Here is a 144,179-nt window from a genome sequence, read left to right on the forward strand (position 1 = left end):
GCAACTGGCAATTACTTGCATGCATTTGTGTTGGAGAGCGAGAGGAAAATCATAAATGTTCTGGTGTAGCTCTGAATTTCTTATAAACTGAGGACAACTGCCTGCTGTATATTTGTGTTCATGGTCACAGTCAGAGATAATTTTGTGGCGTTTGTTGTAACGTTACTAGACAAAAGAGGTTCACATCAGCTAACGTTACACTTAGCTTGCTTATAACTTCCATGTCGTCATATGTTGAAGTGAAACAATGTCTAACAAGTGCAGTATATTCTCTAAATAAAAACAAAAATTACATACCTATCAATTAGGAAAAGGACCAACTTGGGATCAGTTTTAAAACCTTTCAAATCTCTCAGCTCTCTCCACTTCGTGAATGCCTGACCGAGGTTTACACTCGTTTGGGCTCAAGCCCTGTCACTGTCCCGTTTATCCTTCTTCTGTTCTTTTTCTTTTAGATGGTGCTCCTTCTTTATCCACCATGACATCGAAAGTACAACCAAGTCCTTATAGATACATCTGGTAAAACTGTTATGTGTTCAGCAATGCCCGTTGTGTACCACTTACTCGAAGAACACTCTCTGTAAACACGGCTCTTCTTCTTCTCTCAATTTATTGGCGGATCGCAAAAAACAACTTCCAGGTGCATACCACCACCTACTGTACAAGAGACTACTCCCTACTACATGTCATTTAGCCTGTTTCTTAAATCCTAATTGTAAACACGGCTCCTTCTTCTTCTGTGGTTTAATGGCTGCGGGCCACTGCGGGCGTGCAGACTTACTTCCACCTCCGGGTGCCGTATTCTGGTTTGCTGACTTCCGCTGTGTCCGACCCGAGACAGGCTATGCTAAATAGCCATATAGAGAAAGGCTTTTTTGTCGCTGTTGGGTTCAAATAAATATGCGAATCTTCAAGGGGGGGTGATACGAACTAGAGACAGTTTTATGAATGGTAAAAAGTTCCGCACAGCTGCTTTAACAAACTCCTCATCTTTCAGGTATTTTCTGTTCATTCTCCAGATTCTATATAATACTTTATTTGTTGGCGGGCACATAGTGCATGTAACTGCAGCATGATCTGATATAACTATATCTTGTATTGTAGATGTGATAACATCATCTACTCCTCCTTTGGATACAAAGATGTAATCCAAGCAGCTATAGCTGTTTTGTGCATGAGAATAATGTGTATAATCTTTATCTCTTGGATGCATTTGTCACCACACATCAGTTAGGTCATTTAATGAGAGGAATTCCAGAAGCTCCTTGGGAACATTAGGCTTCCTTTTCAAGTTGGAACTATCTTGTTCTGTGAAGACTTGATTTAAATCTCTGTCAAATAAAATGATTCCTGCTGATATATATACTGTTAATTATTTTCTGAATATTTCTGAGATATTTTATATTAGCCGAAGGAGGAGAGTAGATATTTATTAGTGTATATTTATCTCCATGAATTTCACACGTAACTATTAAATATCGACCCTCTGGGTCACAGTATTTTGAGATTAAGCTAAATGGCAAGGATTTACTTATCAAAATGCCTACTCCTCTGCTTTTAGATATGTAGGTTGATTCAAATGCCTCTCCCACCCACTGTTTTGTTAGGAATTTAATCTCACCAGGTTTCAGATGCAACTCTTGCAGAAAGACTATATTTGAAGACATTTTCTTTAGGTGTTGCAGAACTTTTTGTTGCTTTACCCTGTCTTTAACTCCATTTACATTCCATGTTATAACAGTGAATTTATTTGGGTTAGTTTTAATATGACTGCTATCCAACATTTTGTTTGATGGACATAAAGGTAAGTATACTTGGCCAAGTTCTAGACTGATATGACAACTTTAATAGGGAACCAAACACACAAGACACATAGTCAGTCCCACCACTCATTATACATACTAATAGCACACACCTCCCTCCCCACCCCCTTGTACCCCCCCCACCCCCCCCCCCCCACCCCCAGTCTCATTCCAAACACACACACGCACAACCTTCACCCCCCACACACACTCCCACACACACCTCCCTCCCCAACCCCTCGCTCACATCCCCAGCCCACCCTGTACTTCCATCTCATCCCAAACATACACACACGCACACACAACCTTCACCCCCCCCACACGCACACGCCTCCCACCGTCCGTCCGTCCCCCACACACACACACACACACACACACCCCTAGCCCACCCTGTACTCCCACCTCCCCATTAATCCCAATCATACTCCAATTTACAATATCTTCAGACTCTCACACACACCCACATTCACACACAGACACTCACCCCCCCCCCCCCCCCCACACACACACACACCAACAACAACAACAACAACAACAACAGAGAGAAGAAAATAATAATAAAGAAAATAAGAAGAAGAAATGACAACAAAAAAAGGTCGCCACTACTCAATCTCAAAACCACAGCAACACCACAGGCTAGCCAACATATAAGGTCCACAAAGTTCAGTTCATATAGCTGCATATAGCTGCAAATTGTAGTGCACTATGGCGTCCTTCTTCTCAATCTTAGGGAAAGAAAAAAAAGGAAGAAAAAGAAAAAAAAATTACGCAGCAGAGCCCATAGGCCTAGGCTATTTAGTCTTAATCAATAAGTCAATAACAGCAACAAAAAAACAGCCTTCTTATTAGTCTTTATCAAAAAGGTCCATAACCGAGAGCTGCTTAAGATGTGTGTCCTCTTCTCAACTCACATCAGAGCTACAGCCTACAGGCCTATGTCAGCATATCCCATGTCGTTATCAACAAGTCCATAGAGAAAACAGTGACGCTTGATCTCTCAGTGGGACGGAAAAAAGAAAAAAAAAAAGAAAAAAAAGCCTCCAGTTGCGAAAGGGTTAACCAAAGCAGAGGGTGCATTTATCATAGTCTGTTCATTCTATCTCACTAAGAGGAAGAAATGATAGAAGCAAATAATATCATTCCACTTATCTTTTCGCAGCACCATGTCCATTAGATCCAACAGGTTGCCCAGCAGGTGGGTATCTTTTATTCAGTTGGGTTTCTGCTTCTTCTACAGTTGAAAACCTCAGCTCATCTTCACTGTCCACAACAACCAGTGTAGCTGGGTATTTGATCCTAGTTGTTATTCGCAGGTTGTGAAGTCGCTCCCGCAGAGGCCAGAACGTGTCCCTCTTTTTTCTTACTTGGGCCGAGCTATCAGGAATAATCCAATACGTCGGGGGCTTTGGGGACTCCTCTTCAGTTCCCTGGTCTTGGGATCAGTGTTCTCTGATGGCTTGCAGGATCTTGAGCTTTGTCTGTAAGCGTTGCACTCGGAAAATTATTGCTCAAGGGTGACGTGGTTTCTCCCTCAGTGCCCCAAGGCGGTGGGCCTTCTCAATGTCCCTCTCATTCAGCTTTAGACCCCATTCAGTCTCAAACAGATTCACCAGGAAGGGAATCATTCCACATGACTTTTCCGACTGTTCGGGTACATCCAGAATTTTGAGTTTCTTCTGCCATTGTCTGTTTTCAAGTAGATCAATGTATTCCACCGCCTGGGCAAGGTCTTTTTTTAGCACCTCGATTTTACTTTTTGATCTTCTAACTGGACTCCATGCTCATGCACTTCACTAGTGAGTAATTCCACTTTTTTGTCGCTGGAGTCCAGTCGCTTAACTAATGATGCCATAAGTGTATTTGCTGCTGTTTGCATTTCCACAAGTTTGTCAAGCTTACTCTCCAGGTCATCAAATCTGGCCACGTTTGTTACCGGCATCTCTGGCTTGTTGCGTGATCTAGTGTTCATATACACCAGAAAATATTATTTCTTACTCTTATAGCAGGGCAAGCATCAGACTATGTTTCCAATCGTTTTAGCAGGGTCTTAATCGTCGATAGTTGATAGATTTTAGATCATTGTGCCAGTAGCATGTAGAGCTCTAGCCTCTCCGGCCTCTCTATGTAACAGAGCTAATCACACCATATACACCAGCACGCCCTCTTCGCTCTCTGGATGCTGTTCTCCTGCTCATTCCTCCTGTGAAAAAGACATCAGTTGGCCGTAGAGCATTTGCCTACCGTGCCCCTTTTCTTTGGAATGGCCTTCCATCACATGTTAAAGAAGCTCGTTCAGTAGACATTTTTAAATCAAGACTTAAGACCTACCTTTATTCATTTTATTACAACCTACCCTAGCTCACCTTTCTTTCTTTTAATATCCACTGATATTAAACATTTATGTTTTTACTATTACTGTTTGTTGGCTGTATATGTGTTTCTTACAAGCCTATTCTAGAGTTTTTATGATCCACCACGTTCTTAACATCCCTTTTATTTGATGTTATAATTATGGTTGTTTTAATTTGTATTTTTATTGTCTTTTTTACTCTTTGTATGTTTGTCCCATGCACTACTTTAATTGTAAAGTGCTTTGAGACCATCCTGCATGGTGATTCTACACTTTTAATAAAGTTTGATTGATTGATTGATTGATTGAATGTTAAACGATCTGGATGGAAATGTGATAGATCTGTGTTGGCCGACCCTGAGTTTTGTGAGTGGGCAGAGCAGGAGTTAAGAATGTTTATTAATGAAAATGATGACAATGAGGTAACCCCATCTATTTTGTGGGAAACTATGAAGGCATACATAAGAGGGATTATTATCTCCTACACAACTACTAAGAAGGAAATGTATTAATGAACAAAGACAAATGAAGCTCAGCGTACGTTCAATTACTTATCCAATCAAACTTTGCCACAATCTCTCATAGACAATCTGCTCTCTCTTCTGCTGTTGTCAGCCATCATTTTAGGCAGAATCTTCACACCCTCCTCCACCCCGTTCACCTCCAGCCATCGTATCCAGAGTCCAGGTCAAGCTCAACAAAGGCTCATTCTTCTACTCATCCAGATCATCAGCACTTCTCCTTCTTCCTCTCATTGCATCTTCACCAACTCTACCACCACCAGGTACCCTATTTGACTATGGATTCATCACCCTCCATAAATCATACGGGGTCTAATCGCCAAAGACTTTTCTATGGAGCTTTTTTCCTATCTTTATTCAAGAGAGTGGTGTATCAATTTGAGAGCATTATTTACTGATTTCACGTTCAGATTTTGTAATATTGTCCCTCAAAACCCTGCCCTCGCACTCAAGTAGCCTCTGCTTGCGCTTAGATCTACTCTGTTTCTGCTCAAACTGTGTACTCGCACTCAGATACAATGTTGCTTGCACAGATTTCCTGCTCCAGCTTTAATTTACACACGTGCGCCCGTATTTTTTACTATGATAGCCACATACTGTATAAATATTGTCACTTGAAGGGAAATTTCGGTTTATTTCAACCTATCTCCTATCGTCCTAAATTTGTTTCAAGTGACTAGTGACGAAATAATATTTAGCATGTTAGCCGTTAGCCTAGATACAGCCGGGGCGCATTAGTAGCGTCAGACCTGTTAAAACGTAAGTGAACGGGCATACCTTCAAGTGTAAAGTTAGTCCACTAAAACAAGCTTTTTTCCACAAAGACAGCCTCATATCGTTAGGATAAATGTCAGAGAACATACAGAAAATGACATGTAAACGTGTTTTCTTACCTTACCGGTGTGGTGCCATGTTTGTTTACCATTTAGCTCTGCTTTCCAAAACGCAGCCGAAATATATCTCGCCAGCTCTAGATAAAGCCCAGCTGGATACTAACATTACTCCAGGTGGAGGTGTCTCGTCCTCGGTCACATCCAGACCTTGAAAATAAGGCTGCAACCGGTCCCATTCCTTGCAACAGAGGCATTCCTCTTCTGTGGGCACTGGGGCACAGCATTCACAGGTACACCACCAATCTTCAGAGCTATGCAGCCTTGCAGCAGCCATTCGTCCTCTACCTGTTGCGCCTCTCTCTCTCTCTCTCTCTCCTCCTCCATTCTTCAATTTCACAAAGCTCTTCGTCAGTGTATCCTTCCAGCTGTTGCTGCTTGTTCACGCACGCTATGAGATCGCTGCTTGTTCTCGCGATATTTGGCCACTCTTTGGAAAGCAGAGCTAAATGATAAACATGGCAGCACACCAGTAAGGTAAGACAACATGTTTACATGTCGTTTTCTATATGTTCTCTGACATTTATCCTAACGATATGAGGCAGTCTTTGTGGAAAAAAAGCTTGTTTAGTGGACTAACTTTACACTTGAAGGGATGTAAAGTTAGTCCACTCTACGTTTTAACAGGTCTGACACTACTGTGCGCCCCGGCTGTATCTAGGCTAATGGCTAACATGCTAACTATTATTTTTCGTCACTAGTCACTTGAAAAAAATTTAGGACGATAGGAGACAGGTTGAAATAAACCGAAATTTCCCTTTAAGTCAGCTGGGGAATTGATATGCAAGTAGGGACATGTTTACACTATGTGAAACCTTTCTAATAGAGCAGACTTTGATAGCAATAGTAAACATAATTTGAATACCTAATAAAAATAATGTGAAGATTATACTAGTCCATACCCGGGGATGTGTTATGTATAGAGGAATAAGAAATCAAAAGCATGGAGGCACGTGTGTGTGCGGGCCGTGTCAAACCAATGCACACTGTATTTAGAAACATGCTTTATGGCAAAATACGTGAAGCATAGTTTTGGCTGACGGCACGGAGGCACGCGCATGCGCGGGGCCGTGCGCGGACACACAGGTACACACATACACACGCAACACGGAGAAAGAATGAAAGAAACAGTGCCAAGTGCACAGCGCAATGTTTAGTTTATAATGTTTGTAGGCTAATGTCAGTAAAGTGAAAATACGTAATGGCTGGCTCGCACACACAGACACAGACGCACGCACACAGACGCGCGTTCGTTCAGTAAAATAATTAGCTTAGTCTTCAGCAAGTGTTGGTGCTTGAAATTGCATGTCCCAAGTGGTCTCCGCGAATGTGCAGCTCGCACTACTAATGGTGCTCACAGTATGAATGGGTAGTGGAAACGTGAATATAAACAGTAGAAATGTGGGAAAAATGGGAAAAACGGCATCGTGGCTGTCTGCACATGACAAAGATGAAAGCCTATGTGCAAGTTCAGAGAAATACAGTACAGGCCAAAAGTTTGGGCACACCTTCTCATTCAATGCGTTTTCTTTATTTTCATGACTATTTACATTGTAGATTCTCACTGAAGGCATCAAAACTATGAATGAACACATGTGGAGTTATGTACTTAACAAAAAAAGGTGAAATAACTGAAAACATGTTTTATATTCTAGTTTCTTCAAAATAGCCACCCTTTGCTCTGATATCTGCTTTGCACACTCTTGGCATTCTCTCGATGAGCTTCAAGAGGTAGTCACCTGAAATGGTTTCCACTTCACAGGTGTGCCTTATCAGGGTTAATTAGTGGAATTTCTTGCTTTATCAATGGGGTTGGGACCATCAGTTGTGTTGTGCAGAATTCAGGTTAATACACAGCCGACAGCCCTATTGGACAACTGTTAAAATTCATATTATGGCAAGAACCAATCAGCTAACTAAAGAAAAACGAGTGGCCATCATTACTTTAAGAAATGAAGGTCAGTCAGTCCGGAAAATTGCAAGAACTTTAAATGTGTCCCCAAGTGGAGTCGCAAAAACCATCAAGCGCTACAATGAAACTGGCACACATGAGGACCGACCCAGGAAAGGAAGACCAAGAGTCACCTCTGCTTCTGAGGATAAGTTCATCCGAGTCACCAGCCTCAGAAATCGTAAGTTAACAGCAGCTCAGATCAGAGACCAGATGAATGCCACACAGAGTTCTAGCAGCAGACCCATCTCTAGAACAACTGTTAAGAGGAGACTGCGCGAATCAGGCCTTCATGGTCAAATAGCTGCTAGGAAACCACTGCTAAGGAGAGGCAACAAGCAGAATTGATTTGTTTGGGCCAAGAAACACAAGGAATGGACATTAAACCAGTGGAAATCTGTGCTTTGGTCTGATGAGTCCAAATTTGAGATCTTTGGTTCCAACCGCCGTGTCTTTGTGAGACGCAGAAAAGGTGAACGGATGGATTCCACATGCCTGGTTCCCACTGTGAAGCATGGAGGAGGAGGTGTGATGGTGTGGGGTGTTTTGCTGGTGACACTATTGGGGATTTATTCAAAATTGAAGGCACACTGAACCAGCATGGCAACCACAGCATCCTGCAGCGACATGCCATCCCATCCGGTTTGCGTTTAGTTGGACGATGATTTATTTTTCAACAGGACAATGACCCCAAACACACCTCCAGGCTGTGTAAGGGCTATTTGACCAAGAAGGAGAGTAATGGAGTGCTGCGGCAGATGACCTGGCCTCCACAGTCACCGGACCTGAACCCAATCGAGATGGTTTGGGGTGAGCTGGACCGCAGAGTGAAGGCAAAGGGGCCAACAAGTGCTAAACACCTCTGGGAACTCCTTCAAGACTGTTGGAAAACCATTTCAGGTGACTACCTCTTGAAGCTCATCGAGAGAATGCCAAGAGTGTGCAAAGCAGATATCAGAGCAAAGAGTGGCTATTTTGAAGAAACTAGAATATAAAACATGTTTTCAGTTATTTCACCTTTTTTTGTTAAGTACATAACTCCACATGTGTTCATTCATAGTTTTGATGCCTTCAGTGAGAATCTACAATGTAAATAGTCATGAAAATAAAGAAAACGCATTGAATGAGAAGGTGTGTCCAAACTTTTGGCCTGTACTGTATATATATACACACACAGTGGAAACTGCATAGAGTGATCACTTCTGTCTAGGTCAAATTGATCACTATAAGCGGATAATTATTCAAACGTTGTTTGAAAGCATTTTTTCACTGCTGCATCTCGTTGGCTCGTTTTTGGCAGTTTGTCATAATGAGAGAAAATTAGTTTTTCCTTTTCTTTTCTCCATCATGATTTCATTTTGCACGTGTCACCAGCCTCAGGTCACCAGCTGGCAACGGACGGTTGTACGTTAGGCTACAGGGGTGGGCGCCGCAGCATGAAAGTTGAACCAGAATCAACTTTTGGAGAAACGCAACCTGTAATGCTTTACAACCCTGCCACGAGGGAAGACAAAAACATTACTAGGAAAAAAGAGGACATTTCTCTTACTTTGATCACATTAAAAGTAAAGTTAGGCTTTGCTGACAGCTTCCAGACTCATTTTTAAAAATAGAGGTGAGTTAGAGAGAGACAGAGAGAGAGAGAGAGAGCGAGAGAGAGAGAGAGGCAGTGGCGAGCGAGCTAGAGAATGGATGAGGAGAGCGAGCAGTGGTAGCAAGAAAGCCGGTGAATGAGAGGAATAAAACATTATTTTGTGACTGTTTCACAGCAGTTACAAATAAACACGTCCACAACCGCACCTCTGCAACCGTGATCACTCTAAGTGGTTTCCACTGTATATACACACACCATAAGTTACACCAGTTGCGTTTTTAAAATGTCGTAGCTCACTTACCTTTGTTTTCTACTGTCTTAATGTGTTAGATAAGTTATTTACTTTTGCTGTTGGTGCTTTTCCCATTCCCAAACACTAAAATACATAAATAAATAAACACGGCAGCATCCATTTTGTTGTTAGTTGTTGCCTAGCAACAGTGTTCATGTAGCGCTAATCATATTATCATGGATGTATTCTTGTACCACAAATATGACTTTATCAATTAAATCTGAAGGAAGTAGGTAATAGCACCATTAAAAAAAAAAAAAAAAAAAAAACTTACCTGAGGTCCTCGACTTTGACGGTTCATGTTGGCCAGCAATCCGCTAGACTCCCGCTCCTGAGTCATGATGATGACATTGCTTTCTCCTCCAGCACACCGATTAGGGGGCGCTGTGCCATGCGGCTACTATTATGCGGCTATTATAGTAAAAAAATACGGGTGCATGTGTGTAAATTAACAGTCCTTTTATTCCAAAAGTCGTAAAGAAAGCAAGGGAAGAACGTTTAATAAAGCCCTGGAGGGTGGGAGTGGTTGAACCCGGTTAAAGAGTACCCGCCCGGATGGGACGCTCTAAAACTAAAGAGAGCGCGCCGGCAGGGATCATTTTCTTGGTCAACAATAAACCTGTTGTTCTATTGGTTGGGGGATTTTGACAGGGTTGTTACACAAAAAAATCCAAGAGCAGAAATTCCACGAGCGCACAGAAGCAGCTTGAGTGTGAGGAGATCTGAAGCTGGAGCAGGAAATCTGTGCAAGCAACATTGTATCTGAATGCGAGCACACAGTTTGAGCAGAAACAGAGTAGATCTAAGCGCAAGCAGGGGCTATTTGAGTGTGAGGGCAGGGTTTTGAAGGACAATATTACAAAATCTGAACGTGAAATCAATAAATAATGCTCTCAAATTAATATACCACTCTTTTGAATAAAGATAGAAAAAAGCTCCATACTTTTCACATTTTGCATTCTTATGTGCATGTTAATAAATATTCTTTTACTATAAAAACGTCTCTCTTTATTTAATTAAAAGTAAGATTGCAAGAAGCAGAAAAAGAACATAAACAGCCGACTCAAGCAAATTGGGATACAGTTGTGACAGCTAAGATGGCTCTCAACACTCTCTTAAAGCAGAAGGCTGAAAAAGCTTTGTTTTTGCAGAAACATAAATTGTGTGAACAGGGAAACAGATCAGGGCGGTACCTGGCAGCATTAATTAATAAACGATCCCAACATAAATCTATCACCAAGATAAAAGGTAAAACAGGTAACTATTGTTTTATGTCAAAGGACATTTTTTCTGTTTTCAGTGACATAAAAATCTGTATATGTCTGAGCTCCCACAGTCTTCTGACACTGAGATAAGTATGAATACATTTTTGGAAAGTCTCTCCCTTACTCAATAAACAAATGAGGAAAGAAATGATTTGGGTATAGAAATAAATGTCAGTGAAATTATGAATACTGTTAACTCATTATCAAGTGGGAAGGCAAGTGGTCCAGATGGCCTCCCAGTCAAGATATATAAAACGTTTAAGAATACACTTGCCCCCCTATTGAATAACATGTTTAAACACTCTCTTATGGTTAAGAGTCTTCCTAGTACCTTACAGTTAGCTACAATCACAGTCATCCCAAAAGAAAATAAAGATCCAGAAGATCCAGCTTCATATAGACCTATTTCAAATCAAAATACAGACTGCAAAATACTGGCAAAACTTTTAGCTCAAAGACACCATCATTCCAAGGTTAGTATCTCCTGATCAGACAGGATTCATTCCTGGGAGACAGGCTTATTCGAATGTCAAAAGACTGTTGGGAGTTATGCAGTACATTAAAAATAAGAACAAAGATGCATATATAGTAAGCTTAAAGCCTCAGTGTGTAAAAATGGTGAGTAACAGTGACATCAGCAGTCAAATTCTAGATTGCAGCACTCACTCGCGCTCAGAGAGGGTGAGGTGGTCTCGTAGGACAAAAAGCCTTGCGCAGACAGCAGAGTTTTTCAAGTTTTTCAGGAATATCTAGTGACGAGGTGAATATTTATTTAGGAATCTAAACCATGTTACAATATGTTATAGCTTACCAGTGAGATAGAGGTTATCTGTGTTATATGTGTATATGTTAGGAGTGTTTTATTTCTAATTGTTTTGGTAACACGAGCATTAGCACAGTAATGCTAAAATAACACGTTTTATGTGATCGTCACGGCACAGTGCGGCAAATATAGGTTGGTATGATTATAATATATGCATTTCCAGAGTGTTCTTCCACAGGACACAGGGAGATGAGAAAGAGGGAGAGGGAGAGGAGGAAGACCAGGGAGAGGAAGGGGGCGAGGGGGTAGAGGCGGTGCAGAAATGGCCAGGCGAAGAGGTGTGTCTCGGCTACCCCGAGGGAAGAGGAGGAGGAGAGGGTGGCAGCCTTCGCAGCAGCGCGAGAGGAATCAACAGATTAGGCTGTAGGCTAGGCTAACCATTTAGCTGTAGCTCTGGGATAATGTTAGCCAATGCTAGGATAACGTTAGCATGTAAACGTAGCCGTCACTCAAACTTAGACAAGAGAGAAAATTAGTTGCAAACATGAAGCCAAAATTATTTTAAAATATCAGATTGAATTACCTGTCTAGCAGAAAGCAGGCAATCTCCGCATCCCTTGTGAAATCCTTCTCCTTCAGGAGTTCTTTCCACCTGGAATAAGCAACGCCGATATTCACTTGCGTTTTGTCCCGTCCTCGCTTATCTGATCTTTTTCTTTTATTTGGTGGTGTGGTTTGCCTCTTACGGGGCAAAACATATGTTTGGTCCTCCATTTCAAGTGTGACAGAATCATAAAAGTACAAAGCAGGTTCACGCAGAAGCGCCTCGGATTGAGCTTCACCTTAACTGTCTCCAGTGACGGCAAGTTCTAGGTAAATGCGAAAGGCGAAGCGCGTAGATCCCTTTCGGCCACTGTATTCAAATATGGCGATGCAAGAGGGCAGCCTCCAGCAGACCGCGCCCTGCCTGTGTATATATAGAGAAATCATTCTAAGCCTATGAGAAAGCTTCCATTTGTATGTGAATTGCATTACACTTTAGTAAATATATATTTATGAAAGCAATAGTTGATATTTGCTAATGAACAACCACGTAAATTACACATTGTAACTTTAAATGCAGAAAAAGCTTTTGATAGAATTGAATGGATGTATCTTTTTTAAGTTCTTTACAAGTTTTCTTTTCCTGAAAGATTTATACATTTGGTTAAATTACTTAATACAGACCCAAATATATCAATCAATCAGTGATCTCAGTAAATGGTTCACTCTTGTCAAATTTCACCATTCTCAGAGGTAGGCCTACAAGACAAGGGTGTCCTCTGTCACCACTGCTGGTAGTTCTTGTTTTGGAATCCCTGGCTGAAGCTATCAGACTGAATGAAAAACTGGTACTGAAACTAAGAATAGCATGCACAAAATTGTCTTGTATGCAGATGATGTCTTGCTGTTTTTAATGAACCCACACACTTCTTTGCCAGAACTTATAGAGGTTATTAATGAGTTCAGTTGTTTTGCAGGGTATAAGATTAATTTTGGAAAGTCAGTGGCCCTACCAGTGGGCAGATTAAGAGAGAGTAGGCAAGACATCCCATTCCAGATGAACAGATCAGGTATCAGATAGTGGGTATTTTTTATCCCATATGACCTACAACAATTAATAAAATACAATTTAGTATCTGTTATAGCCAAACTCAAAAGCGACTTACAAAGATGGTCTGTGCTTCATCTTTCTATGATTGGAAGGATTGCATTAATTAAAAAGAATATTTTTCGCTGCGAATCTGATGACGCAACAAGCGAAACGCGTTGTTCGCTCCTTTTGTTGTTAAACATTTTTGAATAAACTTTGTGTCAATCCTGATATTCTAGTGTGCGCTGGAAGTTTTTGAACTCTTGACTGTGATTTATCCTGCACCAGCTGGCACCTAGAAGAAGCACTGCGCCGCTGTGCACAGGGATTTACTATTTTTATGTTTGTACATATGTATGTATGTCGTTCTCCTATGTGAACCATGCACCTCCAAGATGTCAACTTCTCATGGCTTAGAAGGAACACCCATTTTAACAGCTTTGTGGCAATGTTTTTTCTTTTTTTCTTTTTTTTTTCAGACAGTCTAGTGGCTTTTTGTTGCTGTATAGCTTGGGAAGTTTAAGAGTTGTCTCAGCTTATGGGGAAACATTCCCATATTCAATCATATTGAGGGGTCCAGGACCTCCATGTTTTGAAATTATGTGGGTTCCACTGGATGGCGACAACATGTGAGATTTATTTTGAAGAACTGTGACTGTCACTACTACTAAGATATGTCTTATAATACTGCTTCCCTTGAGTGAAAGTGTGTGTGTTTGTGTACATAGGCTCATGTGGACATCTTAATATTTTATGTATGTTCTATGCTTGCATAGATTGGGTGTCAATCATAGTGTCCTATGTACGAGTCTGTTTCCCTCAGGTTAGGGGTGGGTGGGAGGGTGGGGGGTGGGATATGCTACTATATGTATTCATAAATGAATTTCAGGACAAATGGTGTACATCTATGTATTTTCCTGCTTCTGTTTACAGTTCCTGCTTTTTGAATTGTTGAAATGTACACTTACTAGGGAACACTAATAATAATAAAAATATTGAATGGGGTTAGTGAAGCCAGATAACCAAAAGATATCCTAGGTAAGCTGAACTGGCTTTGTAGTACAGGTACCAGGGCAGGTGGGAGATTCCAGTCGGAGTATGGAGTATGAGGGGGAGGGAGGCTGCAGCTTTCATTTGTTTGGTGTTCTTTGTGCTTCAGTTTCATGTAGTGTTGCTGTATTTCTCAGGTTCAATTTTTGCCTTTGTTCCAGTAAACTTTTTGTTGATAAATGCCAGTCTTTTTTGGACTACTCCTGTTAGTTGACCTGGTTCTTCAGTGTTGTGGTGCCAACCACCTCATCTGTCCTTTATATGGCAAATTCTACTGTTATTTTTTTCCCCAAGTTAACTAAACAAATGTTTATTTTGTCTAGTTATCCAGTGATGGCCATTTTGATGTGTAGGTGCACTCTTTATGTCTTACTTAACTCACCTCCATTAAAATATGATTTTAAAATGTCAATTTTTCAAACCACTGGTGCAACAAGGTTCATTACCTGTAGCAGCTGACTGTGAAAAGGTCATCAGGGCTGCCTTCAGTTTTTCTGAGACTGACGAGCTGGTTTCGGCACTTAAATACTGAAGACAAGTCTTAAAAAAAACAACTTTGGATTCTCACAGTTAGGACTGACATACTGACACTCTTCTTGTTAACAAATGCCATGTGCAGATCCAAAGTAACAATAAATGGAAGTATTAACAAGCATATTGTGTATATGTACAGCTTGATATATCTTCTTCCTCTGTGCCGTAGAGCTCTATTATTGTTAAAAACACGTGATACACACTGTTGCAGCAGGGTTCGCATGACGCTCCTGTATTTATTTTGATTTTATTACTCATTCTAGCTGTCAGCATCAATTGCCATACATTATTTTATTCAAGAGAACCTGATAACATAACTTCATAACATAACAAAAAAGTTAACATAACAGAACATATAAAGTTATAGCCATTTATCATAATATTATAAAACTAAAGATCTACGCATTCAGTAGTAACCAATGTGCTTGGAGCTGAGAGCCACAGACAGAACAGGGAATCAGGGAGTGTTGAGGCACATTGTTGGTTTGAATCTGCATGATGGAATTTGTTGACTTTAATAACAGTAGAGAATTACAGCAGCCTTTGAGAGTTTCTCCTAACTTGACATGTTGGGTTTAGGGCTACTTTTAGCCTTAGGATGTTCTGTGCATATGGTTGCCAGCATTTTATTTTAAAATGCTCTTTCTCCAACCACTGTCTACTTGACATTCTACAGAGTGTTCATGCGCATTTGTTTATTTTACTGTGAGGAGACAGGAACTAGAATTACTGCCCCGTGGCTGTATGCCTCCATGCACCAGTCAAGTTTCTCTTACAATTTAAATCCATATGTTTAAGAGAACATGGATGCTTCACACCCATTGTTCCCCCAACAGCACAGAATATCTATACAATCAGCAGTTTCAAGGTGGGCACCAAAGATGGCCACAGTGACCTTAACCTTTGACCACTAAATTCTATCAGTTTATTCTTCAGTCCAAGTGGACATTTGACCTTTGACCAGCAAAATATTATCAGTTTATCATTGAGTCCAAGTGAATGTTTGTGCCAAATTTAAGGAGATTCACTCAAGGTATTCTTGAGATATCATCTTCACAAGAATGAGACAGACAAGGTTACAATGACCTTGATCTTTCATCTATGACCATCAAAAACTACTCAGTTCATTGTTGAGTCCAAGTGGACATTTGTGCCAAATTTGAAGAAATTCCCCAGAGGCATTCTTGAGATAGCATGTTCACAAGGATGGGACGGACAGACAACCTGAAAACATACTGTCTCCGGTCGTGGCTATCATTGGTGCGGAGGCATGAAAATGGTAAGTGTTGGAAGTCTGAACAGATCTCTGGTGTAAAACATCTGAAATTTTATTTCAAAGCTGAATGAGAACCACAGTTTTTAGTAAACTAACTGTATCAGAAACTACAGAGGCCAGGAAAACTGTTATATTTGTACATGGAATGTAAAAACATTATTGAAACAAGGAACCATAATGGCAAACTGTACTGATTTAAATTATCTAATCTTTAACGAATGCAATTTATTGAATGGACAGTGGAACATAAAAAGTGAACAGCACTCCACTCACACATATTGTTTTTTTCCTCTTTATCAAGACAGATTCCACATCACCCCCCCCCCACCCCCCCATCACCTATCTACACCACCTGCAACAAACAACAGTTAAAAAAACAGACCCATAAAACAAGAATCCTCACTTTGCGTCCAGCTTGGCCATTTCCTGAAGGTATATTCCAATACTCTCACTGTCAAACAGAACAAAGTAAATGTTTTTCAGAGAGGAGCTGGTGGATGACACAAAATGGTTGGAGATGGCCTTGAGGATAAGCTGGGCAGCTGTTTGTTTTGGGAATCCATTCCTGTGAGAGAAATTCAGGATGTGAAATGAATTTCATGGCAACAGCAGTTAGAGTACAGACTAGTAAGGACTTATGAATATAAGCTACAGCTAAAAGCAACACAACAAACGAGGGTGCTTTGAAATGTCATCGTAAATATAAATATAATCTGTGAAAACAAATCAAAATCCTCTGCCCACTCTATTGCCTCTTAGCGCTTCTAATAGCCTAACCGCACCTAAATGAATTCAACCAATCAGAGCTGAGGAGTCTCTAGCGCAGCTGTAGCTCACTGCCCATGAACTGTGGTCAAACTGTCAAACTAGGCAGCACTGATCAAATATGTATCAAAATACTGTTACTGCCTTGCCTATTTCTCAACTCAAATGTTTTCAGAGACATATCTCTCATATCTGTTTGGCTTAGGGCTGCGCAATATGGCTTAGAAATAATATCACCATATTTTTAGGCTTTATCCTGATACACAATATGTATCACAATATTTTGGAATCTCCCTCAAAGTAATGCAGACTACTAAAACACAAAATCATTAAATGAACTGCAGTTTTACAATAAAGCAGCTACTGTCATAGAAAGGTTAAAAAAGTACTGTTTTCATTAAAAACAAGTTGAAGCATTGTTATAATTAAATAAAGTAGGACCATTTGTGCTTTTATTATGAAGCACCCAGCTCGCCTTGGGCTGGAAATGTTGATATTTTTGCTGTGAACTTGAAGCTTCCAGTCAACAGTCAGATGTTAGCAGTTAGCACAAAGTTAAACTGTTGCTGCTGCACCTTTAAACATGGCATGAGCTGGATACACACACACAGCTCCTCAGTTTATATATATATATATATATATATATGTGTGTGTGTGTGTGTGTGTGTGTGTACACACACATAGTATTTGCAAGTCGCAGTGGTGTGACGGTCACAAAATGCAACTAAATAGTGGCAGTCTGGAGCCCTGCAGACGAAAAAACACAACTTGCTGTCTATCGCTCATAAAATGATCTGGATGGTTGGAGGATTGTGTGATGTGTATCATGTTTGTGAGTCTTTCTTTTTTTGTGTGTGTCAGTAAGAGGGAGAGAGAGCCACAGGAGGGAGTGAGAGAACCAAAACGATGAAGTGAGTCTCATGCCGCTGGCTTAAAAAAATGACATGACCATTTCGACACAAATTTCCAACATTCATTATATACATAGGACATAGAGCAAGCCGTGATACATCAAGTATATTGCCCAACCCTTGGTTTAACTCTAAAATAAGAAAGTTGGTCGGATTGAAGGATTATCATGCCAAAACACTGCACTGCAGTTTATAATGACACAAGATTTTACAACTCTGTAATGCTGTCAAGGAAGTATTTATCTTTTGTCGTGACAATTATGAAATAAATACTAAAAATATGGGGTTCTACCAAAAATGTGAACTTGCATGTCTGTGATTGGCCACCACAGTGTCTTGTTGGATGATGGTGTATTGTTTAACAGCAAAAGTAGAGCTTTGAGAGAGGGGGTGTCACTGCTGGAGATCTGTGGTGAGCTGTAAAGTTTAACCACTGAGAGGAGGAAGAGTGTTTTCAGTTCTCTCACAGGCTGCATCAGTGATGGTTTTTAAAATGTATTTTGCTGCTTTAGTTAATAGCCATCACTTAACATTACTTCTTACAGTAAATCCACAGATAAATTCATGTCAATGAATGTTTTTATTAGAGAATTCTGGTGCTGGTTTATAAAGTCACACAGTGCCAAAGTGTGGAATGACAAGTTGGGACTCTGATTGCTCCTGTTTGCTCACATGCTGTGTTTGGCTGGATATTCATTTATTCATCAAAACTATAAGGATAAATATAATAACTTTCCCTGGGCTGAGAGGGAAAACAGTTTAGACTGAGCTGATCTGTGAAGAATCCCCACAACATGTTCTACATAAGAGATGTATGATACATTTATCACAGTGCTCTGCATGTTTTACCTTGTGCTGCTGGAGTGTTCACATTAATCTGACTCTGCTGTGTTGAAAGTAATAGGGAAGATCAATATTACCAGCAAAACTCTTTCTTTTCCTGCTGGGTGACTGAAACAAATGGACAGGCACTTTTAAGTTTAAAGGCATCTGACACTCGCATTACTGAGCTATCATACAGACTGTGAACCTGGCGTTCATTCTCAGACTTCATGTCAGAGTATATAAGCTCTAGTGAAGTGCTCATCATCTCTGAAGTGATAAATACATTAGCACACTGAGAGTTTGATGTGAGTCCTGTGTCAGAGTAGAGCTCACCGTCCAGCTGGAAGTGAAGGGAAAGCCACAGACTTGAGCTTCTTCTCCTCTGCAGCTGAGAGGCAGTTCTTCACAGTCTTCTCTAGCTGGTCCTCACACTTGTCTGAACCCCACTGAGGGACGTTACAGTGGATGATGAAGCGGGCTGCCATCCCACTGGCCTGGCTAACTGCCACTGCAGGGTGAAAAGACCCAAACACTGAGTTTGACAGTTTAACCCTAACACACATACCTTGGGTTTCAAGAGAGTGGGGTCCATATTACACCCTGTTCACTAAATTCATTTTAGGCCCCTTGTCAATCAATCAATCAATCAATCAATCAATTTTATTTATAAAGCCCAATATCACAAATCACAATTTGCCTCACAGGGCTTTAACTATTTGTAACTATTTGTAACTATTTGATGCTGTTACTAGTGTTGGAAGTGATTGTTTTCCTGATGTTTTCCTTCCAAAAGCTGATATGGTCTTAGAGACCCAAGGTACGTCAGATTGTTTTTTATTTTTCATGGTACTGTTTGTAGGTAGCTGGAACGTTCTGTTCTCCTTTTGGGCCTTATTGTGTCTCACTGATGCTATAGATTAACCCTAACATAAGAATGACTGAGTTTATGTGTTACTGCTTCCTGTCACAGTAACATGATGATGCAGCATTGATGTGTCAGGTTCACCTTGTCACTTTTATTATTAAGAAGCAGGTGTCTCATAAGACCTAAGGTTGTAGTGATGTCTGGGTTTGTAACACAGGAAAATAATGGGCTTCATACTGCAACCACTTATATGAACAAATTGCTCTTAAGTCGCTCATGCAAATGTTTAAGAGAACTTGTCTCTGTCACTAGTTATCTTGTACTCAGAATTTTAAGATTCGTTAAGATTAGAAACATAATCACTATTACCATGATACTTAACAAAGAACACAAGTGATTGGGATAAAAGTACAGACTTAAAATGAACAAAAACAATAAAAGCTCAAATAAAGTGTAGTTTTTTTCTTCCTCCTGCCGGTTCTGGAGCTGGAGCCATGCTAAAATGTTTCCTAACCTGATTGAATGTTTTCAGCATCCCAGCATCGAGCACAGCCAGTCAAAGAGACTTTTCCTCTGCTGGATTTGTAATTCAAGAACTGAAAACTCAGCTTAATGTGAGTGACTGTAGCCTGTGTGTGTGTTTAATCACGGGTCGGGTCAGGTCAGGTCGCAAGACGTTTTATTAATGGGTGCAGGCAGGTGCGGCTTTGACTTAGACATAAAGACAAGTAACAGGTTCTGGTACTGAGCTTTCCGGGTATGGGAGAGTATGGGTTTTCAATAATGGACCCGTGCAGGACTGTGCTCTGAGCCCTGTACCAGTGGGTAGGAGGCACTCATTACTCTACCATCATTTCTCAGAGTGTTGTCAGTTACGATACTTTTGAGAAACACCTCTTAAGCTTTAGACGGTTCATAAGATGGATTTTACAATCCTCTTTAGATGATTTTGAGAGGCCCAGAGCTGTCGTACAAGTCATGAACTATCTGACAGTGTGCCTGTCTTTCTGCTGGGATAACATCGGTTGGAATTTAGAATGTGATACATTCATCTCAACTAACTCAGAGTTTTAATGTTATAAAATCAACTGAAATCAAATAATAATTATGTAGAATTAACAGTGTGATTTGCATCATGGCAAATTTACTGAGGGGTAAATTCTACTTTTTTTCCTGGCAACTCAGGGAGGAACCAAACCCCAAAACCCAGATCTATGTGAAACCTACTGGTCATTCAAGGTTGAAAAAGACGAGCAAATACAAAATTACTTGACAGCTAAAGCACTCGTGGACAATAACACAGGGGTGGGTGAGCATATTTCTCTGCCTTCAAATTGTAGTGCAACAGCAGTTTGCTTTGAGGTCTGAAACAACTACTGCTGTATACAGTATAGCTTTCCATTAAAAAACAACATTAAACAGCATCTCAAACAACACAGCTGATACAGTTTTACATGTATGAAAGACTGTTGAGTCTGTACCTGACGCCACTTCCAAAGGCCCTTGTGCTTTCCGCAGCTCCTTGACTCCCTCCAGGAACTCTCTACCTCCAGCTTTCTCCAGGGCGTTACCTGAAAACAAAACAGGAGCAGGTGAACAGAGGGAAGACTGAAAACTTGTTTTTAAGACATTAAGTACACAAAACATGTCCTCACCCACTCCATCTTTGAGGTCCATCTCTGCATTTGTTGGGTTAATTATCCCCTCCACTTTGATTGTTCCAATTTTGCTGATTTCACTCTCTGTTAGTGAAAGCTGTAGATTCACAAAGTCACCAACACAATGTGAGGAAACAGATGCTGTAGTTTTCTTTATTAAGTCAAAGTGGACACTGTGAATTAGACTGACATGTTGTTTGGCCTTTTACCAAAAATCACAGTGAGTAGACACTGTTGTCACTCTTATGCTTACATATTAAAATAAATAAATAAATAAAAAGGGGGAGTTTTTCCTTATCCGCTGTGAGGGACCAAAGGACAGAGGGATGTCATATGCTGAAAAGCCCTCTGAGGCAAATTGTGATTTGTGATATTGGGCTTTATAAATAAAATTGAATTTAAAAAATTAACATTTACACTGGTTGTCACTTAGAAGAGCTTAACATTATTGGTTCTAATGGATCATTTTATCACATATCAGCAACTTCAGTTCACAAATAATAGCACTGGTTTTCTGTGAGTCTAATATACGTATATATTACCTTTTGTCCAAGGAAAAGGCTCTTTGCAGACAGGATGGTGAATCCATCTCCAGGACCGTCTTCCACTGTGGAGTTTGGTACAGACTCGTCTGTGCTCTTTGCCAGATGGGAAGAATGGCACATTAAAACCATACTTTGATTATAACAGAGAGTACAGTTAAACAAAGTGAGTTGTGTATCAAAAGCTCAGTACTTGTTGACACTGAGTGTAACAGGGTCAATTATGCAGCAGCAATAAGTGTAAAAGAAAATGTACATTAGTTATTGTGTTATAATTACACAAAGTCTGTGTAACCTTAAGTTCATTTTATTTATATTTATTTTAGTTAATACCTGACATGTTAGGCCTCCGAGTCAGTTATGTGGAACTTTAATTTGAGACTGTAACCCTATGTTTACTATACAGTGTGACACTGTCCTCTGTAACTAGTGTCTCCACGCCTTTTCCTCTTCCCTTTTGTTGTTGATCTTGGGAGAGGTAAGTGGCCTTGCAGTCGGGAGAAATTTCTGTGTTTTAGCCTCTGTTATTTGCATTTAAAAGTTTACAGGCTAGCTTAAACTTGTTGTGAAGTGCTTACAATACACTACAACATATTTCTGTGTCATCTAATTTGTGTAGAAGCACGTTTTATGGAAGACAACGTTACTGACCGGAGGATTTTGTATTTATGCTGCTTTCGTCAGGTATGCTATGTCCTATTTTAGTTTTGTATTATTTACAACAGCCCTTTCGTTGTTGATCTCTGTGGGAGAGGGGCACGTTTTATGGAAGACAATGTTACTGACCGGAGGATTTTGTATTTATGCTGCTTTCGTCAGGCTGCTTCTGTCAGATTAAATGGAGACTGCCTCCAAAGATATCCACGTCTGAGTCTCTTCCTCAAACACACAACGCAGAGTCAGACACCACCGGTTACATGAATATCATGATGTGTCATGGATCAAAAAACGACTTCCAATGCTTTATCAAATTCTTGGCTTTCTCATGATTTCTTGAGTCTAAATGTTTTCAGCTCTTGTACAGATGCTGCTGATAAATTTAACAGATGCACTGAGCAGTGGGGCATATTTTGTTGAATGAAATAAAGGTTAAAACACATTAAGTGTGAAAGTTCATTCTTGACTGTGAACATAGTTGTTTGACAAAATACTGAAGGTCCACTTACTACCCTTCTCTGGAGCTTTTAACCAAATCTTAAAGGATAACTTCGGTATTTTTCAACCTGGGCTCTATTTCCCCATGTGTACATGTGCGTATGATTCATGGGTACAACTCGTTCTAAAACTGGTTCAGTATTGAGGGAGGCGGATGCAGCCGCGAAACGAGCTAAAACGGTAACGGGGGCAAATGTGTCTCATATAAGTTTGCACATTAAAAGTGCTTTTTTTCGCCACTGACCGGTTCAGATCGCCAGTGCTATCTCTGTAAATAGCATATTGTAGCGACCCTGGGGCAGTGGTGAGTGTGGTATGAGTGGAGTCAGCTGTCAGTCAGTGTTGGAGCAGAGAGGGGGAGGGCTGCCCCGCTGGGTACTGTAAGTGAGTATGTGTGTATGAAGTGTGTGTGTTATGCTAGAAGAGTCAGAGTTTGGGACGGAGTCTTTTACGTGCTACCCCCTGAGTTTTTGGAGTGCTCAAATAAACGGGCCTTTTTCCCGAACGCAAGAAAAGGATGTCGCGCAACACCCCGTACAGCTTTCATAGGTTGCCTTTGTCGGACGGCGAGATGCTGAAGTTGTGGCTAGTTGTGCTACAAATGGATGCTAACACTCCTGTCCAGACACTGCGCCTTGCAGACCATCGGGTCTGCTGCAGGGTCTGCAGTGCTCACTTCTCCCAAGATGACTACTGCCAGCCAAAGAAGAGATATCCTTTAAGGTTTTCTAAAGCACGTTTGAGACAGAGTTCAGTTCCTTAACTCAAATTGAGGATGGAGCTGCTCGACTGTTTCTACCTGTTCTGGTGAACTGAACAAATGGGAATGACAACGCACACATTTAAAGCCTGTTTCCACCAAACACTTTCAGTATGGTACCTTTGAAATCAAAAGTAACCCTTGAGACAGGGTCCATCCAGCACTCCCTGTATTTCCTCATCATAGGTGACACAGGGGGAAGTTGAGGTTGCACACTGACATTTTCTGAACCAAAATAGAACAGGCTGGAGTGAGAGTCTCTCTCCATGGGATATTTAAAAATAGTGAGTTTTTGTGTATTTAGTCTTTCTAAGGCAAGCGCAGTTCACATAATTTGATCGAAATTAATATTTAAGTTAACGCTTGAAAATCCACTTATTACTACATCCAAGAGAGACAAAAAAATTTATGGAATGGTCAGAGTTGTGATATTGAAAATTTAAGGTGAGCTGATGGATTCCCATCATTAACTCATACACTGCATAACATTACAAGTAAACATTTCACCCTTAAGTTCAGAATCAGAATCGGGATCCAGTGTTGATAGTCCGGGTGTCAGAGACATGTCTCCCCAGCTTCACGTGCTGCCTCCTGTCAGACAGGAAGTCAGTGATCCACCTGCAGGTGGAGTCAGGCACACTCAGCTGGGAGAGCTTGTCCTGTAGCAGAGCCGGGATGACTGCATTCAAGGCAGAGCTGTAGTCCACAAACAGGATCTTGACGTAGGTTCCTGGGGAGTCCAGATGCTGGAGAGTGAAGTGCAGGGCCATGCTGACAGCGTTGTCTACAGACCTGTTGGCTCTGTAGGCAAACTGCAGGGGGTTCAGGAGAGGGTCAGTGATGGCCTTGAGGTGTGACAGCACAAGACGCTCAAAGGACTTCATTACCACAGAGGTCAGGGCGATGGGTCTATAGTCATTAAGTACTGTGTCCTTGGCTTTTTGGGGACGGGAATGATGGTGGAGGTCTTTAAGCAGGCTGGCACACACCAGAGACTGCAGGTCGGCGCAGTGCTTCAAGGTGGCCGGAGAGAGTCTGTTCCAGCTGCTTTGCGGGGGTTCTGCCTCTTAAGGTGCGGACACACCAAACCGATATCAGAGAACTAGCGGTGACGAAAGCCAACTGCTGCGTGGTCTATGTCGCCTCACGTCGCCCTGTGTCAGTTGCATTTGAACACACTACACAGACTACATCCGACGGCCAAGTGGCATGTATGTTCTGCGCCTGCGTGAAAGAGACCGTTGTGAGAGTGGTACATCCTGACAGCCGAGGTGTTACCTATATGTGCAGCCGAGCACCGCAGCACCTCCACGGACTATTACATTCAGACGATCCCGGTGTTTCCTCCGCAGGCTCCACTTCACTCAGCTGCCAAATAAATCCGCTGCTTCTTCCCAAGCTGCCGATGCCGAAGGGCCGACGGTGCGGGACACACCGCAAAAACTAGGCCGACAGACGCTCACCGACGGCCCGACTTTGGTTGACGGCCGTCCGTTGGCTTGGTGTGTCAGGGCCTTTAAAGAGCCTGTTGACATCCCTCACCTGGATAGTGAGAGTAGTGGTGGGGGAGGAGGGGACCATAGGTGCGGGTAGTTGAGGGGGGCGGCAGGCCCCTGCTGAGGTGGGAGAGGTGATGCTGGTGGGTTGGAGTTGGTGGTCGCGGGGGATGGTGTCCGGACTGACCCACTGTCTTTCAAATCGACAGTAAAACTCATTCAGAATGTTGGCTAGGTGCAGGTCGTTGACACAGTGGGGGGGGGGGGGGGGTTAGGTTTGTAGTTCGTAATCTGTCTGAGCCCCTTCCAGACAGAAGCAGAGTCCTTGGCTGAGAACTGGTGTTGTAGTTTCTCAGCATACAGCCGTTTAGCTTCACACAGCGCCTTGCTAAACCTGTACTTTGACTCTTTAAACCTCTCCTTGTCCCCACTCCTGAACGCCTCTTCCTTCAGCTGCCTCAACTGCCTGAGTTTAGGACTAAACCAGGGTTTGTCATTGTTATACATCACAGTGGTGCGTGATGGTATACAGCAGTCCTCACAGAAGCTGATGTATGATGTCACAGCCTCTGTGTACTCATCTAAACTATTGGTGGCGGTCCTGAAAACATCCCAGTCAGTGGTGTCCAAACACACCTGAAGATCCTCCACAGCATCACTGCTCCACTTCTTAGATGACCTCACAACAGGTTTACAGAGCTTTAATTTCTGCCTGCATGAGGGAATCAGGTGGACAGTGGCGTGGTCAGAGGGGCCCAGTGCAGCACGGGGGCAGCGTGATAGGCATTGTTGACAGTTGTGTAACTGATTCAGGATATTCTTCTCTCTGGTCAGAAATTTTATAAACTGTTTGTATTTGGGGAGTTCATGGGTGAGGAAAAATTTTTAAAGTCGCCAAGGACAATAACTAAGGAGTCTGGGTAAATCCACTGCACACAAAGTATCTGGGCGGCGAGCATTTGCTGTGCCTCCTGCACATTGGCCTGCGGTGTGATGTAATCAACGACCAGAATGAATGAAGCAAACTCACGGGGGGAGTAAAAAGGTTTGCAGTTGATGAAAAAAGATTCCAGATCAGGAGAGCAGTGCTGCTGGATCACTGTCATGTCATTACACCAGCCACTGTTAGTGTAAAAACAGATACCTCCACCTTTAGTTTTGCTGGAAAGTTCCATGTCACGATCTGCTCTGAAGAGTTGGAAGCCTGCCAGCTGCAGCGCAGAGTCCGGTATCGATCCACACAACCACATCTCCATGAAGCACAAATCTGCAGATGTAGAAAAGTCTCTGTTTTTCCCCATCAGTAACTTAAGTTCATCCTGTCTGTTGGCCAGCGAACGCACGTTGGAGAGAAATATACCTGGCAGCGGTGTGCGGTGTCTGCATTGGCGGAGATGCACAAGCACACTGGCACGTTTCCCCTTCCTCCAGCGTTTCACTGCACGAGCAAAGGTGAGGGCACCTTTGGCTAAAAAGCCCAATAAATCCACCGAAGGCTTCGAGAAAAGTGGAAAAAATTGAGAAAAGTGGGGGAAAAAAACAAAACAAAACAAAAAGTTGCTGGGAGTCAGCCCAGGGAATCAAGTTATTATTTTCTCAGTCTACAGCTGCTGCGAGAGGCAGCAAAACATCATTTCATTTTACAGTTATAGTTTACAAATGTATGTTCAACTTGCGACAGTATAAACAGTGGATACATAGGCTTAAAACCAGCCACAACTCAGCCCTGAGCAAGAGTGACCATGCTCTATTTCTAGCTCCACCTTTTAGTGCCAGATCTGTGTGCTAGGTGCCCCAACAGAGGGGTGATGGACGGTAATGACCAGTTCCACTAGAGCTGAACTGAACCGTACGAAACTGCTTAGTGGAAAAGGGGCTTTAGTGAGATCCTACACACTTTATCATCTCCACACACAAGGCCAATCACTGCAAAAAGCGGGCATAATTGTTGTACTGTCTGCTTTTTTGTTCTTTGTTTCTTTTTGGCATTTTCTCCTTTACTGGACAGTTGACAATAAAGAGGCAGACAGGAGAGAGGGGGCAGGGAGAGGGAGGTGTGACATGGAGCAAAGGTCCCTGGCTGGAATCAAAGCAGTTATGTGGCATGTGCTGTAACTATTCAGCTACCAGGGTGCTCTGGTGCAACTCTGTACTCACTGTACACCCACGACTGCACACCTGCTCACTCCACAAATACTATTATTAAATTTGTGGATGACACAACAGTAGTGGGACTAATATCAGGAGAAGATGAGTCTGCATATCGCGATGAGATCCAGTGGCTAGTGAGGTGGTGCTCAGCCAATAACCTAACACTAAACACAAAAAAAACTAAAGAACTCATAATTGATTTCAGGAATCGCAGCAGGAAACATCTTCCACTATTCATAGGGGATGAATGTGTGGAAAGGGTTCAGAACTTCAGATTTCTTGGCATCCACATCTCCAATAACCTCACCTGGTCTGTCAATACCACGGCTGCGGTGAAAAGGGCTCAACAACGTCTGCATTTCCTGAGGCTTCTGAGAAGGGACGGTCTGAATACACAGCTGCTGGTGGTATTCTACCATTCTGCCATTGAAAGCATACTGGTGTACTGCATCATAGTCTGGCACACTGGCTGTTCTGCGATGGACAAGAAGGCTCTGCAGAGGGTAATAAAAACTGCCCAAAAAATCATCGGCTGTTCTCTCCCCTCCCTTGATGACATCGCCAGTAGCCACTATCTCAGCAGAGCCTCTACCATCATCACAGACTGTACGCATCCTGGTCACCATCTGTTCCACCTTCTGCCCTCTAGGAGGCGCTACACTGTTCCACCTTCTGCCCTCTAGGAGGCGCTACAGATCACTCAAAACCCGGACTACCAGATTCAATCACAGCTTTTTTCCGACAGCGATACGCACCCTGAACGGACTCAATAACACACACCACACACCACTAATGCTCCTTCTGTGCAATACAAATAATTGACTCTTCTTCTCCATGTGCAATATTCTTGTTTTATTGATTGATTTTATCTATTTATTTATTTATCTATGTATGTATGATCTGAGATGAGATATGTGAATCTGGCACCTAACAAAGCAGCACTTTTAAATTTCGTTGTATTGTTCTCAATATAATGACAATAAAGGCACTTTGACTTTGACTTGACTGTCTATTCCACTGTTAAAGAGGTGGTTTCATTTCAGTCATTACAAACTGCTCTGATGAGTTTCAAACTGAATGTAAATACGCCAAAAACACCTAATCGTCTTCTCAAACGTTTAAGTAGCTTTATGATTTTAACATTTGTAACATCCAATGGTAAATTCATTAAAAGGATGCCCTGTCAGGCAGCTGTGGCTCAAAGGTAGAGCAGATCGTCCACCAATCAAAAGATCAGAGGTTCGATCCCCGGCTCCTCCAGTCTGTGTGACTAAGTATCCTTGAGCAACATACTGAACCCCAAATTGCTCCCGTCGCTTCCCGTCCCGTTGCTTCCATCGGTGTGTGAGTGTGTTAAAAACTGAGTAGCAGGTGGCACCTTGTATGGTAGCCTCCACCACCAGTGCATGAATGTGTGTGTGGACGGGTGAATGTGACTCGTAGTGTAAAAAGCACTTTGAGTGGTCGGATGACTAGAAAGGCGCTATACATATGCAGGTCCATTTACTATTCATACAAGAATTTGGGTCTATGGATAAACAAGCTTTTATTTTAAGTCGGAGTAAAGTAAAATCTGAGATTTACACCTCAACACATTATACATATTAGAAAACACTTGTTGAAAACATGTGAAAAGACTATACAGTACTGAACTGTGAAGTTCAACTGTTTTTCACCATTTCTGTATCCAGGAATTTTTGGGCGGCGCTAAAAGCCTACTCGATGACACAATGGAGCAACCCTCACCATAAGCCCCACCCTTACATTATATGAGAGCAAGAGCTGTTCAGTTTTTTGTTGTTTGAAAAAAGAAATACTAATTAACATTCAGTTGCAGACTGAGAAGAACGAGGTTGATTTCAGGCAGGTCAGTGTCCTCTGGCTCTGAATTTGATTCTGGCTCTGGTGGTGCAAACATGGCTGTACAAGTCCAATAAAGCTGCTAGATGGAGCATCCACTGTAGTGTTACTATTTAAAAGAGGCTGCAGCTGCACGAGTGGATGTGGCTTTAGCACATTCAGCGGACATGCTCCCAGCATCTCAGAACAGAGAATACTGTCTATTATGTGACAATATTGAAACCTAATTTTATAGACGTTTTAATCATTCAAATTTGGCTGGGTGCTTATTAACACATTTTTCTGTGGTGTGACAAACTCATTACACATTTATTTTTACTTCATCGGGACTTTAAAGGTTCAGTGTGTCAGACTTAGGGGTATTTAATGGCTTCAAGCTGGACGCACTATGCGTCGTTCGGGCCCAAAGGGTTAAAGTGGACCTGCTCCCTATGTAGATACAAACAGCTATTTCTAAGACAACAAAAGCACAACTATTTTTATTTTCAGGTGATTATACACTAAAGAAAACATACTCATTATATTAGCATATATTTTATGTTTGCCAATATATACCCCTAAATCCTACACATAGGACCTTTAATATAGACATTGGTAATCTTGTTAGGAAGCTAAAAGTGAAGTTTGTTTTTTATTTTACAAATAAATCTTCCTTTACTTTCAGTGCCAAGAAAAACTTTGTAAAGGCTTTTCTTTGTGTGATTAATTATGGTGACATACTGCAGTCTCCTTTATTTTGTGGAGCCTTGATTCAGTGTACCATGTATTTCTATGTTTCATGACGAACGCTAGGTCCCTTACTCACTATTGCATTCGCTTCTATGACTTGTTGAGTTGGACATCAGCAGCATTGGTATATTTCTATCTATAATGCATCTGGGCAAACCTCAAGCTTCCCTCTGTATCCTTCCCTATCTTAGTTCTGTTATTCACCGGCTGCAATCCTCCAAGAGGTTGCTTCTGATGTACCCTGCGTTTGACAGATCTGGGGAAAACTTCCATTTTCCTACTTAGCACCTTGGGTATGAAATAATCTGCAAAAAGATCTAATAGAAACTTTTCTATCCATTGATGAACGCAAGGGCATCATGAAGAATGTGATGATGGAGGCATGTGGTTGTTTTTCTTGAGAGGCCTCTGTGTTAAATAGCTGTTTTTCTGTTTTGCTCATTTTTGTATATAGTGTCATTTATCATAGTTGCTCAAAGTGTGGCCAGTGAGCTAATGATGGGATGCTACAGGGATGCTAGTGCTGTAATTCTGGTGGACAACTTTATAATGAGAAAGTGAGATGGAAAAGATATTTTGCTTTATATGTGCTCTCATTTTGTCATCAAAAGTTTGAGTCTCCATGTTGTTTATGTTGTATGTTCAGATGTGGTAATTTTGTAGGGCTGACAGTGGCCAGGTCTCTCTGTAAAGGGAAATTTTGGTTTCTCAATGGATCTTACTTGTAAAATAAATAAAAAGACAGTCTTCAAGAATCTGACAAGCATTTTACTTAAAGCATACTGAGGCTATAATTTAATATTATGTCCATCCTGTTGAGTTGACTGACCTTTGGCTTGCGGCCACGTTTGCCTTTAACCTTTTTGAGGGATTTGGCTGGTTTCTTGTTCTTTGAGCGTTCTTCCTGCTTCTCTGGGAGAGACGCCTGGCTGTCCGCCTTCACCCGGCCTCCTCTCTTTTTGGAAAGCAATTCTGGGTGGATCCGAGGCAGAACCCCTCCATTTGATATGGTAACCCCCCGCAGAAGCTGATGGAGGAAACATTTCCAAAACAGAGTGTGACCATGTGCTGTCCTACAGCACACCTTATTTCTTCACAAGAGTATCATTCTCTACAAGAACGTGTGACTTTTCTTGTGCAAACAAATGTGAAATGACTGTGGATATTCCCGGCTGAGGTTAACCAGTGTTGGGATACTGCTGAAATATTAGCTGCTATACACATCATCTGTTGTCAGCTGAAACCTGAAATACTCCAAGAGACTTTCGGTCAACTTATCATGTGATGACAGTACCTTGTTTCTTGTAATTGCAGAATCATAACTAATCAAACCCAAACATTACTTGTTTGGGCTGCACTGTTACATTTATTAAGCCTAGTTCAGACCCAAGATTCATGATGAAACCGTTTTAGAACGTTGCAGAGAAAAGTTGCAGTGGTGTGAACTGGCTGGCCAACTGATGGCATCACCTGCAACTCAGTTAGTCAAATCGCCAGTGGCTGGTTTAAGAACGTAAAGCATATCACCTGTTTCAACAGCCAATCGGCTTGTAGTGAAGCCTGCTAGTCAAGTCAAAGTGACTGCAGACGGCGTGTTCGCTTGCTGCAGCAGGTGCTTCGTCCCCACCAAGCCCTCTGTTTCCTTCCTCACTGTGTGCCAGTGTTGGACGGTGGGTCACTGCTGTTGTTTGCTGTATGTGCTTATGTCCCCTCACACACACATTCTTTTTGACTGATTAATTGGCACTGCTTATTTACATTATTGTGGCATATTGATTATGAATACAGTTCATCTGATGCTCCTTTTGTTTCTGTTTTTCACTGTTTCATCACTACTACAAATGCAGCTGTGGCCAGTAACTCACTATCCTCATTCATATTTTAAGAAGCTACAAATTATATTCAGCCACAAAATAAGACTGAAAAGCTGGAAATCAGAATGGAAGCACAGAGAGTTGTTGCATAGAGATCATACAGATGATACACTGTCTCATCTAGTTGCGCCAGTGTGAACCAGCAGGTTTTAGCACATTGCAGAACGGCGCATTGCAAGTAGTTGCCTCTTTCAATTCGTCTCACCACAAATTTTTGGTCTTAACTGGGCTTAAGAAAGTTGTTAATGTCTTGTGCATTTTATACATACTGTCAAAAAATATCCCAACATGTCCAATATCCCTGGAAACTTTAAAACCTACGCTACAATTTAACATTCTGCAGGTCCGCACATAGCTCAGCTGTACAGCATGTGTTTGTAGTGACAGAGCCACTGGTGCATCAGGCAGATGAGATGAGGTTAAAGGTGCATCAGGTAACCTGATCCACTGGCAGCCCCAGATGGCAGAGAAGGACATGTCTTTGAATGTTGACGTCTTCTTTACAAATGCTTTGTACACACTACGCAACATTTTTGTCCGTTCTGAAAGTCACTATGTCACATTAGGGGATTGTCGAGTCATAAAATCATGCTGTGACTTGGCCAATAGACATGACACACTACACAATGGTCCACACAAATTATCTCCGATCATCTTTCACGACGTGTGTGATGTCATCAGGTTATTCTTGTCCTATTTTTTATTATTATTACTATTATTTCAGTCACTGTGGTTGTTCTTGTCTAAGCCAAAATGTTGTTGTAGTAACGTCAAAAGTACCAGCAGATGGCAGGAGCTACATTTGTAGTACAGTACGCAGACATACAGGTCACTAAATCCTCCACAACAAGTTCCTGCAAATGTTTCACAATAAAAGCCTTTTTAGAAAATGAAGGGATTCTCTCAACCGAAGTTATATGAGGCTTTTAATTGGAAACAGATACAGGAAGTGTTGAGTTTGAAATGAGGGCGTGATGCATTAACTTTATCAATGCAAACAGGATAAAAAGTATAAATATAAAAATACAGAGGGAATAATAAATAACAGCCTGTTTATTATGTAGTCTGTTTCAAATGAAGCTGGTAGCCTCTGCAGTTATGGTAAGTAAAAGCCCCGCCACGATTTTATTATTTTCTTACTTTATGTCCGTTTCCATTATGAAGAAGTAACACTGTTTGCTAGCTTGATGCTAATGGCAGTACTCACTGGGTTGATAAAGTGCTTCTGCTGCTTCACGCCATAATATTTCCCTTTTTACTCTGTGTGGTAACATCCATAGAGGAAATATCTAAAAGTCTGGGGTGTTGTTGCCGTACAGTTGAACGAAAAGAGAGCTAGACTTTCTGTTGGAACGTCGTGAGGCGTCCTAGACGCGGCTTCGAACGTCAATAACTATGACACACTACACGAGATGAAATGATGGATTGTCGTTTACGATCCATGTCGACACCGTACGTCGCTGCGTCAGGCTAAAATCGGGCTGATATCGTGTAGTGTGTCCCAGGCATTAGACATCATGCTTCGTAGCATCACTAATTTAAATGCCACTTTCTGTGTGAATACACTTTTCCACCAGTCACCAAACAAACAATTTCAAGTTGTACTCCTTAATATGTTTTATTTCCAGTGGATCAAATGACTGTGTGTAATGTGAAAGGTCAATAAGAAAAACACTGCAGGGTTCTTGCACCATTTTAAAAGTAAAAGTTAATGCTTTTTAAGACCTTTTTAAGGCCCCACTTTGGAAAGCAGAGCTAAATGGTAAACAAACATGGCACCACACCAGTAAGGTAAGACAACACGTTTACATGTCGTTTTCTATATGTTCTCTGACATTTATCCTAACGATATGAGGCAGTCTTTGTGGAAAAAAAGCTTGTTTAGTGGACTAACTTTGCACTTGAAGTATGCCCGTTCACTTACGTTTTAACAGGTCTGATGCTACTATGCGCCCCGGCTGTATCTAGGCTAACGGCTAACGCGCTAACTATTATTTTTATGTCACTAGTCACTTGAAACAAATTTAGGACGATAGGAGACAGGTTGAAATAAACCGAAATTTCCCTTTAAGGGTCATTCTCACTGCTGCGATACGGAAATGCGGGACGGATTTGTGGAATATTCGCGCAGCGCTTTTCCGCACTCAAACCATACACACAGGCACGGTAAGGACGCGGTGCGAAATTTTGCGTTGTTGTGTTCCAAGTCCGCACTGCGTGAACGGGTGGGGATGAGCATGGACGAGAGTAGCAGCAGCAGCAGCGAGCTAGTAAGCTAACGTTTAGCAAGCGTCAACATCAACTTTCTTTAGCACTTAAGTTACCACTCTCACCGCAGCCACCAAGCTGGACAATGGACTGCCAGACGTCCTTTAATTAATTAATTGTTCATAAAATCATCCCGTCTTTTATTTAGGTTTATCAACCTTTCTCCCATACTGTCCTGCCTGGCTGGATTTCAGACTCTCCCGGGTCTGTGCGTCTATAAACAAACAATTTCACTGGCCCAGCGGTGTAGTTCCACCGGCAAATTCCGCGGGGGGTCAAAGTCTGGGCGGAAACTTTATTCACCGCATGACAACGTTTATATTTTTCCGCGAGAATAATCCGCACGGATATTCGCCCTCAGTGAGAATGGACTTTTAGCATGAATAATATACATGATTTCAAACACAATCGTGAAGTTATTTACACTGAAATGACCCAAGTTGTCCTCGGCTCTGGAGTGGCCCATGAACTCCGACCCATAGTAACGGGCAATGACATGATGTGTGCCAGTCTCATCAGTAGTCCAGAACCACAAATGAAGGTCCATTTGTTTGCTCTTTGTCGTTTTATTCATGCTTTCGTCAAACATGACAACATATGGCTTCTAACGATTATTGTCACACATGTATACTATCAGATATTAATATATTATTAATTATAATATTATTACTTTCATTAATATTGTTGTAAGCTACTGTCATTACCGTCTGTCCTGCATCTCTCTCTGTCTCTGTCTCTCTCTCTGTCTCTCTCTCTTTCTGTCTCATTGTGTCATACGAATTACTGTTAATTTATTATGTTGATCTGTTCTGTATGACATCTATTGCACGTCTGTCCGTCCTGGAAGAGGGATCCCTCCTCAGTTGCTCTTCCTGAGGTTTCTACCGTTTTTTTTCCCCGTTAAAGGGTTTTTTTGGGGGAGTTTTTCCTTATCCGCTGTGAGGGTCCAAAGGACAGAGGGATGTCGTATGCTTTAAAGCCCTGTGAGGCAAATTGTGATTTGTGATATCGGGCTTTATAAATAAAATTGATTGAACTGATTGATAACTCACGCTGCGCGATAGCTCCTTTTTGATGAATGAAGCGATACCATATTTGGCGACATATGCAGTTTTATTTTCACCACAGGTGAATGACTTGGCAAGCTGGCAATCGGGGAACATGGCGGCAAAGATGTCTCGTATGTCCTCGTTAGATCTGAACAAATTGTGCCTCGCCACAGTATGCAGAACCCACAGTACCTCTGCCTTTTGGGTGTCTGGCGGTGAAATGAATCTCGTCATAGCCGACTGAGAGGTGGCGTCTGAACTTGTAACATCTTTCGGTCGCGCTGCAAACAATGCAGCGATTAGCCTGGCCCCGCTATTGCTAACTGCTGCCATGTACCGCTGGTGCTTTACTCCTTTCATGCGAGACTCGACGGCTTTAAGCCCCATGGTCCCTAAAGAAAAAGTCTTCTTACAAAATGTGCACATTGCCTCGTTGTTGTTTGTCAGTGCCAGTGCCAACCACCTCCTAAATACGTCCTCCTCCATCCACTTCTCGTTAAATTTACATTTCCCCATCTCTGCATCTTCAACCGCTCACCTCGATATCCGCGAAATGCTGCCTGACGTCAGCGTCTGTAGCAGACTCATTTACGACACCATACCATATAGGTACCATACTAAATTAATCACACAAATACACACCATTATATGTTTTACGATGGGCCACTGTGCTTTCCCATCGGCATTAAACGCACCGGCTGAAAATTTAATACCTACAGCAAATTTACGGTAAATTTAAGACAATATAAGACCTTAATTACCCGGATTTTAATTTAAGACATTTTAAGACTTTTTAAGGACCCGCGGGAACCCTGCACTGTTTTGTTGTATTTGAAAGGCTGTTGTTGCTCTCACTGAACTACTGAATATATTCGTAGTATATTCGCAGTATGATTCTTTCAAACCATACCAAAAATTACCATGTCAAATTATGGTTTCCCCAGTTGTTATTGCATTAAATTGTATTATTAATAAGAAAATGTGTATTCATCACAGATAATAAAATGAAACTTGTGGTGCGTTAAACACCATGTTGTGAAAAGCAAGTGCACTGCTTTTTTAAAAGAGTGGGTTTTACACCTGTCACCTGTTATACCTGAGCAAAGGCTTTTACACAGTGAGTCCGTTTTTTGCCGCCCAAAATTGTTGTACGTCTAAAAATAAATACGACTTCATGTTGTTGCATCAATCATGTTTGCACACTGACTGCAGAACTTTCGTCCGTCATTAAAATTTTCAGAACAGGTTTGATTTTCTGCGTTTTCGCATCCGTCAGAAGCCTTTAGATAGTTGTTTCACCAAGAATCAGCGAAAATAATGTGGCAGTGGGACACAGCTGCGACAAGACAGAGGAAAGGCTCACACAGAATCATTTCATAACTCAGATAGCTCACTTTCAACAGGTCAGATAGTAATATTCAGGTGGATGATGAAGAGGAGAGGGATGTGGACTGCACACAGAATGTGGAGAGAGAGAGGGAGGACAGCTCCACCCCTTCATGCAGCTGCGGTGCCCAATGCAAGACAGGGAGAGAGGTGACAGCCAGATAGGTAACTCCAGTGAAAAGAGGCAAGGGAGGAAATATGTCTTTTCATTTTGTATGGTATTGCAAATTTTGGCAACAAATAGAACAATAAAACGCATCAGACTCTGTGCAAGGTTTCTGTGTGTAACAATTTTTTTCTGAGGGATTAAAAAAATGCATCCTAAAAAAAACAGACTCAGGGCCGAATTCACAAAAGGATTGCGTGGCTTTTGCGGCCGCTAAACCGGTAAAAATGGAGCAAACAGATACCGTCTAATTCACAAAGCACGCGCAGAGGGTGAAATGCTCCACTAACTGCGCTGCCAAGCAGATTGTGTCTCGGTGCTCCGGTGTTATTTGCACGTATTTAAATAAGGTAATATGCATATATTTGGCGGAAAAATTGGCCATTTCTATGCAAATGAGCCTCATTGATAAACAACGTCTAATTCACTAACACCAGCGCTAATAGCCACACGCAGTTTGAGTGAAGTAAATAACGTCTTTAGAAAGCTGTTGCAAACTGGGCGCTCCTCTGTGGAAGCCTCTCGCCCAGACTTTCCAGTGATTGTGGCAGCAGTGATCGTCTGTTAAATCAGTCTGTAAATAATATTTTGACATTATTATTATAATCATTATTACTTTAATGGCATCCGAAGATATTGATGCGTTGAACAGGTGACAGTCTGCGGTTGTTCTCAAAACGCACTTGTGTCACGCACTTCAAAAGCAACTTTCAATAATTTATTTTACGAAACGGGGGAAACAAACGTGAACAAAAATGGTTCCATAATTCATATTAAATTCAAAAGGTAACGAAAAACAGCTACAAGTGAGAGGGAATAGTGACAAAGTGGTCAAACTTGGTCAAGTCCACAGCCTCAACCCATCCGACACTGTTAGACTGACTCACCAGCAGACATCACTACATGAGGGTATACAGTATTCAGTACTTTGCCAAACAAGTCTGCCATTGTTCTGCTACGGTGTTCTTGGTGCAAAGCCAGCATTTATACTTTGCCATGTGTGGCTTATTGCAATCAGGAGCAAATCAGGGGCAAACTGCACTCAGCTGCCAAACTTTGTGGGCGTGTTTGCGCTGGTATATCATTAGCGCAATATCCTTTGTGAATAGGATGTTAAGACGGAGCAAACTGCAGGTGCAAATCAAGTGCAATTCAAGGTGCTATCAGCAGCCGCAGTTCATTCTTTGTGAATTCGGCCCTCAGTGTACAAAGGCTATTACACCTCTGACACACCCGCTAAATGAGAGGAAACGTACTTAATGGGGTTCAATCGTGAAACTGGAGCAAAACGGTGCACAGTGCACACCCATTGAACGTGTCCCCAAATAACAAAGTAAGCTGATAACCACATTTGTGGTAAGTGTTATCTCTGACTGGGGCTTTAGGTTGTGTTGTGTTTGTGAGTACTGTTACCTGGTTGAGCTCCTCATCATTGGCCACAGCCAGCTTGATGTGCCTGGGAGTTATTCTGCCTTTCTTGTTGTCCCGTGCTGCATTTCCTGCCAGCTCCAAGATCTCAGCTTATACAAGAGAAAACACAATGTGGAAAGTACCCATCAAACATACAGTGTGTGTTCTGGAATTTATTTACCTCCCACTTTGTGACTCCCAGGGCATCAGTAACAAGAATACAACAGTCAAGAAGTTTAGACCAAAGTTTACTACCAACAGTAAGGTGAACATACAGGGTTCCGCAGACAAACTCCTGGAAAAGTCAGGAAATAAGAAAAACTATTTTCCAGGACTGGAAATGGTTTGGAATTAGCAGAATGTTTTAGAATATAATGTAGTAATATAATTTTGAACATACATTGTTTAGGCTGTCGTTAAAAATATGTTCACAAAAATTTCAAAACATGTTACACAAAATACTCTATGTTCCTTATATTACTTATTTGAAAATCTAGGGACCGTTGAAACGTCACCAGTATCATGTGATACACTTTGGCGTATGCAGCTAGTTGGCAGCAAGAAGTTGTGTGAAGTTGCAGTAATAAGTGTGTAAAGTTAGCCAGCGCTAGCAGTTTGCTTATATGCAAATATCTGGGGAGTGTGTTTAATAACATGGCTTATGAATGACAAATACAATACACGGCTCAAGAAAGAGGCACACTCCAGCTGCACTGGATGTAGTCTGCACCACAAGGTTTGACGGTGGCAGCATGGTGGAAAACAGATCTAGTGAGCTATGCTGAAGGGAAAAGGCATCACGATAACCAAAAGGCCACTCAACAGACTGCCAGTGTCTGCACATTTATTGCAATGATTTGCATACCTATTAGGGATGGGCACTTAAAGAAACTTCCATATTCGAGTACTTGCAAAAAAAAATCTAACATTAGAATGAGACATTGGAAACAAGTGCAATTTGAAATTCATTTATTGAACAACCAAGCTTCAATTAACCTATTACACCATAAATTTAAAATTCACATGAGAAAAATCACCTGTTACGTTACTTTGCATAGGTTAGGCACAGCTCTGAAGAACAGTCTCAGAGTTGCTCTTCTGAAGGTCAGTTTAACGTCTGCCTGCTTAGCACAAGCTAACACATCAGCTGTTTAAAGGTCCCAACCAACTCACATCGACATTGAAATGGCTGGACTCTTGTTAAATCCATTTAATAACTTATAGGTAACATGTAGCAGTGTGATGCAGTTAGCGCTGTCACTGTGTGTGAGTAGGCAGACTCTCACTAACTAACTGTTACTAACTCTAACTGTTCCCTTACGCTCCCACGGTCTCATAAACAGAGAGGCAAGGACATGCTGAGTAAAGCAATACGCTACATGCAGCTCTACAACAAAATAGGATTGTACCTATATTAAATACTAAAATGATACATATAAAAATCATGTTCAGATGTGGGACAGTCAGCAGCAAGTGCTCTTGAACACTCCAAATGAGTACTTGAATACTCATGCCCATCTCTATTACCCATTTTAACTTACTTAAACAAAGTCATGGAAATGAGGAAAAGTTACGGAAAAGTTTTCAAAATTTCATTGGTAAAAATGTACAGGCGTTGGATAATGAACTGGACAATCTCCACTCCCATATCAGTTTCCAACAGGATATCAGGAATTTCAATGTGCTTTGTTTCATAAAAACTTTGCTAAATCTTGAAATACTGGACAGCGCCATTTAACCAGGTGACTCTTTTTCCATACACCAATGTGACAGAGTAGAGGACTCTAGGAAAAAAAGGGGAGGAGGTGTGTGCTTTATGGTTGAATAAGAGTTGGCGTGACAGAACATTAAAATGCTGTCATGTTCCTGCTCACTTGATCTGCAAAGTGAGGCTAACCTTAAGAAGGTTATGCCTGACTTTAATCAACTCACTGACTCACCACAAGAGGACTAAGGACTCTGGATCACTTCTATACATTGTTCAGAGGCTGCTACAAAGTTGAATCTGTGAACCCTTCAGTAACAGTGACTGTGCGGTCGTCTTGTTGAGACCAAAGTATGTAAACATCCTCCCAGTGACGTGAGTGGTCAGGTAATGGTCAGGCCAATCAGAGGCCACCCTGCGGTCTGCACTACACAATGCAGTCTAGAATAAGTTCCAGGACACCACCATCAACGCTACTGATGACATAAATGAACTCACTGAGTCTGTGGTAGATTTAATCTGTAAAACTACAGAAGCTATGTACCAGAAACTACAGTTAAAAAATTCCTCAATCAGAAACCATGGATTTACCAAAACCATCCAGCATGGCATAAAAAAATTAGGAGTGCAGCCTGGAAACATGGACAATTATAAAGCAGCAGCCTACAATGTAAGACGCACAAAAGGACTAAAGTTCAAATGAGCTGATGGGATCAAATTTCATTGGAGTTGTTAGTTGTATAATTCCATATCACAAATAAATGATTAATTGATTGATACTGTGTATGCTGTTTCAGACACTGAAGCTAGTATGTATGTAGCTTGAATCATGTGATCACCCTACCTGCCAGGTACTCGATGACGGCTGCCATGTAGACAGGTGCCCCCATGCCAATGCGGTATTTGTGTGTGCCGGTGCGAAGGTACCTCATCATCCTTCCCACAGGAAAGATGACACCTGCCCTGGCTGAACGGGACAGCTTGGTGGCCTTCTTTTTTCCTCCTCTGGCTGACATGCTGCTCTGAACACAAGAGTACAACCATAGCGAGTGGATAGCAGACATAATATATGCTACACATACAGCAGTTTCCATATTGTGAGGGGTTAGTTCTCCTGAACTGAAAAAGATGTGGCATCAGTTCACACTGACAGTTATGATTTTATTTGTCCAAGATTTGACACATCTGTCTCTGAGAATCCAGCCTAACACAAGAATGGAATTTAGTTTGTAGTGGTCACAGCATTAGCACTGTAAATTTATATTTTAATAATGTATCAGGAAGATCTCTTTCCAGAAACAGTGCCTCTGTTATGTCTTGATAATAATGTTGCAACGGTATGAGACTGTCATGGTATAATAACTGTCTCAGAAAATAGAGCAGTTTCGCTGTATTATACAATTTATATTATCATCAGTCAAAATGACCCCTAAAGGAATAAAAGCAGAAGGGTTCTTGCTGGTTGAACAAATGTTTTATTACTGTAATTAAAACCATTTTGTTAATGGAAGTGTATAAAGGTCTCGCCTCAGAAAATAACTAAAATAAATTGGAGATTTACTGTCCAGTTGCTTTTTTTTCAGTATCATAGATAAGCAAGTGTACACAGTATGATAACTGTCAACTTTTATACTGTGGTATACTGTGGAACCAGTATATTGCTGCAACCATACTTGATAATTTAAAGAACACACTGGAGACCGTTTTCATAGGGATAATTTCTTTGTTTGAAAATAGTTTTACTGAAGACACCTTTCTAAACTAAATTCCAGGTTTTAAAATTTAAAAATCTAGACAATAAAACCAACACAGCATATCAGCATAGTTCATTCTGCAAATCTCTGGCCACCTTTTTTGTAATTAAAATCAATCGATCCTTTAATAACAGTAAATATCTTAAGTTAATACCAAAGTGCCACACACCAGTGAAACTCTGAGTGCTAGAGTATGTCCATAATTAAGGAAATTTACTATTTTCCCATGAACCCCTCTGCTTAATAATTTATTATTAATTAACAATAAACTGCATCGTAGTGTACATGCGTAGGTCTTTACCTTCACAAATGATTTGAGGGTTGAATTAAATGTGTAATAAACTGACCACAGAGTAAGACAAGTATAATTTTCATTTTTTCATGTTTTTCAAATGCAGTTTGTTGCCATTTGTTTAAATAAATTCTGAATATTCAGTGGAACGGATGATAAACTTAGACAGGTATCAGCTCACGGCAGGCATCCTCCAGTAGGCCTACTCACTTACACGGATGATAAAGAAAGCACAGGGGAATCTGTAAAAGCGTAACTGAACAATGTCGTACTAGGAGAAAAAAAAACATACGTCACGTCCACTATCTGTATCAAGGGTGTCATAATGTCGGCCAGTCCTTTATGTTTGTGTGTTCTTTTTTCTTCTCCTTCTTTTTCTTTCTTTTTTTCAACAAACCATATGTTGACCAAGTATGTTAGGGAGGAAAGGTTACCATTTCACCCCGAGCTTCCCATGCAAACAAGTTCGAGCAGTGAGCGGTCTGATAGGCTGCGGCCTGCAGCAGCGCCGCTGGAACTCACCGAATTTACACGTATGCGCTCATTAACCCAGGAGCTCACCTCTTGCGGTGAAGGTGGAGGGATATTTAGTGTGCTGCTTGCGATGTTCGGCGAAAGAACCGAATGGAAAAAGAAGGGAATGTGACCGGGGCTATGTAGGCTAATGTTACTGTACAGATATAACGTTACAGTGAAGCATGCAACACCCCTTCGACGTAGCTACGCAGGCGTTAACATCGACTCTTCAGTTATTTAAACTGTGGAAAAGCCTGATACGGCAACGCAAGCCTAAACAGAGAGGTGTTTTTATTAATTAGCACTAATTCAACCAGGGGAAAAATAAGCTAAGGGATAATGTTAGCTACGCCTGCTTCGTTTTGGCTTAACAAAATCATTACGTTCACATTCCGCGAGGCACTTTGGCGTGTTATTGTACAATAGAGACATAAACCACAACGACCCGTTTCTTCAGGAAAACCCCCGCCCGCCCCCTTCTTTTTCATGTAGCCTCTAACACTGTCATCACATCAGACATGGAAAGTAAAGCGCCCCACTCAATCCGGATATGCGCCGAGGCAGAGAAAATAAAAAAGGTTTCTAAGTTTCTACCTGTTTGTCCGCTTTTCACGCGAATAAGCGCGGGTGAGAGATGCTCCTGCACGGAAGACAGACGAATCCCCCCCGGTGAAAGACGAAGCGCTTTGTTTTGGTTCTGTTTATTTGCTGTCCTTGTGCGTAAGCTATCTTCCCAACCTTACAAAAAGGCACAGAGCAGGCAGGAATAGCGTAGCCTGGTTGGAGGCTGGCTCTGTGCTACTGATGCTGCAAAGGGGAAAAATTCAGTAGAGGGAAAATTCAGGGAAACGCCCCCCCCGAACCCACACACACTATCACACGACTTCAGCAGGGACAGTGTTGATTACAGGATCGCAATGTGGGTAGCGTTGTTTTCAACGGCAAAGCAAATCAAAATAAAACCTATATGAATACAATAAATTCTCTTCGGAGGTCCAATAGAACCCAAATCGTATCCTAAAATGACCTCTCACAAGGCCTTAGAGTATGCTGTGTATATTGAATGTGTTCAGCTTTTCAGCCTCCCAGGCAGTTTCTTAGTGATTTACTGTGGGCTGTAAGTAAAATATGAATGAAACTGGCATAATTCCAGGCCTAACAGGTAATAAAACATCTCTGTTCCTTGAACATGCAGAGTGTGGGAAGTAAGAGTGCAATGATCCTAGCAGCCTGCTTCACCAACAGAGAAATCCTAAGCAGCCAATCACATTGCTTGACTCCAGCTTTGATGTGTCAAAGCCAATACATCCATGAAGGGGATCTATTCAAAAAGGCTACAAATCAGTCAAGTGAGGCAAGTGAGTCAAGGAAAGGGCTGATGGCACCAAACCAATAAACAAACAATAAACATAATAATTAACACAAACAATAATAATATACACAAACTCAACTTTCTACAAGGCTAACTAAAGTTTACAACTGGCTGTTTGGTAACACCAAAAGGAACCAATGAGGAGCTAACTGCTAGTAAATCATTAGTTAATCACTCATCAAATTTTAGTTACTGTTTTTGTGTCTCCCTCCAGGTCATTATCTTTTGATTACTTACTCTTTTAATGTCCCCCTCAATAAAGTTATACATTATAATGAATATTTACTAAGTAGTCCTGAATTACAATTAGTTCCTTCACAAAAAAAACCCCTGAGACAGCAAGATTCTTGACAAGTGTTTTATTGCTGATGTCATCACATTAGCAGATCTATTTGTTGTGGTATGCCCTAGCATTTTTGCTGTTAGCATAAATGCTAACATGGTTTGTCACAGGATACACTTCACTCATCTTATGCTGGACACGGTAGATGGCAGTAAAAGTAGGCCTATTCAACTGTAGCATACGGGACACTAAAGTATTCTACTGTAATACACCAGCACACACCTACAGGGAATTTATTGATTGATAGGTGACTGAAAAAGTGATTGAATAGGCTGTTAGCGTCACAAATTAACCTGCATGTCTTTGGATTGTGGGAGGAAGCTGGAGACATGGGGAGATCATGCAGGCTTCGCCCAGGGGGGCTCCCCTGCCCTGGTTTTCGAACCACCCACCTTTGGTCTGAACTAGAAACCCTCTTGCTGTAAGGCGACAATGCTAACCACAGCATCACCGTGCCATCCCAATGTATATCAAAAGAATAAAATGGGCTATTTGATGGTAGTGGTTCTAAGCTCCTGGAAACTACTTCAAATGATTAAACAATGTTCAAAACAGGAGCTCTTCGTGGGCTCATCCTTGGTTAGAGGTGCTCCTTGGACAGGGACACAAAATGCATACAAAAAACACAGAAAAGTCCAAGGCACTCTCTTTAAATCTATAAAATGCCTTTATGTGAATAAAGGCATTTTAGGCACTTTATGTGAATAAAGGCATTTTATAGATTTAAAGAGAGTGTCTTGGACTTTTCTGTGTTTTTCGTATACTTCAAATGATCGCTTGGAAAAACTTCCAGTTGCAACTATATGAGCTCACCTTGTCTCACATCCTCAGGAGATGATGAAGTACCTGCTGCTCCTCTGTTGTCTGTGGCTGTTTCTTAAACTGAGAGCCATACATGGCACATAATGTTAAGCTTTGCTAAGTACTATTGATAGATACACATAATGTTGTTGCAAGGATGCTGATAATTTTTTCATGCACCAATTTGACAGCCTCCCATCTCAGCAACATCCCGATATCAGTTTGAACCACTCAAACAGTTTTAGCAAGTGCTCCATACAGGATTAACACAACCTCTCAACCTGCTTATTATACACTATATTGACCTTATTATTATTATTATTATTATGACATACACCCCCCCCTTTTTTTAAAATACTTTCTTTAAGATCAGATCTCATTTAAAGAAAATACCTTAATCTAACTAGAAAGCACCAGTGACACATGGGAAAAAATCTTTTAAATGAAATATTTGTTAACAGGCCAAAAATTAAACTGCAGCCTAGTGTTATTTTTATTTCTAAAATAAATATTAAATGTTTAAGTAAATAGATGTAATGATATGCTGGCATTTGATTGCATTGTAATTGAATAGGCTGTTTTAGGCTGTGGGGGTTTCAATAAATAGGCATCAGACAAAAATCTTTTGTGTTTCTACATTGCTTCGTAGAGTTCAGTAATGTTATTGTGATTACAAATGCAAACTGTGTCAAGCTGATCAACAGTGTTTATATTAATCCATATTGTAACAATAGTACTGAAATGAAAACTGAATTGGCAGCATTTCAAAGTAGACATTTAAAAAGTTCATTTAACTTCTAGGGCTCCTGCTCACTTTAATGTAAATGAGCAGCTTTTTTTGTACTTGTATTTGGAGAGCTTATTTTTCAAAATCTGTGGACTTTGTAGTCTGTGTACAATTTAAATTAGTTGCTTTCAGATTTGCAGATGCTTGACTGATGTAGAAGTAAAAGTTCTGGTGTAAAAATCTAAGTAAAAGTAACAGTAGGCTATTTGTACTTGAGTAGGACATTCCACTAGTCTTTCTACAGCTCTGAATAAGTGTCATCTGAGATGCTCCAGCAGGTGTGCATGTTGTTGACTGGCTCCATAGACATATTGTATTTTAGTCCAAAGCTTATATGTAGTCCAAAGAAGATCCAAAGGCCTGTCTGCATAAATCTAATATTCATCTAGCTGAACCCTGCTGTACCAGATCAGTCTTGTGCTACTACTGAAAAATAGTAATTATTTACAGTTACTGTATCTGCTGGCTCTGACTGTTACTGTCCCATTACTGCTACATTTGAGTACTAGTTAACACTTAACAAAGTTACTGAAACACCGTCCAAATACTGTTGCCACAGAAAGCAATGTTGCAGTAGAAGAAATAGTGAAACAGTATGGGATATTTTTTATGATTTTAGCATATAATTAATAAAGTCATAACAATTCAATTCAATTTAATACAATTATATTTAAAAAAGCTCAATATCACAAATCACAATTTGCCTCAGCGGGCTTTACAGCATACAACATCCCTCTGTCCTTGGACCCTCACAGCAGATAATGAAAAACTCCCCAAAAAAACCCTTTAACTGGGAAAAAAAATGATAGAAACCTCAGAAAGAGCAACTGAGGAGGGATCCCTCTTCCAGGAAAGACAGACATGCAATAGAGGTTATGTGTACAGAACAGATCAATTTAATAAATGTACAGTCATTCATATGACTAAATGATTTAAGGAGGGAGAGAGAGAGAGGGATGCATAGTAAGAACAGTAATAACAATTGCTACACTAATATTAACTTTACTAATAATATTACAATAAAAATAGTAGTTTCATAGTGTGTATTTTATAGTCATATATTAACATAGGATAATATATTGTATCTATGTGACAGTATTATTCATATGTGTATAGTAATAGCAGTAGTAGCAGGCTTCAGGCAGGACCACAGAAGCAGTGCAACCACAACCCACGATCCAGATGTAGCCACGATTTGAGGGAACCTGTGAGACAGGGGAGCACATAGGCTCTGGAGAAGAAGCTGAGTTAGTGATATGTAGTAAAAAGACATGAATGTTAGCAATGGAAGGAACAGAAAGAGAGAGAGAAGGGGCTCAGTGTATCATAGGAAGTCCCCCAGCAGACTAGGCCTATGTCAGTCTAACTAGGGGCTGGTCCAAGACAAGGCTAACAGATGTATATGTATTTCAACAAAGGAAAATTAGAAGGAAAAAAAGAGAAATTTTCCCATTTTAAAAAACCTTCGTGGCCATTCCAGTATAGGAATACTGGAACCGCTGATCTTCCGATTGGTGGACAACCGCTCTACCTCTGAGCCACAGCAATATAGATGAGGTACCTGCTCCTGCTATAATCCCGGCAAGTTCCATCAAGCAAGTTTTTTGACTTAAATATAAAGTCTTCCAAGATGGTCAAGATGGCGGCAGGTCAGGCAGGAGCACTCACAACTCTCCTAGTATATGGATTGCTTTTTAATTTTCTACGACCTGTTAACATCAACTTATTTTTGAAACCTGTTACCATCAACCCACTCCTAACCTTTTATAGCTGTGAAAAAATATTTGCAAACAATGCTTAACTGCTAAGTCAACAAACAAATCAAGCCATGGGAAACTTTGGATATGGGAAGCACGCCCTCGCCATGACTTTCATTTATCCATCTCTGTACAACCTGGTGAAGAAACGTACAAAGCCAGCAACTCACTTACTACAACTAAGTGACCCCCTGATCATCATGCTTTGCCTGCTGTTATCTGGGGATATTCATCCGTGCCCAGGCCCGCTCCACACTAAACCAGAAAATGCCAACATCTCAGCAGATGTAACACGCAACACACCTGTCTCACAGGTAAGCACTCTGTGTAGTGACAAGTTACTGTTTGACCATCTACAACTTACTAACCCTTCTCACCGCCTTCGCACGACAGGCGTCGTTGGAAGTGTGCGGCCTACCTGGAGTGTTGGGGCTGGTGTGGCGGGTGCAGCAGCTGGACTACTGAGGGCTTCGCAGACTGAAGGTGCTTGCACATGATTGCCGATTTGCTGACGCCGCAGCACTCGCCGTCGGCTTGACCCAACGCTGATCATCTCCATCTTGCAGTCGGATCTTTAAATTTTTTCTGTGCCCCGTCTCCGCACCTGGCCTGTGTTCTACTGTAAAATCATTGGCTCTACACTGAAAGGTCAACGTCAAACGGGGTCGAAGTTCAACAAAACTGAACTTTCGGTGTCGCATCAAAACGCCGGTGAAGCCCACAACGCGACGCAGAAGTCAAAAAGTACCCCGACATCAGCGTCAACACCAGCTTCCATAGGAAAACAATGGCACAGTGGGCATCAAGAGATTTTTAACGCTGGTGATGTGCAAGCGCCTTGAGGGTAACGGATGCCGGGGGGGGATTGTCGGTGCAGGGGGCAAGCCTGGTAGCCGGGAGCGTCACAGGGTTGTTGGCGGGTTCGTGTGTTTCGACTGCATCGGGGAGCGGGGCGGACACTGTACTGACTAAACTACGGAGTATTCCTTCCATTGTTGATTTTCAGGCAGTCCACTTGTAGTTGGAAAAATAATGCACAATGCAAATAGGAAACGGGTAAATCTGGCGATCTCAAAGAACAGGGAGTGGGAGGTCTTTTGGAATGTCAATCACTCCAAGACAGTTTGGGATCCAAAAGCTAAACCAAAGGGTCTTTTAGGTGGGCACTTGAACATCAGAAGCATTAAATCCAAAAGTGATCAGGTCCATTATCTTTTACTGGACTCTAATTTAGACTCCCTCTGTTTATCTGAGACCTGGCTTCACAAAAACGCCCCATCAGCAGTATTACAAGTGCCTGGTTTTAACATCTACAGGAAAGACAGAGTGGGCTCAAAAGGAGGTGGAGTTATGATTTATGAAGGATTGTAGGCTATCCAGTGTAATGAAATCCAGTGGTCAAACTGTAAGGAACTGGAATGCATTGGTCTAAATATTAGTTTATCACCACAAATGTCTTTTACTCTTATTGTAATTTAGCGGCCTCCCTCTTCCAATAGTAGTTTCTGTGAGACATTTGAGAAACTATTTAAAGAATGTAATTTCAATAAAGAAGTAATTATTATGGGAGATTTTAACATAAATTGGGAGGACAAACCATCTAGAAAGAATCTTAAACAGATAACTGATAACTTTGACCTCATGCAGGTGATCAGTAGGCCCTGTAGCAACTCATAGTGTAATAATGGCTCATAATGTAATAACGCTTCATAATGTAATAACAGAAATGTAATAAAAGTTCATAATGTAATAATCGGCTCATAATGTAATAAAATCATGAGCGTATAACGTAGTAACAGCTTTGTGCATAATGTAATAATATAATAACTTATTACATTATGAGCCTTACTGGTGCCGCTCATAATGTAATAACAGCTCATAATGTAATAATGGCTCATAATGTAATTATGACTCATAATGTAATAACAGCTCATAATGTAATTATGAGCCATTATTACATTATGAGCTGTTATTACATTATGAGCGGCACCAGTAAGGCTCATAATGTAATAAGTTATTATATTATTACAGCTCATAATGTAATAATGGCTCATATTGTGAGAAAAGTGTTGGATTATCATTTTTAGGTCAAAACTGCACACACTGGCAACGAGAGTGCACTTAAAGGACAACTTTGGTATTTTTCAACCTGGGCCCTATTTCCCCATGTGTATGTGTGCATATGATTCATAGGTACAACTCGTTCTAAAATTGGTTCAGTATTGAGGGAGGCGGATGCAGCCGGCAGCCGCGAAACGAGCTAAAACGATAACGGGGGCAAATGCGTCCTGTATAAGTTTACGCATTAAAAGTGCTTTTTTTTCACCACTGACAGGTTCAGATCGCCAGTGTTATCTCTGTAAATAGCATACTAGCCTTTCCCTTACCTCTGGGCTGTGTGATGTCACGAGCTTTGCTCCACTGTGTCTGTAGCTCTCTCTACTCGTGGGACAGCCGTTTTCTTGAGGAAGAGGTGTTTCTGGATTGGATGTCTTCTCTTCTTCGGCTGGCAGTAGTCATCTTGGGAGAAGTGAGCACTGCAGACCTGATGGTCTGCAAGGCGCAGTGTCTGGACAGGAGTGTTAGCATCCATTTGTAGCACAACTAGCCACAACTTCAGCATCTCGCCGTCCGACAAAGGCAGCCTGCGAAAGCTGTACGGGGTGTTGCGCAACATCCTGTTCTTGCAATTTGGATAAGCACAAACACGAACCATTGTTTTCAATCAATGCAGTAAAACTTTCAGCTGTACTCCGGGACAACCAGCGCCACTCTGAGCGGCACTCAGCATGGCTCCTGTGTTTTCTTTTGGCAACAAGCAAAGCTCTGGCAAGATGACGTCACAGCCGGGAGGAGGTGAAGGGTCAGGGAAACGCTTAGTGTGCTATAGATAGCACTGGCGATCTGAACCAGTCAATGGCGAAAAAAAGCACTTTTAATGCGCAAACTTATACGGGACGCATTTGCCCCCGTTACCGTTTTAGCTCGTTCCGCGGCTGCTGGCTGCCTCCCTCAGTACTGAACCAATTTTAGAACGAGTTGTACCTATGAATCATACGCACACATACACATGGGGAAATAGTAGTGATGGCAGAATGAAGCCTCATGAAGCATTTTCTTTATTTTCTGAGCCCACAAGATGGCGCTTTTAGTTCAACAAAAGGTTTAAAACACACTGAATTGCCATTCTTTGAGCCTCTCTCTTTAAACCAAGAGTGCCATCTAGTGGGCTCAGAAAATAAAGGAAATGCTTCATGAGGCTTCATTTGGCCATCACTAGGAAATAGGGCCCAGGTTGAAAAATACCGAAGTTATCCTGTAAGGGCAGAGGTCTGTGTTTGTGTTTGACTATGATTTGTTTATAGGTGGCGCGACAGTAACCAACTCAAAAGCCAGCTGGAGAAGAGGGTGGATTAGGGAAGAAGGAGGGGGACTGTAGTTCATGTAGTTTAAAAGAGCATTTCCTTTCTTTACTATTGCTACAATAAATGCAGGACACAATGACTTCTACAATAAAAACACATTTAAGATTGGTCTTTTCAAATAAGTAAGTGATCACTCTCTCCTTCCATACAACCTAGTCCTAGACCTTCCAGTCAAAATGTTGCTGTTATTTTATTGTTGGTCTTAATGCCAATTTAATAAAGACTTTTAATAAGCATTGTTTTCCTACTTACTTACAAAACACTGCCCCTTGGGTAAATGCAGATATCTTAAAACTAATGAAAGAATGGGATCTTGCCTTAAAAACTGCAATTAAAACTAAATTGAGTCATGACAGACAACACTTTGCTATATTAAGAAATAAGGTGGTTAAGAGATTAAGAAAAGCTAAGGCAGATTTCTTTTTGACTATAATGGAAAACACAAGAGATAATTCTAAAATGAGCTGGGACCAGTTAAAAAAACTCACGGGAAATCACAATAAAGAAGGGAAGCTGCTTGAACTTAAAGTAAATGGAATGCTTACAAACAATCCAGCTGTTTTTCACCTGAGAGCTTAAATGTTTGTCCAGTAACAGTGGCGGCTGCTGGTCTTTCAAGGAGGGGAAGCTCATTTTCGGCCTACATCATAAAATGTGTCCATTTATTTATATGTAAATTCTACCCTCCATTCCATTTCAAGAAAATGATCTGTGACCCTGTCGTACCAACTAGGCATCTTTTCCAGGGACTTGACCAGTGTCCTCTCAATGGCCAGCAGAGCTAGGCTGCTTAAACAGCCTTGGCCCATTGTGTTGTGGGTGTAAGACTTGAGCTGCTTTAAACAGGAGAAGCTCCTCTCTATGCCTGCAGATTTAGCTCCAATTGTTGCCACTAATGACAACAGTTTGTACAGCTAAGGCATTGCATTATCCAACTCCATGTCTTTAAGAAACAGCAAGAAATCACACAGCTTTCCCCTGTTGCCCTGCAAGACCTGGTTTGAATATAGGACTTGAAGTTCAGACCTCAGTCTCCCTGAATCTAAGAACTGGCCATAACTTTTCAGGACACTTTGAAATGCCTCCTCTGGAAACACTTGTCTCATCTCATCAAATTTCCCTGGACTGACTAATTCCAAGAAGCGCATGCTTTCCAAATTTGCAAAACGCCAAAGAATTACAGATTTCTGTAGCGCTCCTTGGGATCCTGCAGTTGTGACAGGCGACGCTTTCTCATGGGCTCAGCTTGTGGGTCTGATGTGAGATCTGCTGCTTTGACAAAAGCAAGAAGAGACTCAGTTCTTTTCTTGCAGTACAGAACATCCATAGCCCTCTGCTGGACAATATCAAACACCACATCAGTCTCAGAGAAGATTTGTTCATATGTGTACAACATGAACACAAACTCAAAATCCTCCAGTTTCATCACAAAGCCTTTGGCACAATCTAATGTGTCATCATCCATGGTCTTATCTGCAATGCTCTTCTCAAAAGTCTGCAGGAGGGCATCATAATTGTTTGCCATAGTGCTCACTATCCGTGATGTGAAATTCCATCGAGCAGGAGCGTTTCTGGGCAACCTTGAACAGCCTGCAGACTGAAGAAAAGATGTCCTCTTTGTGGATTTTGAGAAAAATGTGGCAAACCCAGAGAGTGATGCGAACAATATTCTGCACTCAGACAAGCATTTAGCCCCCTGAGACAGCACCAGATTCAGTCTGTGTGCATAGCAATGCACAAACATTGCACTGGGGGCTATTGCTTTAACTTTGGCCTGCAAACCATTGAGAGCTGAAGCCATGACAGCAGCCCCGTCATAGGTTTGCGCCACAAGTTTCTCCCTGAAATTGTAGCCCTGCATGTTCTCATTCAAGACCTCAAAAACAGACTGAGCATCTCTCCCCCCAGAAACATCAAAAAATCCAGTAAAGCGCTCCTGAATTTTACCTGCGCTATCCACATAGCGAACAATGACAGAGTTGGGCACGGCAAGCTATATCAGTTGTTTCATCCACCTACCATGCAAAAAAGGGAGCAGCCTGAATTTCATCTTTGATCTCATCAGAAACAGTGGCTGCAAGAGCAGAGATCAAGTCATTTTGGATTGCATGGGACATACTAGAAAACAGCTGATGACTGGAATTGTGTGGCCAGGACAGAGTCATATTTAGTTAATGTTTCTGTAAACTCCCTGTAATTCCCCTTGTTGGATGATTCACCACTCTTATCATGCCCCCTAAATGACAGCTCCTGACAGCCAAGCAAGGAAGTCACATCAATAAGGTGGTTTAGGAGGGCCTTGTTTTGTTTGACTGTTTCATTATGTTTTGCCACTTGAATGCAAGCACCTTCACTGATTGCATGCTCAACCCTGACTCTGCCCAGGCAACTTAACCTTGCACATGCACTCACATGTTCATTGCTCTTTTCATGCCTTTTGTATGCCCTGTCAAAGTTAGATAGATCCTCAAAACCCACTTTTGACCAGACAACATATCCCTGAGATGGTTTCATCAAGAGGCATGGCCAACAGTACATTTTATTTGTCACAGCACTTCCAGTCAGCCAGCTTACTTTGTCATACCAGGATAGCTGAAAAGACCTGTTACTTTTCCCCACCCTTTGCACCAAATCATTCTGAGGTGTTGATCTGCCCTGCTGTTTAACTCTAAGTTTCTCCTCGTAAGGAAGACTATCAAATGGCTTCGCCAAATACGGTCGACAATATTCAAATTGTCTGGTATTATGTGCAGCTTGCTAGCTCGCTCGCTAGCTGGGGCTGCTGCGCAAGGCTAGTGTGACCGCCTGTGAGTGCTTTGGGACGGTGGAGGGGCTCACAGCAGCACCCGTTGCTCATTGGGGACAGTAACTGCAGAGCGACAGAAGTCAGAGTCTCCAAACACGAGTACAGTCTCCAATAACACCAGAAAGATGCTAGATGTGTCACTAGTCGTTTTTAACAAAGAAAAAGTCACTAAGAGGATTGGAAAAGTCTCCAGATCAACTCGGAACAACGGAATGAAACTTGAAAAATGCTCCGGTGGTGGTTTATATTTCAAGATCGCTGATTCGCTCATTTCACTGTCAATCAAAAAGGGATTCAGCCTCAGACAGATCATCCAATCATCATGCAGAAGCCCAGCGTCCAGGCCAGCCGAGGCCAGCCCACTGCCCCATAGACCCCCAGAGACGCTGAAAGTCCGATGGGCGGGACAAAACCGAGCATTTATCCAATGACTGTCTAGTTTCGCTGCAGTGGAACAACCCACTCTATGCTTTCCCATTGAAGTCTTTGGACGCTGAGCTTCGACACTGTTTAATGCACTGTGACGCTACGGGAATGAATGAGAAGAAAGTCGCAACAGTGACCTGTGATAAGTAGCTGATTCTGAACAAAAGTTGAACGCGTTCTAGCGCATATTTAGTCAATGAAATGTAACACAACAGTACATATTTGACCACTTATTTTTTGACATTTTAGGGGAAGCTGAGCTTCCCTTGCAGTCTTAGAGCAATCGCCACTGTCCAGTAAATACAATGGAGCCAGCTTTCAGCATAAGGAATGTCACTGAATCAGAGGTTATCGATTACATCTCTTAAACCATCCAAAGCAAAGGATATATTTGGTATGGATGCAGTTATGCTCAAAGAGCTTAGTACAACACTAACCAATCCTATTACCAAACTTATTAACCTCTCAGTATCTCAGGGAATGTTTCCAAGTGTGGCTGTTGTTGTACCAGTATTCAAAAATGGAGATCCCTTCTCCACTTGTAACTACAGGCCTACCAGCATCCTACCTACAGTATCAAAGGTTGTAGAGAAGTTGGTAGCTGAGCAAATCTTCTGCCATCTGAATAGTAGCTCCTATTATGGCAAGCCGTTTTAACATTTAATCACTAAGTCCGACTATCCGGAATTACCATTATAGATATCTATAACGTCATTTTGACTAGTAGTAATGTCATTGTGACTAGTATGAATTTTAATTTAAGATATCTGTAACGTCATTCTGACTAGTCAAAACTGAATTACAGATATCTGTAATGTCATTTTGACTAGTCAAAACTGAATGACAGATATCTATAACGTCATTCTGACTAGTCAAAACTGAATTACAGATATCTGTAACGTCATTTTGACTAGTCAAAACTGAATTACAGATATCTATGACGTCATTCTGACTAGTCAAAACTGAATTACAGATATCTATAATGTCATTCTGACTAGTCAAAACTACAGTTACAGATATCTGTAATTCAGTTTTGACTAGTAAGATTCAAACTATTTTTGCCATTCATGTGTATGGGGTTTGTCATTATAGATATCTACAATTACATTATGACTATCTATAATTCCTGTTTGAGATATCTACAATGTCATTTTGACTAGTCATAATTCAGTTGTAGATATCTACAACATCATTTTGACTAGTCATAATTCAGTTGCGGATATCTACAACGTCATTTGGACTAGTGAAAATGACGTTGTGGATATCTACAACGTCATTTTGACTAGTCATAATTCAGTTACAGATATCTACAACGTCATTTTGACTAGTCATAATTCAGTTGTGGATATCTACAACGTCATTTTGACTAGTCATAATTGGAATTCAAGATATCTACAACGTCATTCTGACTGTCTGAAACTCAATTTAAGATATCTAGAAAGGACCATGTAGATACCTTCAATTGATGATAATTAAAGATATCTTGAACTTGAATTATGACTAGTCAAAATTAAATTGTAGATATCTCAAACTGGAATTACAGATATCCACAATTCAGTTGCAGATATCCGCAATAACAATTGCAGATATCCGCAACTACATTGGAGATATCTATAATGACAAACCCCATACACACGAATGGCAAAAATAGTTTGAATCTTACTAGTCAAAACTGAATTACAGATATCTGTAATTAGAGTTTTGACTAGGCAAAATCTAATTACAGATATCTTGAATAAGAGTTTTGACTAGGCAAAATTATGGTGCAGATATCAGTAATGAATATCCAGTCTAGCGATTAAATGTTAAAACGGCTTGCCATACTCCTATACCCTGCACCCCATGCAATTTGGTTTCAGAGCCAATTACTCAACTGAGACAGCCAACTGTTTTTTCACAGAAAAAAAATCAAATCTCTGTTGAATAAAGGTGTTGTCGGAGCTGTGAATCTTGATCTCACGAAGACATTTGACACTGTAGTATCTGACGTGCCACATGTTATGTGACGACCGGGGTCTTGATCAGCATGAAAATATAATGACAGTGGTCCCTGATGCAATGGAAGTGAAATCTGTAAAGGCTAAAGATTGTTTTTGTTCAAATAATAATCATAAGGGGCATGGAATGTTTATGGGAATCTCAGATTGTAACAATTATATGATGAACGTGGGTAAGCTTAGACATGAGGCTATTGATGACTTATATGAAATGACTTTTTATGTGCCACATAGCAAACAGAATAGAACTGTGATGGTACAGAACCAAATTTTGCCTGGTAACGTGACTATAGGGAATTCCAAGGATATTTGAGGGGTTTGTGGTGAGAAGGCATACATATTTCTACCGTATGGGTGGACAGGATGTTGTTACATGGCAACGCTGAAACTCCCATATGAGGTTCTTGCTGTCCAGAAGGGGAAAGTACCTGATGAGGATCAATCTAAAGTTGTTCCTGGAAGTAGGAAGAAAAGGGACATGGCATGATTTTATAATCTGGAGTCCTACCATTGGAGGATAAGTCTAGGAGATAAGTGGGGTATAGGATTATTCCCATGGTATGATGTGACATTTTTGGCAGATCACATTGATAATATAACCTACACCCTACAGGGCTTTGCAAATGAGACTATAAGAGGTTTTGAATATTTGTCAAATACTCAAAGGAGTCACAGACTGATGTTGCTAAAACATGATATGGCTCTTGACTATCTTTTGGCCAAACAAGGTGGCCTATGTGTGGCTTTGAACTTAACTGGGGATGCTTGTTATACATTGATTCCTGGTAGTTCAGACAATATGACTAGTGTCATAGATGCATTGAAGAATATAAGGGATGCATTTGGCTCATCGGAAGGATCTGGATGGTCTGCGAATGCTTGGTTGCAGGAGAAATTTGGATCGTTAGGAGCAGTGTTGGTTTAGGTTTTGAGAGCAGTTCTTCTATCATTATGTGTGATGTTCTGCTTTTGTATGCTGCTATTGACCTTTGCAAAGGCTATGATATTGAGATGGGTTGGAGTTGTAATGCCTGGAGATCATGTTCAGATGCCATTATTACAGAGGACTGACACAGACGTTGACGAGGAAGTGGTGATAGAAGGTGGACTGGTGGAGAAATATCCATTTTGAATGTTTAATTATATTATAGTCTTAACATCTATTATTTTGTCATTTAGTAGTTCCATACTATAGAGAGGTATGATTAAAGGGGGGAAATGGAAATGTGACTTATAATTAGGAATAATGTGAAAATATGATATTGTGAATTTCACATCTACTTATAAGGTGTTAATCTGCATTTGATGTTTCAATTAATTTGCATCTGCTGTCTTTCCAAAAGATACTGGTTGGTGTTTTCTTCTTTCCTCTTAGAATGATACTGGGGGAAGACCACTGTGAGGGTGGTTGGTTGTTCAGGAACCCCGACATTCTGAAGGGATTCAGACACTCAAGTATTGACAATAACATGGACTGGAGGGCCCTGAACAAGGACACTGTGATAAAATGTCCAGATTTAAAACACCATCGACACTACACTGAGAGTCGACGCTGCTGAGGAGCTGCAGTGTGATACATTTTTATGTCTTTTCTTACATATATTTTTGGATCTTGTTCTATTATATTGTAATCTGTGATATTGATAGAGGATGATTATATGGTAGTGATAATCTTAGTAAGACATAATAGTTTGACTTAGTTTTTGAGTTTTCTTTTATTGCATGAGTAATACTTAAATTTTATAATATTTTCTTTATTTTAATTGTTTGAAGAATGATGGTTTCTGCTATGGGGTGAATACACTGGGACCTCAGATGTTTTCTTTTTTTTCCCGGTGCTTAGGGATATAGGTGCTAGGCAGGGAAAGGTCCATTGGAAGGTGCGATGGGTCGACCAGCCTGAATTTGGACATTTTATGATTTTATTTACTGAGGTTTCCATATGTATTTGCTTAAGTCATATCCCTACACAAAATGTTAAAATTCCTCCTTTTTAAATTGGTCTGGAGTACTATATGTGGTCGCCTAAGGCAGAGGGGCCGTGAGAGAATTTTTCCTGTCTAGATTGATTGAAGGGTATTTCAGGAAAGATAGCTGCCTGACAGGTTTTCGCTCTCGCACTCCATAAAGTTGTTTTATTGCTAAGGTTAATGCTGTAGAAAGCATCATTGGAGGAACTGTTATTTTTTCACAACTACAAAATGTATGTATTACTCTTTTATTTTCGAGACTCTGTGTAGTCTCGAAGGGAGGAAATATGTAGTATCTGACGTGCCACATGTTATGTGACGACCGGGGTCTTATATGATCAGTTAGGGGCCCAGGTCAAGATTGTATTATGGCTTAGGTCAAGGATAGATAAGTAAGATGAAAGATTGGATTCCATCTAGATTGTCTCTCTGTCACTTGTCACATTTTGTCTCAAAGTTCATCAAAACAACCGACCTATATATGCAGGGTAAATTGAGCCGTTATTCAGAGCAGTTCATATTGGCTTCGAACTCTCTCTCAGGCTTCCTGGATGCTTGATAGATGCTGTACTTCTTGTAATAAACCTTTCTTTATGCAAGCAAGATGGTGTCATTGGAGACTTCTTCATCACCTTCACATCATCGCTATTTAAGAAACAACAACACTGTCAATCATAAAATTCTCTAAATTATCTACCTTCAACTTTCCTTCAGATACACTTAAATGGTGGGAATCATATCTATTAAATAGATCTCAGTGTGTCAGAGTACAGAATCATCAATCAGCTGCCCTCCATTTGTCCACAGGTGTCCCACAAGGACCTATTCTGGGCCCATTGTTATTTACATTATATATAAATGATCTTCCATCTGTATGACACCAACATCCAAATGTATGCAGATGCCACTGTAATTTATTTACATGGTAGTGTGGCAGTATGACGTGACGTATTGCCAGCTGTTAATGCTCGTACTACCTGGGGCTCGTTAGCCAATCGCTGTGGGCCAATCCTGTATAAAGATAGGGGGTTTACTATCTTGACGCCCTTTGTTCTTTGATGCTGATGACGCCTCACTTCCTGGTCGCCTCGCCTCTGCCTCGCACCTGTGCTGCACTCGTTGCAGGTATGTTTGTCATCCTGTCAGTTTGTCAGTTTCCATTTCGTTCTGTTATTTATTAGCGATTTATGCCTCCTGTATGTTCTGGTCCTCCTCTCTGGGTCCCCTCGCTCATTCACTGCTTTTCTGGTAGGTCCATTGTTTATTTCCATTTTCCTATTAGCTTTGCACATTAAACCTAGTGTATCATAACATCAGCTGTATTATTTTAGATGTCGCTTGTGACAGTACTGGGGACTGCTGTAATTAGGGGAGAGACGTCCAGAATCACTGCTGCTTTGATAGATGCAAAACTGCTTTGCTAGACGCAAAACTGCCTTGCTAGACCCAAAACTGCTTCGCTTACGGAGATCTGCTTGGCTTGATGGGAATTTGCTTGCTGCTTTGCACTACTGGGAACTCTTGCAGCCGTGCTTTGGCCTAAACTGCACGCTTGCTTTGCCTTACTGAACGTTTATCCTTTGCCTGCTCCCACCGCCTCACGCATGAACACTGCCTCTGCTCTGTTGACGTTAACAGAAAGCTTCGGCTGCTGTTGGCACAGCTGTTGACGAGCAGTGTTTGCAAGGTGTTGAGTACAGTTACTTTGAACTGTTTTACATATCGCTGACTGTGGGACAAAAGGATTTATTTAGCTAATTTGTATTTTTGTGTATTGTTTTCTTTTTGGTTTTGTTTGCCACTTGACTGTTTGTTTGTTTGGTTACAAGTTGATCTTTAGTCAATTGTTAACAGAAGTTTAGTTTTCATTTCCTCGTTTCATTATCTTTATAAATTTGATTGTGTTTATTCATAATTTCATTGCTTTTCATAGTCAACTTTGGATGATTTATATCATTGGAAAAAAAAGTAATTTTGTTTAATTTGGGGTAATAATTCCCCACTAATTTGTTTTTTTGGTTTCCCCCTTTCAGCAGCTGAGGGCCAATGGTGGTGGGACTGGTGTCGACGGTGTGGGTGTCCTTCCTTTTCGTTTAGGTTTGCTGTGCTGTCCAATCCCCGGTGTGGCTGATTCACCATTGTGTGCGTGCTGTGTGAGTGCGATTTTACATGTATGACTGGGGTGACCCCTTCTGACTCCTCCCCATCTTCACTGGCCCATTCCCACCGGTAAGCACTCAGTGCTGAAAGCCCCCTGCCCCCCTTCAATTAATTTGTTCCTGAAGTCTACATTTTATATAGTACATTAATCGTATTTTAAATTTTGGATAATTGTTTAATAAAAGAAGTGATATATTTTTGAATGCAACCACGTCTTTCTGCTCCATCTGTATAACATACCTGTGTGCTTGTTCTGTTAATATACAGAAGTAAATCAAATCTCCAGGTGAAATTCCTGGGTGGCGTTGTCGGAAATCTTCAATCCTAATTACAATAAATTTCTTATACTTACTGTCCAACTACTTATCACATTCCATTACCAACTCTTAACCCCTTGTGCTGCCACATTCTAGCGTTGTCGGCAGGATATACTTGTTGAAAGCAGAGATGTGTGTTCCATTGCTAGTTTTTTTTTGTATTTTCCTCCTTTTATCGTGTGTTCACATGACTACTGTATGAGTGGTTGTTCTAAAATTGGTTCAGAAGCAAAGCAGCAGTACGTTTCTGGTAGTCCTGTGGTGAGTGCCAGTGAGGATATATTTTTTTTCCTTCTCGTTTTTTTGTCGTTATTTGGCCAAATTGCCTTCTCACACCGTTGCCTTCTTGAGTATAGGGTCTCCCTTTAAAGTAGGGTTTAACTATGGAGGGAGAATTGCAGGAGTTGCGGGATGTAGTCGTACAGCTTAAAGCAGATAATGAGAGGTTGCGACGGGAGCAGAGTGCGGGCTCAGGGCCAGAGTGCGGCACCTTCTACGTCTTCTGCGTTGCTCAACAATCCCACTGTCACCCCTGTAGAGAGGCTAGTTTTTGTGCCCCGCAATAGAAAATGTCCCATGTTTAGGGGAACGTCGGGCAGTGGTTTGACGGAGTGGCTTGAGGAAGTGCAAGCTTGTATGAGGGCACGCCGCTTAACTGCATCCGAGCAGGCATACTTTCTGTTTGATCACTTGGAAGGTGAAGCACGGGAAGAAATTAAGTATCGCTCTGCCAAAGAGCGAGGGGACCCAGGCAAGGTAACTGCTGTATTAAAGGAACTGTATGGTTGCTGTGAATCTTATATAGCCCTACAGGAGGCATTTTTATCTCGTTGACAGCAGGACGGTCAGACTCTGCAAGAGTTCTCCCTTGCGTTAATGAGCCTTATGGCGGCGGTGAAACAGCGTGCGCCTAGTGATATGCCAAATTCTGAAACTTTACTGCGCGATCAGTTCACTGAGTATGTTCTTGATTGTGCACTTCAACGCGAGCTTAAACAGTTTGTGCGCATGTAACCAACTGCGACTTTACTTGAAGTTCGCGGCGAGGCAATCAGGTGGGAGCATAAGGGTATGCCGCCAACTACTTATCACATTCCGTTACCAACTCTTAACCCCTCGTGCTGCCACAGTAGCAGTATGACACAAGTTGCTAATGAACTCACTAACTCCATGGTTCATGTAACAGCGTGGTTAAAGCAATGCTGTTTACAACTAAATGTGTCGAAAACAGTACGCATGTGTCACAGACTGTTTTTATATACTTGATTCACTTTGCATGTTTTTACCCTTTTTTAGTGTGGTTTTATTATATTTGTATTTAACTTATATTTGTATATGGTTTAGTTATTTATATTTGAATTATTTATTGCATGGTTTGTGTATTTTATGGGGTTTGTTTTTACTTCCTGGGTTGTGGATCAAGTGATGGGACTAATGAGAGACACCTGTGACACACCACCGCTGATGAAGATTGGTGGATGGGAAACTGGGTACTTGTTTTTAAGAGGAGCATGGACAGGTGAAGGGGGACGGGGAAAGGCAGAGGACAAGAGACACACGCGAGCCAGGACAATGACCAGCACACACTGGATCACGGAACAGAGGCTGCGGAACAGAAACGGCTGCAGCAGGTACCCGAGACAGCAAGACGGGAGTGTGGTTGAGAGGAACATGGAACTGACCACAGAAGGATGGGTCCGACCGACGCGGTGACACTTGGTTCAACGCCCACCATACGATAAGTAAAGGAAAGCGAACCAAGTTAGCCTTCCTGTGTGTGTGCGTGCTGCCCATTGTTGAAAAGTCAAACACTGCAAGTAGATTACTGTTGTCTTCCCACAGCGCTCGGGTTGGGAGGATTCAGCAGGATTGGCAGGGCTGGAGCAGAAGACTCGACGGCCACAGGAGCCCCTTTCCCCCCTTGCAGACTCTCAGACTTTAAGTACTCTGTTCCCCTTTCTTTTACTACTTATTTTCCTCCAACATAGACGCCCCCATCAAAGGACACCTATTGTGTTATTTTACCCTTGGTTTTAATTCCTCCATTTTTAAACCTGACTTTGATCCTGGTTTTTAGTATTTTAAATAAATCATTTAAATTGACTGACTGTAGCTGTTTTTATGTAATCTTTTAACAGTGGTAATAGTTGCAGGTATATTCAAGAACCCCACACCTTTGTGTGACATTTTAATTTGGCGTTGCTGGCAGGATACCAGCTCCACTGTTAAAAAATGGACATGGCCTAGCAGAGTACTGCTAATGTACCCATAAATGCACATTTTGTTATGCCATGGTTTATGGGGGCTGCATGGATTCCTAAATTTGATGGTGAAAAAGCTAAATTTGTAGAATGAGGGCTCAGGTGGAAGCCATGCTGAGGGCACAAGGGCTGAGCCAGCAACAGCAAGCTGATTTTGTCCTGGGTGCTCTAGAAGGAGAGGCTAAGCGTGAGCTGCCGCTAATTGCTCCAGGGGACAAAGACACAGGTAAAAAAGTACTGGACATTTTACAAAGACTTTATGCTAAACCAGCCACAAAAGCGCAGTTGTGAGCTATTTTTTTTTAACTGCAAACAGAGGCCTGAAGAAGGTGTGAGTGCTTTTATACTGCGGTTGCGAGAAATGTTTTTCAGATGGCAAGAGCAAGATGGAAACAACACAGAAGAGGGTGAAGATCTTCTGTTGGACCAGCTGATGGTCGGGCTACAACCAGGACCAGTGAAGCAGGAACTGAGTAGGCAACTGTGACGTAATGAGAACATGACCTTCGCTGATGCCTGTGAGGAGGCACGGGCCCTGGGCCAGGAGCTGCAAGATGGTGAGTCGGCCATTTTGTCTCAGAGAGTTGCAGTCCCAGCCCTACAGAGTACATCTACAGTAGACCTGGAGAAACTAAACGGCCAGATACAGGCTGAGCTGCAAACAGACCTGATGGGGGGAAATGAGGAAGGAGCTTGTGGGACAGATGAAAGCCCTCTCAGCTGATCTAATGGAGGGAGTGCGAGCACAGCTCTCAAGCAGGGAAGTGTTTCCAGCCTCCAGAGCCCCAGTCATGGACCATCAGGCTGGCGACCACAAGCAGGCACAGCAGAACCAGCCTACCAATGGGATGCACAGGGCCGACCACTCTGTAGAAAGTGTGGGGCTACAGGGCATGTTCAGCGACAGTGCCCCCAGAGGCCATCGAGGCCGCAGGATTTTTTTATCTCCCCTACAGCTGAGGGCCACGCAGGGGGGGCAGTCACGGAGGATGAAGAGCCCACAAAATTAGCAACCCAGCCGAAATCTGCCTTGGTTGGTGAGTGCCTTGATGTTGTTGTAAAGATGAATGGATGTTCTGTACCTTTTGTGCTTGATACAGGCTCTCAAGTCACCCTGCTAAGCCAAAGCTTGTTTGCAAAATGTCTGGGAGGAACTGGTGTGACCAGTGCTGATAGAGTCCCTTGGCTGACACTCCGCGCTGCCAATCAATCAATCAATCAATCAATTTTATTTATAAAGCCCAATATCACAAGTCACAATTTGCCTCACAGGGCTTTACAGCATACGACATCCCTCTGTCCTTATGACCCTCGCAGTGGATAAGGAAAACTCCCCAAAAAAACCCCTTTAACGGGGGAAAAAAAACGGTAGAAACCAATGGCCTTAAGATTCCCTACATTGGCTATACTCTGGTCAACTGCCTGGTAGGAAGAGTTCATGTTCCTGGAAAGGGTGTAATAATTGTCAATGATGAATGCTTGGGTCCAAACAAAGGCATACTTGGCATGAACATTATTCAAGCTGTGTGGTCTGCTCTCACTCAGGGGAATCACCCAGGGCTGTCAGCTTTCAAAACCACCATGCCTGCTTTTGAAGGGCGGGTCTGGGCCCAAGCTTTTGAAGAATGCCAGCAAGTTGCCACCAGTGTACCTCCCCCACCTTACCAGGGTGTGGCAAAACTACCACAACAACAACCAGTCATCATCCCTCCACACTCTGAGATGATTGTTTGGACACAAGTATCTGAAGGTGTGACTAACCAGTCTTGTGATGTGATTGTGGAATCTCTCCCTGACAGTGACACTGAATGGCGTGTGGGTCGGACGCTAGCCACACTAAATGGAGGATGAGTGCCCTGCAGGATCTGCAATCCCAACCCTTACCCGGCAGGGTGAGGAATTATTGTCTATCTGTTTGTTATTCGTTGTTTTACATATTATGACTTCTGTGTTCCTGTTTTTGTTTGTTATTTGTTGTTTTATATATTATGACTTCTCTGTTCCTGTTTTTGTTTGTTATTTGTTGTTTTATATATCATGACTTTTGTGTTCCTGTTTTTGTGTTTTTTAATGGCCTGTCTTTTTAACATCATGCCGGAGGACTACAGTTGAAAATTAGCCTTTGGCTAACACTGGCACATTTACAGCAATGTCCATTAATGTGCACTGTCCTCTAAATAAATAAATAAATTAAGTGTTTGAGGTGGCGAAGACCGACATACAAGGAGAACAGGAGGTGGTCCTCAACAGTGTGGAGCCAGACGTTGTGGAAGTATCGGTAAGGCGGGTAGAGGTTACAGAGGGAGAAAATGAGATGGAGATGGGCTGACCCCCCACCAACAGAATGAAATGACCAGCCTGCTGCAGAGGTGGAAGAAAGCGTTTTCAAGTCACGATAAGGACTTCGGCTGCACTGGCATTGTGAAACATCAGATACCTACTGGTACAGCACCACCAAGCCGTGAGAGGTATCGACCCGTTCCTCCAAGCCTCTATGCTGAGCTGCGAACCCTGCTGCAAAATATGCTTGACAGTGGTGCTCCCATCGTGCTTGTAAAGAAAAAGGATGGGAGCTGGAGGTTCTGTGTTGACTACAGAAAGCTGAATGCGCTGACTCACAAAGATGCATATCCCTTGCCTTGTACTGAGGAGTCACTGACTGGGCTCAAAGCTGCAAAATGATACTCCACACTAGATCTCGCAAGTGGCTACTGGCAGGTGGAGATGTAGGGGCGGACTGGCCATCTGGAGGTTCTGGAGAATCACAGAACAGCTGGTACTCACCGTTGTTTTTTTTTGTTTGTTTGTTTGTTTTTTCTCCCTGATAATCTACTGTTCCACGTCCAGTCCGCTAGGTGGCAGCCTTTAAATTGGATGCCAGTCGGCCCATAGATATCTGTGAGCCGGCCGGCCGCCAATCAAATTGAAGAAGAAGGAAGCGCATACCGTATGCGCACCGGTTGTTGTGGGCTGGGCCGAGTCAAAGTCCATGGCTGTTTTTTAGTCCCAGTCCGCCCCTGTGGAGATGGACCCCTCTTATAGAGAGAAGACTGCCTTCATCACCCCCTTTGGCCTTTACGAGTTCGAACGGATGCCATTTGGTCTGTGTAACGCCCCTGCCACGTTCAAACGGCTGATGCAGAGCTGCTTGGGGAACATGGTAAATGAATCATTGTTGATTTACTTGGATGATATGGTTGTGTTCTCCCCTGATTTCAGCAGTCACGTGCGCCACCTGGAAGAGATGTTCAGTCGGCTCCATCAGCATGGATTGAAGTTACAGCTGAAAAAGTGTCGCCTGTTCCAATGAGAGGTCACTTAGCTGGGACATGTCATCAGTGAGAGGGGAGTGGGTACTGACCCAGCAAAGACAACTGCAGCACGAGACTGGCCAGTGCCCTAGACGGTAAAGCAGGTAAAATCCTTTCTCGGTTTTGCTAGTTATTACCGCCGATTCATACCTGCCTTCTCCAAAATCACAGCACCACTGCATGCTTTGACACACAGTACCAGTCATCAAAAGTCTGCCCTGATCAGCTGGTCCCCAGAATGTGTAATTGTAGTTTCATTTTCTTTGTGTATTCTTTGTGTTTTTAAACTACTTTAGATGTCTAGACCTCTTAACCTCCCACCCAGATACAAAATCCTGCAGGATACACCAGGTGTGAAACACAACCTAGGGGGTCGGAGCCAATACTTGCAGCAGACAAAAGAGTGTCAAAACACTGGGTAGGGGCACCGCTCCCTGCCGCAGACAGAAGGGTGTGAAACACATCCTAAGAGGCGGTCCTCAGGTATAAATGTTTAAGCTTTCCCATGCTCGGGGTCTTTCTTCATTCTGACCGCTCGTGTGCTGATTGACCTTTTCTTTGCAAAGAAAATAAAAAACCTTGTCGGCCGGCAGAAGTCTCTATTTCATTATTCACCAGCAGCAGAGAATTTCCACAACAAATGTCAACAGGCTTTTGATCAGTTAAAGTAGGCCTTGATAAATGCACCTATCCTGGCATACACTGACTTCTCCCTCCCATTCAGGCTGTACACGGATGCCAGTTTTGACGGTCTGGGGGCAGTACTGGCACAGGTACAAGGGGGCAAAGAGAGGGCAATTGCCTATGCCAGCCATAGCCTCCACCCATACAGACGCAACGACCAGAACTACAGCTCCTTCAAGGCTGTTGGCCTTGAAATGGGCGGTTACAGAGAAGTTCAAAGACTATCTCTATGGTGTAGAATTCACTGTCTTTACAGATAAAAACCCATTGGTCCATCTTGACACAGCCAGGCTTGGAGCAGTGGAACAGCGATACAGGTATACCATGAAATACTGCCCAGGTACCCAAAACAGAAATGCTGATGCTTTGTCCAGGTTGCAGGAGCAGAGGGAGGAAGTGGCGCATGCAGATCAGGTCACAGTGGAGGGTGATGACACATGGGGGGAACGTCAGGCCCGGGACCCGGATCTGGGTGAGACCCGGGTCCCGGGCCTGATATTCAGTTCTAGTGTAAAGCCAGATGTCTTTGTAGCAGGAGAAAGGCTACAGATTGTATCTGAATACAAGTACCTCGGAGTTCTGATTGACTCTAATCTCTCTTTCAAGGCACAGGTGAAAAATGTCTGTAACCGGGTCAAATTCAATATTTCAATCTTCAGGTTAACTCGACAATTTATGTCAACAGATGCAGCTAAGATTAAAAAAAGTGAAGATTTAAAAAAGGGACCTGCATGTAATATTTTTAGATCTTGCAAATGCATTTGGTTGAGTACCGCATAGCCTCATTTGGAGTGCGTTTGACTACTTCAAAGTGCCACAGGTAGTTCTTAACTTAGTGAAAGCATATTTTCAGGATATTAGGTTGTGTCTAAATACGGCAGGTTTCACAACAGGTTGGCAGAGGCTAGAAATAGGTATTATGCCAGGGTGTACAGTTTCTCCATTAGCATTTACTATGGTGATGGAAGTAATCATCAGGGCTTCTAAGTTGGTGGTAAGTGGGGGGAGACTGCAGAACGGGTTGCATCTTCCACCAGTTAGGGCTTACACGGATGACATGACACTGGTGACCACAACAATGCCATGTACAAAGAGGCTGCTAGAGAAGGTAAATAAGAACCTCAAGTGGGCCAGCATGAAGATCAAGCCTGGTAAGTCTAGAAGCATCTTGATACGGGAAGTTAAGTGATAGGAAATTTGTCATAGATGATGAGGAAATCCCAACAATTAGGGAAAAGTCAGTAAAGAGCTTAGGTGGGTGGTTGAATGATGAGGAACAGATGGTGAAACTGGCTGAAGGATTGGATAGAATAGATAAATCAGAACTTCCAGGAAAGTTGAAGTTGTGGTGTTTGCAGTTTGGGCTATATCCTAGATTAATGTGGCCATTGTCAGTTTATGAAATTCCAATATCCATTGTGCAGAGAATTGAAAGGTTGGTTAGCTCCTATATTAGGAAGTGGTTGGGCGCTCCTAGGTGCCTCAGTAGTGTTGCATTGTATGGAAAAGGGAAACTTCAATAACATTCAATTTCAATGCTATGTGGATGACACCCAGCTCTACCCGTTCCCCTTCCCCCCAGGTTAAGAGTCTGGGTGTCATCCTTGACATCACCCTATCATTCCAGTCCCACATCAACAATGTCACTTGCTCAGCTTACTTCCATCTACCCAACATCCCACGCCTGCGCCTGTCCCTCACATCCAACAGTACTGCTATCCTGGTCCACACCTTGGTTGCATCCCGTCTTGACTACTGTAATTCCCTTCTTTTTGGTTTACCAGACTAGCCCATCCATAATCTGCAACTGGTTCAAAACTCTGCCGCCAGAATTATTTCCAGAACCCCCTCTTCTAGTCATATTACACCTGTCCTGCAGCAACTCCATTGGCATCCAATCAAATACCGCATCACTTATAAAATCCTACTTCTCACCTTCAAGGCCATCATAAACTTTGCCCCTCAGTATCTTGCTGAGCTCCTTCACATTAACATACCCAGCCGCACTCTCAGGTCTTCCTCCTCCATTCAACTCACCCTCCCACCTGCTCGCTTATCCACCATGGGGTCGAGAGCCTTCAGCCACTCGGTCCCCCGCCTCTGGAACTCTCTACCGCAGGACATAAAACACTCGGACTCTGTCACCTCCATGAAATCCCGTTTCAAAACTCACCTTTTCAGACAGGCATACTCCCTTTAATCTGGACTGGAATGACCTCACTGTTGCACTTTACTGCTGTTTTATGTATTACGTCATTATGTATTGAGTTTTTTGATTGTCATGTTTTATTGATTATCAGGGCCCAAGCACTGACCGAAGGCTGGGCGAAGGCCCTATTGAAACTGAAGGAATTATTATTATTAGGGCCCGAGCACCGACCGAAGGCCGGGCGAAGGCCCTCTTGAAACTGAAGTAATTATTATTATTAGGGCCCGAGCACTGAGCAGTGCGAGGACCCTATTGAAATGCAAGGATTTATTATTAGGGCCTGAGCACCGACCGAAAGCCGGGCGAAGGCCCTATTGAAACTGAAGGAATTATTAGGGCCTGAGCACCGACTGAAGGCCGGACGAAGGCCCGATTGAAACTTAAGGAATTATTATTATTAGGGCCCGAGCACCGACCGAAGGCTGGGTGATGGCCCTATTGAAACTGCTCCGTTTATTATTATTACGGTCTGAGCGACGACAAAGTTGTCCGTAGGACCCTATTGTAATCGCACTGTTTATTATTAGGGCCCGAGCACTGGGCCGGACAAAGGCCCTATTGAAAGTGAAGGAATTATTAGGGCCCGAGCGACGACAAAGTCGTCCGAGGACCTTATTGAAATCGCGCTGTTTATTATTATTATTATTAGGGCCCGAGCGACGACGAAGTCGTCCATAGGACCCTATTGTAATCGCGTTGTTTATTAGGGCCCGAGCGACGATGAAGTCGTCCGTAGGACCCTATTGTAATCGTGCTGTTTATTATTAGGGCCCGAGCAGGAGACCTGCGAGGTCCCTATTGTTTTTCGAATGATTATTAGGGCCCGAGCAGGAGACCTGCGAGGTCCCTATTGTTTTTCGAATGATTATTAGGACCCGAGCAGGTCACAGACCTGCGAGGTCCCTATTTTTTTTCTCCTCATTATTTTTATTTATTTATTTTTTTCCTTCCGCCAAAATGATCGCATTTTTCACTGCCTGAACATACCCCAAAACTCAACAAACTTGGAATATAAGTCACACCTGGCGAAAAATTTTATAATCTATTGTCGTCCTGAATTTCCACCACTAGGTGGTGCTATTATTAAGGAAAGTGCGTTTTGGCTCATAACTTCAATTCAATTTCAATTCAATTCAATTCAATTCAATTTTATTTATAAAGCCCAATATCACAAATCACAATTTGCCTCACAGGGCTTTACAGCATACGACATCCCTCTGTCCTTAAGACCCTCACAGCGGATAAGGAAAAACTCCCCAAAAAAAACCCCTTTAACGGGGAAAAAAAACGGTAGAAACCTCAGGAAGAGCAACTGAGGAGGGATCCCTCTTCCAGGACGGACAGACGTGCAATAGATGTCGTACAGAACAGATCAGCATAATAAATTAACAGTAATCCATATGACACAATGAGACAGAGAGAGAGAGAGAGAGAGAGAGAGAGAGAGAGATGCAGGTAATGACAGTAGCTTACAACAACATTAATGAAAGTAATAATATTATAGTTATAGTTCTGGCTACTGTGGTACAATATGTTGAAAGTACGTATTAGTATCAGACAGTATACTTGTGTGACAATAGTCATATGTGTATAATAACAGTAGAAGTATGACTAATGACTAATGATGGCAGCAGCAGCAGGAGGCATCTGGCAGGACCACGGCAGCAGCACAACCACACACGTCACACTGTCCAGGCACCGCTGCGGTATGACTTATTCTGAGAGACAGTGGAGCACAAAGGCTCCGGAGAAGAAGCCGAGTTAGTGACATCCAGAATGGCCGAGTTAGCAAGATGCAGTAATAGGATGAGAGAGAGAGAGAGAGAGAGAGAGAGAGAGAGAGACTTCCATATACTTTGTCGCACATTCAAAAACCGTATATACGCGTTCAGTGAATTGTGCTGAATCTTGTGGTATAGGCCACTCCCATTTGTGCCTACCGTTTTTTCCCGCAAATTCGCAAAATGTTGCAAACCTACTTTTTCGAACTCCTCCCAGGCAATTTCACCAATTGGCATGAAACTTTGCACACAGCATCTGTGGACCCTCCCGACAAAAAGTTATTAAAAGAATTTCGATATTCCAAACAATACTCAAGTTATTAAATAGCAACTTTCTGCAGATTTCGTTCTAAACAGGAAGTGCTGCATATCTCCACATTGGTGTATCCGAATGACATGACCACTTCCCCATGAGCCCCTGAGGCTCTGTGCAAAGTTTCGGGTGATGACCACGAGGTGGCGCTCTTTAAATTGAAGTATTTTATATCTCAACATTGGTTGGACGGATTAACACAAAACTTGGTATAATTATTGTCAATGCCCTCCTGAGGATATCTGACGAAGGACTTACCGATCCGCCACTAGGTGGCGCTCTGGTGGCCGTCTAATTTAATATTTGGCACTGTGCCAACACCATAACACTCATGGAGATAAAATTGATAGGGGTGGTATATACTGGCCCCTGTAACTCACACACCAAAAATGACTAGCAGGTGGTGCTGTTTTCAATGCAAAAGTGTTTTTGGCTAATAACTCCCACATAATATGTCGCACATTGTTAAACCTTCTCTTTACGTGTTCTCTTCCACTGAATTGTGTGGTGTAAGCCACGCCCACTTTCGTGGTAACTTTCCATTCGCTAAATCACGACAAATGAAAAACATACTTTTTCAAACTCCTCCTAGGCGATTTGACCGATTTGCACCAAACTTTGCATGTAGCATCTGTGGACCCTCCTGACAAAAAGTTATTAAAAGAATTTTGATCGTCCAAAAAATGGCCAAAATATAAAACAACAAATTCCTGCACATTGTTTTCAAAACAGACAGTCTTTCATATCTTGACCAAATACAGTCCAATTACCACAACACTTTTGCTGATTGTGTTCCATGGCCGATGAGAGTTTGTGCAAAATTCGGTGCAAATCGGCCAATACGTGGCGCTCTGGTGGCAGTCTAATTAGTGTGAATGGAAGTAAATTGGAAAATCTTTAAATCCTCTTCAAAACTCATTGACTTTCAACCTCTTCTTGTCCCTCATACTTTGAGCTAGAAACACCATGTCAACTTTCAAAGAGTCAGAAGACCTTGAACTATTGGGCATGTATTCAGCTTCTACTTTTTGGAAAACTACATACGTGGGTTGGGTGCCTACCTGTATACTGGAAATGTTAGTAAGAGATAACGTTTATTTTTTAATTTATTACAGCTGACAAGACATCTAGGTGCACGCCCCCCGACGGCAACATGCCCGACACGCGTGGACTGCGAGGGCCCGTTCATCGCTGCTTGCAGCTTTAATTAGGGCCCGAGCGACGACGAAGTCGTCTGAGGACCCTATTGAAATCGCGCTGTTTATTAGGGCCCGAGCACCTAGCGGTGCGAGGACCCTATTGAAATGCAAGGATTTTTATTATTATTATTATTATTATTATTATTATTATTATTATTATTATTATTATTCCTCCAAATTAATTGCCTTTTTGGGAGGCTTAACATACCCGAAAACTCATGAAACTTTGCACCCATCTCAGAACTGGTGAAAAATTTGATATTTTAATGGTCTCGTGTGCGGGTTCCAAAAAATGGCTCAGTAGCGCCCCCTACAAAAGCTTGAGGAAACAGCCCCTGAAGCTAGTTTAACTTACATGTATGAAACTCGGCAGGCTTATGTAACGCTCAGAGACGTACAAAAAAGCCTCTTGGAGGCATGCTCTAAACCCAACAGGAAGTCGGCCATTTTGAATTTACTGTGCAATTTTGATGCATTTTTGGCCATTTCCAGGGGTCATAAATGAACAAACTAGTCCTAGAGATTTCATCCGATCGACTTCAAACCTTGGTCTGTCCCATCCCAAGACCTTGAAGATGAAAAGTTATCAAAAGCTTGAGTTTTCGTCAATGCGTGTGACCGTGGGAGGGCGTCAAAGTTAGGGGTCTCGCCACTAAACAGGAAGTAGTTTATAACTCCAGCATACATGGTCCAATTTTGGCCAAACTTCACAGGATTGATGCCAGTCCTGTCCTGAACACATCTACATGTCAATAATTAGAGATAAACATAACGCCCCCTACTGGCAACAGGAAATGTCATGTTTTAGACTTTAACGTACATCTCCTATAAAATTGACCAGATCCATCTCAAACTTGGTCAAAAAAGTCATAAGACGTTGATGACGCTTTATTGTGGAAACTGTGAGTTTTCGTCGGAGGGCGTGGCCATGGCCTGGCGGGGAACTTTGATGTTTCACCATGATGATAAACGGTGCTGTAACTTGACTCCACGTGGGAATATCTTGCCAAAAGTTCACACATATGTTGACAGTCCAGCCCTGAACACATCTACATAGGAATTTTGAATCACCGCCATAGCACCACCTACTGGCAACAGAAAGCTACTTTATACATTCTTTGATGTCCCTCTTTTAGCAGGTTAATCAGATCCACCTCAAACTTGCTGGTCTAAGTCCTTAGACCTTGATGATACTTAAAAATGAAGCTTTTGAGTTTTCATCAAACGCTATCACCATGGCGCCGCCTTGTTCGCCATCAAACACAATGTTGTTTTGAAGGGACAAGGGATGCTTGAAAACTCACCAAACGTGGCATACACATCACAGGTCGCAAGTCCTGTTGTCTGATGTGATTTTTGTGCTTTGATGCACCCCCTAGAATATTTCAATTATGCAGCCCCCAAAGCTGGTTTGACCTGCATGTATGAAACTTGGTAGTCACCTGTAACATTCTATTATGTACAAAAAAGCCTCTTGGAGCCATGCTCCAAACCTGACAGGAAGTCCGCCATTTTGAATTTACTGTGCAATTTTGGTGAATTTTTGCCCATTTCCAGGGCTTGTAAATTAACGAACTTGTCCCACAGATTTAATCAGATTGGCTCCAAACTTGGTGTACGTAAGCGTGACTATGTTGTGACCAAAAGTTATCTCAGGATTTGCCCAATGTTGAATGGCGTGCCCGCTGCTGAGGGTTGAATCTTGAGGTCTCGCCATGAAAAACGAAATTGCTGTAGCTTTGGCATAAATGGTCCAATCTCCACCAAACTTCACATGATTCATATTCGTCCCGTCCTAAACACATTCTCATTACCATATTTCTTTATAATCATAGCGCCACCTAGTGTCGAAAGGAAGTACTTCTTATCAGACACTTATCTTTGGATTAATCTGAAATTTTAGTGCTGTGGTCTATATTTGATGTACACAAACGTGACATATCATTAGTGTCTATGCGCGCTGCAGAGGATTTACTTTTGATGTCTCGCCATGAAACAGGAAATTGCTTTAAATTTGGATTAAATGGTCCGTTGTCCACCAAACTTGACATGATTGATATTTGTCCCACTCTGAACACATTTATATGACAATATTCCGTGATAGTCATAGCGCCACCTAGTGGTGAAAGGAAGTACTTCTTACCAGACACTTATCTTTGGATTCACCTGAAATTTCAGTGCTGTGATCTATATTTGATGTACACAAACGTGACATATCATTAGTGTCTATGCACGCTGCAGAGGATTTACATTTGATGTCTCGCCATGAAACAGGAAATTGCTAAAAATTTGGAGTAAATGGTCCGTTGTCCACCAAACTTGACATGATTGATATGTGTCCCACCCTGAACACATTTTTATGTCAATTTTCCGTGATAGTCATAGTGCCACCTAGTGGTGAAAGGAAGTACTTCTTTCCAGACACTTATCTTTGGATTCACCTGAAATTTCAGTGCTGTGGTGTGTATTTGATGTACACAAACATGGCATATCATTAGTGTCTATACGTGCTGCAGAGGGTTTAATTTTGATGTCTCGCCATGAAACAGGAAATTGCTATATTTTTGCCATAAATGTTCTGATCTCCATCAAACTTCGGATGATTCATATTAGTCCTACCCTGAAAACATTTATATGACCATATTTCCTGATACTCATAGTGCTACCTAGTGGTGACAGGAAGTAGGTCTCAAACACTTATCTTTTGATTTATCTGAAAGTTAAAAGCTGTGGTGTATATTTGATGTACAAAAACATGATGTATAATTACTGCGCTCTCCAACTCCCTCTAGTGGAAAGAGGAAGTGATACAAAATATGAAATATGTTATTCCAGCACTGTATCAGGGATATGCCAAGTCACTCATGCATGCGATGTCTAACTTTGACAGAAATTAATTGACACGTCAGAAGACGTCTTGCCAGCCCCCCCGAGTTGCGTTCATCGCTGCTTGCAGCGTTAATTGTTATTATTATTATTATTATTATTCTTGCGACGTTTTGTGCCCCAATTTCGCCCCTTTCCCAAATTTGGAAATGCTTCTAACTTTCCATATTTGTCCGGCCACATCCAAAATTCGATATTTTTGGGCGGTTGCACATGGTCGGCGCAAAATGCCGAAATAGCGCCCCCTACAATTTTCAAAATAGCCTCCCCATTGGGGTTAGTTTGTCGTAGGCAAACAAAATTTGGTACACACATGTATCATACCCAGACACACAAAAAAGTCTCTTGACGTCATGGTGAAATCCCAACAGGAAGTCAGCCATTTTGTTTTGAATTTTTTCGTTACGGCGATTTCCACAATTTACATTTGAACGAACTTATCCTAGGGATTTCGTCCTATTGACTTCAAAGTTTGTACAGATCATCCTGAGAACACGCTGATCAAAAGTTATTAAAAGCTTTTCTCTATGTCAAGGGGCGTGGCCGCTAGGGCGTGACAAATTTTGGCGACTTTTCATTTTCTTGCCATCGAATTTCGAACGGCTCTCCCACCCACATACTTGATCGTAGCAGCTTCAAACTTGCTGGACATGATGATGGCTCCGCCCCAAACGGCCCGATATGTTAATATCCCACCTTACTCATAGCGCCCCCTGGTGGTAACAGGAAGTGACCAGTTTTTACTTTAACATGTACTAATGCCACAAACTTGACCGCATCAACTTCATTCCACTTCTAATGCATGCAGAACAAGTTGGTGAAGCTACCTTATAAACGCTGTGAAGCTACGTCTCATGGTGTCCATGTGGTGGCGTGGCGACTATCGATCCCTCGCCACTAAATACGTTTGGCATTTTGATGGTTTCAGCGACCTCATCTCCTCATGAAAATTGACACACAGGTCAAGAATAGCGAGCTCTTACATCTGATAGGGGCGTCGCCCGTGGGGGGGACAAAATGCCTCTATAGCACCCCCTTGAAATTTTCAAAAAACCCTCCACATAGGGGGTTTTTTTTGGAGTAGGAACATGAAAATTGGTACACATGTGTATGTTGTCCAGACGCACATGAAAGTCTCTGGCACCAGTGGTCTACTCCAAACAGGAAGTCGGCCATTTTGATTTTGACTTGTCATTTTGGCGTGATTTCCACATGTTGTATTTTAACAGATTAGTCCTAGGGATTTCATCCAATCGACTTCAAATTTTTTACAGATCATCCAGACACCATGCTGATCAAAAGTTGTGCTCTGCATGTCTGTAGGTCAAAGGGCGTGGCTGCTATGGTGCTGCCATTTTTGATCCATCGCCATGCATATTCAAGCAGCTCTCTCTCCCACATACTTCATCCAAACTGCTTCAAAATTTCTGTACATGATAAGAGCCCCGCCCTCAACGCCTCCATATGCCCGCAGGCAATCTTGCTCATGGCGCCCCCTTGTAAAAACAGGAAATGCCATCTTTTACACTGACAAACACCAACCTCAAGCTCCTGACCTGATCAACTACATTTTGTGGCCACATGACGATCAAGTTGATGAATCTCCACGGTGACACGCGTGTCCTGTCATGTTGCAGGCTGCCGCGTTGGCAGTGGCGACTTTTCATCCTTCGCCACGGAACATCAACTTGGTATAAATCCTTCATGCACTGTCCGATTTGCTCGAAATTTCACATGTGTGATGATGGTCCACCCCTGAACGCACCTGGCCACATCTGGTTACGCTCATAGCGCCACCTGGTGGATGAACGAAACATTGCGTTTTTTCGCTCCTGCCAGGTTTTTTCTCCCTTCTCGCTTTGCGCCACAGCCCCCGCGTGCCTCAGGCCCCCGCGGTTGCATGGGATAGTGAGGGCCCGATCACAGCTGCTTGCAGCTTTAATTAGGGACCTCGGCTGAAGGGCGAGGACCCTATTGTTTTTGTAGCGTTTATTATTCTTTCTTTCTTTCTTTCTTTCTTTCTTTCTTTCGCCGTCTCTTTAAACTTGAATTTGCCCCCCTAAACATGTGAAATTTTTTTTAAAATTTTAGAAAATGACAAAATGAATCCAAAAAGTGCCAAAATGGGCTCTCTAGGGCCATGACGCACTCACACCCATGACCTAATTCCAACAGGAAGTGAGCTATTTCCCTTTCAGGGTAAGAGTTTGCCTCAAAAAAAGAAATTCCTTAAAAAATCAACTAATCCTACACTGTTTATCGTATCGGCTTCAAACTCACACACTTTACCGTTCAACATGTCCTTATCAATTATTCTGTATAACTTTTTCATTACTCGAATGGTTTGGATTTAATGGCGTCTTACAGTTGATGTCTTCCAAAACCTCCTGATGATTTTTTGTGCCACCTAGACACACTAAAATGCCCAGTGCGATGGGTAGGAACCACTTAGAAAGACCAAACCAAAACTGTCTTGTTCGTCTCATAAAGACCTACAAATGTCGCACTGCAACCCCTGACCTAACTCCAACAGGAAGTGCACTGTTGTTCTTTGAATGTAAGATGACGTTTTTCACAAATTCTGTCTCTCAAAAAATATTTGCTCCTACACCGTTTATCATAACTGCTTCAAACTTGCACAAATTACAGCTCTACCCCTGGTGAACATTACTTGTGAAGGACTTTGTCATAACTGGAATGGTTTGGATTTTAGAAGCGTTAGAAGGTGCAGGACACAAATCCTCATGATGATCTCTGTAAGAAAAGATGAGAGCCAACACACTGTAAACTTGTGATTAAGGTGACATTTTTGAGTCCATAGACATACAAGCTTTATATTTCTGTGTTCAGAACAAGTTTATCTATCTGGTAATGCTTTCAGATTGAAGATTGGACCCACGGTTTGGGATCTGGAAAGATTAGTTTGAGAAACTTTCAACCCATTTTGCTCTCTGTGTGAGCTGCAGCTCTCATTAATTAGCATAACAAAAGCTTCACTCTGACAGTCTGTGTGTTAGAGTGAAGTGTGTGTGTGTGTGTGTGTGTGTGTGTGTGTGTGTGTGTGTGGTCACACAGACATGACAGTATATCATTTACCAAACTGTTCAGCTCATGGTGCTCATTCATAAAACTTTGAAAGAAATGCCTGATACCAAAAACCTGTAAATACAAGATGTCCTGGTGAAACTCTTTTACCTCATTAAGAATTGGAATACATGTAGTCCTGCTCAGTTTCTCCACTGACATTAACTAGTATATATTTGTGTCTGTTTGCTGCACTTAGATCCTCACAACAGCCAGTACACATCACTCAAGCTTTCACTAGGTCACATGATTTCAAATGAATATGGATGTGTTGTTTGATCATTACACATGTCAAAGTTTCATTAGGTCACATGGCTTATGTCTACAACTTTCAAAATATAAGCTCACACCACCATAAGAACCTTGGACTTTTTAACCCTGCGGGCCCCCTTATAAAAAAATCACACCTGTCCCCTTCGGGACGGTGTGAACAACCATAAAAATATTAAATATTAATATATTTCTCTACATTTTTTTTGCTTAAATCTTTTAACCAACTTCTACTCAGATTATGCATATCAAATATTCATTCCTTTTGAGGATTTTAACAATTTATTTGCCATTTTATTTACATGAAGTCACTGTTACTTTAATGAAAAAAAAAAACATGAATTAAGATTACCTATATAATAAATGTTGGATGGATTTTTTTATTTCATTTATCACAGTCTGTGATATGTGAATGATAAATAACAAGACCAGTTTTGATGCATTATCATTTTTGGGGCAGTTTCAATTTTTCAATAAAAACAGACACTGTTCCCCTTTTTTTTTGTCTTTGGTGAAAAACAACCATAAAAATATTAATATTTTTTTCTATTTTTAACTCCTACTCAGAATATACATACCAAATATTCATTGTGGGTGTATGTATGAGAGAGAAAGACAGGGAGAGAGAGGGAGAGAGAGAGAGAGAGAGAGACATGGAGGAAAAAATAATGTAACCTTAAAGCAACCTGCAGCTCGTCCTTGTCCTCGTCCTCGTCCTCATCCTCATCATCCTCCGCTTATCCGGGTCTGGGTCGCGGGGGCAGCAGCCTCAGCAAAGAAGCCCAGACAGTCCTCTCCCCAGCCACTTCCGTCAGCTCTTCCGCGGGAACCCCGAGGCGTTCCCAGGCCAGCCGGGTGATGTAGTCCCTCCAGCGTGTTCCGGGGCGGCCCTGAGGTCTCCTCCCGGTTGGACATGCCCGAAACACCTCCCAAGGGAGGCGTCCGGAAGGCATCCTTACCAGATGCCCGAACCACCTCAACTGGCTCCTCTCGATGTGAAGGAGCAGCGGCTCTACTCTGAGTCCCTCCCGGATGTCTGAGCTCCTCACCCTATCTCTAAGGCTGAGCCCAGCCACCCTGCGGAGGAAACTCATTTCGGCTGCTTGTACTCGCGATCTCATTCTTTCGGTCACTACCCAGAGCTCGTGACCATAGGTGAGGGTTGGAACGTAGATCGACCGGTAAATTGAGAGCTTCGCTTTCTGGTTAAGCTCCCTCTTCACAACAACGGACCGGTTAAGCCGCTTCACACTCGGCTGCGAACCGCCCCAGCGAGAGCTGGAGGTCACTGTTTGATGGACCACGTCATCCGCAAAAAGCAGGGACGAGATCCTGCCATCACTGAACCTGACACCCTCCACCACTCGGCTGCGCCTAGAAATTCTGTCCATAAAAGTTATGAACAGAACCGGTGACAAAGGGCAGCCCTGGCGGAGTCCAACCCTCACCAGTAACAGGTCCGACTTACTGCCAGCCACGCGAACCACATTCATGCTCCTTCGGTACAGGGACTGGATGGCCCTTAGCAAGGGGCCACCAACCCCATACTCCCGGAGCACCCCCCACAGGGTGCCCCTGGGGACACGGTCATAAGCCTTCTCCAAATCCACAAAACACATGTGGACTGGTTGGGCAAACTCCCATGCCCCCTACAGCACCCTGGCGAGGGTAAAGAGCTGGTCCACGGTTCCGCGTCCGGGACGAAAGCCACATTGCTCCTCCTCAATCTGAGGTTCAACTATCGACCGGACCCTCCAGCACCCTGGAGTAGACCTTACTGGGTAGGCTGAGGAGTGTGATCCCCCTATAGTTGGAATACACCCTCTGGTCCCCTTTCTTGAAGATGGGGACCACCACCCCGGTCTGCCACTCCAGAGGCACTGCCCCCGATGTCCACGCAATATTGCAGAGGCGTGTCAGCCAGGACAGCCCTACAACATCCAGACCCTTGAGATATCCAGGGCAAATCTTGTCCACCCCCGGGGCCCCGCCGCCTCGGAGTTCCTTCACTACCTCGGCGACTTCTGTCCCTGAAATTGGGCGCCCCCTCTGTTTCCTCACTGGAATACTTGCTGGTGGGATTGAGGAGCTCCTCAAAGTATTCCTTCCACCACCCGACAATGTCCCCAGTTGACGTCAGCAGCTCCCCGCCCCCACTGTAAACAGTGTGAGCAAGTTGCCGCCTTCCCCCCCTGAGGCGCCGGACGGTTTGCCAGAACCTCTTTGGAGCCGATCGATAGTCTTCCTCCATGGCCTCACTGAACTCCTCCCACGCCCGAGTTTTTGCCTCTACGACTGCCGCCGCTGCGCTCCACTTGGCCCGCCGGTACCCGTCAGCTGCTTCCGGAGACCCACAGACCAACCATGCCCTGTAGGCCTCCTTCTTCAGCCTGCGACTGGCCCCAGTGGCCTTGCGGCCACAGCTCGCAACCGCCGCCTCGACAATGGCAGAGCAGAACGAGGCCCATTTGGACTCAATGTCCCCCTCTGCCCTCGGGACGCGGTCGAAGCTTTCCCGGAGGTGGGAGTTGAAGATCATCTGGACAGGTTCTTCCGTCAGGCATTCCCAGCAGACCCTCACTGTTCGTTTGGGCCTGCCAGGTCTGCGCGGCGTCTTCCCCCACCATCTGATCCAACTCACCACCAGGTGGTGATCAGTTGACAGCTCTGCTCCTCTCTTCACCCGAGTGTCCAGAACATATGGCCGCAGGTCAAATGATATGACTACAAAGTCGATCATTGACCTGCGACCTAGGCTGTCCTGGTGCCACGTGCACCGATGGACATCCTTATGTTTGAACATGGTGTTAGTTATGGCCAAACTGCGACCCGCACAGAAGTCCAATAACTGATCACCACTCGGGTTCAGATCGGGCAGGCCGTTCCTCCCAATCACGCCCCTCCAGGTCCCGCTGTCATTGCCCACGTGAGCGTTGAAGTCCCCCAGCAGAACAATGGAGTCCCCGGTCGGGGCACTGTCCAGCACCCGTCCCAGGGACTCCAAAAAGGGTGGGTACTCTGAACTGTTGTTCGGTGCATAAGCACAGACAACAGTCAGGACCCGTTCCCCGACCCGAAGGCGCAGGGAAGCAACCCTTTCGTCTACCGGGGTAAACCCCAACGTACAGGCGGAGAGTCTGGGGGCTATCAGAAAGCCCACCCCGGCCCTCCGCCTCTCACCCGGAGCAACTCCAGCGAAGGAGAGAGTCCAACCCCTCTCAAGGACTAGGGTTCCAGAGCCGGAACTATGTGTCGAGGTGAGGCCAACTATATCTAGCCGGTAGCGCTCAACCTCTTCCACAAGCTCCGGCTCCTTCCCCACCAGAGAGGTGACATTCCATGTCCCAAGAGCCAACTTCTGTAACCGAGGATCGGACCACCAAGGCCCCCGCCTTGGTCTGCTGCCCAATCCACATTGCACCGAACCCTTCTGGATCCCTCTGCGGGTAGTGGGCCTGCAGGGGAACGAGCCCATGTAGCCAGTTCAGGCTGGGCCCGGCCGGACCCCATGGGCGAAGGCCCGACCACCAGGCGCTCGCCCACGGGCCCCAACTCCAGGCCTGGCTCCAGGGCGGGGCCCCAGTACACGTGTCCTTGTTTGTATCCATCATGAAGGGTCTTTTGAACCGTTCTTCGTCTGACCCTTCGCCCAGAACCAATCTGCCATGGGAAACCCTACCAGGGGCAAAATGCCCCCGACAGCATAGCTCCTAGGGTCATTAGGTCACTCAAACTCCTCCACCACAATAAGGTGACGGTTCTCGGAGGAGAACCTGCAGCTCATAATTTGCAATTTTTGGTGACACAATTACACACACACACACACACACACACACACACACACACACACACACACACACACACTCCACTCCCTGTCCCCCCTCTCTCTCTCTCTCTCTATCTCTCTCTCTCTCCCCCCTCTCTCCTCTCTCTCCCTTCCCTCCCTCTCTGCATGTCACTAACTCGGCTGTACTGCATGTCAGTAACTCGGCCTCTTCTCCAGAGCCTTTGTGCTCCACTGTCTCACAGGTTAACTTCTATCACAGCAGTGCCTGGATAGTGTGACGTGTGAGGTTGTGCTGCTGCTGAGGTGTCAAATGTCTCCTGCTGATTCTGTTATCATTAGTCATTAGTCAACTCATCTTGAAGTGGCTGGGCTGTCACCTAAGTACATGCAGTCTGTCTGACTGTGTGTGTGTGTGTGTGTGTGTGTGTCATACTTCTACTGTTATTATACACATATGATTATTGTCACATATGTGTACTATCAGATATTAATTCAACACACTGTACCACAATAGCCAGAATTATAATTATGATATTATTACTTTGATTAATGTTGTTGTAAGCTACTGTCATTATCGTCTGTCCTGCATCTCTCTCTGTCTCCCCTTCTGTCTCATTGGGTACTGAGGACAGAGGGATGTTGTATGCTGGTAAGCCCTGTGAGGCAAATTGTGATTTGTAATATTGATTGATTGATTGATTGATTGATTGATTGATTGATTGATTGATTGATTGACTGATTGATTGATTGATGTCCTCGTCAGTAGTTTGGTTTTCAGAAGCTATCAAAGTTCTACTCCCAAGTCATGGGTTCATTGCCAAAAATGACCTTGCATTATATTGGCATAGCTTGTTTTATCAACATTTTGCCTCTCACAAATAATTCTAAATCTCTACGTAAGCTGTAAGCCGAAAAAGCGTGAAGCCGAGGTCCCGACAACGCTGCTCGCAGCTTTAATTAGGGCCCGAGCACCTAGCGGTGCGAGGACCCTATTGAAATGCAAGGAATTTTTATTATTATTAGGGCCTGAACACCTAGCAGTGCAAGGACCCGATTGAAATGCAAGGATTTTTTATTATTATTAGGGCCCGAGCACCTAGCGGTGCGAGGACCCTATTGAAATGCAAGGAATTTTTATTATGAGGGCCCGAGCACCTAGCGGTGCGAGGACCCTATTGAAATGCAAGGATTTTTTATTATTATTATTAGGGCCCGAGCACCTAGCGGTGTGAGCACCCTATTGAAATGCAAGGATTTTTTATTATTATTAGGGCCTGAGCACTTAGCGGTGCGAGGACCCTATTGAAATGCAAGGATTTTTTATTATTATTATTATTATTATTATTATTATTATTCCTCCAAATGAATTGCCTTTTTGGGAGGCTTAACATACCCGAAAACTCATAAAACTTTGCACACATCTCAGAACTGGTGAAAAATTTGATATTTTAAGGGTCTCGTGCACAAAAGTTTGAGGAAACAGCCCCTGAAGCTAGTTTAACCTACATGTATGAAACTCAGCAGGCTTATGTAACACTCAGAGACGTACAAAAAAGCCTCTTGGAGGCATGCTCTAAACCCAACAGGAAGTCGGCCATTTTGAATTTACTGTGCAATTTTGATGCATTTTTGGCCATTTCCAGGGGTCATAAATGAACAAACTAGTCCTAAAGATTTCATCCGATTGACTTCAAACCTTGGTCTGTCCCATCCCAAGACCTTGAAGATGAAAAGTTATCAAAAGCTTGAGTTTTCGTCAATGCGTGTGACCGTGGGATGGCGTCAAAGTTAGGGGTCTCGCCACTAAACAGGAAGTAGTTTATAACTCCAGCATACATGGTCCAATCTTGCCCAAACTTCACAGGATTGATGCCAGTCCCGCCCTGAACACATCTACATGTCAATAATTAGAGATAAACATAGCGCCCCCTACTGGCAACAGGAAATGTCATGTTTTAGACTTTAATGTACATCTCCTACAGAATTGACCAGATCCCTCTCAAACTTGGTGAAAAAAGTCATAAGACGTTGATGACGCTTTATTGTGAAAACTGTGAGTTTTCGTCGAAAGACTTGGCCGCAGCCTGGCGCCAAACTTTGATGTTTCGCCGTGATGATAAACGTTGCTGTAACTTGACTCCATGTGGGAATATCTGGCCAAAACTTCACACATATGATGACAGTCCAGCCCTGAACACATCTACAGAGGAATTTTGAATCACTGCCATAGCACCACCTTCTGGCAACAGAAAGCTACTTTATACATTCTTTGATGTCCCTCTTTTAGCAGGTTAATCAGACCCACCTCAAACTTGCTGGTCTAAGTCCTTAGACCTTGATGATACTTAAAAATGAAGCTTTTGAGTTTTCATCAAACGCTGTCACCGTGGCGCCGCCTTGTTCGCCATCAAACACGATGTTGTTTTGAAGGGACAAGGGATGCTTGAAAACTCACCAAACGTGGCATACACATCACAGGTCACAAGTCCTGTTGTCTGATGTGATTTTTGTGCTTTGATGCACCAAGATGGCTCAACAGCGCCCCCTGGAATATTTCAATTAAGCAGCCCCCAAAGCTGGTTTGACCTGCATGTATGAAACTTGGTAGGCACCTGTAACACTCTATTACGTACAAAAAAGCCTCTTGGAGCCATGCTCCAAACCCGACAGGAAGTCCCCCATTTTGAATTTACTTGTGCCACTTTTGTGCATTTTTGCCCATTTCCAGGGCTTGTAAATTAACGAACTCGTCCTACAGATTTAATCAGATTGGCTCCAAATTTGGTGTATGTAAGCGTGACTATGTTGTGACCAAAAGTTATCACAGGATTTGCCCAATGTTGAATGGCGCGCCCGCTGCTGAGCGTTGAGTCTTGAGGTCTCGCCATGAAAAACAAAATTGCTGTAGCTCTGGCATAAATGATCCAATCTCCACCAGACTTCACATGATTCATATTAGTCCCGCCCTGAACACATTTTCATTACCATATTGCCTGATAATCATAGCGCCACCTAGTGTCGAAAGGAAATACTTCTTATCAGACACTTATCTTTGGATTAACCTGCAATTTCAATGCTGTGGTCTATATTTGATGTTCACAAACATGATATATCATTAGTGTGCACGTGTGCTGCAGAGGGTTTAATTTTGATCTCGCCATGAAACAGGAAATTGCTATAAATTTGGAGTAAATGGTCTGTTGTCCACCAAACTTGACATGATTAATATTTGTCCCACCCTGAACACATTTATATGACAATATTCCGTGATAGTCATAGCGCCACCTAGTGGTGAAAGGAAGTACTTCTTACCAGACACTTATCTTTGGATTAACCTGAAATTTCAGTGCTGTGGTGTGTATTTGATGTACACAAACATGACATATCATTAGTGTCAATACATGCTGCAGAGGGTTTAATTTTGAGGTCTCGCCATGAAACAGGAAATTGCTATATTGTTGCCGTAAATGTTCTGATCTCCATCAAACTTCAGATGATTCATATTAGTTCTGCCCTGAAAACATTTATATGACCATATTTCCTGATACTCATAGTGTTAGCTAGTGGTGACAGGAAGTAGGTCTCAAACACTTATCTTTTGATTTATCTGAAAGTTAAATGCTGTGGTGTATATTTGATGTACAAAAACATGATGTATAATTACTGCGCTCTCCAACTCCCTCTAGTGGAAAGAGGAAATGATACAAAATGTGAAATATGTCATTCCAGCACTGTATCAAAGATATGCAAAGTCACTCCTGCATGCGATGTCTAACTTTGACAGAAATGAATTGACACGTCAGAAGACGTTTTTACTTTAACATGTACTGATGCCACAAACTTGACCGCATCAACTTCATTCCACTTCTAATGCATGCAGAACAAGTTGGTGAAGCTACCTTATGAACGCTGTGAAGCTACGTCTAATGGTGTCCATGTGGCGGCGTGGTGACCATCGATCCCTCGCCACTAAATACGTTTGGCTTTTTGATGGCTTCAGCAACTTCATATCCTCATGAAAATTGATACACAGGTCAAGAATGGCAAGCTCTTGCATCTGATAGGGGCGTCACCCCTGAGGGGGACAAAATGCCTCTATAGCGCCCCCTTGAAATTTTCAAAAAACCCTCCCGATAGGGTTTTTTTTGGAGTAGGAACATGACAATTGGTACACATGTGTATGTTGTCCAGACGTAAATAAAAGTCTCTGGCACCAATGGTCTACTCCAAACGGGAAGCCGGCCATTTTGATTTTGACTTGTCATTTTGCCATGATTTCCACATGTTGTATTTGAACGAACTAGTCCTAGGGATTTCATCCAATCGACTTCAAATTTTTTACAGATCATCCAGAGACCATGCTGATCAAAAGTTGTGCTCTGCATGTCTGTAGGTCAAAGGGTGTGGCTACTATGGCGCTACCATTTTTGATCAATCGCCATGCATATTCAAGCTGCTCTCTCTCCCACATACTTCATCCAAACTGCTTCAAAATTTCTGTACATGATAAGAGTCCCGCCCTCAACGCCTCCATATGCTCATAGGCAATCTCGCTCATGGCGCCCCCTTGTAGAAACAGGAAATGCCATCTTTTACACTGACAAACACCAACCTCAAGCTCCTGACCTGATCAACTACATTTTGTGGCCACATGACAATCAAGTTGATGAATCTCCACAGTGACACACGTGTCCTGTCATGTTGCAGGCCACGGCAGTGGCAACTTTTCATCCTTCGCCACGGAATATCAACTTGATATGAATTTTTCATATATTTTCCGACTTGCTCGAAATTTCACATGTGTGATGACGGTCCACCCCTAAATGCAGATGCCCCCATCTGGTTATGCTCATGCCGCCCCCTTGTGGAAACAGGAAATGCCCTATTATACATTGACATTGTCCGATTTGCTCGAAACTTCACATGTGTGATGACGGTCCACCCCTGAACACACCTGCCCACATCTGGTTACGCTCGTAGCGCCACCTGGTGGATGAACGAAACATTGCGTTTTTTCGCTCCTGCCAGGCTTTTTCTCCCTTCTCGCTTTGCGCCACAGCCCCCATGTGCCTCAGGCCCCCGCGGTTACATGGGGGAGCGAGGGCCCGATCACAGCTGCTTGCAGCTTTAATTATTATTATTATTATTATTATTATTATGAACATTTAATCCCCAATTTCGCCCCTTTCCCAAATTCAAAAACTCACCAAATTTGGCACACAACTTTGGTCAAGTGAAAAATTTGATATTTCGGCAGTGTTCTATGTGGACGGGGCCAAATGGCGACATAACGCCCCCTAGAAAATTTCGTGCCTCGAGCCCCGCCTGTGAGTTTCACCTACAGGCATGAAAATAGGTGGGCTCATACAACATGCCAAGACGCACAAAAAATCCTTTTGGAGCCATGCCGTATACCCAACAGGAAGTCGGCCATTTTGATTTGAATTTTTTACATGTTCGAATGAACTCCTCCTAAGCATTTCGTCAGATGAACTTCAAATTTGGTACAGATCATCCTGAGAACATGCTGATCAAAAGTTATTAAAAGCTTTTCTCTATGTCAAGGGGTGTGGCCGCTAGGGCATGACAAATTTTGGCGATTTTTCGTTTTCTCGCCATCGAATTTCAAACAGCTCTCACACCCACATACTTGATCTCAGCAGCTTCAAACTTGCTGGACATGATGATGGCTCCGCCCCGAATGCCCCGATATGTTAATATGCTACCTTACTCATAGCACCCCCCAGTGGTAACAGGAAGTGACCAGTTTTTACTTTAACATGCACTGATGCCACAAACTTGACCGCATCAACTTCATTCCACTTCTAATGCATGCAGAAGAAGTTGGTGAATGACATGAAACTCAGGTTACTACTTCCCCATGAGCCCCTGAGGCTCTGTGCTAAGTTTCGGGTGATGACCACAAGGTGGCGCTCTTTAAATTGAAGTATTTTATATCTCAACATCGGTTGGGCGGATTAACAAGAAAATTGGTATAATTATTGTGAATGCCCTCCTGAGGATATACTAGGTGGCGCTCTGGTGGCCGTCTAATTTAATATTTGGCACTGTGCCAACACCACCCCTATCAATAGGGGTGGTATAGACTGGCCCCTGTAACTCACACACAAAAAATGACCAGCAGGTGGTGCTATTTTCAATGCAAAAGCGTTTTTGGCTTATAACTCCCACATAATATGTTGCAGATTGTTAAACCTTCTATTTATGTGTTCCCTCAATTCAGCTGAATTGTGTGATGTAAGCCACGCCCACTTTCACGATAACTTTCCATTCGCTAAATTGCCACAAATGAAAAACATACTTTTTCGAACTCCTCCTAGGCGAAATGACTGATTTGCACCAAACTTTGCATGAAGCATCTGTGGACCCTCGTGACAAAAAGTTATCAAAATAATTTTGATCGTCCATAAAACGCCCAAAATATAAAACAACAAATTCCTGCATATGGTGTTCAAAACAGACAGTCTTTCATATCTTGACCAAATACAGTCTGATTACCACAACACTTTTGCTAATTGTATTCCCTGGCCCAATGAGGGATTGTGCAAAATTTGGTGCAAATCGGCCAATAGGTGGCGCTCTGGTGGCAGTCTAATTAGTGTGAATGGCAATAAATTGGAAAATCTTCAAATCCTCTTCAAAACTCATCGACTTTCAACCTCTTCTTGTCCCTCATACTTTGAGCTAGAGACACCATGTCAACTTTTAAAGAGTCAGAAGACCTTGAACTATTGGGCATGTATTCAGGTTCTACTTTTTGGAAAAATACATACGTGGGTGGTGTTGGGAATAGAATGATTTTATGTGTTTTACTATAAGTTGTGTTTCACTATATAAGTTTTAGATGTGTGAACAATGAGAATACTGAGATGATTTCAGCTGATCTGAATGTGTTTGCTTTGCAGAAGTGGAGAAGTACAGGAGAGGAAGAGACATGAAGTCTGAGGAGCACATACCGCAATGCTTAGATAATTAGTTTCATATATGGTAAAAAGAATAGAAAGTGATGTACAGATAGTAAGGTACAGCACGTGTAGAGAGTTGTGTTGTTCTCTTGTCTTTTAAAACAGGAACCATGGCCCCACCGTCAGCGGGAAGGAGTCAGATTAACACGAGGCAGGGGCGTGGTGTGGCGAAGGAGGAAGTGGAACTGCCAATGAGAAGAGGACAAAGCCTCGCGTGCACAATGACTCATGTGACGCTTAAATACACTGGGTCAGGAAGAGATAGTCGGTCAGACTTCGTGAACTGGCAAACTTTTGTTGCTTGTCAGGGAAAGAAGCTGAGACCCAGAGCTCTGTAATTTTATTCCTTTACTGCTTAATAAACTACATTAACTGAGACCAAATGTCTTCTCCTATTGCTTCATTAAAGAACACGCAGGACTGAGCTCACCCATAGCACACTGGAGAGTAGGACGAGCCTCGAGTCCGACAGATTGGTGACCCCGACGTGATGAGGCTGACGGAGGAGTGACGGGACAAAAGACATTCAACAGCGGAGGACAGCAGTATCGTGACAACACTTGCCACGGCCTAAAAAGGAGGTAAGCAGACGCCTGTTTTATTGAAGTTCTGCAATTGGAAACGCTAAAACTTGTGTTGTCATTGTACTAAAGTCTCCTAGTCTAAAATGTAAAGGAATAAAATTACCACAAAACACAAAAGTGACATGCCCCGGGGGAAAAGGGTGAAAGGCCCTGGAGCAAATCATAAATTTGACTCCTAAATACGAAACATAGTCAACACCTCGACAGGACAAGGTGAAAGGCCCTGGAGCAAATCATAAATTTGACTCCTAAATATGAAACATAGTCGGGTGTAAGGCCCTGGAGTAAATCATAAATTTGGCTCCTAAATACGAAACATAGTCGGGTGAAAAGCCCTGAGATTAGGTTTTCCATCTAATCTCTAAAAAAGAAAAAGACGAGTGTCCGGAGGCCGACAAGCTCGGGGAGGACCCATAAGGTTGCTCCTTGGACAGCTGAGAATATAGTCTGAAGACACGGGTTTTCTGAGGTTGAAAGACCTTTGTGTAGATTGCTACAACACAAAAAAGAGGTTACAGAGTTCTGCGGGCAGGGGAGCGTTTTCCATGTGATCCCTAACACTGAATACTAACGCTCATGTTGAGACATCTATTCAATGGTCCGCAGAACGACCCTGATATTGGGAGTGTAAATAAAACAGTATTATAAGGGAAAAGTGTTGTGTGGGTGGCTTACCGACAACCAGCTATTTTACGGGGCGAGAGAGTTGTGTAGAGTCTATTAGAGGTGACTCAAATTCCTGCTCTCTCAGTGCCTGAGCGGTGGTCATGTTCTGTGGGGAAGAAAAAGATGAAGCTGTGTAATTTTGCCTTAAGATAGAAGCCAATTGTCGCCGAGCCATAGGCATCCCGCACCCTCCTAGGAGAGCGGTGTAGAAGCTTGGGTATGTCGGCCTGCAACTGGTGGAACTTAAGCAGCGAAATCACAGCGATAGAAGGGGAATAATAAGCCCGCGTGAACTACATTGTAGAGCGGTCACGTGGCACAAAGCATTGTGTACAGTTTTGTTTTTTGAATAATAAGCCCGCGTGGACTGCATTGTAGAGCGGTCACGTGGCACAAAGCATTGTGTACAGTTTTTTTTTTTTTTTTTATTGTGTGCAGCAGTACCTTACTGGTAGAAACAAGTCAGAGTGGAAGAGGGACAGAGAAACGTGATGATCGGCGAATTCGACAAGGACTATCGCGAGCAGGGAGGCTGCCCTCCCATGCTGGTAAAAACTCAGTTTAGAGAAATTAGAAAACAGTTGTTGTCAGGAGTAGAGGATAAGCGGAGACAGGAAGTTGGTAGGGAGTTTGATGAGTTGTGGAAGGCATTACAGGCACAAGGTGAGTTGCCTGGGGATGATGAGGCAGGAAACGTCACAAAGAAATTGCAGGCTGCAGAAGTAAAAGCACGAAATGATTTGGAAGAACACGCTAAAAAGGAGAATGAACCTAAATTTATAAAGAGAAAATGGAAAAATCAGAAAGAAATGAAGGAGCGCAAACGAGCTCTGCTCCATCAGATGGCAGTTACAGCCATGGCCTATTGGAAAAACACAGACAAAAGTCACAAAAAACAAAACAAAGATAAGCAACCTCTGTCTGCTCCTGCACCGGATCCAGCCTCACCACCACCAGAGCCCACCTCTAATAGGTTGTATCCTGAGCTACCCCAAACACCCACAGCTCCAATTCCCCAGAATGTGCATCAGGAGACTCTGAGATCCGTAGACAGGAGTAGGGACATGCAGGATGATTTGCACAGCATAGAGAGCAGAGACAGCAAGAGAAGCATAAAACAGAGCCTTCTTTCCTCCAGCACCCCTAAAGTGGAAGCAATGGAGGAGGAGCCGAGGCCACTAGCAGAGGCAGTGTTTCAGTTGAGGGCACAAAGAGAGAGGTCAGATAGAAGCAACAGAGAAAGGAGAAATGAGGAAAGGATAGAAGAAGCAGAGGAGTGTTCTGAGATAGAGGAGATGGAGGATGAGGAAAGTCAAGGATGGTCAGGGTCAGACTCTGAGGGCGACTTTGATACGAGGGCTGTAAGACTAACAGGAATAATGAAGTCAACCAAAATGCCACACAGTGCTGCGAGCTCACGTTCGGGTCGTACACGTTCTCCTTATAATCTCCGACAAAATAAGAACAAGCCAAAAACAATGGCCATGCCACTCCTGGAAAAGACCCCAGGAGGAGGAGAGGTATACCAACCCTTCTCCTTTACAGATATGCACTGCATCCTGGATAAGATGCCCCTGCCCTTAGAGGCAGGTTTCAGCATTATGCATTAGCATTATGGGACTGGAGAGCGCTATTGGGACAACAGCTCTCCAGCTGGGATTTAACTGCACTTGAGACGTTGGCAAAAACAGTTAACTTAACAGATAAAGAGCCATTCGCCCACCATGCCACTGCTATCAGTCAGGCCATGCGACAACAGTTTCCCATTCCGTCTGGCGCCATGCACACGCTCACGTTTCACATCGAACCTGACGAAAGCGCCACAACATTCCTTAGCAGATGTAAGAACACATGAGTAGATGTGGCTGGAGTACACCCAGGGTCTTGTGACCTACAAACCACCCTGTTCAGAAAGGCTGTGTTAGAGGGACTGCCCAAGAAGGTAAAAGAATCCTTAGAAAACAACCCTGACCTTCCTGGCTGTTCCACTGAACAGTGGGAGAAACACCTCACACACCACATGAAAAAACACAGAGCTAAACAGGCGGATGATAAGGAAAACCCAGACTCAGCACAGGTTCAGCTGCTCAAACTTCAATTGGAGGATGCACGTCGTGAAACGAACGATGTGAAAAAAGACAAAAAACCAACCAATCAAATGGTTCAGCAGCCTCAGCCATCACCCACAGTTACCCCAGATCTTTTTCCAACCCTTGAGTGGGTAGACCCTTGCCCTCCCCATTGGAGTGGCTCCCGAGGTGGTACAGGAAGATTCAGAGGCAGGGAGGGAAATCGTGGCAGCCCAAGAGGGGGTCAGGGCGATGGGGGGTGCTTCCATTGTGGAGACCCGTCGCATTGGCAGGAATGCTGTCCACATCAGACCTGCTCATGTAATGCTGACCCCGAGTGGTTGGAGGACAGGATGCACCGAATGCGAGGCAGGCAGCTCAGACCTCTCAGGGGTGGCGGAAACAGACCCCCCAGGGGCGGGTATCAGGGACCGCCCAGGGGAGGTTATCAAGATCATGTGCATCAAGCACCCAATGCCACTGTCGCTCCACAGGGTTAATATCCTCTGATGACCTGGGAAGATTCCCAAGGATATTGACGGGGCCCAAGAACCCCCACGCGGGAGGGGCTGGCAGACCCCTACCTGCGATTGAAAGTACTGAATCAAGAACTGCCTTTCATGCTAGACACGGGGGCACGGTATTCCACATTAAACCTCCCTGTGTCGGCTACTCATATGTCATCATCAGCGGTTGAATTAACTGGGTTCTCGGGTCAATCAGAAAATCTGCCACTCACAAAACCACTCACCACTACCATACTCCAAGCAGATCAGACATTTCCACACACATTTGTTTCCCCAATGGCATGGCCTGTTAACCTTTTGGGCAGAGATGTGTTATTAAAGTGTGGAGTCTCCATCCTGTGCAGCCCGAACAGACTGATAGTGACATTCCCAAACGGGTACACTGTGAACTGCTCATTAGCAACTGTACATTCCTCTTCAAAAATGTTGTTATCTGCAGACACACCCCCCACAGCTGAAGGACAGTGGGCAGATATCTACTGGGGCCTCCTCGAGCCAAACACCACAGCAACTCCTGGGATTTGCGCTCTCTATCAGTCATGGCACCCTTGGGTTCAGTCATTAAATCCCTACACCCCTCCTCCTGATCCCTTCCATGTAACACTCTATTATGATAGAAAAGGGGATGAGATGTATCAGCAGGCATTTTATAATGAAATTGAAGGTAACAGGTGGGATACACAGTCGTCCTGTATACTGGTGGGTAATGAGGGAGTGGCTGAGGGGGAGGAAGAAGCCTCCCCTCACATATCTCTGGCAATCCATGCAAAACATCAGGCCAAAGACTTGGGCCCTATGTGTAAGAGGTTAATGCAACTCACTGATTGGATCTGCACCCAAATTCCTCAGGTGGATTTCTCACTCTCTGAGAAAGCATATCGCATCAGGCAGGGAGCTACAGACAAGGCGATCCTGGAACACCGACAGATAGAGAGTTTTCATGGTAGGGAAAAGACTGACCATACAGATGCAGAACGCATGTTACACACACTTCCTGACTCTCTCTGGTCTTCTGGGCCCACCGATGTGGGCTACTGTGCACAAGTCACCCCCATTACATTCGATTTAAATGATTGGACACCGATTTGGCAGAATCAATATCGTCACAAGCCAGCGGCTGAGGCTGGTATTGCAGATACTATAGAGGGTCTGTTACAGGCTGGAGTGTTGGAAGCCTCAAACTCCAGCTGGAACACACCCATTCTTCCTGTAGAGAAACAGAATACAGGCAAATATCGCATGGTGCATGATCTCAGACGAATTAATGCAGTAATCTCCACGCCCACAGTACCAGTGCCAAACCCATACACATGTCTAGCCTGTCGCCAGAACATAAGTGGTTTTCCTGTATAGACCTTGCTAACGCCTTTTTCTGCCTACCTCTCGCGCCGCCCCTTCGTGACATTTTCTCATTCATTCATCGTGGTAGTCAGCTACGTTACACCCGCCTCCCACAGGGTCTCATCCTCTCACCTGGTCTTTTCAATCAGGTTCTCAAACAACAGCTGGCCGAATTGCCACTACCAGAAGGGGTTGTGGTAATCCAGTATGTCAACGACATCCTCTTGGCCGCACCTGACCCCTCCACCTGTCTAGAGGCCACACGCTCTCTCCTACTACGCCTACACCACACAAGGTTCAAAGTCTCTAAAACCAAGCTACAATGCTGTAGGCAGCAGGTCTCGTTCCTGGGTCGCATAGTGTCGGCTAAGGGCACGGCTGTGTCCCCGCCACACAGAGAATCGATTCTGCATCACCCAAAACCACACACCGTGAAAGACATGTTGTCATTTTTGGGCCTCACAGGGTACAGCAAGCACTATGTGGCCTCTTATGGCGAATTAACCCATCCTTTGCATGCCATGGTTAACACACAGGGCATGCGCAATCTTACTGCTCCCCTGGTGTGGACCACTGATGCTGAAACCTCATTTATCTCCCTCAAACAGGCACTCTCTACTGCTACTGATCTAGCCATCCCCGACTACAAGCTACCGTTTGTTCTTGACGTTTCTGAAAAGGCACACACCACCTCGGGTGTGCTTTTTCAGAAAAAAGGGGGAGGCAGACAGGTGCTGATGTATGCAAGCATATCCTTACGGGGATAGACACCCACCGTGCACACGACATGCAGCAGGAGTGGCAAAAATTTTGCAGAAAATAGCGATGGGACACGCACTGACTGTAGTAACAACGCACAGCATAGTGGCATATGTAAACTCAGCGGCATTTACCATGACATCACTCAGACAGACGAGGCTGGAAAAGATCTTAAATGCACCACACATAACATTCACACATGAAGGTGTAAACATGGCAGATAACATGGGAGAGGGCGAGCCACACAGATGTGAGGAAAAGGTGCAGAAAGACACCAGGGTGAGAGAAGATTTGCAGGCGAAGCCCCTGACTAACGCCGAGGAAACACTGTTCACAGACGGATGCTGTTTCAGGCATCCAACTGAGGGACTGAAAGCAGCATATGCAGTGGTGAGACAGACAGAAACAGGGTTTGAGGAAGTCCTCACCTAAAGGGTGACAGGGAAAGAGTCCTCGCAGTTGGCTGAGCTCCAGGCAATGATTGCAGCTCTAGAATGGTCAGAAGGGAAGAGAGTGAACATCTACACAGACTCTGCATATGTTGTAGGAGCAATCCATGTGGAAATGACACAGTGGATCAGATCTGGTTTTTTAACAGCAGCAAAAACCCCCATTAAACACGAAAAAGATATGAAGAGGCTACAGGAGGCAGTGATAAAGCCAGCACAGGTAGCAGTCATTAAGTGTAAGGGCCATGATAAAGCAGGGACAGCTATCGCTAGGGGAAATGAGGCTGCAGACATGGCAGCCAAGAGAAAGGCAGGATATAGTCAACAGTATATCATGCTACAAACAGAGAAAACAGTACATGATCTCCTGCCACCATGTGATGTAAATATGTTAATAGCAGAGCAGCAGAAAGCTTCTCCACAGGAGCTTACAGTCTGGAAAGAGAGAGGAGCAGTGAGAGCAGAGGGTGTGTGGAGGTCTCCGGACGGAAGACCAGTGTTACCCCCAGGGCTGACGAGATCAGTCCTCCAGGAGGCTCACGAGGTGACTCACTGTGGAAAGATGCAAATGGTGCGAGGTTTCACTCATTGGTGGCACCCTTTTCTGCCAGCCATGATTGAGAATCACATCAGAGAATGTAAAATATGTACAGAATATAATGTCAGACCCACAGTGAAACCACACCAAGGGAAATTTCCTCTCCCTAAACACCCAGGTCAAGAGGTCATTACTGACTACACAGATATGATAGAAAGAATGGGAGGACACAGGTACCTTCTGGTAGCGGTGGATGCATACACCAGCTGGCCAGAAGCCATACCTGCCAAATCAGAGGATGCAAAGACAGTAATCAAATTTCTGATAAATCAATATATCCCCAGGCACAGGTTCCCCAAACGAATCAGATCTGATAACGGGACTCACTTCAAAAACAAAGACTTACAGCAGGTAGAGAAGGCATTGGGGCTAAAACACACATTTGGCACAGTCTATCATCCTCAGTCACAGGGCAAGGTGGAAAGGATGAACCAGTCTATTAAGGGAAAAATAGGCAAAATCTGTGCTCAGACTAAAATGAGCTGGGTAGATGCTCTACCCCTAGCTCTATTGTCAATCAGGAGCTCAGTGAACTCATTGACAGGGTTCACGCCATATGAACTAAAAACAGGACACCAGTTCCCGGGACCAGGAGCTGGGATCCAAACTACAGAAGAAATAGAAAGCCCTATGCAATACAAACCGTATTATGACCAACTAACAGCATTGGTGTCAGCTTTCTCCAAACAGGTGACCACAGCTCGGGAGGGAGCAGAAGGGAAAGACCCCCCAACATCAGAGTGGGTCCTGCTCAAGGTGATCAAACGAAAGTGGTCAGAGCCAAGGTGGACTGGTCCCTACAAAGTCGTGGAACAGACGTCCCACGCCGTCAAACTCCAGGGAAAAGGTGACACATGGTATCACTGGAGTCAGTGTGCAGTGGCAGAGACACCTGCCCGAACACTGGAGGACATAAGAGACACTAAACATTAAAAAAAAAAACACAGCTAACTCACACAGACATTTATTCATTTAGCTTAGCATAAGTGCGGAAGAGATATCCTGTGATCAATGTGAAGGTTTGAAGCTCCTTTGAAGCAACACTTTGCCCAGAGTACGTTTGAGTAATATAAAGCCAGGATACAAGAAAGACTCGCTTGCAGCACATTTACACTCCATATTTACTCTTATATTTTACACGTTTATATTTACCTTTTTGCAATACAAAATAAAGAAATGAAATTGTTGGGATTAGAACCACGCCACCATAAGTGGTGTGTGTTGGGAGTTGTTGTGTTAACCTGTGTTATTGTTTTACCTCTGTTGTATTATGAGTCTTCCCTCAGAGACAAAGCTGTAGAACCTCCACGAAACCGAACCAGGAGAAACGCACCAGGGAGTGGAACGTCAGACTCCTGCATAGCTAAGTATGGTGGAGTAGAATTGACATACATCATGGGGCAAAGTACAGGGTTCCAGTTTGACTTGTGTTCCGTAATAGACTGTAAAGGAAAGGATCCAAATTGGAGGGGGTACGATGTGTATTTATATATGCTAACGCATAAAAGCAGGTGGTGTCCAACCTGGAATTTCGTGCTCACGTGGACTGGTGTGACTTGGACGCCCAGGCCATGTGAGCAAGGAAAACTGTGTACGAGGGACAGGGTGAAATTGCAAAGACAACAGTACCAACCACTCCAAGGCTCACATAAGCAGAACCCAATATTACTCAGTGTGTACAACCTGACACAGAACCCTCTCCCACACGGTCTCTGAAGCACAACAAACAGGACAGCTTATTTCATCCTAGGAGTAGATCACCCAGGTACAGACACTATGGGACTGATTAAATTAACACTGTTGAATCCTCCTCCCCCAAACAAGACCGCTCCGGCGGCTACCGACGGCACACCGAAACCTGAACCCCAACAGAACACAGGCGTGATAAACATTGACTACTCTTGACCCGCAGTGACGTAGTCAGATTGGCCACAGGCTATGGAGACAAAAACCTATGATTAGACTGGGTGGCGGCGACAGCGGAATCCATGAACATGTCAAATTGCATTGTATGCTCATCCTCTAGACCTATGCTGTTCACCACTCCAGCCCCTTTGTGTCCTGACACAGACCCTACTGGTTTTAACTGTATGATAAATATGACCATGCATCCTGATCCGGACGGCTGTAAAACTCTGAGTTCTCTGTTTCCGCCCACAAAGAATCACACCATCCCACCAATGTTTAGTCCCAGAATCGCCAATTACACTTGTTTCCATAGGAACCTCTCCACCGGGGTAGTAACTGATATGGGACAGATGCAAGATGACTGGTGCCAGAGAACACTGAATGTGAGTACGTGGCAGAACCCCAGCAGCATGGTTCAGGCTAGAGGGGATCTGTTCTGGTACTGTGGAGATAAGACCCTCCACTTGTCCCTGCCATCCTCCTGGGTTGGTACGTGTGCACTGGTCCGACTGGCTGTACCCCTGGTCCTGTTAGGGATGAGGGAGACCAACCCAGACCAACTCCGGTAGACAGAAAAGAAATGCATTTGATATGAGCCAGGGAAAAACCACATATATGGACGCCATAGGTGTTCCTCACGGGGTCCCAGACCAGTACAAATTGGCTGACCAAGTGGCCGCTGGTTTTGAAAACATACCCATACTAGCTGCACTGTTTCCCATCACCCCTAACAAAAATGTGGACAGAATTAATTATGCGTATTACAATGTTCTTAGACTGGCCAACAGCACTAGGGACGCAGTCGGGGGACTCTCTGAACAACTGGCAGCCACCTCCCTGATGACAGTACAGAATCGAATTGCGTTAGACATGCTTTTGGCGGAGAAAGGGGGTGTCTGCTCTATGTTCCAGGTCCTCTGCTGCACCTTCATCCCAAATAACACAGCTCCAGACGAGTCAGTAACTAAGGGGCTAGAAGGGCTGCGCACGCTCTCTGAGGAAATGCATGAACACTCAGGTATTGATAAACCCCTGGGTGGTATCTTCGAGCAGTGGTTCGGTAAGTGGAAAGATTTAGTGGTATTGGTATTCTTGTCTCTGTTGGGAATGCTCGCGGTGTCAGCATTATGTGGTTGTTGTTGTATCCCATGTATCCGGTCCCTCTGTGAAAGAATCATAGTGTCAGCTGTGGAGAGAAAACATCCACAGCCCCCACCATATCAGATGACTCAAATGGAGACGGCCACCCTGTTAGGAGGGCCGCCTACTGATTCAGATTTGGACTCAGACTCAGGAGAAGACAAGGTGTGAGTGGTCTCATGTGTATGAGACCAAAAGGGGGAGTTATAACTTTTTGTTTCAAAAGGAACAAAAAGTGCAGTAATCACAAGACCTAAAAAGGGGGACCTGGATACATTGGGACTGAAAAAAAAGTGGCCTCAGTCCTATGAGGCCAAAAGGGGGACTGTTGGGAATAGAATGATTTTATGTGTTTTACTATATAGGTTTTAGATGTGTGAACAATGAGAATACTGAGATGATTTCAGCTGATCTGAATGTGTTTGCTTTGCAGAAGTGGAGAAGTACAGGAGAGGAAGAGACATGAAGTCTGAGGAGCACATACCGCAATGCTTAGATAATTAGTTTCATATATGGTAAAAAGAATAGAAAGTGATGTACAGATAGTAAGGTACAGCACGTGTAGGGAGTTGTGTTGTTCTCTTGTCTTTCAAAACAGTAACCACGCCCCCACCGTCAGCGGGAAGGAGTCAGATTAACACGAGGCAGGGGCGTGGTGTGGTGAAGGAAGAAGTAGAACCGCCAATGAGAAGAGGACAATGCCTCGCGTGCACATTGACTCGTGACGCTTAAATACACTGGGTCAGGAAGAGATAGTCAGTCAGACTTCGTGAACTGGCAAACTTTTGTTGCTTGTCAGGGAAAGAAGCTGAGACCCAGAGCTCTGTAATTTTATTCCTTTACTGCTTAATAAACTACATTATCTGAGACCGAATATCTTCTCCTATTGCTTCATTATAGAACACGCAGGACTGAGCTCACACATAGCACGCTGGAGAGTAGGACGAGCCTCGAGTCCGACAGTGGGGTGCCTACCTGTATACTGGAAATGTGAGTAAGAGATAACGTTTACTTTTTTATTTATTACAGCTGAAAAGACATCTAGGTGCAGGCCCCCCGACGGCAGCATGCCCCGACGCACGTGGACTGCGAGGGCCCGTTCATCGCTGCTTGCAGCTTTAATTTTTTATTTATTTTTTTTCCTTCCGCCAAAATGATCACATTTTTCACTGCCTGAACATACCCCAAAACTCACCAAACTTGGAATATGAGTCACACCTGGCAAAAAATTTTATAATCTATTGTCGTCCTAAATTTCCACCACTAGGAGGCGCTATTATTAAGAAAAGTGCGTTTTGGCTCATAACTCCCATATACTTTGTCGCATATTCAAAAACCTTATCCACGCGTTCAGTGAATTGTCCTTAATCTCGTGGTATAGGCCATGCCCATTTCCGCCTACCATTTTTTTCCGCAAATTCGCAAAATGTCGCAAACCTACTTTTTCGAACTCCTACCAGGCAATTTCACCGATTGGCATGAAACTTTGCACACAGCATCTGTGGACCCTCCCAACAAAAAGTTATTAAAAAAATTTCGATATTCCAAACAATACTCAAGTTATTAAATAGCAACTTCCTGCAGATTTAGTTCTAAAGAGGAAGTGCTGCATATCTCCACATTGCTGTATCCGAATGACATGAAACTCAGGTTTCCCCTTCCCCATGAGCCTCTGAGGCTCTGTGCAAAATTTCGGGTGATGACCACAAAGTGGCGCTCTTTAAATTGAAGTATTTTATATCTCAACATTGGTTGGGCGTATTACCACGAAACTTGGTATAATTATTGTCAATGCCCTCCTGAGGATATCTGACGAAGGACTTACCGATCCGCCACTAGGTGGCGCTCTGGTGGCCATCTAATTTAATATTTTGCACTGTGCCAACACCATAACAATCATGGAAATAAAATTGATAGGGGTGGTATAGACTGGCCCCTGTAACTCACACACCAGAAATGACCAACAGGTGGCGCTATTTTCAATGCAAAAGCGTTTTTGGCTTATAACTCCCACATAATATGTCGCACATTGAACCTTCTATTTACGTGTTCTCTGAATTCAGCTGAATTGTGTGGTGTAAGCCACGCCCACTTTCGTGGTAACTTTCCATTCGCAAAATCACCACAAATGAAAAATGTACTTTTTCGAACTCCTCTTAGGCGATTTGACCGATTTGCACCAAACTTTGCATGTAGCATCTGTCAACTCTCCTGTCAAAAACTTATCAAAAGAATTTTGATCGTCCAAAAAATGGCCAAAATATAAAACAACAAATTCCTGCACATGGTGTTCAAAACAGACAGTCTTTCATATCTTGACCAAATACAGTCCGATTACCACAACACTTTTGCTAATTGTGTTCCATGGCCTGATGAGGGTTTGTGCAAAATTCGGTGCAAATCGGCCAATACGTGGCACTCTGGTGGCAGTCTAATTAGTGTGAATTGAAGTAAATTGGAAAATCTTCAAAACCTCTTCAAAACTCATTGACTTTCAACCTCTTCTTGTCCCTCATACTTTGAGCTAGAGACACCATGTCAACTTTTAAAGAGTCAGAAGACCTTGAACTATTGGGCATGTATTCAGGTTCTACTTTTTGGAAAAATACATACGTGGGTTGGGTGCCTACCTGTATACTGGAAATGTAAGTAAGAGATAACATTTATTTTTTTATTTATTACAGCTGACAAGACTTCTAGGTGCATGCCCCCCGACGGCAGCATGCCCCGACGCACGTGGACTGCGAGGGCCCGTTCATCGCTGCTTGCAGCTTTAATTATTATTATTCCTCCAAATGAATTGCCTTTTTGGGAGGCTTAACATACCTGAAAACTCATGAAACTTTGCAGATATATCAGGACTGGTGAAAAATTTGATATTCTAAGGGTCTTGTGCGCGGGTTCCAAAAAATGGCTGAGTAGCGCCCCCTACAAAAGTTTGAGGAAACAGCCCCTGAAGCTAGTTTAACCTACATGTATGAAATTTGGCAGGCTTATGTAACGCTCTGAGAGACGTAAAAAAAAAAGCCTCTTGGAGACATGCTCTAAACCCAACAGGAAGTCGGCCATTTTGAATTTCTCCAGCATACATGGTCCAATCTTGCCCAAACTTCACAGGATTGATGACAGTCCCGCCCTGAATACATCTACATGTCAATAATTAGAGATAAACATAGCGCCCCCTACTGGCAACAGGAAATGTCATGTTTTAGTCTTTAATGTACATCTCCTACAGAATTGACCAGATCCACCTCAAACTTGGTGAAAAAAGCCATAAGACGTTGATGATGCTTTATTGTGGAAACTGAGTTTTTGTTGAAGGGCGTGGCGGCGAACTTTGATGTTTCGCTGTGATGATAAGCGTTGCTGTAACTTGACTCCACGTGGGAATATCTTGTCAAAACTTGCCCATTTGCAGGGGTCCTAAATTAACAAACTTGTCCTACAGATTTAATCAGATTGGCTCCAAACTTGGTGTATGTAAGCGTGACTACGTTGTGACCAAAAGTTATCACAGGATTTGCCCAATGTTGAATGGCGCGCTCGCTACCGAGCATTGAATCTTGAGGTCTTGCCATGAAAAACGAAATTGCTGTAGCTTTGTGATAAATGGTCCAGTCTCCACCAAACTTCACATGATTCATATTAATCCTGCCCTGAACACATTTTCATTACCATATTTCCTTATACTCATAGTGCAACCTAGTGGCAACAGGAAGTAGGTCTCATCAAACACTTATCTTTCGATTTATCTGAAAGTTACATGCTGTGGTGTATATTTGATGTATAAAAACATGATGTATAATTAGTGCGCTCTCCAACTCCCTCTAGTGGAAAGAGGAAGTGATACAAAATGTGAAATATGTCATTCCAGCACTGTATCAAGGATATGCCAAGTCACTCCTGCATGCGATGTCTAACTTTGACAGAAACAAACTGACGCGTCAGAAGGCGTACTGCGAATCCAACCAAGGGGAGGAAGTGGAACCCAAGATGGGCAGTTCAGGAGGCAGAGGCAGCTCTTAGGCATGCAGAGATTGTAGGTAATGTTCAGTTTGGCCGGGGAGGCCTGGGGCTTGGCTCAGGCAAACCGGTATGGAATAAAGCAGGTCTCAAAGATAAAAGAAAGCTGGTTGTGGAACAGATAGGTAGACAGGAGGAGATATTAAGGGGTGCAAAGGTAGTGGCCCGGGCTAAGCAGGGACAGTGGTTGAATTGGGAAAGTGTAGAGAAGAGGAAGCTTAGATGGAGGGACCTGTCGAGTATGGAGCAGAATCGTATTAGATTCCTGGTAGGGGCTACATACGATGTGTTACCAACTCCCCAGAACCTAAAACTGTGGGTAAATGGGGACCCATCATGCCCATTGTGTTCAGGTACCGCAACCTTAAAGCATATTTTGTCAGGCTGTAAAGTTAGCTTGTCACAAGGCTGATATACATGGCGACAAAACCAGGTGTTGTAAAGTTTAGCTGCAGGCATCGAAGGGAAACGAAGACAGGTAAATTCAGAAGGTTTTAAGAATAGGAGTTTAGCAATTCAGTTTGTCCGTGAGGGGGGGGAAATACAGAAGGGATAAGTTAGTAAGAAGGCAAGGGTGTGGCCGCCTAGAAGGTGCGTGTGATTGGGAAATGCAAGTAGATTTAGGGGGAAATCTTGTTCCCCAGGAAATAGTTTGTACCAAGCAGAGGCCTGACATAGTTTGTGGTCAGTGAGTCAACGGAAAGTTTATTTCACTGAGCTGACAGTTCCTTTGGAAAACTCAGTGGAAGAAGCCTATGAAAGAAAAAAGTTTAGGTATGCAGACTTAGGAGCAGAAGGTGAGGAGCAAGGATGGAAAACTAGGATTTGTCCAGTGGAAGTGGGGTGTAGGGGATTCATAGCGAAATCAGCTGTCTCACTCCTGGGGGAACTCGGAGTGCCGGGACAGAGTTTGAGGAAGACAGTGAAGGAAATGTCAGATGAAGCAGCCAGAGTTAGTCAGTGGATTTGGATGAGGACGAATAATGTCAGTTGGGGGCCAGCAGAGGGAACTACTAAGCAGGGTACATAACTCCTTGAAATCAGGTGGAGAGATCCACCAATCAATCCTCTCAGGAGAAAATCCAGGAAGAGGAAGTTTATTTAAGTGTGGGAGTGGTCTATTTGAATCCCTTTTGTTTGAGACCATGCTGCAAGGTGAGTGTGTTTGCCGATCCTGTGAGTTTATCTTCTCTATCTCCTTTAACTTTAGCTTATATTGGGGCGTCGGTGGCTTAGTGGTAGAGCAGGTGCCCCATGTACAAGGCTGTTGCTGCAGTGGCCCGGGTTCGACTCCAGCCTGTGGCCCTTTGCTGCATGTCACTCCCTCTCTCTCTCTCCCCCCTTCACGCTTGACTGTCCTATCAAATAAAGGCTAAAAATGCCCTTAAAAATATCTTTAAAAAGAAACAGAAAAAAAACTTTAGCTCATATTGGAGTTATGCTATGTAGCGTGTGAAACAGAATATGGTGAATGTGCTAGGAAAGGTAGTATTGGCACTGTCTCTACCTGGAGCTCGCATGAACGGAGCCTGGATTTGTTGAAGGTGGCAGTGGTGTTTGGGCTGAGAAAGCCATGTGTAAGTTAGGTAAAGGAGGTTGTTGGGTTGGTGCAGGGACCAGTGAGACCTGGCATTAGGGGAGTGTCTCTGGGACGCCAGAGATCACTGTCTAGCCTCCTGGAGGTGTCGTGGGACCAACTAGATGAAACACTGGTGAAAGGAGGTTCCCACTTGATGACCCCAAAGACACTTTAGTTATCACTGTTCACTGGTCTGTATAGTTAAGCCTTGTGTAGAGGTGAAAATCGGTGCCTGGAAATGGGCCAGATGGCTCCCGACCTCGTCCTCACCTTCTCTTCAAATAATTGTCCTCTGTGTTAATTTAGTATCTTAGGTTCACTTGACTGACACTCAAAGAATCACTGGAGACCGATTGAATCCACCGCAATCAAGGTGTAATCGAGTGTTCACAAGCATCAACACATACAACTCATGAGTCAGGCTCCGGAGCAAGACTGAAGTTTCACTTTCTGAGCTCTCCCTTTTATGCTGGTGAAGATTCGAGAGAATCTCCACCCTTTTACTTTTAGCCCTTTCTACCTGAGCCCAAACCTATTGGTGGCAGGCCTTTTTTCCTTTGTCCCGAACATGCCCAGGCATGTCTTAATGGTGTAATCTTTTTCCCTTGACCTGGAAATCCCCAAACATTCCCACCATTAGGTTTGAACTCAGGTTCACCCTATTTTTTAAAAACATGTGGAACTTGGGACTATTTCTATAGGTCCCTTGTGCTTTCATGCAATATAAAACCTTAGAGTGTGTGTGTGTCTATTATTACACTTCCAGGCAATACATGGTAAGATGTGTGTATGTCATCAATATATGAATACAAAACTTGTGTAAAGATGTTTTGCCATACATGGATACATAAAATGTCATTATATGAACTTCAACCTTAATCAACTTTACTGATTAATGATTAAATCTTACACTACATTCCCCCCTTTGGGGCTACATAGTCCCATCTAATGCATACATGGATCATAGGAGGGAGAAAAATATATATTCCCCCCTTTGGGACTTCAAAAGTCCCATACTATATAACCAGTATCAGTAAATATCACATACAAACCTGTTCCAGTTATAATTCCAGTGATCACTCTTCTAACTAACTGCACTGCGTGCTATTGATGTAGCAGTGTTTTGAGTACAAAAGCTACGCTTCGTAGCCTTGCTGTCATTTTCCATAGCATGCAGGATTAATTACAATAACCTTCTCGTATACAGGTCACGGTTGGCAAAGTACATATCAATCTTGGCTATTAATGCTGCCCAGTTACTGTCCGTCAGACATATAGGCGGATGTGCCAGTCATCCGCAGGTGCCGGTAGGACGCCACCTGGTCCCTCAGCATCTCCTGTTGTAAGTCTTGGTAGTTGACCAGTTATCGCTGTAGGTCATCCCTAGCCTGCGTCAGCTCCAGGACTTGGTTACGCAGACTGAGTACTTCCTGTTCAGTCCGTTGCATGTGCTCCCTCTACAGCCATTTGTTTTCTGCCTTCCTAATTGTGTAGGTGCTGTAGCGGATCCTGCGGAGCCTTTTCCGCAGTTCAAGGAGAAGACTGCGCACTAGCCAGCAGTAGGGGCCCGGGGGCACAGGATGAAGCTGGGTGCGCAGGTCGGCCACCATTTCCAAATGCCGTTGCGTAGTTGGCACTCCATCAGGCAGGCACCGGAGGCAGCTTTCCACTGCTTCTGGAATCACCTTGTACTCTTGTTCCAGAAGAGCTTGTGTTTCATGTGATAGGGCCTTCATGTTCAGGTGACCCTCACTCTGGGGCCCTTTGCCAGCCCCAGGGAGTGGCCCTCTGGGTGGTGGGGTAGTTGGTGAATAGGATGACAGTGGTTCAGCACCGTCCTCTGATGATGACGATGTGTCAGGGGAGCGCAATGGCAGCAACTTATTGCGGGCACTGTCCTTCAGGTTTCTCTGCTGTGGTGGTGCCTGTGCTGTGGTGGTTGTCTGGACCTCTAATGCAGCCTGCATCAGGTATTGGGAGTACGTCAGGCCTGAATTCACCTCCCCCATGTTTCTTTCCTGGCCGGGCCCCGCCTGGACCCTGCTACCCGGGTTAGTGTTGCTGGTGAGTGGGTTAGGTGTGTCTTGGCGGGATGTCACCTCGCCCGTGGTTGACTTCCTTTCTACCATAGCCCCGTCCTGGCTGGGAGCTTCAACCGGGTCCGGGATATCTTGCAGTATATAGCGGCACAGGGGGTTGAGGGCCTGGGTCGACGGCTGAGTTGATGGCAGGGGCTGGGCGTAGAGCATTGATAACGTCATCGGGGTGGGGTGGCCACGGGCTTCCATCAGGGCGCTTCCGCTGGGGGTGTAGGCTGATGAGGGTCGGCTGGTCATCGGGCGGGTTGTCTCTGGGTATGGTGGAGGTGGCTGTTGACCTGGGTATGGTGGAGGTGGCTGGTATGGCATGCTCGGCCACTCCTGCTGATACTTGGACCCAGGTTGGCTCCCTGGGTTCTGCTGGTATGGATATGGGGCTCTCCAGTTCTCAGCCATGCTCAGCACCTATCTTAAGGTTGTACAGGACATTCTTTATTGCAATTCACTTTTTCCGTCTTTTCTTTTCCTCTCTACACTTAACTATATACATCAGCCATGCATATACATAAGCTATGCAAGCGGGTTAATTATTAGTACTGGTCTGGTGACAGCAAGGGTGTCGGGGGCTAGTGGCTCATGCTGTCCTCTGTTTTACACAATCTCCTCATACTCTCCTTCCACCTGCCTATACTTCGGGTCATATAGGACTGCTTCTACTGCCACGCTTCCTAACATTATCTCATATTGATTTCTGGCATACCGCCCTATAATTTGGTCTTGGTTTTCAGGAACCTTTCCCTGAGAGCCTCTCATATCTTGTGGTAGCTGTGCGCCTTCAGTGGGCCGTGGGCCCTGGTCCAATATGACAAACTGTCCCATGTGGCTTTCCATGGCCTTTCTAAACACAAGCCGCACTAGGGGAAGAACACAGCAAGCTACTACAAGAAGGATCAGCATAACAAGGCCTAACAGCATTCCTACCATTTGCAAAATCTTCCCAGGGGATAGTTTTCCTAGCCACTCCAGGATCGAGGAAATTTTAGTGTTCCAATTTGAATGCTGCACATGTTGGTCTCTTAACGTACGTATATTCTCTAAAGCTCGGGTTAAGTTGCCATCCTCCCCTGTGTGCATGGGGATGACAGTGCAGCAGTCTTCTCCTATCACATCACAGACCCCTTGGTCCTGAGCTAGCATTGTCTCGATAACGAGTCTGTTTTGCACCGTCATCAGGGATGTAGCATGCAGCTGCTCACTTACTCCTTCTAAAGCCTCTATAGTCCAGTTTACAAATCTTTGCTGATTATACCACAAATAATTTACCCAGCGGCTATTACGGGCTATGTACTGGGCGTTCATTATGGTTCCTACAAATGGCATGGCACCTAGTCCTCTACCTCCCCCTATCCAATCGTCTCATATAGCCTGTTGAGCCCTGGGAACCCCTTGCGGCACCTGATCCTATGTGATGTATATGTTAGCATCCTTCTCCCATGAGCGAGTCTGAGTCTCAGTCGATCTCGGAGATCTTTTCAGGGTATTATTGGTTAGGCTTATTATCGTAATTGGTCCTGTTAAAATTACTGGGGCACAGATTCCAGTCCAATTAGCTGGTAGTACAGCTTTTACCTGGCGATCGCTCTCACACATCCAAAATATATCTGCCAATGGCTGTGTGCCGTTACTGAGGTCACCAATCCATACCCGATAGGCATCTGTATAACTGCGTGACACGATAGTTGAATTCCTTGAAGCACCACTGACCACCTGTTCGCACTGAATTTTGGCTTCTTCAGTGGTATTACATATCTTTTCCCGCCTCTGGGACACACTATTTTCCTGGTATGTGATATTTTCATACTTGCACTGGATCAGCTCCTCTGCCTCTTTGGAGGTGTTGCTCGAGGTGGAGTTGTCTAACCAGTATTCTATATTATATCCTTGTGCTATGCAAAATGGGAATACGGTATTCCGTGCCAAATGCACTACTGGAGGTACTTGATACTCCTTTTTAATTTGGTCAGGGACGTCTTTAAGACTTACTGGACAAATTGCAGTGTTATTGGTGTGTTTCCCTCTCCCTGCTGCCATCCACATGGTGCACTGAGCAAAACAGAAAAATGTTCATGCACATTCCTCTATATGTGGGAGAGGCTTGACCCTGGGTAGGCCCATCTTCCTGTGACATGCTATACACGAGGTATTGGTTACCTGTTTAGCGGAGTATTCTAGCCATTGATAGAACATATTAGACTTCCACGCGGTTGTTCTTATTACCTCTACTCTTTGTACCAGCACATGTCTTGGTTTTCTCTGGGACACTGGGTCTAATTGGAGCCACTGGCAGGCTACCTTTTGTAGGTATGCTGCGCCCCGTATCTATGTTGGTGCAACCTCTTGTGTCACACATAACTCTTGCTGTCACCTTCCCTTCTGCACTACAGCGTGGTCCTATGGACCGGCCATGCAACCTAATGCTTCCTGGGCCCTCCACCAATATGTCGTCGTAAGCATGCGATTTATAGTAGGTTAAATGCATTATCTCTCTGTAAGGTATCCTGCCTTGCTTTGCGGCCATGGTTCCTAGTGCCACTACACACTCGCCTACTTGTTTCTGACCTTGCTCTGCTCCTTCACTTTGTTTCACTCCTGCCAGGATGAGCAATAGGGTTAGTAGTACTGCCGCTATTATTCCCACTTTAACTCCTCCCCCCATACTGTCTGGGTCCTCAAGTCTTCCCTGGGCTGGCCTACCGAGGGGCTGGTCCCTCTCTGGGGCTTGTGTCTCCTGCGTCTGTGTCTCTTGTGTCTGTGTCTCCTGGGTCTGTGTCTGACCTTTCTGTGTCCCTAGCTTCACCTGTTTCTGAGCTATGGCTTTCTTCTCCTTCTTCTCTTTCTGCCTCTGCTCCCTCCGCTCTCTCTGTTCTCTCTGCCCTTGGGCCCTCATCAACGTCCCTGTGGCCATCAGGTGACGACTCATGAGATTCATCGCCAGCCACTGTGGTCGGGGTGCTTCCCTCCGAGGTGCTCTCTGATGACACCTTCTCTGGTAGCGACCCACTGCTATCACTCCGGGCTCTGCCTGGGTCCCGCCTGAGCGCCAAGTGTACAGACCTCCTGGTCCCCTGTTCCTGCGGGGAGGCATCGCCTTCCCCTTCTGGATGACCCTCTACTTCTCTTGGGGCAGCTTCGCCCTCCCCTTGTGGATCTGGGGGAGCTGCTCTCTGTCTGGCTCTAGGCCGAGGTATAGGTCTCTCTGGGTAGTTAGCTCTGCAGTAGTGGTTAAGATGGAACCAAACGTCCTTACCTTCAACTTTCAAGGCTATTGGTGTGGCTAATATGACCTTGTATGGACCTTCCCTTCGTGGCTGGTCCCACTTCCTTTTGAACACCTTGACGTACACCCACTCTCCAGGGAGTATTCTTTGAAGGTCTTCTGGGATTTCGACCCTTCTGTCCTCGGTGGTGCCTTTCACCTGCTGGAACACAGCCCTGTGATTACAAGTCAGACTTCGTAAATAGTCAAACATTTTGCCTTGCAATTGCTTCAGCGAGGGCCCTTCGTAGGGACCTCTCAAGTATGGTATTGGCATGGGTCGACCCGTAAGCATTTCATGCGGTGTTAGATGCGTGATTCTGCTGGCTTGTGAGCGCATAGACATTAATGCAAGCGGTAAAGCATCTACCCAGTTGAGCTTATCTCCACTATCTGCCACTATCTTGGCTATTTTGGTTTTCAAAATATCATTTGCTCTTTCTACTGCTCCCTGTGATTGGGGATGGTAAACACAGCCAAACTTTTGTTTGATGCCCAACTGCTTTAGTGTCTCCTGTATGACATTGGACACAAAATGGCTACCATTATCTGATGATATGGTATCTGGCATCCCAAATCTCGGAAAAACACAGAAATTTTGCAACTGTTCGGTGATCTGATTTTGCGGTGGCTTTTGCCTCCACCCATCTACTGTATCTACATATGACCACCAAGATATATCTCATTCCTCTTGCTCTCGACTGTGGTCCCATGTCTATATAGTCTAACATGAGGTGTCTGAAAGGGCCGTCTGGAGGTGGCATGTGTGCCAGTGGGGCTGTAAAAACTTTCCTGATGTTATATCTTGCGCAAGTTTCACATTCGCTTAGTACTATATCTACTGTGGCTGCCATGAATGGTGACCACCATACTGCTTGCAATTTCCGTAGGATCTCCCCCCTTGCGCAATGGTCACTACCATGCGCCCAAATTATTGCATGTCTTAACAGTAAGGTTGGTAGTACAAAATGGCCATGACTATCTCGCCAGAGACCATTTGTTGGACCCTGTTGCACTGTTCTAATGGCTCCTCGTTTCACCCATAGGCGTTTTTCGGCCTCACTTACTCTGCTTTGAGCGGTTATGAGAGAGGACATGGTAGTAAGGGGTTCACAGTCTTGTATGGTTAGTATGGGTGCCATTGTTGTACCTATGGCTGCCTGTTTGGCTGCTACATCAGCGAGGTTGTTCCCTTTGGCTATCAACGAATCAGTCTTTTGGTGGGCTGGACATTTAATTATTGCTAAAGCCGTGGGAAGAAGCATGGCTTCCAATAGGTCAAGGATGGCACCTCCATGAGTTACAGGAGTGCCGTCAGCTCTGCGAAACCCCCTTTGTTTCCATATGTTAGCATGAACATGGCAAACGCCATAGGCATATGCTGAGTCTGTATATACATTTAGCGACTTCCCCTCTGCTAATTTACATGCTGCTGTTAGAGCTTTTATTTCTGTGAGCTGGGCTGAGCAAGGCTGAGCAAGTTTACATGATTTCAGTGTCACGAAGTTGTGGTCATCGTTGTCGAGTTGGACAATCCCGTAGCCGGCGTGGCTACCAGTGGCGTCATGGAAACATGATCCAACAACAAACAATGTGAGATCAGCTGGAATTGGTTGGTTATGTAAATCTTCCCTAGCACGCATAAATTTCTCTGTATCATGAATACAGTCATGTGGTGTACCCTCTGTTGGTAACACTAGTTTTGTGGCTGGGTTAATAATGGTACAACGCTGAATGTTAAGTTCAGGGGCTGATAGGATTACCTCATAGCCCGTGCATCTGGCTTGCGTTAAAACAAATCGTGGACTTGTCAATAGCGCGTGAATTTGGTGGGAAGTGTACAACGTCACAGGATGTCCCATGGTCAGTGATGATGCTTTCTGAAAGGCAAAGACAGCTGCGGCTAGCCCCTGATAGCAAGGTGGCAAACCAGCCTCTATGTTGTCTAGCTTGGTGCTATAATATGCTAAAGGTTGCTTCCCTGTAGGTGTGTCTTGCATAAGCACAGCACAGGCAAAGCCTGACCTTTCAGCCACACATAAATGAAAAGGTTTGGCATAGTTAGGAGTCCCCAATGCTGGAGCGGATTGCATGTCTATTTTTAGGGCTTGGAACGCTCCTTCTGCTTCCTCTGTCCATACCAACTGTGCTGTGTTATTGGTCTGTCCTGCTGCCCTTATCAGAGCCCTGAGCGGAGCGGTTTTTATGGCATAGTCACAAATCCACAGCCTGCTGTAGCCTGTCATGCCCAAAAAAGATAGCATCTGGCCCACCGTTTGCGGTTGAGGGGCCTTGATTACTGCTTCTAACTGAGATGGTGCAATACATCTTTTGTCCCTGCATAGCCTTCTCCCCAAGTATTCTACCGACTGTTGGCAGAACTGCAGTTTGTTTTTACTAACCTTGTGCCCTCCTTCTGCTAAAGCTGTGAGCGCGGCAATGGAGTTTTTCTCACATTGTTCTTTTGTAGGGCTACAGATAAGCAGATCGTCTACGTACTGCAGCACTGTGCTTGGCATGTTCAAACTTGCTAGATCTTCCATCAACACGCGGTTAAAGATAGAAGGCGAATCTGAGAATCCTTGCGGAAGTCTCGAGTAAGCATATTGCTGGTTTTCGTACGTAAAGGCAAACAGATATTGAGAATCTGGATGTAGTGGTACACTGAAAAAGGCTGAACACAAATCAGTCACTGTGTACCACTGGGTGTCTGGTGGGATGTTTGATAGTAACGTGTGTGGGTCTGGAACGTGTGGTACTTCCCCGTCTACCACCGCATTAACTGCTCTCAAATCTTGGTAATCAGTTGAATTTGGTTTTCTGATGGGAAAAATGGGTGTGTTGCAAGGGCTTTTGATTTTAACCAACACCCCTGCTTCCACCAAACCCTTAATCGTTGGCCTGATACCGTCAATCGCATGCTGCTTGAGAGGATACTGCTTCTGATATGGTAGATTAATGTGTGGCTTCAGCTTAATGTGAACAGGTTGGGCTGATTTTATCAATCCTACATCAGTCCTATGAGCTGTCCACAACTGGGGTGGAACTTGATTTAGCATTTCATCATGTTCCGCAGTGACTACCATATGTGTGGGCGTGCTTCCATCTACCATTACCTTACCTGCTACTGCCTCATCACCTACTTTGACTGAGACCCTGATAAACTGCTTATCTTTTGAGATGTGAATGTACTTGTTCTTGGTGGGCATCCACTCTTGCACCTGCAGGGCACGCCTGACCATAGGACCAAGATGATGAGACTCATAACCTTCTGCCACTAACAGTGTGACGTGCGACGTAGAATTTGGTACCTGAAACCACCCAGACAATTCTTCCGGAAGGCGAACGGCCGCTGCTACGCCTTCTGGTCCCAAAAACATGTCTTCACTTGTGATTAGACATGGTTTCTTGTTGATTACTGCGTCCCAACATTCTTGGTAATCTACATGAGTCAGATCTTTGTCATACATGAGCGTGCAGTGCAGTGGCAGTATAGGGGTATGTGTTGTGTCATAGTGAAGTAGAATCCACACCTCCCATTCAGTCCATGCCTGTTTGAGGTGTGACTCTTCTGGTGCCAGCTGGAGCCAATAGGCGAGTGCTTGTTGTTTTTCTGTCGTGCCCAGGGGAAGCTGTGACATCATGTTTTGTGGGGGATCGTCGGGGAAATCCAAATACAGTCCATCTTGGGTACACATGATCTTTGCCTTCAGTGGGCATAAAATGTCTCTTCCTAACAGGGTTACTGGGGTATGGGCTGAATATAACAAGGGTGCACATATGGTTTTGCCTGAAATGAGCATTGGAACGGGCTCCGTCAATGGTATGACTTGTGATTTCCCAGAGAAGCCTATGGTTTTTATAGATGACGTGGAGAGGGAGAACCTGGAACCTTCTTTTCCAATGCATGAATACATAGCCCCTGTGTCTACCATAAAAGGATATTCACGTTCGTGAATGACAACAGGTATGATTGGTTCATCATGTGACTGTAGTGATATAGCTGGTGGCATTAGTTCCCCCTCAGGCTTCTCTGGGCACCCCTACCAAGGGCGTCCCTGCTCCGTGTTGGGCCAGTTCTGTGCTGGACCCTCCCATGGATTGCTAGAACATTGGCTCCGTATGTGGCCTGGTTGACCACACCCCCAGCACAGATTGTCAGGTGGAGCCGGATTAGCTCCTGGGTAACCTGTGCCCATGTCTGGCGGGCCTGGGTGCTGGTTGGGCTTAGTTTGCTGGTAAATGTGCTGGTTCCCTGGTATGTAGTTTCGGCCCCCCTTCCATCCTCCCCGAAATGTTGTATCTCCTCTGGGTCCACCTCGGCCCCGCCCTCTTGGGGGCCGCTGGTTGCCGCCGCCTCTTGGTGCTTGCTGCTGGTAATAGTAATGGTGATGCGTGGCATTGGCGGAATTGTCACCTCCTGCCGTGTTTGGGTCTGTTGGGGCTGGCTGCAGAGGCGTTTGGGGCTGGACGGCCTGTGGAGCTGTTTGGTTTGCCATTACCATAGGGGCCTGAACTTTAGTTTTGTCTTTCTCCTTCTTGACCAACTTACTTAGTTCTCCCAACTGCAGCTGAGTCAGTTTGTTGGCCAGCTGTTTGCTATCCTCTTCCATTTTCTTTTTGTCTTTTCTGTAGAGTTCCACATGATGGATAATGTGTTCTGAAAACAGTGGCCAGTCCATCTTCATCAGTTCTACCACACCCTCTAGGCGTCGCTGTACATCTTCTGGCATGGTTTTTTTAACCATCATTTTGAACAGACTCTGAGTCGTTTTATTAGCATTCCATGCTTCTCCTGTCTCTTCCTTCCACCTTTTCTGGAAGCTGTGTAGAAACTTAGAGGGACATTCATCATCCGCCATGGTCTCTCCCTCCAGCTTGGATGGGTCTCTCTTTGCCGGGTAGTGTGCTCTCAGCTGCTGCCACACCCGGGAACGGTAGTGTCCAAAGCTCTCATCATCGTATACATTGTTACCAATAGCTGCACTTAAGCGAGCATCAGTGAATATTTCCAGGGTGGTCTGGTTTCCTGCCACATAGGTGAGTGTAGTGGTATGAGATACCACTGCACTCGCTTCCTGCCTCTTCGCCCCGCCCACTTCCAGGTCGTTGCACTCGCTGCTCGCTGCAGAACACAGGTATGCACACCTTAGCATTGTATTTACATTCAGCTGCGTGTTATGTATCTGAAACTGTAACCTTTTTATTAGGTCTGGCGTCTCACCTGCAGTCGAGGCGATTATCCAGGGTGGTCTATCGCTGCCGACTGGAGCATAGCCTGGTGCACGTGGGATGGCTGCCTTCCCCTGCCCCAGTGACTCTCTTCACCCCTCTCCCTCTTTGGGCGGACGCCGGTTCTACCCAGCTGGCCACTAGAACACACGGACGCTAAGCTAAGTAGGAGCATTACTGTTTAATTATGGTCTTTTAGCCACGGCTACTGCTACCGTTGCTACCGCTGCTACTACGCTTAGCCACGGTTACTGCTGCTGCTGCTGCCGCTGTTACTACTCTTAGCCACGGCTGCTGCTGCCGCTGCTACCACTGCTACTACTGTTACCGCGGCTACCGCTGCTTCGCTGTTTCGCTGTTGCTGCTGCTTCGTCGGCTTGGACTGGGCTTCCTGTCGGCTGCGTGTGTGTCAACCTGCTTCCTGCTTCTGCGAGCTCTCCTGCTTCTGCGAGTGTGGTGCTGCTGGACGTGTGTGGCTGCTGCTCGTGCTGACCGGGGCTCCATCAGGACTTTCAGCCACCCATCTGGACTGGGCTGTGTGTATGTGCGTGTGTATGTGTGCGTGTTAATCAAGGTTTGGCTTAATTGTTTTGTTTATTTTCTTATTTAATTATTGGTCAATTCTCTTGAATTTCTTAGTTTAGTTCCTTGTTTTGTTTTGGGGAATTTATTGTAATTAAGTTTCATTTGGGAGGGGAACTCCTCAGTTTGAGTTCTCAGTTATTTGTGTTATATCAGTTATGATGATTAACTGTTGAGTTGATATCTCTGGCCAGAGACTCCTTAGTTTCCTTTGTGTTTCTTTTGTTTGGTTGATTTATTATTGATCTAAATCCATATTTGTCAGTTTATTAATTCATTACAATTTGTTTCCTTATGTTATGGGATATTGTTTGTTTTCTTTTTTTCTTATCCTTGAGCCTTGACTGTGTCTCTCCTTTTTCCCCTACAGCTGAAGGCCGACGGTGGTGGTGGTGGTTTCCCTGGGTGGTGGTGATCCCCTGTGTGCTGTGTGACCCCTGTTCAAGATTTGCTTTATGTGCACTTCACGTTTTTGCTGTGTGTTTGGGTTGTTCTCCCTTTTCTTTTTGGACTTCACTCCCCCTTGTCACCCCCTCTTCCAGCCGGTAAGCCTCAGTCTGTATCCCCCTCCTTTAGTTGGGCTCTCTTCTCCTTTTTGGTTATTGTGCCAAACCCCGTTGTTTTAATTAATAAAATATTTTTTTTATGATCATTGAACTCCGTCTCCTGCCCTCCCCGAGTGAACAAACCTGAGTGTCTTTCTGGTGATAGTTCACCTCGAGCAGCTCGAGCAGCTTGAATGGTGAGCAGACTTTTTCATAGGGAGGCTCGAGTAGCTTGAATGGAGGGACTTGTATCCGTCCCCCCTTAATCGCCTCGGCTTCCCGTTCCCTTTCTGTGCCAGGGATGGGGCTCGCCTTCCTTTAGGGGGAGTGCCCTCTGCACTGGCGAGCTCTGCTGTCTCCGGGTCGCTTGGTTGCTCAGCGTCCCTTCCCCTCTTGCCATTAAGTTCCTTTGTGTATAATTCAAAGTCAGTGGCTTCTGTGTTCCCGTCATCTTCCGATGATCCGTCAGTACTGTCTGTCTCTGAGGGAGGTGCCGTTTCCAGTGGTAGCTTTTTCCGCGGCCCCTGTTGTTTCTTCTTCTTGGCCTCTTGCTTAGTATTCTTGGTCAAAGTCACTGTGAATCTTCCTTGCAATTGGCCCTCCATTTCCATGGCTTTTGAATCCCTTAGTGGATACTGTCCTATTATTGGCTGTGCTGGCTCCTGCGGGTAGGGGGGCGGTGGCTGTGTGGGTAGGGGTGGTGCTGTAGGCATCACTTCTTCCTGATCCTGGTGTTCTTTTTTCTTTTCCTCCAGCTGCACCATCTGTTTTCTTCCCCCCGCTTGTCTGAACCATCCTAACACTTCCCTCCCCTTAGCTCTCTTGTTCTTTTTCTTATAGCTAGCTTTGGTGTCTCTGGCTTCAATGTGTCTCAATTCTGACTCCACTTCATCACAGCATGCTAGATTGAAGGTACCTTCCATAGGCCAGCGATTTTTCCCTGATGTTCTTTTGTGCCATTTGCTCACACAGCGTTGGATGCGTTTCACTCGACTTGGGTGTTGCCGCATTACTACCTCCAATGGGGTTAAAACCCCTTTTTCCATCTTTCCCTGTTTGGCTCCCATGAAGCCTTGTTTGGCTTCACTAGTTCTTGGGATCTCTGGCTGTTCGTCTGTTTCTTTTGTGCGTATCAGTACTATGATCTTCCCTACTGTTATGGCAGTTTTATATTTCTTTTCTCTATATGGGTTGTACTCTAATTTGTGTGACCCGTCCCCTTGGGAGACCTGGGTAAGACACCCAAATTTCCCTGTCTCCCACTCAACTTTTCTGGGCACGACAACAATTTGCAGCCGTGGAGCGTATCCCACCCCGCCTGCTTGGCCTTGTATTCTTATCTGGTGCAGAGGAAGTGAAGCTACTGGTCCGTTCTTATAATTATCACACACGCTCTGTAATAATGGGTTTAGTGAGTAAGGAACCCACAGTCTGCGCAAAATCACTTCCCATGCACCTGGAAACTCTTCTTTTACTTTTTTCAAATTAGTGAATTTAGTGATTTGCCAGAGTTTTTGTTTAATCTCTTGCTCGCCCTGCCAATGCTCTGCCCCCTCGTTATCTACGTAGGTTCGCTCCAACCAAAAATGTGTGCATATCCCCCTGTATTCTACAGGACCCTCTGTACTGCAGTGTTCTTCTTCCCAAATCTCATCTCCACTGTCGTCTCCCTCTTCCATCTATTTTTAGGTGCTTTTTATTTAGTCTCTGATCTCACCTCTTTAAATTTTTAGTGGTTAGTTCTTTTCTACTGTCTCTATTTCTCTATTTCTATCAGTCTTTTTACATTCACATTTCATTCAACACGTAACACGGGGGGGGGGGGGGGGGATGCTGGTCCCTACAGCAGACCCCAGGCCACTGAGGGGCAATCTTCAGGTATAAATGTTTAGCTCTCCCCCTGCTCAGGGTCTTTCTTCATCTGACCGCTCCTGTGATGACTGACCTTTTCTTTGCAAAGAAAATAAAAACCTTGTCGGCCGGCAGAAGTCTCTATTTCATTATTCACCAGCAGCAGAGAATTTCCACAACAATTTGGTGTCAGAAGTGGGATCCCTCGAGCGATCATCTGGGACGGGACGCGGACAGTGACAGGCCATCCTGGAAAGAAAAAGATTTCCAGCCTCCAACCTCAAATCCTCTTCTGAGAAGGGAGGACTGACCGCAAACACCCCAGATCGTTGCCGCTGGGATTTCCACGAACTCAATTTAGCGAAAATTCATCTGGTGAGCACTGAAACATTGACTTTTAAATTCTTTCTTTCCTAAAATTAGGGGTTTAATTCAACATAATATTTTCATTCTTTATTTTATCCACAACCGTGACGTCAGGGTTAAGCGCCCTGACCGTAGGAATCCTTGGGTGAAAGTCCCAGTTGGAATCCTCGTAATAGTAAAGCAGTTTTGGGTGAAAGTCCCAGTTAACTGTGTGAAACATCCTTGGGTTCCAGTCCCAGTTGGATGTGGGCTTTAAATTGTTTGTGCCTTAGAAACAAAACGATCCTCACAGAGACGTCTGTGTTGTTTGCCGTGCACGGTCTCCTCACTCGGGATGGGGAGTAGAAACTCCGCTGAGGCTCGGCCTCTGGAGGGTCCGGTCGTGGATGTAATGAGAAGGAAATATGGGGATAAAAGTCTAAAATATTTAAATGTCTGGACAGCTGAGTTTGGTTTCCCAATAGGGGGATCCCTCAGTTTAAAACACATATCAAAATTAGAAGAAAAACTGAAGGGCAAAGAACAAGAAATGAGAAGGAAAAAGTTTCTGTGAAAAAAAAAAAAATTGAAAAATTGAAATTATAGAAGGTCAAAAAGAATGTTTACAGATGTGGAAAGGAGAAGCTTTAAATGTGAATAGGTTGAAACCAATGAAAAGCAAAATTCACACAAACAAAGAACACCAGTCCTATTTACTCTATATATGCTTCCTTTAGGTAACATCATTAGAAATCACTCTATAAATTTCCATTGTTATGCGGATGATACACAGTTGTATTTATCGATGAAGCCAGAAGAAAGTAATCAATTAACTAAACTCCATAACTGCCTTAAAGACATAAAAACTTGGATGAGCACCAATTTCCTGATGTTAAATTCAGACAAAACTGAAGTTATTGTTCTTGGCCCCAAACAACTCAGAGACTCTTTATCTGATGACATAGTTTCTCTAGATGGCATTGCTCTGGCCTCTAGCACTACCGTAAGAAACCTCGGAGTAATATTTGATCAAGATTTGTCTTTTAATTCTCATTTAAAAGAAACCTCACGGACTGCATTTTTTCATCTGCGTAATATTGCGAAAATTAGGCCTATCCTGACCCGAAAAGATGCAGAAAAATTGGTCCACGCTTTTGTTACCTCTAGGCTGGATTACTGTAACTCCCTATTATCGGGTTGCTCTAGTAAGTCCTTAAAAACTCTCCAGCTAATTCAGAATGCAGCAGCACGTGTACTAACAGGAACTAAGAAACAAGATCATATTTCTCCTGTTTTAGCTTCTCTGCACTGGCTCCCTGTAAAATCCAGAATTGAATTTAAAATCCTACTGTTAACTTATAAAGCTCTAAATGGTCAAGCTCCATCATATCTTAGTGAGCTCATAGTGCCATATTATCCCACCAGAACACTGCGCTCTGAGAACGCAGGGTTACTCGTGGTCCCTAAAGTCTCCAAAAGTAGATCAGGAGCTAGAGCCTTCAGCTATCAGGCTCCTCTCCTGTGGAATCATCTTCCTGTTACGGTCCAGGAGGCAGACACCGTCTCCACATTTAAGACTAGACTTAAGACTTTCCTCTTTGATAAAGCTTATAGTTAGGGCTGGCTCAGGCTTGCCCTGTACCAGCCCCTAGTTAGGCTGACTTAGGCCTAGTCTGCCGGAGGACCCCCCTATAATACACCGGGCACCTTCTCTCCTTCTCTCTCGTATTCTATTACTGCATCTTGCTAACTCGGCCATTCTGGATGTCACTAACTCGGCTTCTTCTCCGGAGCCTTTGTGCTCCACTGTCTCTCAGATTAACTCATATCGCAGCGGTGCCTGGACAGCGTGACGTGTGTGGTTGTGCTGCTGCCGTGGTCCTGCCAGATGCCTCCTGCTGCTACTGATATCATTAGTCATTAGTCATACTTCTACTGTTATTATACACATATGACTATTGTCACACATGTATACTGCCAGATATTAATACATACTTTCAACATATTGTACCACAGTAGCCAGAACTATAACTACAATATTATTACTTTCAATAATGTTGTTGTAATCTACTGTCATTACCTGCATCTCTCTCTCTGTCTCTCTCTCTGTCTCATTGTGTCATGCGGATTACTGTTAATTTATTATGCTGATCTGTTCGGTACGACATCTATTGCACGTCTGTCCGTCCTGGAAGAGGGATCCCTCCTCAGTTGCTCTTCCTGAGGTTTCTACCGTTTTTTTTCCCCGGTAAAGGGTTTTTTTTGGGGAGTTTTTCCTTATCCGCTGCGAGGGTCATAAGGACAGAGGGATATTGTATGCTGTAAAGCCCTGTGAGGCAAATTGTGATTTGTGATATTGGGCTTTATAAATAAAATTGATTGATTGATTGACCAGACTCGCAGGTCTCCTCTTTGTTTCCACAGTTGGCGGCTTTGAAGCTGGATCCAGATCTCAACGGCAACCCACCATTTCATCCTTCATTCAACACCTACAGTGGCCTTCAACTACCTGATGAGTCAAGCGATTCTCCAGATGTGTGGGAAATTCATCTCTGCAATTGTTTCTTAAATGGACTAAAACCGGACATTGCCTCAGCTGTTATAAGTGCCTGCATCATTTGGAATGATGCATGCCTGTCCGAACTTCGCAGACACGCCATACATGCCCATGACCAAATACCCTAAGATAAAAAAAAACAAAACAAGAGACAACACAGAAGGAGCTTCACATGGCAGCAATAACCATGTATAACACAGTTATACAACATGGACAACCAGGTCATGAACTTAGAGGAAAAGAACGCGGCCGACACAAGAACTGGGGAAGAAAAACTCCAAATGATGTCTGTTTCCTCTGTGGCCAACGTGGACATTGGAAACATGATTGTCACAGAAATACCTCATCAAACTCAGCAGACAAGTCGGACTGAAAATGCCTGGGGGTTGTCGGAGAGAGATGGACTCCTGCTGACAAGCCAACTTGTGGGGCCGGAAGAAGGTACTGCACCACACACACACACACACACACACACACTGAGCAGATTAATACACAAGTTAGTGAGAGTTCAGACAACATATATGCAATTGCTCTAACATATGTTCACTACACATCTGATCATTTCGACAAGTTACCACAACATACATTGACCATCACAGAACAAAATGTTGTATTCTTAGTTGACTCAGGAGCCACACATTTCTGTGATAGAAGTTTTAGAATTCACTAAAAAAAACAAAATTAAGTGGAGATTATGTGTACTCTGTTGGTTCATCAGGTCAAACAATTAGAGAAAGCATTACTATCCCACTCAAATGTGCGGATGAGTCAAATACAAGCTCCAAACATGCATTCTTGCTCTCTGAAGTCTGTCCCATTAACCTGATGGGCAGGGACTTGATGTGCAAATTAGGCCTTTGTCTGATCTCAACCCCAGACGGTGTCAAAGTTCATAGACCATCGGATCTAGAGCTCCTCTAGCTCCTCCTTTGTTCACCACATCCCAGACCTACAGTATCCATATCAATGGAAATTGCAACCATCAGATGCCTCTGAGATTGTGACTTTAGCTAGAGAAACAGTTTCAACAGCTACAATAGATTTTATGACATCAGAGGACCTGCATTGCACCTCTCATGTGTCACCAGGACCTGATGAGCCATATGAGGAAGGTTGGTTGAGGGAGAGATTTGACAAACTCACATTGACACACATTTATTGAACACAACACAAGAGTGCTATATCAGTCTCTCTCACACCAACTCAATGTGACATGTACACCATGGACCATTCAGTCCCACACCTCACACTTGCAAAACACACAGATAACCGGGAAGATTTGGGCCCATTTATAAAATCATGTCAGCGCGCAGCCAATTGGCAAGAAACATCTGATTGATCTATTTTATTTTCACCAACACTGCAGTGCTACTCTAAAACTTTAACATCTGTTGTCCAGCTGGTACCTAAAAGCACTTCGAAATCTTTTTGTTTTTTGTCCGAAGAACAACCTACACAGCCCTACAGGAGGTCCCTAAGACACTGTGGGCTGTCCGTAAGTATGATCAAAGACTGTGAACCTGTTCTCATCACTCCAAAATCAGACTTTAGACCTTGCAAGGCTCAATATCCACTTAAACAAGAAGCCATCGATGGCATAACACCAGTCTTTGAGTCTCTTAAAGCAGCAGGAGTAATTGCTCCCTGTGATGACTCTCCAGTGCGCATACCTGTGTTCCATTTTGCTCCCAAACTCAATTGCTGTTTGTAAATGCCTTGCTCATACTAACAACTCAGATTCTGTCTCTCTAGGAAACGCAAGAGCTGATGCTGCTGCAAAAAGAGCTGCACTCCAACCCACTATCCTTGATACTTTGTTTGTTTCAACTCCAGTCTCTATTCCCAGCTCCCTTACAGCAATACAGTCCTTGCCACACCACAAGAAAAGACGTTGTGGAGACGCTGTGGTGCCACACAGGAAGAAGCAGTGTGGCCGGGACCCGATGACAAACCTTGCCTGCCCAAACATTTCTTTCCTCACTTTGCAAAATTGACACATGGATTGGACCATGTGTCAAAAGGGGGGATGTTGGATGCCATAACTCAACACTGGTTCACCAAAGGTTTTTCAGTTCATGTGCAGAAGTTTTGTCAATCATGTATGGTTTGTGCAACAGATAACGCAGGTAAAACCAAAACAATGACACACGCCGCACACCCACCACCAAACAGGCCGTTCGAACATGTAGTGATTGATTTCATAGAACTGTCACCAGCAGAAGGGAAGAAATACTGCCTGGTGATGGTTGACGTGTGGTCAAAATGGGTTGAAGCTTTTCCAGCAAAACATCAAAGCAGCCAAGTGGTAGCAAAGGCTCTGTTAACTGAAATAATTCCCAGATGGGGAATACCAACAAGATTGAGCAGTGACAATGGTTCACACTTTGTTAATGCCGCCATAACCCAAATCAGTAAATTCCTTGCAATTGATCTCAGACAACATTGTTCATATCACGCTGCCAGTGGAGGAGCTGTTGAACGGGAAAATGGCACCCTGAAATCCAAATTAGCCAAATGTTGTGAGGAAACAGGACTGCCATGGACTAAAGCTCTGCCTATGGCTCTATTACACATGAGAATGAGGAAAAGGTCCAGAGTAAACATGAGTCCTTTTGAAATTCTTTTTGGCAGACCTCCATCCCTAGGAGTAGAGCCTGTAACCAGACCACTCCCCTCCACTGGCCTTTGTGAGGATGACATGTTACAGTACTGCAAAAACTTATCATCCTCTCTCTCTCTCATCTCTCAGCAGGTGAAAGCAGCCCTCCCATCACCAGCCTCCACCCCACTCCATGATTTCCAGCCCGGTGATTGGGTGGTGATAAAGGACCTGAGAAGGAAGCACTGGCACTCCAGACAGTGGCGAGGTCCATTCCAGATACTCCTGACAATGCACACCGCCGTGAAGGTCACTGAGAGAGCAACGTGGGTCCACGCCAGCCACTGCAGGAGGATCCCTGAGCCGACGGAGGAATTCAGCTGCCAACCCGGGTGACGTGACGACAGGCGATGCGACGACGGGCGACACGACGACGGACAATGTGACGACGGACGAACACAGGAGAGAACAACGAGGGATAACTCCGTGAATGCAGCAGACACCAGCTAGACATGGGAGACCAACTACAACAACCTTCTCATCCCATCAAATCACATCATGCACCACCTGATCCTGCTCCTATCATGCTCAGCAATGCTGATAGAAGCCTACACATACGAACCCGCCAAGACTGTCACCCTGACTGAAGGGCAGAGTGCAACATTCACTTGCAACATCTATCCTGAAAGTCGGCGATTTGGTCAAATTCGTGCATATTATGCCGAATATGACAAATATCTGTGCAGAGATCCCTGTGGACCACGCGATTGGCATTTGGTTGTGGCAGCCACGAGCAAAACCCTTGCCCCAAACAAAGACTCTCGTTTCAGCATGACCAAAATCCCACATTCCAACGGAGCACGGATCGTCATCTCTAATGTCAGACCAACTGATGCAGGTACATATTGGTGTGGAATCGAATATCCAAACTCTGATATGTACAGGCAACTCAGGATCGTGGTCAACGGGCCACCACACTCACATGACGCTCCGCTTAACATGCTGCCAAATGTTAAGTCCATCCCATCAACTCCTGAAATAGATAGCTACCACCCGGACAACTTAAACGTCATGGACCACAGAGGGAACACAGTGCAGCAAGCCCTCAGGCAGTGCAACAACAACAATGCATGTGCCTTAGCCCTTTTACACAAAAAGGAACTGAAGATTCCTGGTGACTGTTGGGTTTGTCATTCTCTGACAACCAGATGGCAAGCCAGACCACTCACAGCAAAAATTATGTCACAAGGTCACATGAAGGAATCTTGGGGCAGAGAAGACCATGGCAAATGCACTGTCCCTCTGGGAATGATGACTTTACTGATTGCTGGCCAACAACTAAGGGAAAATGTCTCAGTTACAGCACACCCCAATATCACCTGCACTGACTCCCACTCAACCCCCAGTAACATGGCATTTGATGTTCCCCTACAACATGCAGAGACCTATGTTTGTTCGGCATCATCATTAGGGCCTCATCTAGGACAGTCAAGCTGTCAAACTAAAATATTTGTAAACACCACGGCATTAACTAATTGCTCCCATAGGTGGCCTAATAACACACTGACAAGATTTGCGTGTCCATTTAAACATCTTTCATCCCAACCAGGAATAATGTGGTCTTGCGGTGGAAAAGCTTATCATGGCTTGCCACCTCAGTTTCAATGGTCTGGCTCTTGCCACCCATCAATAGTTACCACAGATACAACAGTCTTCCTTAAGAAGGTTCCCACTATCACTAACATTCAGTCCACCACACATTTTCGAGATCGCAGAGATATCACCGGCGTTCCCTCAAAATACAACGGTTATGTTTTGGCCGATCCTTGGACTTCCCCCAATGCCAATGTTGGCTGGTCTCTATTTTAAGGAGGGGGAACTGCTGCAGCCCTGAACAAAATTAATGGACTGGCCTGGTCTGCTCTCTCTCTGGCAAACTGAACTGAAGCAGCTCTCACTTTAGTCAACACTGAAATGTTTGCAATTAGAACAGCAGTTATTCAACACAGACTCGCTCTCGATATCATCTTTGCTGAAAAAGGAGGTGTTTGCAAGATACTTAATGCCTCTTGTTGTTTCTATGTTCCTGATGAATACGAGAACATCACCAACATTATCAAACACATGCAAGATGCCATTAGGCCCCCACCAGCTGCAGATGATTCATGCTTCTCTTGGTTGAAGGCTTGGGGTCAAGAATGGTCATCATGGTTCCTAACAATGATTGTACCGGTCGTAATTATTTTCTTTTTACTCTGCACCATAACCCCCTGTGTGTTGAAATGGCTGTCTACTGTACTTACCAGAGAGGTGATTCAATCCTCCATGTATGTCCATGTGAACATTAATAGTGACCATCAAATTTCAACTTCAGTTCCTGTCCCTGATCTGCCTCACTACTCCAGCTCAGACTCTGAATTTGATGACGACATTTGGTAAACAATTTTTTTTTCTTTTCTTCTTTTTGCTTTCTTTACTTTTGTTTTATTTTTACCTCCCTTTTGATGATTATTATTTTTATTCCTTTCTTTTACTGTTATTGACATTGTATCTCCCTTCCCCTCTGAACAACTGCTATGATGATGCATTTTAAATCCACATGAACTAATGTGTCGGATATTCAAGTTGTGACCAACCTTTGTAATATTCGCTTTATGTTTTTTTTTTCTTCTTCTTTTTTTGTGGTTATTTTTTTCTTGCTTTTATTTTTATATATATTTTACCTTTTTTATGGCTTTTATTTTTTATCGTATTTTTATTCTATATTTTTCTTTTATCACTTATTTATTTTTCTTTCCTTTCACACTTGCTTTCTTTTATCATTGATGCTTTCTCCATTACTGATTAATAGATAATCAAAAGGGGGGGGGGGGGATGCTGGTCCCTACAGCAGACCAAAAGGTAACAAAGAGCAACTTACAACTTAGTCAAAGACCTTTGTGAAGACCCCTGAAGGACGTTCCCAGGCCACTGAGGGGCGGTCTTCAGGTATAAATGTTTAGCTCTCCCCCTGCTCAGGGTCTTTCTTCATCTGACCGCTCGTGTGATGACTGACCTTTTCTTTGCAAAGAAAATAAAAACCTTGTCGGCCGGCAGAAGTCTCTATTTCATTATTCACCAGCAGCAGAGAATTTCCACAACATATGTTACACTTAGATATGTTACAATTTTACACTTTGATCGATCTGCTGACTGTTCTCTTTGTCTTTTAACTGTTTAGCACTCTGCCCGTGCAGTCCTGCCCTCTTGGCAGCGGTATCCACAGATATGCTTTTTATGTATTTAACTCTTTATCTTCTCTTTTATTTTCTTAGCATTCCGCCCGTGCAGTCCTGCCGTCCGGCACAACACTCCTGCCCCTACAGGCTTAAAGGAGTGTTGGCAAAATAGGCAGTGGTAACCACGGATATGCTTTTACGTATCTCTTCTCTTTTTCTTACTCTTTTTAACTCTTTACTGGTTATTTTTCTCTGTCCTGTATAACTCTTACAGGTTCCTTTTTCTCTTGTGCACTTCTTATGCTTATCTGTCTCTTAATACTTTAAATACTTTAACTACCTTACTGCTTGTACTACACTTGTTACCATACATTCAGCACACACACATTCACTCTTTCCGCTCCAAGATCACACTTGTTGCAGCAGACTCAACCGCCTCCAGTGATGTTAGTCGTATCTCAGTGATATCCTTAATTTTCTTCCAATCAATCAGCACATCATAATTAGGTTCTTTAAAGGAGGGAAATTTGCCAAATACCTTTGACCTGGGCAGCCCCAGCACTGCAGCACTGAGCTCTCCCTTTTATGCTGGTGAAGATTCGAGAGAATCTCCACCCTTTTCCTTTTAGCCCTTCCTACCTGAGCCCAAACCTATTGGTGGCAGGCCTTTTTTCCTTTGTCCCGAACATGCCCAGGCATGTCTTAATGGTGTAATCTTTTTTCCCCAGCCTGGAAATCCCCAAACTTTCCCACCATTAGGTTTGAACTCAGGTTCACCCTATTTTTTAAAAACATGTGGAACTTGGGACTATTTCTATAGGTCCCTTGTGCTTTCATGCAATATAAAACCTTAGAGTGTGTGTGTCTATTATTACACTTCCAGGCAGTACATGGTAAGGTGTGTGTATGTCCTCAATATATGAATACAAAACTTGTGTAAAGATGTTTTGCCATACATGGATACATAAAACATCATTATAAATGAACTTCAACCTTAATCAACTTTACTGATTAATGATTAAATCTTACACTACACTTGCCATAATAGCTTATCATAGGGCCTAGGAGGTTATTCACTGAGTGCTGATCCTTTCTCTACAACACAAACTTCTTGTGTTTATTTGAATGAATACATGCACTCTATGGTCATTTCTCATATAACTTACTGTTTAACAACCTGGTCGCAGGCTAGCACCTCTATTCTGAAACCATTACAGTCTCTGTATAAACAAACACTTAAAATTCTTGACAAGAAATCAGTACATTTTCATCATTGCTAAATATTACATAAATATAATTTGTTGAGTTGAGGCAACATGGTTAAATATGTAGATGTTTGTCTGTTGTATAAGATTATATTTGGGTTGACTTCTCCGCTCAGGGAGTTTGTCAACAAAAGAACAACTGCACACCGACTCAGGTGTAGCAAGAGGGGACTGCATTATCCCACTCAGGAAAAGGAGGCTGCTGACGTGCTGACATATTGCGGTAAGCGAGTCGTGTCATTTCCGGTGTTTCTGTGACAACGTCTCTGTACTGCTCTAGTGAATTCTACTAGCCTGCTTTCTGCTTTCTCACTTCAGTTGCTTTAACATCTACTTCAAGTCTTAACCCACACTAGTTATGTTTAAGCACTTATAGCTCTCCTCCTTTTTACGACTTCCCTGCTAATCTCTTAGCCGTTGTTTGCACGTTACTAGCCTTGGTAGCTACATTAGCTTAACAGTTAGCGATGGCTTCTCGTTCTGCTCTTTCTTGCTCGGTGTGCCAAATGTTTAGCTATGCCTCTGCCTCCTTTAGCGACAGTGGTAATTGTAACAAGTGTAGCTTATTTGCTGTGTTGGAGGCGAGGCTTAGTGAATTAGAAGCGCGGCTCCGCACCATGGAAAATCATTCAGTAGCTGCGGTAGTTAGCCAGTCCCCTGTAGCCTGTAGGAGCCACATAGCATAGCTTCTGCTAGCGGTCCTCCGGTAACACCCGTTCAGCCGGGAGGCTGGGTAACTGTTCGTAAGAAGTGCAGCCTCACCACCAGCCTGTTCACATTTCCAACCGCTTTTCCCCACTCAGCGACACACCCGCTGAGGATAAAACTCTGGTTATTGGCAGCTCTATTCTGAGGAACGTTAAGTTAGCAACGCCAGCGTCCATAGTCAAATGTATCCCTGGGGCCAGAGCGGGGCGACAATGAGTCAAATTTAAAACTGCTGGCTAAAGCTAAACGTAGATTCAGTATGTAAAGCCCTGTGTTATTCACGTCGGCGGCAATGACACCCGATTATGCCAATCGGAGGTCACTAAAATTAATATTGCCTCGGTGTGTGAATATGCAAAAACAATGTCGGACTCCATAGTTTTCTCTGGACCCCTCCCAAATCTGACCACTGATGACATGTTTAGCCACATGTCATCATTTAATCGCTGGCTGTCCAGGTGGTGTCCAGCAAACAATGTGGGTTTCGACTCAGAGTCGCAGTCCTATACGCTTCTCTGAGCTTCTAGTGCAATTACCCACCCATAGTTTTCATAGTTTTATACAAATGGTGTCTGTCCCCCGACTACCTAAATTATTTAAATCTAAAATTAAACATAGAGGAGTTGTGCATAACAACCTCATAAAAATTAAAACCTCTTCTGTGACAGAAAGACAAAACAGGAGAATTAAATGCGGACTGTTAAATATCAGGTCTCTATCGTCTAAAGCAGTGTTAGTAAACAAATTAATATCAGATAATCATATTTATTTACTCAGTCTCACTGAAACCTGGCTGTGTCAAGATGAATATGTTAGTCTAAATGAATCCACTCCTCCCAGTCATAATAATACCCACATTCCTCGAGGCAGCGGCCGAGGAGGGGGAGTTGCAGCCATTTTTAACTCTAGTGTGTTAATCAGCCCTAAACCTAAACTAGATTATAATTCATTTGAAAGCCTCGTTCTTAGTCTTTTACATCCGACCTGGAAAACCTCGCAGCCACTTTTATTTGTTATAGTGTACCGTGCTCCTGGCCCGTATTCTGAATTTATATCTGAATTCTCAGAGTTTTTATCCAGTTTAGTTCTTAAATCAGATAAAGTTATTATTGTAGGCGATTTTGATAATGACGTTAATAATGACTCCCTGGCTACCGTGTTTATCCCATTGGCTTCAGTCAGGGTGTACATGAACCCACTCACTGTTTTAACCATACCCTCGATCTAGTTCTGACGTATGGAATTGAAATTAATAACCTAACAGTCTTTCCACAGAATCCCTCGCTATCGGATAATTATTTGATTACTTTTGATTTCTTTTTACTTGATTACACGCCACTCAGCAACAGTTACTATACTAGATGTTTATCAGATAGTGCTGTCGCAAAATTTAAGGAAATGATTCGTCCATCGTTAAATTTAATACCATGTCCTTCAGTAACAGAGGTTTCCCGTACCGACTTTAACCTCTCCCGAATTGATCATCTTGTCAATAGCACCGTAGGCTCGCTGTGAACAACACTCGACTCTGTAGCTCCTCTTAAAAAGAAGTTAACAAAGCAAAGAAAGTTTGCTCCTTGGTATAACTCTCAAACCCGTAAGTTAAAACAAATATCGCGAAAATTTGAAAGGAATTGTTGATTTACCATACTGGAAGAATCTCGTTTAATCTGGGCAGACAGTCTCAAAACTTATAAGAGGGGCCTCCGCAATGCCAGAGCAAACTACTACTCAGCATTAATAGAAGAAAACAAGAATAACCCCAGGTGTCTTTTTAGCACTTTAGCCAGGCTGACTGAGAGTCAAAGCTCTATTGAGCCTTGTATTCCTTTAGCCCTTAGCAGTAATGATTTTATGAGCTTTTTTAATGACAAAATTCTAACTATTAGAGGCAAAATTCATGACCTCCTGTCCTCAGATAGTACCTATCTAACCTCAAACACAGCTGTAAGACCTAATATATAGATTGCTTCTCCCCAATTTCTCTTCAAGAATTGACCGCAGTGATTTCTTCATCTAAATCTTCTAACCGTAAGAAACCTCGGAGTAACATTTGATCAAGATCTGTTTTTTAATTCTCATTTAAAACAAATTTAATTGCACTTTTTTCAACTGCATAATATTTTGAAAATTAGGCCTATCCTGACCTGAAAAGATGCAGAAAAATTGGTCCTCGCTTTTGTTACCTCAAGGCTGGATTACTGTAACTCTCTATTATCAGGTAGCTCTAGTAAGTCCTTAAAAACTCTCCAGCTAATTCAGAATGCAGCAGCACGTGTACTAACAGGAACTAAGAAACGAGATCATATTTCTCCTGTTTTAGCTTCTCTGCACTGGCTCCCTGTAAAATCCAGAATTGAATTTAAAATCCTACTCTTAACTTATAAAGCTCTAAATGGTCAAGCTCCATCATATCTTAGAGAGCTCATAGTGCCATATTATCCCACCAGAACACTGCGCTCTGAGAATGCAGGGTTACTCGTGGTCCCTAAAGTCTCCAAAAGTAGATCAGGAGCCAGAGCCTTCAGCTATCAGGCTCCTCTCCTGTGGAATCATCTTCCTGTTATGGTCCAGGAGGCAGACACCGTCTCCACATTTAAAACTAGACTTAGGACTTTCATCTTTAATAAAGCTTATAGTTAGGGCTGGCTCAGGCTTGGCTTGTACCAGCCCCTAGTTAGGCTGACTTAGGCCTCGTCTGCCGGAGGACCCCCTATAATACACCGGGCACCTTCTCTCCTTCTCTCTCTCTCTCTCTCTCGCTCTCTGTCTCTCGTGTCCTACTGCATCTTGCTAACTCGGCCATTCTGGATGTCACTAACTCAGCTTCTTCTCCGGAGCCTTTGTGCTCCACTGTCTCTCAGGTTAACTTGTACTGCAGCGGTGCCTGGATGGTGTGACGTGTGTGGTTGTGCTGCTGCCATGGTCCTGCCAGATGCCTCCTGCTGCTGCTGTTATCATTAGTCATACTTCTACTGTTATTATACATATATGATTATTGTCACATATGTAAACTATCAGATATACTTTCAACATATTGTACCACAGTAGCCAGAACTATAATTATAATATTATTACTTTAATTAATGTTGTTGTAAGCCACTGTCATTACCGTCTGTCCTGCATCTCTCTCTGTCTGTCTCTGTCTCTCTCTCTCTTTCTGTCCCATTGTGTCATATGGATTGATCTGTTCTGTACGACATCTATTGCACGTCTGTCCGTCCTGGAAGAGGGATCCCTCCTCAGTTGCTCTTCTTGAGGTTTCTACTGTTTTTTCCCCCGTTAAAGGGTTTTTTGGGGGGAGTTTTTCCTTATCCGCTGTGAGGGTCCTAAGGACAGAGGGATGTCGTATGCTGTAAAGCCTTGTGAGGCAAATTGTGATTTGTGATATTGGGCTTTATAAATAAAATTGATTGATTGATTGAAAAGTGCTTTCAGTCAGTCTGCATTCTCTGTTAAAGCTGCACTAGAGGGAATGAGGGAACTGGACACATACAGTTCATTTAAAGTTCATTTAAAGAAATGGTTAATTAGTACTCAGATCTGTCAGCACTAAAACTCAGTTACACCTTTTTGTTCTCAGTTTGTCTGTGCTGAACTTCCCTTGCTGTCTGCTGTCACCTGTCGCTATCTTGCTATTGTCAGTCTGCCTTCATGTACCATCATGTCTTTTATGGTGTGTTTGCCGGGTCAGACTGCTTTATTTTATATACGGTGCATGCTTTTTAATGTCTGTGCTCATTGTATTTGAACTTGCATGTTGCATGTTTTAAAATACTGTCATTGTAGGATGTCCTGGGTGTTCTGCATGTTCGCACATTTGCATCCCAGAATGATTGTGAGCATTGTACATGTCTTTCTGTTAAGACCCGCCGATGCAGACTAGTGTGCCAAGATAGCCTGTCAGCAGCAGATCCTGTAAATGGTAAATGGACCTGCAATTGTATTGCCTTTCTAGTCATCTGACCACTCAAAGCGCTTTTTACACTAGAGTCACATTGACCCATTCACATACTGGTGGCTGAGGCTACCATATAAGGTGCCACCTGCTACTCAGTTTTTAATGCACTCACACACCAATGGAACAGCCATTGGGAGCTGAATTTGGGGTTCAGTATCTTGCTTAAGAACACTTCGACATGCAGACTGGAGGAGCTGTGCCGGAGGTAGCCATCCCGCCACCACAGGAGTTAGCAGAGAGTGCCTTGGGACACACTGTCCCCACAGACACCAGCTGGTGTGAACAGCTTGTTGCTGTCACTCTGCAAACCGACCTGATGAGGCCAGCCTTATGGCGGACCACGGTGACATCACAGAGAATGACTAAGACTCAGGGGACAAGTTCATTAGCCTTAGTTCTAAAGAAGATGAGGACGATGTGGGGTTGTGGATGGCATGAACTGAGGATCCCCAAGCCCTGCTGCCAGCATGGACCTGCACGAAGCCTGTAAAAGAGCGGCTGCAAAGCTGAGCATTGTGTGGCCTGAAGTCCTCACAGAGACCACCACATCTTGCCACAAGTGAAAAAGGCTACCCAAGACTAAATCCTCTACCAGACAGCTGCTGCTGGTCTTTCCCAAGTGCCTGGACGAGGCGACCCAGTCATGGATCGATCCACTCTTGCCAAGAACCCCTTCCAGGGAGGGTTGGCAAATTACAGTGTCAAAATGGAAGAAAAAGGCTTTTCCCACCTGCCTCCAGTCGAGCCTCTGCTGGCATCCCATCTCCATCTTACGCAGAAGTCCACAATGACTTTGCAGGCCTGGCCCTGCCCTCCAAAGCTGATTGTTTCCAGTTATCACTGACTGAATAAAGCTACAAAGTGGAGGCCAGTTGGCGAGGGCACTGAGTGTGTTGTTGCTACTGCTGGCCTACCAGGCTGAGTTAGAGGACAACATGTCAACCTTACCCACCCCAGACCTATGGGGGTTGTAACTTGTATATTTCCATGTGACAAATAAATGATGGATGGATGGATGGATGAATGGATGGATTGAGTCTAATCAATCTTTTTCTGTGTTGGGGCCACCATACCACATATTTTTTGTCCACATCAGGTTCATATTCCTCCTCAATTTGGCAAACTTTAATTGTTTAGATACTGAATTCATAAAGTGCATACTATTTTAGAGAAAAGGTGTAAAAAGTGAAAAGACAGTGGGATATCAAGCATTAAATCTGCAGCTTGATCTGTATCCTAGGCAACAAGGTCATAGAAGTGGGTAGCACAATGGTAAAGTTGGGCATGTACATGCATACTTCATCAGCAGCTGCACCAGAGCAACTGCACGCCTATTCATTCATAGACTTGCTTGCTGGCGCATATGCCAAAAAAGTTTCTAGCTTCTCAGTTTACCTCCCTAGTATGCAGCTCACTGACTTTGAGCAGTAGTGTTTCTCCTGCCAGCCCCACCCACAAGTTCGACTCATAAACTTTATATTGTGATGACATCACAGATTTTTAAAATGCTTTTCTCTGCTTGAGGAAAGTTTTACAGATATAAAAACTCCATGGACCAAAAATTCATCATAGAAAGAGTCATAATTGACTTTGTTTGCAGTTGAAGGTGTCCTGTCAACAGTTTCACAGACATCTCTTTTATAATGGTGGTCTATAGGGAAAATGCTTTTTGGGACTGCTTTGAGTTTTTTCACCGCATTACCAAAAATAGGCTGCACGGCTGAGCAGTGTTCCTGGGGACCTGGCTGCAGTGCCGTGAACATACAGTACAGGCCAAAAGTTTGGACACACCTTCTCATTCAATGCGTTTTCTTTATTTTCATGACTGTTTACATTGTAGATTCTCACTGAAGGCATCAAAACTATGAATGAACACATGTGGAGTTATGTACTTAACAAAAAAAGGTGAAATAACTGAAAACATGTTTTATATTCTAGTTTCTTCAAAATAGCCACCCTTTGCTCTGATTACTGCTTTGCACACTCTTGGCATTCTCTCCATGAGCTTCAAGAGGTAGTCACCTGAAATGGTTTCCACTTCACAGGTGTGCCTTATCAGGGTTAATTAGTGGAATTTCTTGCTTTACAAATGGGGTTGGGACCATCAGTTGTGTTGTGCAGAAGTCAGGTTAATACACAGCCGACAGCCCTATTGGACAACTGTTAAAATTCATATTATGGCAAGAACCAATCAGCTAACTAAAGAAAAACGAGTGGCCATCATTACTTTAAGAAATGAAGGTCAGTCAGTCTGGAAAATTGCAAAAACTTTAAATGTGTCCCCAAGTGGAGTCGCAAAAACCATCAAGCGCTACAACCAAACTGGCACACATGAGGACCGACCCAGGAAAGGAAGACCAAGAGTCACCTCTGCTTCTGAGGATAAGTTCATCCGAGTCACCAGCCTCAGAAATCGCAAGTTAACAGCAGCTCAGATCAGAGACCAGATGAATGCCACACAGAGTTCTAGCAGCAGACCCATCTCTAGAACAACTGTTAAGAGGAGACTGCGCCAATCAGGCCTTCATGGTCAAATAGCTGCTAGGAAACCACTGCTAAGGAGAGGCAACAAGCAGAAGAGATTTGTTTGTGCCAAGAAACACAAGGAATGGACATTAGACCAGTGGAAATCTGTGCTTTGGTCTGATGAGTCCAAATTTGAGATCTTTGGTTCCAACCGCCGTGTCTTTGTGAGACGCAGAAAAGGTGGACGGATGGATTCCACATGCCTGGTTCCCACTGTGAAGCATGGAGGAGGAGGTGTGATGGTGTGGGGGTGTTTTGCTGGTGACACTGTTGGGGATTTATTCAAAATTGAAGGCACACTGAACCAGCATGGCTACCACAGCATCCTGCAGCGACATGCCATCCCATCCGGTTTGCGTTTAGTTGGACCATCATTTATTTTTCAACAGGACAATGACCCCAAACACACCTCCAGGCTGTGTAAGGGCTATTTGACCAAGAAGGAGAGTGATGGAGTGCTGCGGCAGATGACCTGGCCTCCACAGTCACCGGACCTGAACCCAATCCAGATGGTTTGGGGTGAGCTGGACCGCAGAGTGAAGGCAAAGGGGCCAACAAGTGCTAAACACCTCTGGGAACTCCTTCAAGACTGTTGGAAAACCATTTCAGGTGACTACCTCTTGAAGCTCATGGAGAGAATGCCAAGAGTGTGCAAAGCAGTAATCAGAGCAAAGGGTGGCTATTTTGAAGAAACTAGAATATAAAACATGTTTTCAGTTATTTCACCTTTTTTTGTTAAGTACATAAGTCCACATGTGTTCATTCATAGTTTTGATGCCTTCAGTGAGAATCTACAATGTAAATAGTCATGAAAATAAAGAAAACGCATTGAATGAGAAGGTGTGTCCAAACTTTTGGCCTGTACTGTACATGGCAAGACATTGTGTGTAGTTGATTATTATTAGTGTTTGTCAGACTGCAATACAGACATTTAAAGGACCACAAAATGAAAAGTGCAATACTCGTTATGAAGCACAGTGTGTGCCAATTAAAAATTATTTTTTCTTCAGTAAGCATATTAGCAATTTGCTGTACATTTAGTTAAATTAGTTGGCAATTAGCATGTTAAAGATCCACATTAGGTTCATGATTGTGAATTATCTATGTAAATCGACTCAATAGATTACACGTTCTTTCTACATGTTGAATGATGATAATAAAAATATCCGTAAGGACAGCCGGATCACAGCCTCTTCGGCCTCGGTGCCTGGGTTCAGCAGGAGCAGCTGAAAGAATTATTTGAGACAACACGTTTTTTTTTGTTTTTGTTTTTTTGTGGCTTTTTGATCATTTGAATGAATAAATCTGATTTGAAAATGTTTAATTTACTTTGTATAAAACAGAGCTTTAGGCTATTAAGACTCAAATAATTTGAAGACGACGCATACAAAACATGCTGTAGGCTATATGTTATCCGTATCATTTGTTAAAATAAATGTTAAATAGCTCTACATTCCGACAACCATCACTGATTTAGAGTTTATCCATTACGCACAAAACATCTCTGGTTTCCCGTTCCCACTTCATTCAAAACCCCACAAATTAATCTTCTGTTTGTTTGGTGACCACTACGCTATCAATGATGATTTTCAGAATGTATTAGGCTATAACATATTACAGTCTGGGTTTGATGTTGACTCCAGTGGAGGCATGTCGCTGTCTCCGTCAGGAATAATTCCTGACAGAGAGGTCTCCCCAATTATGCCAGCGATGTGGTTGTCTGCAGATAGTTGTGACTGTGAGCCTCCTCCTCCTGTGGCTGCTGTATTTTTTTGTGTGTGCTTATGCGTTTCTTTGCCTCCAGTTTCATATCAAACAATTTACGCTTCACCTCTGGTTCTTTGTACCACAGAGACAACATTAACAGCATCTGTTACCTCCCTCCAGGCCTTCGCTTTGCCTGTCACACCACTACTAACTGAAGAAAATAAAATGTTTTTTCTGAAGTCCACTTCACCCAAAATTATTTCGATCTCCGCTTCAGAAAAATTCTTTTTTCTTTCTCTTGCTTTCTTTGTTTGCGCCATGACTGACAGGTCGACTGGATGCACCTACACCTCCTTATATGGTGGTCATTGGCTATTCATGGGTGGGGATTTATGCTAATTGCTGATTACCGGGAGTGCGCTGTCACTTTACGATGGATTGGCATTCATGATCATACACACGTGTTAACGATCAAATCTGAGTTTCCCGCGGCGTTCCTGAATCCGGAGTAGGTTTTTAGTAGAGTAGGCTTTTATGTGTCTTATGAGTCTCCAAAAGCAGATCAGGAGCCAGAGCCTTCAGCTATCAGGCTCCTCTCCTGTGGAATCATCTTCCTGTTACGGTCCGGGAGGCAGACACCGTCTCCACATTTAAGACTAGACTTAAGACTTTCCTCTTTGATAAAGGCTCAGGCTTGCCCTGTACCAGCCCCTAGTTAGGCTGACTTAGGCCTAGTCTGCCGGAGGACCCCCTATAATACACCGGGCTCCCTCTCTCTCCTCTCTCTCTCTCTCTCTCTCTCTCTCTCTCTCTCTCTCTCTCTCTCTCTCTCTCATCCTATTACTGCATCTTGCTAACTCAGCCATTCTGGATGTCACTAACTCGGCTTCTTCTCCGGAGCCTTTGTGCTCCACTGTCTCTCAGATTAACTCATACCGCAGCGGTGCCTGGACAGCGTGACGTGTGTGGTTGTGCTGCTGCCGTGGTCCTGCCAGATGCCTCCTGCTGCTGCTGCCATCATTAGTCATTAGTCATACTTCTATTGTTATTATACACATATGACTATTGTCACACAAGTATACTGTCAGATATTAATACATACTTTCAACATATTGTACCACAGTAGCCAGAACTATAACTATAATATTATTACTTTCAATAATGTTGTTGTAAGCTACTGTCATTACCTGCATCTCTCTCTCTCTTTGTCTCTCTCTCTCTCTCTCTGCCTCATTGTGTCATATGGATTACTGTTAATTTATTATGCTGATCTGTTCTGTACAACATCTATTGCATGTCTGTCCATCCTGGAAGAGGGATCCCTCCTCAGTTGCTCTTCCTGAGGTTTCTACCGTTTTTTTTCCCCGTTAAAGGGTTTTTTTTGGGGGGGAGTTTTTCCTTATCCGCTGTGAGGGTCTTAAGGACAGAGGGATGTCATATGCTGTAAAGCCCTGTGAGGCAAATTGTGATTTGTGATATTGGGCTTTATAAATAAAATTGATTGATTGATTGATGTGCAAATCTACACACAGATTTACTCATTTTTCATGAATGAGACCCTTTGTGTTTTAGTTTCACTCTGCTAACAGAGACTCCAGTTGTTCCAGGTCCTGGGTGGTGTGGAGGGCGGTGTTGTGGGTGCTGGTGCGGTGGTCTTGGTGGACCTCTCCTTTCTTGTCTCCAGTGTGCTGGTCCTTGTGTCCTGGTCAGTACCATCTGTGTTCTGTTCTCTCTGTTGTTTTGGTGGCCTGATGTGGGGATGCGACCCAGTGCTGCATCTTGCAGTGTTTTGGCAAAGACAGAAATGTTTTCCTTTTTGAGGTGTACTTAGTCATAGAGGCTGTCCACACTGATGTTTGGGTGATGGGCCAGATATACATTAGGTTTGAGAGCACAGTCTCTTGATATAGTGGCGTTAATTCCTGAAATTGTTTTAGGATGGAAGTCTTTTTGTGGGAGCAGAGTGGACATGACGATCTTTGTGTTGGGAAAAGTGTTCTTGGCCTTATTAATCACTGCTCTTAGTGATATTGCTGGGCTCTCAAATCATTGGTGCCTGTATGGATTATGATGTGGCTCGGGCTGCCAAGATGTTCTTCGGATAGCAAGTCATGGGCTTTGTTAGTGGTGGGACACCTGAGTTTGGTCACGCTGTGATTTGGAAACAGCCTTTTTTCATCCAAGAATTTCCCATTAGAGTCTATAAGAAGAACAATGTTCGAATTTTGCTGATCAAGGGGAGGTGACGATTGCTCTGATGGGTGTTGCTGCTCGCTGGGGGAACTGAGGTTTGTCTGTGTTTCTGGTGGTTGCTGCAGGTCAGGAGAGGCAGCCGGTGGATTGGTGAGAGTTTGTGGTTTATCGAGGTGTGGGTTTGGGGTAGTAGGATATTGTAGCTGCTTGTTGAGACTGTTAATTGTCGCCTCTTTCTCTCTTAGCTTCTCAGCCAGTAAAAAGATCTCTTTCTTGTTGTTAGTGTTCTCTTGCTGCATTTCTCTCAGCGGTTTGTTTAGTATGGTCAACTCTTTCTTGCATGTTTCTCTGTCATCTTGCAGTTCTTTTAGCTGGGTCTGGGTCTGTTCATATTGTGACTTCATTGTTGACAGCTGCAGGTGGATGGCTTTGTTCGATTCTCTAAGAGAGTTTTTCTGGAGGGAAATTTCCTGAAGTTGCACTAGTTCACTTTCCATATGTGCAAGCTTATCTCTCATTTCATTCATGGTGGTATGCATGAGAGCAGGGGTCTTGCAGGTCAGGTCCTCTGCTAGGCTGCTGTGTGTTGGTGATGGAGATGATGACGCTGTCTGTGGGAGATCTAGAGGAAGAATGGTAGCAGGGCCAGGTTTTTCTTTCTGTGCTCGTGCTAATGTTTTCAAGGTTTGAAATTCAAACTGGAAGTTCTTTAAGTTGCCTTGTACCATAATTTTCCCAGTTTTGTAGATGTTGATAGTTGTCATCACTGTATCTGGGTCCTCACTCTCTTTAATCTGCAGCTTCCATCCATTACAGATGCCTTTTCTTTCTGCAGAGGGGTGATGTAGAATGATGGCACTGTGCCATGCATTGGGGTGTCCAGAATAAAATATTAGGTTGCTAACCTCTCCATTTTTATAAAGATCAGCAAACAGAGTCTCAGGTTTTTCTTCCAGCAGCTTCTGTTTAAACTCTTTTCTCTGAGATTCTTTTTTTTTTTTATCTCAGGAGGGTAGTGGATTGGGTGGTAGTTACTAACAGTTGAGCAGTGGGGGAGTGTCTCTGATTGGCTCATGCTGGTGGGGCTGTTTGTATACAGCACTCTGATTGGTCAGATTACTTCTAGCTTCTTGATTGGTTCTCACTGAGCCTTGTTTGAATGAAGTAACTGACAATGCTCGTCCCAACTGTTAACTGTTCAAAATGGAATCCTTACTGTTAACTGTCAATGCTAATGTTAGCTAACTGATTAGATTGATCAGAAATGTGTGGGGGGAAAAAAATAATAATTATTTTCAGGATTTTCCAGTTCCTCTTGACGTTTTTTGTTACAGATACATCCTCTCCATTTAAAAGTGGATGGATGCTCTTCAGTACCTTAGATGTAGATCACTGCCTAGCAGGGCTAACATCCTCCTCTTCCTGTCCTTGTATCTGCTCTTCTGGTAACTGTTGTCCACTGTAATCCTTGTTTGTCTTTGTTTTTGATGGATTTTCTGGTGAATTGTTGTTCTTCTGAAGCTGTATTGGTCTTCTCCTTTCTTCTTACAGCATATAAGTTTAAAAAATAGGCATTTCACTTTGTTTTAAACAACAAACAGATCAAATAATCAAGGAGCTCTTGTAAAACTTGACTCTCTTCTTGGTTCCCAAGCAACATCTCTCTCTCTCTCTCTCTCTCTCTCTCTCTCTCTCTCCCTCCCATTTCAGTGAAGACCAGATAGGCTGTTCTAACTGGCTGGTGAAATGTGTCATCTGAAGTTGACCAACTTCCAAGGACACCATGCATTGTTGTATGTGGTTATCAATTTGAATCCCCAGCCCTCTTTTTAGGAAAATAATTTTTTTCAGCCATGAACAGGTTGATACTGCTGTATTAGTTCAGGGGCTTGCTAAGGATTCTAGTAAACATCTGAAAAGTTAGTATTTTTATATTCAGTATATTTAACAGTATAGTATAGTAAGTTAGTTTATCTTTAACATATTGACATTCAAATCAGTGAATTTTGTATTGTTATATGTAAGCCAAGTAATGGCAAATTTCTTTTTTTTCACAGACATTCCTCATTGTGGTCTTTTGGCAGTCTCAATGGGGAGTTTAACAGGGAGTTCCCCCCTGACAGCTAGACACTTCATGATTGTAGTGGACCAGACTGTTGTGAATGGCAGAGTTCCAGTCTTTGGCGATGCTCAGATATCCAGCAGAACTAGGAGCAACTCGGAATTCTTCCAGAGGTAAGACCTTAAGTGTTGCTAGTGTAAGTCTTAAATCTTAAATCAAAGAGTGGAGGTTTGGACACATCTCTCTCTCCAGTCAAAAACACCGGCCTCCTTTACATCTTGCATTAAAATGTATCTCATATTCAGCTTGGATCTTGATATGATTTCATTTATTCATTAATTTTCTGTAACCACCTATCCTGTTACGGGTTGTGAGGGGGCTGCAGCCTATCTCAACTGACACTAGGCAAGAGGCACATACACCCTGGACAGGTCACCAGACTATCAAAGGGATGACACATAGAAACAGACAACCATTCACACTCACATTCACACCTACGGCCAATTTAGAGTCAACAATTAACCTGCATGTCTTTGGGCTCTGGGAGGAAGCTGTAGTACCTGGATGGGGGGACACGGGTAGAGTATGCAAACTCTGCACAGAGGGGCTCTCCCACCCTGGGTTCAAACAACTCCCTCCCATCAACAACTGTTATGGTAATAATTTTTTGGAATTAGGGAGTAGTGTTAGCATCAGATGACAGAGGGACCACTGTGTACTCTGCAGCTTCAGTACCAGCTGACTGCATTTACACTTCTCAATATGGTCATAGTGCATCCCTGACCACCTCCTAAACGTGTCCTGGCTGTATTTACACTTGTATTTTCTTGTGATAAAACACTCTCGTATACATTTTCACTTTCCTTCGTACACACACACACACACACACACACACACACATGCACACATGGTAACTTTGTCATGGATGAGTGTGCATGGGAATTCATAAACACAGGTCCAGGCTTCTCAGGATCTACCATGCAACAACTAATAACAAGCCTCTCTGTCATTCAGGCTATCTGTTAGCCTGGTAAAACCATCCTGATGATGTGAGCTCAACATTCAATCAATCAATCAATCAATTTTATTTATAAAGCCCAATATCACAAATCACAATTTGCCTCACAGGGCTTTACAGCACACAACATCCCTCTGTCCTTTGGACCCTCACAGCGGATAAGGAAAAACTCCCCCCAAAAAACCCTTTAACGGGGGGAAAAAAAACGGTAGAAACCTCAGGAAGAGCAACTGAGGAGGGATCCCTCTTCCAGGACGGACAGACGTGCAATAGATGTCGTACAGAACAGATCAGCATAATAAATTAACAGTAATCCGTATGACACAATGAGACAGAGACAGAGACAGAGACAGAGAGAGAGAGAGAGAGAGATGCAGGACAGACGGTAATGACAGTAGCTTACAACAACATTAATGAAAGTAATAATATTATTGTTATAGTTCTGGCTACTGTGGTACAATATGTTGAAAGTATATATTAGTATCTGGCAGTATACATGTGTGATAATAATCATATGTGTATAATAACAGTAGAAGTATGACTAATGATGGCAGCAGCAGCAGCAGCAGGAGACATCTGGCAGGACCACGGCAGCAGCACAATCACACACGTCACGCTATCCAGGCACCGCTGTGATGAGTTAACCTGAGAGACAGTGAAGCACAAAGGCTCCGGAGAAGAAGCCGAGTTAGTGACATCCAGAATGGCCGAGTTAGCAAGATGCAGTAATAGGATAGGAGAGAGAGAGAGAGAGAGAGAGAGAGAGAGAGAGAAGGAGAAAGGTGCCCAGTGTATTATAGGGGGGTCCTCCAGCAGACTAGGCCTAAGTAAGCCTAACTAGGGGCTGGTACAGGGCAAGCCTGAGCCGGCCCTAACTATAAAGTTTATCAAAGAGGAAAGTCTTAAGTGTAGTCTTAAATGTGGAGACAGTGTCTGCCTCCCGGACTGTAACAGGAAGATGATTCCACAGGAGAAGAGCCTGATAGCTGAAGGCTCTGGCTCCTGATCTACTTTTGGAGACTTTAGGGACCACGAGTAACCCTGCGTTCTCAGAGCACAGTGTTCTGGTGGGATTATAAGGCACTATGAGCTCTCTAAGATATGACGGAGCTTGACCATTTAGAGCTTTATAAGTTAACAGTAGGATTTTAAATTCAATTCTGGATTTTACAGGGAGCCAGTGCAGAGAAGCTAAACCAGGAGAAATATGATGTCGTTTCTTAGTTCCTGTTAGTACATGTGCTGCTGCATTCTGAATTAGCTGGAGAGTTTTTAAGGACTTACTAGAGCAACCTGATAATAGAGAGTTACAGTAATCCAGCCTTGAGGTAACAAAAGCGAGGACCAATTTTTCTGCATCTTTTCAGGTCAGGATAGGCCTAATTTTCGCAATATTACACAGAAGAAAAAATGCAGTCCGTGAGGTTTGTTTTAAATGAGAATTAAAAGACAAATCTTGATCAAATGTTACTCCGAGGTTTCTTACGGTAGTGCTAGAGGCCAGAGCAATGCCATCTAGAGAAACTATGTCATCAGATAAAGAGTCTCTGAGTTGTTTGGGGCCAAGAACAATAATTTTAGTTTTGTCTGAATTTAACATCAGGAAATTGGTGCTCATCCAGGTTTTTATGTCTTTAAGGCAGTTATGGAGTTTAGTTAATTGATTACTTTCTTCTGGCTTCATCGATAAATACAACTGTGTATCATCCGCATAACAATGGAAATTTATAGAGTGATTTCTAATAATGTTGCATAAAGGTACGTAAGGATGATTCATTATGAACGTCAACAAACTGAAAACGATCATATAAATAAGATTTAA

General features: G+C 43.5%; 1 protein-coding gene and 2 long non-coding RNA genes across 6 annotated transcripts; 2 read left to right on the top strand and 1 right to left on the bottom strand.

Annotated features, from left to right (window-relative positions):
• Positions 1 to 15,950: 15,950 nt before the first annotated feature.
• macroh2a2 (macroH2A.2 histone) lies at positions 15,951 to 42,873 on the bottom strand. Of its 4 annotated transcripts, XM_033613675.2 has the most exons (10): positions 42,653 to 42,873; positions 40,341 to 40,518; positions 37,795 to 37,901; positions 30,468 to 30,665; positions 21,488 to 21,583; positions 20,943 to 21,042; positions 20,769 to 20,858; positions 18,756 to 18,930; positions 18,447 to 18,548; positions 16,356 to 16,486 (listed from the first exon to the last, which is right to left on the bottom strand). In XM_033613675.2, the coding sequence occupies exons 2-9, from the start codon at positions 40,510 to 40,512 to the stop codon at positions 18,470 to 18,472; spliced, it is 1,017 nt and encodes a 338-aa protein (XP_033469566.1). In that variant the 5' UTR covers positions 40,513 to 40,518; positions 42,653 to 42,873; the 3' UTR covers positions 16,356 to 16,486; positions 18,447 to 18,469. The 4 variants fall into 4 exon arrangements, with proteins under 4 accessions (XP_033469565.1, XP_033469564.1, XP_033469567.1 ...); XM_033613674.2 differs by lacking the exon at positions 18,447 to 18,548 and having other exon boundaries at positions 15,951 to 16,486; positions 40,341 to 40,513; positions 42,653 to 42,872; XM_033613673.2 differs by lacking the exon at positions 18,447 to 18,548 and having other exon boundaries at positions 15,951 to 16,486; positions 42,653 to 42,872.
• Positions 42,874 to 58,828: 15,955 nt separating this feature from the next.
• Positions 58,829 to 89,549, top strand: LOC117247886 (uncharacterized). Its single transcript, XR_013487903.1, has 5 exons — positions 58,829 to 58,867; positions 59,779 to 59,971; positions 64,280 to 64,372; positions 65,700 to 65,895; positions 89,096 to 89,549. It is a non-coding gene; the product is annotated as an uncharacterized LOC117247886 (long non-coding RNA).
• Positions 89,550 to 95,030: 5,481 nt separating this feature from the next.
• LOC144458366 (uncharacterized) lies at positions 95,031 to 118,055 on the top strand. Its single transcript, XR_013487862.1, has 3 exons — positions 95,031 to 100,021; positions 115,199 to 115,385; positions 116,173 to 118,055. It is a non-coding gene; the product is annotated as an uncharacterized LOC144458366 (long non-coding RNA).
• Positions 118,056 to 144,179: the final 26,124 nt, after the last annotated feature.

The sequence above is a fragment of the Epinephelus lanceolatus genome, chromosome 17 (genome assembly GCF_041903045.1).
Source record: "Epinephelus lanceolatus isolate andai-2023 chromosome 17, ASM4190304v1, whole genome shotgun sequence".
Taxonomy (NCBI): Eukaryota; Metazoa; Chordata; class Actinopteri; order Perciformes; family Serranidae; genus Epinephelus; species Epinephelus lanceolatus.

What these genes read in the sequence shown, in the direction of transcription:
- macroh2a2 (XM_033613674.2), bottom strand. Translation starts at nt 40,512, where the DNA reads ATGTCAGCCAGAGGAGGAAAAAAGAAGGCCACCAAGCTGTCCCGTTCA. An exon ending in ATGATGAGGAGCTCAACCAG is followed by an intron (nt 30,666 to 37,794) that starts GTAACAGTACTC and finishes TTCCTCCATCAG; the next exon opens with CTTCTGCGGGGGGTTACCAT. An exon ending in GGACCTCAAAGATGGAGTGG is followed by an intron (nt 20,859 to 20,942) that starts GTGAGGACATGT and finishes TTTTGTTTTCAG; the next exon opens with GTAACGCCCTGGAGAAAGCT.